The following is a 144179-nucleotide window of genomic DNA, read 5'->3' on the forward strand; positions in this document are numbered from 1 at the left end:
AAGATTAAGTGTGGTATTTTTGCCTTGTGTTTCTGATTAATGACATATGCCACGCTGGTTTTAAGTAACAGGAGAAATACAATATTATTGGTTTCTTTTTTATTATCTTCACTCTAAAATTGTGTATTGGCCACATGTACTCCCCTATCTCCCCATAACAAAATCGATGTTGTTGTTTTTTTGACGATATCAGAGAATTTTGTTTTATTGTGAATATTAAAAAATATTTTACTTTAAATTCCCCCGAAGGCAAATAAATAAAAGATAGGACGTGTAGCAGCGACTGGTAATGATCACCGTATAGGCTCAGTAACATAATGTAAGGGGCACAGGGCTGCCCAGCATGTCAGGTATTAACAGAGCGAGTGTGATTAAATGTGGGAGGTAGGAGCTGTGAGGCTGGCGGAGAGCGCTGCTGCCGCTGCGAGCTGGAAACTACTGAATGGGAATCTATCCGGCAACTTCACCAGACCGCTGTCTCACGGCGACACGGGGACTCTGCGTAAAACCAAGCGGCGCGTCTCCAAGTCTGGGTCAGCCCAACTCACAGACGAAGAGGACGCTCAAGTTGGATCGGGCGAGCAGCTTTTCACTTGTTACCGGCGCTCGGCTCCCACTAACATGCCTGCCATCAAAAAGGAGAGGCTGGATGGAGACGACATGGCATTGACTGCGTTCAACCAGTCCGAATACCTGGCCCCTTTAAATGCCACCGCTATACCCGTGGTGACCCCGCATCCGCCGCCCTACGACCATATTTTCGCCCATCACCGCGCTTACTTGGGGCTCCACGACTCGGCGCTGCATCACCAGCACCTCCACCATCACACGGACGACTTAATGCTAGAGAGATTCTCCTCCATCCCAGACTTTCAGCCCTTCTTCGACAACGGGGAGCCGTGCATCGAGGTGGAGTGCGGGGAAAACAAGGCTTTGCTTTATATCAATAAACTGTGTCAAGGTAGTAAGGGACCCTCAATTAAATACAGGGGCGAGTGGCTCACCCCCAACGAGTTCCAGTTTGTCAGTGGACGGGAGACTGCCAAAGATTGGAAACGGAGTATTAGACACAAAGGTAAGTGCAACGTTCACTTTCCTCCCGGTTTGCGGGTAGAGAAGGACACTTTTACCGTGGATTAAAAGCTTTATAGACGCCGCTTTTTGTGTGTAGCCTACCAACTTGGGTCTCGTGGTTCGGTACTGAGTTTTGGAGTGAAAGGGTTACAGCAGTCAGTGCGCAAGGAGACAGATGAGAAAAGGCGCATATCCTCCTCATACCCTCCGCGCCTTTGACATAGAGTTTGGGCTGCGATCACACACCGACCCGGGCCATCTGGAGTTGTCTGCACTGGACTGAGGTGAAAAGTTAGACCTAGATGATTAAATGTGTGGCAGTTCACATTATTTTTCAACATTATGGGATGAATCGTTCCGTTGACTGCAGCTGCACTTGTGCATGGGTGTTTTCACTTTTACGCATTGCATGTTGGGTTTGAAGAGACTTTAAAAAGTGATTAATATGGTTGGCCACTTAGCATCACAGTCAGTGTTTAATGCGACTATTTTGCAAACAATTCATATTTTCAGCGAAATATTAAAGGTAAAGCTGCTGTTCTGGACACATTTTGAAAATGTGTCAGATATTTCGGCAAACAATCTTAGCTGTAAAATTGTTTCGGGTTTTATTTTATTGACACCGTATTTTAATGCAATAATTACGTATAGTGTGCGCGCCCTCTCCACACACGCTCACGCACACGCAAGGTTACTCAGGCAGAACTGACACGCGTAAAGATGTGTGGGGGGAGGGTGTCGCCCCCAGGTCAAAAATGATAGCCTTATAGTTTAATATACCGATTCCTATAGACAGATGACAGTAGGTTTCTGTCTCTCTGGCTCGCCACACTGGACTGTGGCTACAATCAGACTTAATGGCAAATATTATAGAAAGATAAGTCAAGTTTGTTTGGAGGTACTGATTCCTTCAGATACATATTGTGCTTATTAGAGGATTTGTTTTTTCAAACAAGATTTATCTAGAAAATGGAGTCCTAAGATGATGATAATGCTAATGCCTTATCACATGCTGTGTCATGGAGGAGATGAGTTTACTGGCTGGAGAATACGGTTGGTAGTATTCACTCAAATTGTGTTTCTTGTTTATTTCCAGGAAAAAGTCTCAAGACTCTTATGTCCAAAGGAATCTTACAGGTGCACCCTCCAATCTGTGATTGTCCTGGTTGTCGAATTTCATCTCCAGTGGTAAGAATATTTCATTTTCTGTCATTCTGCTGTTGCTGCTGCAACACCTTTCTGTACTTTTTGTGTCTTATGTTGACAGGCGGAAGCAACTTATTAACTTTAGTTTTCATTTGACTTGAAGATAACTTCTCTGCAGCGGATATGTAAGGTTAAAAGATTGTTGTTAAGTGTGGTGGTCAAGAATGATCTGATTGATGGTGAGGAATAGAACATGTCAGAGCACCCTGTATCCAGACAGAGCTGGAAGACAAGTGGACATAATACAAAAATATGTGTCAATAGTTATTTTATTTTCTAGTTAAACAATACAGATGTTTGTTTCATTTTTTTTTTTTCTCCAGTTAAATTAAAGAGGAATGCTTGTCCTTCCTTGACTTTGACATCAAGTCACTTCAGTTTTATTTATAACCTTAAAATAACAAATCACAAATTTCCCTCTTGTGGCGTTGCAGTCTGTACCCTTCTTACTAATGTTTTTGTTTATCATATTTTTACTCACGGCCCAAAGTTGAGATTTAGTTTATGTGTAAAAGCTGCATACAGCTATTTTACTGTGATATTTTTGTTGTGTCACCCAGCTCTGCCATACTTTATTGAAGCATTGTCTTTGTAACCTTGATGGTGAGGACCCCCCCCCCCCCCGGCACACGTCAGCTTTATAGTAATTTTTCACAGCACAAATATCAAATCCAGTTTCATCCTTTCGCAGATGCGGCGTATCAGACAGCCTTTTATACAAAGGCATTGAGCTGCCCAGTATGGCTGCTCGACGTCGGGTATCGTTGGTCAGGCTCTTCTGTCTCACTGAATCAGCCTCCTCACCTGGCTGTTGAACTTTTGTTTGCCTAGTGCTTCCCTCAGGGGATCAACCAGGGGCACAATGCCAAACCTTGAGGCCTTGCAGGTGTGTCACGATTATGGCATCACCACTCCGCGTGTGTTTTTGTGCCTGTGTGTGTGTGTGTGTATGTGTCAGCTTTAAGCGCGCACGCTGCCGCCTCACTGCCGCCAAATCTGTTCACACAGGTGCAGCGGGTTGTGAGTGTGTGTGTGTGTTTTTATCACCACGGAGCGCATCTGTCGTCGCTCCCAAGCACTAATCTTGAGGGAAGGGTGTAAGAGGCTTAGCGAGCTACTGAGCGTGGCTACTGCTGATTATTGTGTGCGAGGCACGCAAGGTAAAGGCGGTTTTGATAAGCCGGAGGTGTTTGAGTGATACAGGTAAACTGGTGACATATTTTACAGCCAAGAATGAAGACCTAATACACTGGGTTGAGCCAAAACAAATTACCTGAGGGAGGTCGAGGGCAGAGAAAAACAGACAGTAGAAATGCTCACGTCTTGTTTTTTTACAGATGGATTTGAGAATCCGAGCATGTTTGCTTATGTTTAGGCTCATTACAGATATCAAAGTGATTGGCTTTTGGCTTGCCGTAGCTTGTTCAGTTCCACTTGAATTACAGCTGTGACGGAGAAAACTTTGTTATTGACGTAAGCAGAGATATGAGAGCCTTAAGGTTGTTGTTGCAGCCTTTTTTTTCTCCCTCTCTCGCCTTCCTTGTCTGGTGGTGCAGCCTAAAGTCTAACCCACCGAGTGAATCGTGACACACATACACACACATCAGCACACGCAGGCTGAGTATGTTGGCAGTTCCATGCGAGGCAGTGAGGGTTAGGCAGAGGAGGGAAAGGCAGCGGGACTTGTATGGTCTGTACTGGCGTCTCCCTTTCTCCCCACTGACTCCCTCAGGGCATGGCAGCCAGCACTCCCTCGCTGATGCGCTCGCTCTCTCCCCCTCACTCCTACACACACACACACACACACACACACACACACACACACACACACACACACACACACACACACACACACACACACACACACACACACACACTGTATGCCTGCCTAGTGACACAAATTACCTCATGCCTACATTAATTTGAAAGTTTGACGGCTGAACTTTGAGTGATCTTGTTTCGCTATAGGCATGAAGCAAGCGGTCATAAAAAGTACAACAGCTGGTGGGAAGACGTTGCACCTGCCTGCACAGAAATCATGGAAATTAATTTGCTGCGTCTGCCTGGTTACAAGCTGTTTATTACGACACGACACAAAGTAAACTGCCAAAGATGATTTTTTTTTTTTTTTGGGGCGCATTTTATGCCTTTATTTGATAGCCACAGTGGAGATAGACAGGAAATTCGGGGGAAGAGAGCACGGGAAAGACATGCAGCAAGGGTCAAAGCAAAGGTCTCAACCACAAACTGAACTGTTGCAACACTCAACAGTTTAGAGTTTATATATGTTCATTATGTTGTTTATCCATGCTTTGGATTTAAATGAGTTTATGATTGACATGCTGTTGCTAACTTGCTGTTAAGGTGTGTTACATATGTTAAGCCTGTTAGCTTGTGATAATCAGGTTCCTAATCGATTTCTAGTAGGTGATTACAGCTGCCTCAAAGTTGTTAGTCGTTCTTTTTTTTTTGTGTCGGACTGTATTTACCTTATATTTTGCATATAATCAATCAATCTCCTGATCGTGTGTGCTTGTTGAAGTTTATTTTTTAGCTCTGTTGTGTTTTTGTCTGTACGTTCTGTGTGTTTGGGTTAGTTTGTATTTTTGTCTTTGTGCGTGCGAATCTGTGGTTGTTTGCACGCCCAATGTTTGCTGCCTTACCAGTTTGCTGTGTGTGCGCATTTGTACGTTCATGCACAAGTGTGTGTGTGTGTGTGTGTGTGTGTGTGTGTGTGTGTGTGTGTGTGTGTGTGTGTGTGTGTGTGTGTGTGTGTGTGTGTGTGTGTGTGTCTCCGTCTCCTCCCGGGAGAGCTGGGCTTCCTCTGCTCTGTTATTTCAGCGGAACTGGCGGAGGCCGGGAGGAAATTACACTCCCCTCCTCCGGCTCGTAAAGACCTCCTCCAATCAAGGGCTCCTCTTGCAAAGTGGAATTAAACACACACATCACACATACATGCACATATCCACGAACACACACACACACACACACACACACACACACACACACACACACACACACACACACACACACACACACACACACACACACACACACACACACACACACACACACACACACACACAGAGTTTTTTTGCCCATGGTCTATGTTATTCCATTTTCACAATACCACTTCTCATAAGCAAAAGATAATTACAATTAAAATGCATCATTGAGTGAAATAAGAGAAGTTAATCTGTTATGTGATGGAAGAGGCATCGTAGATTAACTAACTACTGTACGGTGCTTCTATTGTGTGTTGTGTGTTTGTGGTTTGTGCACATGCTTGCGTACATGTTGCTGATGCTACGTTGCCATAGTAACACTGGAATTGGTCACTGGCCCAGAAGTGTGCAGAACTGTGGTCGTGCCGAGTGTATTTGTGCCGTTTTGTGTGTGTGTCTTTCTGTATATCGGACAAATTAGACACTAAGTGAGCCTCTAGTGAAATGTTCGTACGCCATCTCACAGATATCGATCAATATGAATTAAAATGTGTGTTGGACATACAGAAATACAGTAATAGTCACATACACACATGTAAAAACACTCTTGTTCTTCTTGCTGTATTTCTATCTGAATAATTTAGTTAAGCTGTTTAATACAACAAATTAGCCATTAGCCTCAGCCAGTGTCCATTTCTGCAAGACGTCACAGATTGAGAGCTGAATGCGTTTGCTTGTATGCATGTTCACGCTCTGTGTTAACAGTGAGTGTATGTTTGGGTGCGGACCCTGTTAAGATGCAGCTAAACTAAGTTGGAGCATCTGTCTATCAGCCAAATGTGGTTTATCATGATGAAGCCAACGGCGATACTTCTTGAAAACCCCCTCTCCCCAACATCTGTGTGAATGTGTGTGTGTGTGTGTGTGTGTGTGTGTGTGTGTGTGTGTGTGTGTGTGTGTGAGCGCGCAGAAAACTGTGTTTGTTTTTCGCCATGTGATTTCCTCTGATAATTGCAGGCTCGCTCTGCTACATCAGACTTTTGCAGACAGTACTGTCGTGTACCGTTTTAGTTTTCATACATCCATCTATAAACTCAAAACACATATGTGTATGTAAGCATAGGATTGGTTCAAATCCAACAGTATTGTATAGTCATATTACATTTTGGATTATTACTAAATTGATTATTCTGTTTGGTGATCATCATAATCCACACAGTTTCAGATGAAAATGAAAACCAAACTAAACATATAGAATATTAGCGTTTTGTTTATCATCGTGACACATAATGTTCGATACTAAGGATGTACTAAAAAGTCACTATGAGAAAGTTTGAAAGAAATAAACCCCGTTAACGTTTGGCAAAATTTTGTTTTGCTGGCATAACTGAGGGTCATCTGATTTTATATAAGTTTTCCCTTTCACAACGGAACTGATGCGTATAGACGTGCGTGACTTCTCCAAACCTCACCAGGCAGCATATTTAGTTAATTGTCCTCGTGCATTTAATGGACCTACTTCAAATCTGCTGAACTTTAAATGACATTCTAGTAATTGTCGGGATCAAATTAATCTATGCGAGGACCGAAACAATAGAAAATATCAGTTGAATGTACCGGCCACAACTTCATCCTCCCCTCCACTTCCCCTGTGTTTGTCAGGGGAAAGAAAGGCCCAGTCGTTACCTGTCTGTAAAGCTCCCCTGTGGCGACCTCAGTGGGCCTATACAAACAGAGAGAGAGAGAGAGGGAGAGGGAGAGGGAGAGAGAGAGAGTGAGAGAGAGACGGAGGGAGGAGGAGGAGAGAAACAAGAGGGAAATGGGAGGGCGAGAGGCGCGCTTGCACGCCTGACTGCACCGGCACTGACCTCCCAGCGCCGAGCCAGCAGCCTCCCCTCCACCTCGCCGCCTCTCGCCCTCAGTGCACCTCACTCCCTCCCCTCACCCTCCCACCCCCATCCCGCCCCCCTTTGCCTTGTGCCGCTCCACTGGGCTGCAACTGCTCGCTCGGCTCAGCGCGTGGGGGCCGAGTGTGCAGGAAAGCATGCGCGCGTGTGTGTGCGTGTGCGTGTGCCTGCATGTGTGTGTGTGTGTGTGTGTTGGGGAGGCGTGGATCTTGGTGGCATGCCTGTCTGACCTACAGTGCTTTTTCACTTTTTTCTCTTTCTCTCACATGGCCTTCAACAACCAAGTGTTGCCTAAAATCTGCACACACACACACACACACACACACACACACACACACACACACACACACACACACACACACACACACACACACACACACAGTTATCTAGAATCAGGTTTATTTTACCAAGTGCATTTTCACATGTATGGACTTTTACTTGATAACGCTGGTGCATTGGTCCATCTCATGGCAGATTTATAGCTGCGTTTCTGAAGTAACACATTCTCTTCGTACAATGTGCGAAACTATGCACACCAGGTGGAGGCAATATTTTAACACCCAACCCGAATCTTAACCTTAAAAGTCACAAGATACCATCATCTTTGTCGACATTTACTTCCTCTGAAAAAAATTATTCAGAACTTCGAACCCATTGTAAATGTAAAGCCAAGGTCTGTAGTGTTTCTACTGATACGTCTTTGAAATATCACTCTGGATGTGAGACGGTGTGGAAACACTTAAAATGAAACTCTCCGTATTCATTTTTTCAGAAATTTTAAATCAGACTTGTCATGCAGCTCCCGTTGACGAGGCTGAGGATGCTGTGATTTACACCGTTTTACTAAGAATATATGTATTTCAATATCTTGTCTTGTCAAATCATTTGTCTGGTTAAAATATTTTTGGCTTCAACGCAAAAACAATAAGACAAAAGCCCTCTAGAAATGTTAAAGCAGCACTCGTCATTATCGCTTAACTTCAGCCGGACACATTGCAGCTCCAAATGAACTGAGTGTCACAGAAAGTGTTGCAGTTTTGATATCGATAGGAAAGGCTGTAAAAGTACATGTTTTGCCCGTTACATCCTGGGAACATGTCGACAGGCTGACAGAAAGACAAATACGCAGCAACTCCATCACTTTGAAATGTCTGGATAAAAGGAAACAATAGTGAGGTATTGGTGGGTTGTTTACAGGAGAGCGAGGTAGAGTAATTGTGTTACCAAACTAACAAAATATATATTATCTGGACTGGACAATGAATACAAATACATGTGTTAAGATCACTGTACTATAAAGGACCATACAGTGTAGTGGGACTAGTGCTTTTAGCGTGTTTATTCCTCCACTTTTGTAAATACGTGTCTGTATGAGCATTATATTCTGATGCCAGAAGCATCAGCATGCTCCTAATTATATATATTCAGTTTAATAATGTCATGTTTGGATTTTTGATGATTGCCTAGATTTTGCAAGTGTGTGTGTGTTGATTAATTGATTATAACCAGATCAGGCGATCATTAGGCTTGTCTGTTCTGTTCAGTTTCGTGGGCCTTTGTCTGAGTCCCCTCATACTTTTGTTTCTGAACATGCTCTACAAAGGTCACGGAGTACACTGGAAGCAAATGGGCGTTTCTATAAACAAATTGCGTTGTGATTGTGGTAAAGAAAAGAAAACACCAGAATTTTTTTTTTTTTTTTTTTTTTTTTTTTTACCAGTTATCACGTCACTAATAATTCTAGAGGTAATAGAGCTTATATTATTGTGCTCAATTCATGGTCTCTGTTATGTATTATTTATATATTTACCTGACTATCTGACAAATCATGTATATTTTATCACTGGGTTATTGGTTACGTCCGATTATAGTGAACCATGTAAACACTTTAATCAAACCATTACCCCGATCTGATCGTTCACAATACTCGGGTTACACTGGTCATGTTTCTATACTGGGCGATCTCACTTTGACCAGAGCTGACAAATTTGTAGCTGATCACCTTTTCATAGATTCACCTGTGAAAATGTCAGGGCGTCTCTCTGCATTTGAGTCAGAGATAAGAAGGTGAGACTAAACAGTCAGTATTTGTAATTTGCGATTTCAGGCTCATATATACACAACAGCAGACCAAATGTTTGTTTTGGCCTTCTTTCAGAGCTCTTACGTTGGGGCGGTAATGACCGCTTCACCTCCCTCTCCCACCCTCCTCACGCTCTTTTTTTTTTTTTTCTCTCTCCTTCTCTGTCGTCTCCTCATCCCCCCTCCCCCCTTCTCCTTGTGCTCGCGCCAAGTCGGCCCGCCATCCCGCCTCCACACACACACACACACACACACACACACACACACACACACACACACACACACACACACACACACACACACACACACACACACACACACACACACACGCTGCGAGGTAACGGCAGACAGGCGCGTGACTCATTAGGCATTCGTCCCCCAGGGAGATCGCTGGGGGGGCGCGTGCGAGGGAGAGAGAGCGCCGCAGCTGCAGGAATGTCACGGGCGGCTACTGCTGTGTGTGTGTGTGTGTGTGTGTGTGTGTGTGTGTGTGTGTGTGTGTGTGTGTGTGTGTGTGTGTGTGTGTGTGTGTGTGTGTGTGTGTGTGTGTGTGTGTGTTTGTTTCAGTGCCTGTGTGTGGGTGTGTGCTTGCTAATGCTGGTTGGAGCCAGCGGCAGGGCACTGCACCTTTCAGGAAATAACGCAAGGAGAAAGAAAAAAAAAAAAAAAAAAACCACACACATACGCTTATTAGTCTTCGTTTCCACCGAGAGCTCATTTGAAAGTCTAAAATTAATGTAGAGAGATAACAGTAGATTGCCTTATAATTTCTGCTTGAATTTAGACATCTTTCCTGGCTAATGTTTACTGTGATATTTGCCTCTATTGTTTTTCACTGCAGTGGCATTTTGTTGCTTTTAAACCCTGCCATGGCTTTGAATTCATGAATTCAGAACACCACCCCCATGAGTTACCGGAGCATATATGGCTGCAAAACAAGGTTTTTTTTTTTTAATGGGGCAATATGTAAAAATGAAGTACCATCTTATAATACCACTTTGTTATTGAAGAGGCGATAAGCAAGTCACCATATTCTCCGGTCAGCTGTCAGTCCGTCAGCAGTTATTTAAAATTTTCGTATTTTCTATCGCTGTTCGTGAGTAATTTTCTCTTTCTTTTTTTTTTTTTTTTTTTTTTTTTTATAACTTCATTTTAAAGTTAGACCTTTTTGACCCACACCTATTAGTCAAGCATATAATTTACATTATAGGTGTCTTATCTCTGTTCTTAGCAAGACCAAAGCAGAAAGAAAGCAGCCACAGCAAAACCATACATCGACTGCATTTAGAAGGTTTCTTTTGGTACGGTTTGTGTAGTCATTAGCTTGAACAACGATCTATTTTGAATTGTGCTAATAAGATCTTTCTGCCTGGATGTCTGCGACAAAAAAAAAAAAAAATTAAAAAAAAAAATCACCTCAGTTGGTAGACAGCTGGATGACGAGCTCCTTGTTCAACTGGTTTGAACCACTCATCAACAAACAGCCAACTTAACAGCTTCAACTCATTATTATAGCAAGAGGTTAAAGTAACTGCTTCTTCCTTCATGTTGGACTGAGGACAAACAATGCTGCAGTGACTCACTGTTGCCTGTGAAGGCGTGAGTTGGTATTACAAGATGGGACAGTCTAGGGCTAACTGGTTAACATGTGAACTTCAGTAGACTTCTGTGCATTGACGTCTTTGACATTACACTATATCAAATTATGTTAATCATTTGTGTTACATTTTGAACATGTTAAAACTAAAAATCAGTCATATTACACTTTTAAACAAGAATCTGTAATTTTTGGCTCTTAAAAGACCATTTCGTACCCTTTACTCATGCAATTTATTATGGTTTTTTTTCACAACTTTTTTTGAGCCCATATTAATACAGTGTGTCCAGTACTTCAGTAAATCTCAGCCCACCACACAAAGTGTCATTCAGCGCCATCTACGTCTCTGAGAGCTTTAAATTTGGAAGTGAAAATTATCTTTACTAAAGCTAAAATTACAGTTTTCATCAAAATTTTCACATTTCAAATCTGCTCCACTTTCCAAATACATAGAATTCAACTCCATTGTCATCTTGCTCACAATGAGACACTAGAATCTCGTCATCCCAAAACAGAGCAACGTCCTGGAGAAAAAGTGAGGGGAAAAAAAGAGACGTATCAAACTTGCAGTAATCAGTCTGAATAATTCAGATTTTCCAGTTCAAGTTCCTAGTGTCAGTCTCAGTGCATATTGAATCTGAAGAATGTCTAACATGTATTATGTTAATATATGCGTGTGAATGAATGAGAGTATCTGTGTTTACTGGAAGTATTTATATCACATGCTGATATGACCATGTCATTTGCCCCTATGCATGTGCATCTGTATGTATATTCTTTGTTTTTTCTTGTAAATGTGAAGCCCAGATATATTTCTTGGCTTCCTGACTGTCAGACAGAAAGCGTGGGAGGTGATATTCATAGAGGTGCTTTTAGTGGGACTTTTATGAGAGACTTTTTTCCATGGCTGAAAGGAGGTTGACCACACACAGCAAGGTTGCCTCAGCTCCGCTCACAGGCGTGTGTGTTTGTGCGTGCACGTACGAGCCCGAGCGCTCAGGCACCCTTCCTTTGAGCGCTCCTACGTGGGCTGCCAGGGGTGTGTTTTGCTTCATGTTTTGTTTCAGAGAGCCCTCCCCCGTGCAGCGGAAGTGTTGCCGGAAGCAGTGGGAGCTCACCCCCAGTTCTGCGTCAGTGCCACTAAAGAAAGGATTGGGGCTTTCCGGGAGGAGAGAGGAGGGAGGGAGCGAGGGAGGAAGGGAGGGGGGGGCTGTCAGCCTGGGTATGTCACGGCCGTGTGGGTGGTTGTCTACATGCGCACACGCACACGCGCGCGCGCACACACACACACACACACACACACACACACACACACACACACACACACACACACACACACACACACACACACACACACACACACACACACACACACACACACAGCCACAGTCACGACGGCTCTTAGAAAAACTATTCTTGTATACACTATATTGCTGGCTTGCTCCAAGTAAAATCCCCCGCTTTGGAGGGGAATTCTAAGGAACATGAACAGGTGTGTGTGTGAGAGCATGCATGCGTTTATATGTGTAGCTGATGAGGCTATAGTGCGCATGTGCACATGTGTGTTTTCTCTGACGATGTGCAGGCAGCAATGAATAGGCTCGGAGGTGGAGAATTTGTATTTAACAGATGTGTGTGTCTGACAGATGGAACTGTGGTTGCGTCCATAAAAGAAGTGTTGTTCTGTTGTTCTGACATGATGTTTCGCTCCCGTTTCCTCCCTCTAATGCCCCGTTGGAGCTCCGGCGCTAAAATCCTACTGCGAGGCCTTGTGTGGAAAGAGTAGAAGTATCAGAAAGTGATCCACTGTCCTCAAACGCTGGAGCAGAACTTGTAGAAAACTCCAGCAGGAAAGAAGAAAGGAGGGAAAAACCTTCTTTTCTAACCAGACAGAGAAAAAGAGAAGGGAGAGAAATGTGCAGAACTCCGTGGCCTGCTCATCCTGGGGGATGTTTTCATCTCTCTCTTCCCCCCTCCCAACCCTTTTTAATGTCTGCCATTTGAGAGACTCCAGAGGGGCTGCACCTGTTTGCCTCTTGGCTAGGAGCCCCCAAATCCCTCCTCCTGCCCCCGCCCGCCACTCATGCTACCACACCTCCTGGGATGGATGGAGTGAGAGAAGGAGGGAATGGGGAGGAGTGTGGGGTTGCGTGCGTGTGGTGGAAGGGATAGCCGCAGGCCTTAAAGGCGTCCGGGAGTAAGAGCAGAGATATAGGCACACCGAGAGAGAAAAAGGGAATACAGTTTCAAATCCTAGTCCACTCTCCCACACTGGACAGTCTTCCTGCTGTGGAGTCTTTTCTCCTTCATGTTTTGACTCGCCACATTCTCCTTTATTTCTGTATTTTCTCTCACCTTTTCTCTTTCCCTGTACAAACCCACATCTGCTCCCCCTCTCCTCCATGTTAACATTTCTCCTCACCCTAACGCTCCCTTGCTCTTTTCCAGTTTCCTTCCTCGACTCACTCGCTTTTACTTTCTCAATTTTTCACTCATCCCATCTTGGTTATTCCTCTGCTACTCTTTCCACCCCTTCTCTCTGTGATAGGACCGTGTTAATCTGCAGTGACCTCTTCAGGTCACAATAAAGGTCGCTCAGCTTCGCTTCCTGACACCCCTAGGGCCACACTCTCATCTTAATCCCTACTTTTCTCTGCTTACTCCTGGCAGCTTTGGAACAAAATAAACACTCAATGCAGCAACTAACTGATCGCCTCCATCAGTTTGGCTTCAGAATAGAAAAGTATAAGTAAATGTGACTTCTGTCCTTGATGTTGTTTAAAGTGACTTCGCGACTGCAGAAATACGAAGATAACATTACGTTTTGACTGTAATTTAATGCTGTGATTTCCAACCATGTTTGTCTGATGTAGTCCAATTGCCATATGAGACGATCTCAAATACCTCTTCCTTGACACCCATCATGTTACAAATATGTTAATTTGAATTGGTTTAAACCTGCAGTGCAAAACTTTTGTCTCCTCCTTTGGCCTGTGGAAGTGATTACAAAAACTCTGTCGACACACGCTTACATTAGAGGCAACGCCATAGCCTACTCCATCACTACTACTGCGGCTTGTGAATTCATTAAATAAAAGGGGTTATGACCCCATGAAATTACTCATTTCACTATCAGAATGTGATCCATTACATTCGAAAAGTCTAAATGAGTCGCATGATTGAATTATTTGATTCCTATTCAAGTTAGCATAGGGCTAAACAGAAAGGTTGCCAGCTCGGCTCGGCTCTTAGAGCATGGCCTGCATGCGTTCATACGGCCAGCGCTGAAATGTCCCACCACAAACCACATTTACAAACGTAGTGTTCTGTGAAATACAGAAAGAATTATCTGGCGGCTAAATGTTTAGTCAGCAGTGTGTAAACTTGAATGTAACGAATGGTCATTGCACTATAGATTTAAGAAAAACATTTTTCATATATTCATTACATTTAGTTATATAGTTCAAGCATTATCTATTCAGATATTTACCATTATTGTCGCTAATTATGTGAACTATTCAATCATTCCTTTTAAAGGACAATTTCAGTCATTATCTATTAATTATAGCTAACTGGTTATATAAACTTAATACGTAGTGTTCAGGTATTACATCTGACACAATACATGGATATATATCTTTTTAATCAAATCACAATTTGAGCTTTTCCAAATCTGTTTAGCTGCTCTATGCTGGAGGTGTTTTTTTTTATAACAAGATAAGAGAACAGAAAAACTAGCAGTAATGCAAAATAAGATAAAGATACATTTGCATTAGTCTTGATTTGTACCATCTGCATATTTGAAGAGAGAGCTCAAGGAGTTGTAACTTCAAAACGTGAGGCTCACGTTTAGTGCTTCATTGTCTATACATACGTCTTCTCTGTGTGACATGGTTTACAGAACCGCGGGCGCTTGGCAGAGAAACGCATCATCCCCCTCCCACCCAACCGGGTGCCCAAGAAGGAGCTGGCCTCCATCTTCAGCAGTGACGACAGTGAAGGCAGCGAGCGGGCCAGTGGAGATCATGCCCACATCAAGCAGGAGGACGAGTTGCATTACAGTATCATGAGAAAGAGGTGAGGCACATATGACTTGTACAGTATGGCTGTGATTTCCATGCAGTTTGACATTTGAGTCCAATGTCTATTCTTGTCATTCCAGTTTTGTTTTGTTTTTTATTGTGCCTGAAAATACACGTGTTGTGTCGTGAAATCACCATGTGAAGAAAATGTCTTGGTAGCTCCTGAGGTGTCACATTTGTTAAAGATAATTAATAGTAAGTTCTCTGTTTAGTTTGCTGTCTTTTCAGATCCTGTCTAATAGCAGACAGATGCAGCTTTGAAAAAATAATGGCACTTCAGACGTGTGTTGTATTTTCGTCACGGGTGATTCAGGATTTGAGGTGTTAAAGGCTCATTTTTAGACAAACAGACAAAGAGTCGTGTTTCAAAAATATCAAATGGCTTTTGCTTCGGGAAGTTGTCTAATAGAAGTTGTTGAGCTTTCAAAGTGTTAATTGGTTTCTTGGTTTGCGTTTTGTTGCTCCTGCCAAGTCTCAGTCTATCTGTCCTGACTTGATATTATAAGACTGAGTCACCTGAGTCACCGCTGTCTGCTTCATCCCGTCCCGTGCTGCGCCAGGGAGTGGTTTGATCATAGAATGTTTAAAAGGAAACATTTATTGTTTGTTAACGTGGCATTATTGCAACGCAAAAACCCTAAAACAACATAAATACGGATAAGTAGCATGTGTTGTCTCAAAACCCTTCAGCAGTGGTAAAAACACAAAGTCCAACATGCATCTATAAACAGTCTCTAGATCCTCATCTTTCACACCATAGTCTTGTTATTTTTGCTGTCAGGATCAGGAAGAAAAGCAGTAGTGGTTTGTCTCTGTAGGGACACTTTTATTTTTGAGAAGTGGTTATTTTCTTACCCTGATAAAAAACACCAAGTGTTTGTAATGGGGATGTAGCAGTTTCAGAAATGTTGTTGTGTTTTTTGAATGAAACAGGTTTTGTAAGTGTGTGAATTAGTAAATGGCTTGTTAACTTATTGTTACAACTCAAATTTTCCAAAGTAATGGATGGAGAAGAGTGCAGGAGTTGTATACACACAAAAGTTAGTTTTTCCATTAAATGCGGACGTTTACCAAAGACCTGTTTAAATTCAAGTGATTAATCATGTTCACATGGGCACACATGCAAACGCAGACATGCAGGGTTACAGCGAGGTCACCTCATTAAAATCAGTCAAATGGTCTCAGAGGAGCACCGTCTCTCACTGATGCTGTACACTCTGCTTGGTTAGGAACATGCATTACAAATAAATAAAAAAATGGGATTGTTATTTTTTATTTGCTCCCTTTACAATCAATACTGACATTTTCAGTCAGGAATAATAATCACATGGATTTTGTGATTACTTGGTCTGAACATAAACTGTTTTGTATCATTCTGAAATCAGGTAGATGATAGACAGATATAATGCTGAATCTGTTCATTGATTAACCTCAGAAAGTCCCCAGCTGCATTATAAGCGGCTTGTGCAACCTCATTACAGGAGGGGATGTTTTTCATGTCTTGAGACTTGCGTGTGACACGGCGGACAGCACAGCAACTGTGAAGCTTTAAATGGATCCACTAACCTCATTTAAGAGGGCTTCCCCTCCCCCTGACACTTGTGCCGCTGGCGTGTTAAGATGATAATGAATTTAAAGAACACTTATGACTAATATGTCAGGCTTTTACCCTTTGAAAGGCGACGGACTTGCTGGAGCCGCAGCTCCGGTCTGTCGTGGGCATCCGTCTCAGCCCTGCTTTATCCCCCGCTGTGGGTCTGGACGAACAGGATAATGGGATGTCCAATCATGGAAATGTGATTTCCATTGACCGCAGCTTCGTAAGTGAGTCGTAGAAGGGTCTTAACAAATTGGATTTAGCCAATGGATGTGAAAAATACAGGGCCTCTGTATATATGTGTGAGTGTATCTGTGCTATCTCATCCTCACATCATCAAGGCTGGCGGCAGCACCGTCACACCCACTTGGCTGCAGCAACCTGCAGCCAAGTGTACTGTACTTTAATCTGCATGGGCACATCAAACGTGTCATGTGTCAATCATTGGGCTTTATAATCCTTACATAATGCTTCATGCAGCAAATTAACTACTGGTATTACTTCACACACTTCAGACTCTATTTTTTCCATTCAGTTTTTCAGGCAGAGTTAAATATAAATTATATATAATGTCACTTTGTGTAGCATTAAAGAGTGGTTGTTGTCTGGTTAGTTACGATGACTGGTTGTTGTGCGTTAATATGATTTTGTCTGTCAGTGTTGTTTTTATAGCTCCTCATTCTCAGTCATGCATTTCCAAAGTTCATTATAAGACATTCCACCTTCTCTTAATCAGATTAATGTTAATAGTCGCTGGCTTTGTAGACAATTGGGTTACTTGGCCCTCCATAAAGCTGTGCTTTACCTGCTGAATAAGCAGAGACCACCTACAGACTGAAGTGCGGCCAAGCCATGGAGCCAACCGACTAATTGTTTAATTTAACGATAAGATCCATTTGAAAGTTTCAGAAGGAGAAGTTCTTTGGGGTCAGAACCTCTTGTGGCTTCTGTGTGGAATAGAAACAACATCTAGTGTGGCATTGCTTTGGTATACCTGCAGTCGATTGAAGGCATCTGACTTGGATTTGTTTACACTTTCAACCAGTTCTGCTGTCAAACGGCCATGGTTATAAGAAACAAACAGCAGACTCCCGTTTTTAAAGTTCAATGTTTTTGTCGACCCATTCTTCCTGCGCAACCTCCTCCTGACATAGTGGGTCTGTAATTACACCACCTCACCTCCTCCTGTGATCCCGTCATAATTACTACGACCAGTGTCATGATGAAACGTAGCTGTTGCTTGCACAGACAACCAATGGGGTGGTGTTTTTTTTTTTTTTATAGGAGGACCATCTTTTTCAGTGTCTTACTCAAGGGCAAAACAAAGCTGTTTCAGTTGGCCATAGATAACAAGGCTTTGATTGGAAAGTGCTGACTGACAGCCTGGGTAATTACCTGGCAACCATCGTGGATTTTATAAGTGTCACCTGCTGACGTCTGCCTTTCAGCCAGCGCCCATTAGAAACACCTTCTCCAAACCCATTCTTAACCTTCCCCAAAACAAACACAAATACTTTTTTTTATCGTTTTTTCAATCATCAATGAAACCATTTTTTACTTGATCACTTATGTGCAAATAATTTACAAAGGGGAAGAAAATATTTACATTTGCAGACTTAGTAGACAATAGAAGAAGGGTGGCTGTCATATAGGTGAGTTGTACAGCCCAACACGGGATCTCCTTTCTTTTGCTGTGTTCATCTGTTCAGCACAGAAAAAAAGGCTTATAGAAACAAGCAACATACTAAATTCAACTGCCCATACTCCCATCTTATTGTTTTTCCTGTCATTTTGTGCTCTCAGCAGAAAAGTTATAGTTCAAGTCATTGTGGCTGCAATTTTGGTAGACCTGGTTAAAGCTTTCAACTGTGTTTTTTTACCCCAGTGAAACGTTGCTGCAGCAGGAGCTTTGGTGCTCATTGAGAAAAAAGCTGCAGCGTTTGTTACAGATTGATGCTGATAAAAGGATCCTTATTGAAATTACTTGTAGAAGGAAACGGAAGTTTATCACATTCATGCACATTTACAAACATCTCACATTATTACTTCCTATCAGAGTATTTTTTTTGTTTTCCCCTTACAGTCCACTCTCTGCATCTTTTCATGGAGCAACATTGGCTTATGTTTGTTAATGTTGACGTTGTACTCAATTTGCCCAAAAAAGACTGATGCTGAGTTAGCTGCTGTATGTCTGTTGCATTTGTCATTTTGTCCTCTGGCTTTATTGAACAACTGTCATTGCCTTATGCCACTAAGGGGTCACGGACAGTGTGAAATTACTGGAAATGGCTCTCCCCTAAAGCACTAATTAGGGAGCTTGAAGGTTTTATAGCTTTTTAGAGGAGCTTTCCGCTTCGAAAGTTTTTGGCCTTGTTTACACGCATTTACCATGGTAACACAGTCGCAGTAATTTAGTAGTTGATTGGGCGTTGGCTAGCAGCGAGATGTTCATTGTTTCCGCACAGAGCAGTGGTTTTTCTATTAACTCCCTGTCAAAACATGGGATTAACAAAAAGACGGTCAGCAGTGTTCCAGCAGTTTAGTCTTAGATTTAGCATTGGCTTGAAGCATGAAGTTCATTATTTCCATATGTGAAGAACATAGCGTTTATTATTGACCATGTCTTGTCATACAGTAGGCTGAAATCAGGTGAAGATAATGAGAGCTTTGGCCTTAAACAGACTAACTGTGTGCTCAAAGGAATGACATCACATCCTGTAAATATAAGAGATCATTTCCTTTTTTCAAATGTTTCTTACAACTGCTGAAGAATTTATCTCCAAATTAGAAAGATGAAAAGGATAATAGGAGCTCATAAAGTTTACGCCAGATTAGAAATTAAGAGTAAAAAAAAATGTTTTTTTTCCGTAGGATCTAAATGTAACATGGCAGACTTACTATTCTATTTCCCCTGTACTTTTCTTTCCTCCCTTGGCTGCTTTATCGACCTCATGTCAGCCTGTACAGCGGAGGAGCAACAATGAGAAGTGGAGCCGGGCTACTCTTACTTATTTATGTATCTGTTTCTGTATTTATTCATTACCATCTCTGCTTGTAGGGTTCCCAGTTGTGGGCTGCCTTTCGATTCAGCTGTGAGAAGCATGACAATTGTGTTTCCGTTGCTCACAGGAATCAAACAAAACATGAAATGTAAATGGAACAGATCCATATTCCTGCTTTACACGTGATGTGTACCGAAGTATTTTATAAAGAAAATACTTGAATTGTTCTTACGGAGCTCCGGAGAAACTTTACTCATTTCCCTCTTTTTTTTTTAATTTTATTTTTTTTATCTTTTTGCCTGTGTTCATACTGAATGCTGAATGCTGAATACTACATCACCTGGTAATATTTGAACACTGCTCTGGGCCACCTGCACAGGTAGGAGCAGGCAATGTTCAGGCTGTTGTCTTGAGCCAATGAGGGGAGTAAACCTGCAAGCAACAGATGTTAGACAGCGCTTGCAGCCTGTCTCTCTCTCTCTGACTCCTCCTCCACCTTCACATCCCTGCTGTCTGTCTGTCAGCACTTTCCCAGTGGTGGTGTGAGACATGGCGTCAGGGTGCCTGGGCTGCCAGCTTCTGCCAGCTCACACTGTGACCTCCAGCGCCGCCACCTCAGCACCACGTGCCAATGCCACAGCAGGCCACTGCTGGGCTTTTATACTGAGTTGACTCCCAGTGCCAGCAAGAGTCTTTTCATGTTGTTTAGCCTATTTTGAATAGTAACGCCCACTGTTGAAAGGAGCATAATGTTTTTTATCTTGACAAAAGAAAAGATCAACTTTTTCAGGAGTACTTTCCATTTTATTTCATTTTTATAGAGATTTAGCAACATGTTTCAATTGCTGTGAAGGTTTTAAAAAAGTAATTCACATAAGACGCCAATTGTATTTTAACTGCAAAGACAGAGCATTGAAAAAAAAACATTATTAGGACTTACGTGTTACCTAAAACATGTCGTGAGCATTAATTATCAAAAAGTTTCAAATATCAGAATTTGAAATGGAATACTTTTGACATGATACCCAGCCTTAGTAGAAATTTAATTACTAGAGATGAATATAATCAGTAATGTTGGACACCAGTGGTATTCGTGATAGACTTTGAGTAATAACGCATATTAGTTACCCCGTGTCTGGGTCACTGTGTCTGTTCTGTGTCCGGTGATGAAGGGGCAGTATTGACCAGTTTAGGGCTGAGATGATTGTCTCCGGTGTGCACCTGGGTGATAAGAAGGTGGCTCATGTCCTTCTTAGCTGTCAGGCCCAGCAGCCTCGATATAACCCCCCTCCATCCTCTCCGAGGCCACCGTCCTTCCCAGCTAACCCCTGCCTTAGGAGCTCCTTAGGGAGCGCTGACTCAGGTGACTGGGTTTTAAACAGCATCCCCACCCCCTCTCTCCATCTTCCATGGCTTGAGTATGACCTTGTCTCCACCCACAGAAAGAGCGGGGTGGGGGGAGGGCCGAGGTGGGTGGAGATAGGGCTAGGCCCTCATTAGCCCAAGCTGAGGCGGGACGGCTCAGGAGAAGTACGCTAATTACCCAACTAACAATGTCCTTGCCGTTCATGGCTTAGAGCGGCCACTTCGCCACAGGATAATAACCCCATCACCTCCCTGAGAAGTTCAAGATGGCATTATCATGATCACTTTAAATGATGGACAGAAGGTGGTGTTATTATGCAGCGGGCAGATTGATGGATTTGGCTGCAGATTCTTACAGTGGAGTGTGTAACTGCTGTGTGTGTGATGTGTGTTCTGTTGCAGTCATATGACTTAAAAAAAAAAAAAAAAAAAAAAAAAACTCCCCTGCATCTGATCTTCTTTTTGAAGAATACCATTGGCCTCGCAGACACAGATAGCTACTAATTTTAGCACGTTGCACTCTAAAAAAGGAGTCTATCATTAGTCTAAAAAGTTTGCAGTTACAGTCCAATCAAGCGTCTCCTTGCTTAGCAACCGACGGCGAGTGTTTTGTCTGAAACTGTTTTCTGAGTCATTGGTTCTCTGTGACTGAGAGGTGACTGGTGAGGCCAGCATGAAGCCCTCAGCACTACCCTTCATCTTTTCTGTTAGCGTGTGGAAAACAGCTTGGCGACCGACAGCCTGACATTACAGCAGGAGCCTGTAATCATGGGACTGTAAAAACCCAAATCCAGCAGCCGCAAACAGTGTGGCCTCGTCATAGCGGTGGCAGCAAAGAACCATTCACCGCTTCTGTCCCATAAACTGTGCTTGCCGTGTCATACCAGACCCCCTTCATAGATGATTCTGCTTTCAATAAAGTTGCCAGTTAGGCCTATAAATGAGATTCCTGCTCACACGAGAGGATGCTGACACCACGAAACTGACATGTGTAAAAGCTGCTTGTTTTTAGGCTCATTATGTAAACAAGATGACAGTTTACAAGAACCTTCCTGTTCTCCTGGGCTTTGGAACGTTCTACCATGTGTAGCATGTATGTCACAGTAATAGCATGATATTTGGCATGTAAGCTAAAAAAAAAAAAAAAAAAAAAAAAATTCAGCCCTGCTCGTCTCCTACCACACAAGCTGTTTGCCATTACACTGACTGCACTCGTACTGCGCGGCTGCCATACTACCCTCAAACACTAAGCGCCTATTTCCCATCATTATGCCATTTAATGCGATCAGGATGGTAATCAGATTGCAAATAAAATACCTCCATGACACAGTTGTGTGGGTCCACTGGTGTAGGGAGTTTAGAAAGGCAGCGGGTTGAGAATCTGGAAGGACAGAGCGGCTCCAAACAAATCTGGGCCTAATCTGTAAACCCTCCTCCTGCTCCTCCTTTGGATGCTGAAGGGCAGGAGCGGGTGTCTGAGAGACTCTTGTGGACAATTTTTTTTTTTTTTGGTGACGGACCTCCTGTTGAAGAGAGGCATGAGAATAGAACTGTCATGTACCACAGATTGCGTTGTCGTTTAAATATCACATTCCTACTAATAGAGTAAACCCAGTTGAAGGCTTGATGTTGTGTATTTTATCTTAAATATTCTTCATCTGTCCCTCCACATTATTCAGTTGCCATATTTCTTTAAAATAGCTGCTAGTAGCCACAGTTTAAAAAAGAGCCATAATCAGGTTTTAAGCTGTTAAACTACTTATGAGTTGTGAATATGTTCATTAATGCATCTTAGTGTGGAAGATGAGTGGGGATGAGACCCGAAAGTGCTGGATACGGTAGTCTGTCACAGTGTATTACACACCTCAGAGCTAAGAGCCAGTTGACAGGACAGCCACTTGTAGCTGCTGACTCTGTGTGGGGGACAGGTCTGTCTGGATAGAGGATTTCTGCGGTAAGTCGTGTGTGAAATGCTTCGAATTAATGCGCTGCTGCGTTTTTCCACGTGCTGATTTGGATCACACTGTGAAATTAAGTTTGTTTGCAGCTGCTTTTAAATGTGTCCTCTCCTTCCTGTGTGTGTGTGTGTGTGTGTGTGTGTGTGTGTTACAGTCGTGACAGTGACCTCTCTACAATTATCTCCAACCTGCACCACACCAGACAGCACGGCATGCCCGAAGGCCAGTCAGCCTCTGACCACAGCACCAGTACTGGACACACAGGTAGGATCCCCATGAGGCTTTGTGTGCATGTGTGCATGTGTGTGTGTGTGTGTGTGTGTGTGTGTGTGTGTGTGTGTGTGTGTGTGTGTGTGTGCGTGTGCGCGTGTGCGTGTGTGTGTGTGTGTGTGTTAAAGGGTTTGCCAGTATGCATGCATAATGCAAGTAAAGTAGAAGGTGTCGTCTTTCTTCTCTTTCCTGTCGAACTTGTTTATTTTTTTCCTTCTTCCTTTGCATCCAGACTCATGATATATGCCCCTTTACATCTCCTGTAACATATGTAAAGGTTCCATTAACAATTTAATTTACTCTAATTTGTCTGATTGGGGGAATTTAACATAAGCTTATTACTCATTCCTAAAGGTTGCTCTCAAGTTGATTGCTTAATGTTCTTCCCACATTCTCTGCCGCACTCCAGGATTTTTGTTAAACCCCCTGTTTTAAATTACCTCTGAATAAATAGCTTTGTTTGCCATTAATCCAGTTTCATGTGAGCAGAGGAACCATGGTGTGCATGTGCTAAGCTAAGAGCTTTTCATACAGCTTACACACAGACCGCATTTAATCACAGCTATTTGTCAAGTAGCCTGTTTGAGGATATGATGCAGCCATCAAAGAAAGACACATGGCAGTAAAACAGCCTCTGTGTGCACATCACTATTCAGCAATCAGCACGCTGTATTGGATGCTGTCACCATGCTGAGGTAGTTGTACAGTAGTTTATGTGTTGTTTAAAAAGGTACGTCCGATAGCAGCAGTGCTACACCAGCACAAACTTTTCACTTTAAAATGATATGGGCAAAATTCGATATGATGATACTTTGGACCAAATACCTCAATATTGATATTAAGGCAATATTTTAGGGTTGACTATTTGTGCACTCACAAAATATTTACTGAATGTGATTTTTGATAAATAATAATGTTTTTCCTAATATCTATGCTGGCTTTTGCCTACAGGAAAGAATTTAAATCTGAACTCTTAATCTTGATAAAGGAATCACCTGAATTTAAACCATCCATCAGATAATCCAGGTACTTTTAACTAAATGCATTTCCCCTTAATTAAAGAACAAGGTGCCTTATTATCAGTGAAGACCATACCTTTGCTCCACTGTTGCCCGGAGTTCGACCCTGTCCCCTCTTATCCCATTAACCAGAGGCGCAGCAAGTGGCATAATCACCCCAGACCCAACACATCCATACCCTCTCTCTTTGTGCTCATCTCCTCTGTCTGCCAGATTAATTGTCCATACGGTGCCTGTGATATCAGGTAGGGTGGGTGGGTGGTGGAGGGTATTAGATTGCTCAGCAGCCAGCTCAGCCAGTGTCTTAGACCCCAGTTTGGGACAGATTTCCATTAATATACCAGCCTAATCAGTTCCTAAACTTAATGGAGAAATCAGAGCACGGAATAGTTTTCTTAACGGAGGAGGACAAGAGGGGATAGAGGTGGGTGTGGGCTAGTGATGGGGGTGTGTGTGAGGACAGTGTAGCCGACGCCATAGGGGGTCCAAGACCCTAAAATCTGTCCGTTTGAGCATTAAAGGGAGATTTAACAGGCTGCCTAAGCGGCTCGCTTCGTGTCTGTAAACAAGTCCAATCCGATCAGCCACTGGCTCTAATTCTGTCTGCCAGTGAAATTAGACACACACACACACACACATTCACAAACACACAATTACACACAAAAATAACACGTAGTTATACAGATGCGTGCCTACGCAAAAATCAACATGGGTTCAAATTCGATTCCAAATACTTAGGTGGGTGAAATGGGTGTGAAGTTTTAGATTATTTGACTTTGAGGTGGATGAGACGGTAAACGCGGCTCGCTGCTCTGATATTGTGTTTACTCTGTTCTGTCAATCAACTGCACTATTTGACTTATCCTCCAAAAGCATCTCCCAATGAACTGTGGGAGGGTGAGGGGGCGGGGGAGGGGTGAAGGGGGGGGGGGGGTGAGGGAGTACTACAGGCAAGAAGTTAAGGAAAAGAGAGAGAAACCGAGGGAAACGTCTGCAACAGCTAGAGACAGGGATGCGGAGATGGAAGAAACATTTGGAAATAGAGAGGCAGGAGAAATAGAGATGAATGAGTGCGGTAGTGGTATCAGGGGAGGGCGAGCAGAGACTATGGCGGCGAACGGCTCCGTGTGTGTGTGTGTGTGTGTGTGTGTGTGTGTGTGTGTGTGTGTGTGTGTGTGTGTGTGTGTGTGTGTGTGTGTGTGTGTGTGTGTGTGTGTGTGTGTGTGTGTGTGTGTGTGTGTGTGTGTGTGTGTGTGTGTGTGTGTGGGTCAGGAGGAAAGGGAAGCAGCCTTGCTGGGTCGTCTCTGTGCCGGAGTGGGCCGTTAATTAAATCTGAGGGACAGACAGGAGGGCTGCCTCCCTCCTTCTTCTCTCCCTCCCCCCTTTGCTCGCTCAATCCCCAGCCACTGGCTATTCAGAAGCTCTGTGAGCGGTGGAGAGGAGGGAAGAAGGGAGGGGGAGGGGGGTGGGGGTGTGGAGGAGGGAGGGAGGGAGGGAGGGAGGGGGAGGGGGGGCAGGGGCGCCGACGCTGAGAGTCTGGCTGCCTGTGGAGACTGTAAACCGTGGCTCTGCGGTCAGACCGGAGACTCAAACAGTCAGATAAGGTGTTTTTGGGCCGCCGCCGCCGCGCGCTCTCTCTCTCTCTCTCTCTCTCTCTCTCTCTCTCTCTCTCTCTCTCTCTCTCTCTCTCTCTCTCTCCCCTTTGCTCCATACACTCAGACTCCCAGAGGCAGTTACAGGCTGTCGGCGTGTGTGTGGTTGGGGGGTTGTAGCAGTGGTTTGGGGCTTGAGCACATTTTTGTGTGTGTTTGTGCATGCGCACCTTTCCGTGTGTGGTTTTAAAGGCCTAGTTTTAGATGTTTGCTTGCGTGTGAGTCTGCAGCCCAGCGTGTTTGTGCAAGGCCTTTTCTTTCAAACTGATTGTGAGTGAGGATTTCTTTTAAAGTATTACCAGCTAGTTATTACATTATTAGCATAGAAAGGCAATTCTACACCAAAGTAAACATTCCAGGATTTGTGCTGATATAAGCCTTGACATACAGAAGCAAAAAGGGAAATGTGGGTAGTAAATATTATAAAACATCCCACTGGTTAACGGGGATGTAATTGCACTGCCATAACAAAATGGTTTCTCAGAGTTAACGTTCAAAAAGAGACGCTTAACACTTCCACCAAGAGATGAGATTCAAAGAAAACAAGAATACATAGTTGAATTAATAATGGAAATAAATAGTTTGACCTACCTTTCAGAGGATTTCATTCTATAGTCTCAGTTGTTCTTAATCAATTTTGAGTTTGATTTGGTATATTATTGTTTTTGGGCAAAGTCATTTTTCTGATAATCCCTGGTGTGTAAAATGATGCTTTGCAAAGTATCACTTGACAAGAATCACAATACTGTTACAGTGTCACTGTTACATTCAGTTGCTACTTGTGTCATAGACAGAATGATTTGAAAATTCTTGTAAAACTTTAATAGCCTTTAATACGCTGTGAATTTCGTGTTGTTTATTAATTGTTAATATTTAACATGCATATTTTGGTATGAACCGTTGCTGAGCAACAGACCCTGTAAACAGAAAAAGACAGATGATTGCTGGGATGACAGATTGGAAGATTTAACAAAGGAAGCAGGAATAATGTGATAGAGGACACTAGGCGATTAAATATTAGATGGAACTTTATTATTTCAATTTTTATTAATATAGAAATGTCACTGAGTTCCCACGGTCTGTATATAGACTATATGCAACAATATGTTGTTTTCTAATACAACTTTGTACATTGTATACGTATATAGTGTTCTTATTCTAATATTTTATTTATTCTTTTCTTTTTATATATTTTCACAACTCTTGTTTCCTTGCTGTTAAGCAGTGTCCAGAGTGAAAGCCACAAAGGAAGAATTTGTTTGCACAGGGAAGCTTGTTTTTAACTATGCCCAAAGAAACGTACAGTATGTTTGACATGTTTTTTCCATTTATATTGACTTATAAAAAGAGACCTAAGAGTAAATTGTGTTGTGCTATCTTTTAGCTGTGACAATTAAGACAAACAAGGAAGTAATGAAGAACTCTTAGCAGTGGCTGTCACAGCCCCAGTCTACTGCTAATGGAAACTATCACTTGTTGTGTAGCACCACCTGTGCAGATGATTTTTAGAGGAACAAACTGACTGAATCTGACCCAAGGCATTTATGATGACTAAAACAAAAGCTAGCGTTAACCGCGTTCTTTTTTTTTTTTTTTCTTGTGTTACATAACTATAAGCTGTTGTAAATGGGACATTTATTTATATGACAAAGTCACAGATTTTCACTTTAAGGTCAGACATATTTTTGACATTGCCATCTTCTCATGATTTTTCCTAATCTTCTCTATTGGTGGTCTTCCGTGTCCTCCTCTTAGTTTCTCTCCTCCTATTAGAAAGAATATTACAAAGAGACGAGCAGTTTACGCAGCAGTGTTACGAGATGTGAACATGTTGGCGGTGGTGCATCCTCCTCCCAGCGTGATCAGAAGCGCCTCTTGCCCCAACTGCATGAACCGCCTCCAACCCTCCCCCATCCTCCCCCATCCTCCCCTCCCTTTCCCAGCTGCATCGGCCCGTAAGCCAATCAATGGCAGGGCTTTCAGGGCCGGCGGAGGCCCCGGCGCACGGAGGGGGGATCAATAAGTTATTAGCACCATTCTGTCAGCTGTAATGTGGAGATTGATCGGGGGGCTGCGGCTGGCGGCCCACCCCACGTCCCCGCCTGTCACCCCCCCCCCCCCCCACCGCAGCCCCCACCGCCCCCTCCCACCCCACCCCGGCCTGATAAAGATGACAGATTAACGGAGTACGAGAGGAATTAAGGAGTCTGGCTGTCTGAGCTGTCAACACACTCCATGGGATGGAGAGAGGAGAGGAGGAGGACTGAAGTTTGAGGGAGGAAAAGGAAATCAGAGAGCAAGAGAGAAAGGGGAATGCTCTCCCGCCTGATGAGTCGCCCTGGTGGCGTAACATGAAAGAGAAGTCGTTAAGGTCCTGCTGTTTCCTCTTTCTGTTTCTGTCCCTCTCTTCTCATCCATCTTTTTCTCTCAGTGCGAGGGACAGCAGATAAGGAGGAGGTTAACTAGCAAGGTGGAACTGAGGCAGAGGTTAGAACTAGGTGTGTTTAGGTCTACTTCTTTAAAAAGGTTGGCCTGTAGACTATTTGTTGACCAGAAATGGCAAAAACAGGGGGGGGGGTTATATCATAGCAGGTAATGTGCACCTAATAATAAAGCAGTATTTTCAGTTAAAATCACAGCTTTGAAGCTAAAATAAAACTCCATAACCGCTAATTCCTGAGCAGTATTAACAAGCAGGTAATAGGGAAAGGCCTGGGGTAGCAAACTTGACTGTAAGCGGTGTTAGTGGGAGTAAAAGGTTTAGTATAGATGCTAGCAGAGCTCAGAGTTCGGCATAAAAAGGGAGCGCCGGTGCTCTAAGAAGCCCCATTTAATTGGCTTTAAAAGCTTTCCGCCCTCAAATCTCTGGCCCTCGGGCACTCGCTCAGGAGATGCAGTGTCTTGAGTGAGGTCGGCTCACGAGACGACTCAAGTGTGTGTCTGTGTGTGTGTTTGATCACGAGAGGCTCTGGGTGTGAGCGTGTATGTGTTTGGTCGAAGAGGGGGTTTGACTAATGGGGGTTCTCGCTCTCTCTTTGTTAATACCTCACTAATAGGATAGATGGAGACCTTTAGAGGTGTTTTTGAAAGAAATGTACTGAACCTATTTTGAAAATGAGAAGAAAAACAGAATGGGAGATCATAAAGGAGAAAGTGTGTGCATGTACTTGTCCATTAGCGCTCCTCCCTCCATCCTGCTGTCTCTTTAGGATGGTATAGGGAGTGGATCTCCTCAGGACCTGAGAGGCAACATCAAACACGGGATCATTAATGAACCTGCTCCCTCTCTCGCTTGCTCACTCACCCTCTTATCAACACCCGGGCTTCTTTAGCAGCACAACAAAATCCTCAGAGACTCATCTAAATCTCTGTCTAACCCCCCAGTCTCTTGTTATTGAGAGGAAAGAACATAAGTTTGGGTAGTAGGTTAAAGGTTAAAGGTCAGACGCCACTCCAGCTTCACTCGTGTATTGATAACTGTCTGTCCGTCACAAAGGCAACAACACTATCTGGGGTGGACAAAGGACAGAAACCCCCAAACTCTGTTTGGTTGTGTGCTATGACGCAATCACGTTGTTGTTGTTTTTTGTATCGCACCCCCCCCCCCTTTTTTTTTTTTTTTTTTTTTCTTTATTTCTCCTTGCTGTTCACACATGCTGTGCAAATGATGAAAAATTGCTCTGCTGAAAAGGAGAGACAGAAGGAGAGAGCAACCATTCTCCTTGAGGGAGGATAAAACACCCCCCCATCCCTAAAAATACACACTGAGAAGTGAGAGGGAGAGAAAGTGAGGAAGGAGGGAAGCAGTTGCTGCTGTGGCTTGGCTGTCTTGTGTGGAGGAAGAAACAGAGTTAGAGAAAAATCAGAGGAGCATGAGATAGAAACAGAGAGAGAAAGAGAGAGAGATGACAAACGGCTCTTTCCTTCCTGCCGGCGCTGCGTGCGATGTGCTCTGCATCCCCTCCCTCTCTGATTAGGCCTGTATTGATTTGAGGTGTGTTTGAGGGGGGTGGAGGTGAGGCAATGGGGCGGGAAGGAAGAGTGAGAGACGAGATGGGAGGAGAGGAGGAGGAGGCAGTAGGGGGTGCTGTAATTGTACACGAGATGCTCCTCGTTGGTGGCAGGGGTGGAGGTAGAGGGGAACAACAGGGAGGAGGAGGAGGCAGGGGGGGGCGGTCTTAATGGGAAGAGAGAGCGAGCTCCTAATGGGAGTTGGGTTCAAAGACACCTAGATGAGAACAGAAGGAGAAAAAAGCAGATGGAAATATGAGCCAAGCGTGTTTACGAGGGGAGGACAACAACAGAGGGGATGGTTGTTGTGGACGTACAAAAACTAGAAATAAACACGATATAGACATAATGTCGGCTGAGAGGAATTTCTCAAGCAGCTGAGAGGCTTTTGCTCACTGCAATAAAAAGTTTGTGTGCCAACATCAGGGAAAAGGGGAGAAAGAGGAGTAGGGAGAGAGAGGAAGAACGGTGATAACACTTGAGGACGAACTGTTGGAAAGAGACGTTGGAAGAGACACGGAGACACGGAGACAGAGAGACAGAGTGAATAAAGTGGGCAGATCTGTACAGGCCTCTCTCATCGCTGACAGAACAGGCTCATCTCCAGATGCCCGTGGCTTCCTTCACTCCTTCTGTTTCTCTCCTTCTCTCCACACATCACTTTTTACCTCTTGGACTCCGTTACGCTCTCTTTCTTCTAACTGTTCACTTCCAAAGCAGCCGCCATGTTCGCAGGTAGACACGGAGCACACAGAGGCACTATCAAGCCTTTCTTCTTTTTACTGACTGCTGTTTTCTCCCTTTGTATGCGTATGTTTACAGACGACCTTCTAGGCAAGAGGAGAAGCTTCTCTCCCAACAGCAGCAGTGACTGTCCCTCTGACAGCAAGAAGTCACGCAGTGTTTCCCCCAAAGGTAAGACCACGCAGGTTTATTTGTGTGTGCGCGACGTTACAGATGTGTTGTGACCTGCATTTTCTGAGAGGAAATGCGTGAACATTTTAGGGAAGAGGACGGAATACCCGAGTGTTAAATGAAAGAGAAAAGATGGACGCTACCGATTGAAGAATGAGAAAATTGAGGCTGTGTTGATTCAGTTTCTGGTGGTTGTCAGTGTGTTGAGCCCAAATTATGCTTCTCCAATGATAGACAGAGGAACATGCAGAACTATGCAGAGAAAGGTGTTGCAGAAGTTGCAGAGGCCCACAGAGCAGCTGATGTATGCACCTCCCAAACACATCATGCAGACCTGCGTGTCAGGAGAGCTGATTGGTTGATCTCAGCTTTCTGTCTCGAAGGGCGGCAGTTTGAAAACGGAACATGAAGCAGCTCCAGAAACAGTTTCACTTTCATGTCATCTCTCTCGGTCTATGTCTTGTAGCTTGTCTTGCTTACAGACTTATATTTTTGCATACACGGACGTTAAAGGGAGTTAGTAAAGGGTTAGTACAACCAAATTACCAAAGCATAGCTTTCGCTTATGAACTCTGCTTATGGTTTGCAACAATGAAAAGACTGAATTTTGGCTGAGAGTCAGCTGCTACCCCAATAAGATGCCTATTTTTAGCACAGCAAAAGGAGAACTTGTGCTGCTCAAAATATTGACAAATGTCATCTAAAACAAACGCTTCAACTTGTGCAATGTCTGAATTCCTCAGGTCAATCTACAGACTTCACTTTGAACAGATTTCATTTGAGCTATTTTCTACCACAGATGAAAAAAACCTGTGATTTTAGTGAACTGCTCCTTTAAGAAGGTGCTCGTCCTTTCTGCTTTCTTCCAAACACACAAACATGTGCAGCAATATTCAAAGGCACGCACGCTCAAGTAAACATACACCACCTTTGTTCGCTCTCGAGGAGAAATTAGCGAGATGACGGACCTTGACAAGGCGCACCTTGGCAAGACAATGCCCCTACGTAACGCTGCAATCCGGTCGCTATCCTCCATTATTCATATCTCCCTTGTGTGGTGTGAAACCGGGCGCCCGGCATGGAGCCGACACAGCCACCGAGTCGGTCCCTGTGGGCTCCTCTTTAGGAAAACTTCCTGACTGATGCATTATACAGCAGGCAAAACCAAGGGCAGCTCACCACACATCTAGCCTCATCTCTGCAGACACACAAACAACATCCATACACACACTCTCCACATGCTTCCAATCATTTGACATGTTAATGAAATCTTGTTTTATGATGGTTGCATTTTGTGTAACACTCAGTTGGGAGAGAGTATTTGCATCAGTAAATTTGGAGATCAGATTGAGTTGTGTAGAGCTCAGCCTGTTTTCAGCTTTACCCACTGGATGACCTTTGACCGACAGCAGCCCTGCCTGGAGCATCTTCCTCTTTCTCTGTGTATAGAAGCACTCATTCCTGGCCATTATCGTCTTACTGAGACACAACCCAGCCTCTAAAAGATGCATGGGCTTGTTATTGGTTAAAAGAGAGTGTGTGTGTGTGTGTGTTTATAAGTGTCTGTGTCTGTTTGTGTACCCTCGCTTGGCTTCTTCTTAAGGCAAATGGGGCTAGCGTGATTTTCTTTTGACTTTGTGTTTCTGTACCTCGGAGTACGTATGTTTCGGTTTTTGGCTTTCAAATCAAACAACTTCTGTATATGCTGTGCATATTTAGTTTCTTTGCTGTATATATACACATAAGAGAGACAGATAAAGAAGGCTGTTTGTGTGGGTATGTATAAGTGTGTGTGTGCAGCTCGCTATCCACAGAAGTGCATTTAAGCCTTTTCAAAACATCGCTGATCCCGTGTCTTAACCTTGAGCTCTGTCCACACCCAAAGCCTGACCCGGCACCTGTTTGCGTGTTTGTATTTGCGTGTTATCTTCTTTGCCTATGAGTGCGGTGACGGACACTATCCTTTAATGACTAATGCAGGTGGAGCAATAGACTAAAAGAGAGTCTGGGAGAGTAGCGCATGGATGGAGCCAGAGAGGTTGGATGCCGCTGTGTAAATGATGTCTGTTTTTCTTTCAGTTGCAAAGTCGGCACCCCCTGCTGTGTTTAGAGAGCAGGAAAACTTTAGACAGGCACAGACTAGTTGAGTGCGCGCGCGCGCACACACACGCACACACGCACACACAGACAGAAAGACACACACACACACACACACACACACACACACACACACACTTGAGGACCTTGGGTGGATTAGGTATAGCTCGGCGGTGGAGACAGAGATGCTTGCGTGTTCGCTTCCTCCCTCACCACCTCCACCCCACCTCCGCTCCTCAGCGCCACTCCTGCTCGCCTGCCCGGGGCCAGACTCAGGTTTCAATAAGGAGGAGGGTGGTAAAAATAACCCCCGCTTTCCTCTGCTTTCCCTCCTCCACCTCTTCCCCCGTCTCTCTCCTCTAACTCCCCAACCACCTCCCCATATCCCCACCACCCTCACCTTAGATCATGTTACTATTGACGGATAGGGGGAGGAGGGAGGTCAGAGAGGGAGATTAAGTATGGGGACTGACAGCCCGCTAGATATCATACACCACAACGACTTCACAACACCTTAAGCACAGCTCATGAGCGTTACACACACATACAGTGGTAAAAATTAAGTGGCTTTCTTTGTTCTTTTTTTTTTTTGTAGTCTGCATTATATCCAGTGAAAATACAGTTTTGCAAATCAACTGTACTTCTGATCTTGCACTGGATGGATACTGCTGCGCTTTGTGTCAGAGGAATTGTGAGTTCATGATGGGGTCAGGCTCAGAACATTAACAATGCATGGATGTATGTGTAGAGCGTCACGTGAAGAGGCTTTCAGTCCATCAGTGGCAACTTCCTCAGAAATTATCTGTGTAGAAGCACGTCTGGCCGATATATTTGAGGACGGCTGTATGTCAGAGAGGGCAGTAATCATAAAAAACAAAACTGCTAGTTTGCAGGTGTTTAAAATGAATTCTGTGCAAATCCTTGTTCTGGGTCTACCATGGTTCTTTGTGATGTCTTGAGAGCTGCACAAGGTGTGACTATTATCCTAAAAATACACCTGTCTTATCAGCCAAAATCACAAAAAGTTACAGAAACAAATCCCCTCTTTTTACGACTGATATTCTGGTGTCAAGCATAGACACTGCTCAGAGGAACTAATGTGCAAAAAAGGCAGACTGGCCTTTTGGACAGCAGTGAATGAACCCGCCATTGAGAAAAAGTCAAGACTCCCTCGTATTAGGTTTAGTTCTTTTCCTTTCCTATTGGGGGTAAACTCGTGGTATAGTTTGCTGGAATGAGAAACAGCAGTCTTTGATGTTGTGTTAAGTGATCTCCTGAAGTAGCTTTTTAGTCATTAAACTACAAATTTTCCAAATCTGTTACCGCCGGTTGCCGTTTGAATCCACCAATGGTTTAAAGCTGATTGTGTCACGCCCTACCTAATGATGACTGACATGCAAATGAATGCGGACTTGGTTAAATACATGAGGTATTATTCAACCACATGCTGAAAATATAGTTTATTGTAAACGTAATAGAGGAGTTTTAGAGCCTGCAGTTTAAGTCAGTGTTTCATTTCCTGATGATTTTTATATTGACAGTCACTGATGAGTGTCTTCCTCCTCTCCTCAGAAAACTCTCAGAGCCCGGTGGTGGAAGCAGGCGGCAGCCACGGCCACATGAGCCCGGAGGAGCATTACAGGCGCATGATGTCAGCGCTCAGCGAGCAAGGGTCCTACGAGGAGCAGCAGCAACGCCTCTACCAGCTAGCGAGCAGCATGGGGCTGCCTGGCCACGGTCAGTTCACAGTCTCTGTATTTCTGTTTGTGTAATAACGCACACCGTATGTACATTAGTGCACAGTGGATTTTTAAATTCTGAGTAGTGTTTCCTCCTCTATCAGTAAGAACTGACTCATGAATGATCTAGATGTACTTTTTTTTTTTTTTTTTACTGTTTTTTATTTTTGTAAAGAAACTTGAGCTTTACTTCAAACTAAAAGAGATTCCTTTGGAAGCACTTCACCAGCTTCTATGAAAAAAAAAAAAAGTCTTCCATCACCTGTCACCAAGTCACTGAGGTGCAGTGCTGCTTTGTAACCCCAGAGTGTAGCCTTGTGTTCAGAGTACCATGTTAAGGTGTGCCACACCGCTGCCATTGTAAAAACCCCAGCCATAGAGACGGCTGACATTTCTATTTGTGGTGCTTGCCCACCCAGTGTCAAAGTGTCACTCAGGGTGATTTCTGACCACCCTGACTCTCCGTCGTTAACGGCACCCACAGGCCTTCACATGCATCAACGCCATGATTGATCCGGGAGCGTTCATTGGCTGCCTGCCATCCCTCTAAATCTCCCTACACCCAGGAAACCACCAGCGTGTCACACATATACTCCATTTCTACAGACATAAAATTTACCGGTTTTAGCTTGAGAGAATTGTAGTTTGATAGAGAGAAAAGAAAATGAGAAAAGTTGCTTAATTTGGGTTTTATAAGTTGGCTTTATGTTCACTTCACTGTGTCTGCCATTAAATGTTAACCTTTTTCTCACATTTTTCTAAAGAATGTAACAGTAAGTCCTACCAGTCTTTATGGGCTCTTTTGCAGTAGCATAAATCCAATCGATGCTCCGGCTGAATTGTAGTTTGAGCTACTTTTATTTTTATTTGATTAGTAATGATTTTTAATTGCTGGCTGCAAATCTAGGGGGCGAAGCCTATAAATGCTTTAATTGCCTTTTCCCTGTGTCTTAGAGGAGTTAGAGGCAACATACAGTGCATTGTGGGGGTTTTACAGCCCAGGGCTCGGTCTGATCGCTGGCTTCCTTTCCCAGAAGCCTCGTCGGTTTTGAGGCAGGCACCAACACAGACAAACTCGCTCCTTTTCTTCACTTCCACTTTCCAACTCCGTTTGACTGTTTCCACGCTTATCCTTTATTCTGCACACGTGCATTCCTCTTACAAACCACACTTAAAAGCTGTCTATGTGTAGAAGAAGAAGAGGCAATGGTAAAGAGGCACCAGGAATAGGAGTACAAAAAAAAAAAAAAAGAAACTGGGGAGAAGAAATGGTCAAAGGAAATGAGGGAAGAGTGAATTCTCCTGGAGCTAGAAATAAGATTTTGTCACGACACAACTTTTCGTAATAGCGACATATGTGTGGTTACGTTCTGTTTGTCACGGTCAGATCTTCTCAAGTGGTCTTTTAATGTTGCTAATATTCCTTCCTGCCACACCTGACAAATTCCTCCATATATCCATTGACTGTTTTCAAGTTTATTTCCAAAACATATTGTACACCACCTCCACATCCTCCCTTGCAATTAACAGGTGGAGCTTGTTAAGAAACTGACACTCTGAGACATTAACAGTCTAGGAGGTGGGACAGAGGGATGGCTGTTTTGTCTCTTGAGAGGCTGACGTGAATCACTTGAGCGAGAGCCCCTTGACATTGACCTGGTCTCCGATGGGGACCCCCCCGGGCCCCTCATCTCTCCTATACATCTCCCTCTCAAGCTTGCTTTTATACCCCCTCCCTGCTTCCTCCTCCTTTTCCTTACCGCCAACTCTCCCTTTAGCCTTGGTCCCCGCAGAGCATCCTTTCATGTGTTTGAAGTGTAGGACACAGAAAATGAAAGTGTGTGTGCGTGAAAGAGGCGGGGGTGTGTGTGTGTGTGTGTGTGTGTGTGTGTGTGTGTGTGTGTGTGTGTGTGTGTGTGTGTGTGTGTGTGTGTGTGTGCGCGCGCGTGCACGTAGGTGCAAGGTGTTGTTTGAGGGGCTCTCTCTGGACCTGATGGGCAAAAGAAGAGTTGGGAAGTCGGGGGGGTGGGAGGGCTGAAATTGGGGGTGGTGGTGGAGGGGTGGCAGGGTTGTAGAAATGGCCAGGAGGGCTTTCCCTCCCCCTTCATATGATGAAAGGAGAGTGAGGGAGAGAAAAATGAAAAAGTGGGGGTAGAGATCCAGATGAAAGTGGAAGGAGGGGTGGGATGGAGGGCGTGCTCTTCTGTTTTGTCTCCTGCAGTTCAGTCTGCATTAAAACATGAAGCTATACACAACATGTCTTTAGCATCATCCCAAAAACTCAAGCACACAATCGGTCAAAGGACAAAGACATTCAGAGTGAACGACTCGGCACATATTTACCGCTACATAAGCCCGTGATACTGGCTAAATGCCTCTTCCTGAAAAGATACTTAATTTTCTGGTGTGTGGTGTACTTTATCGGATGGATGTTGGCTTTTGTGTACCTGCCAGTCCACCAAATCCATCATGAGGCCGGCCAAGCTCTATCAGCGCTGTGCTCCCGTGCATTCTCGCGCCGAGGAGAACCCGGCTTAACTGAGAGGATTTAGGCCCAACTCCAGGAATGATGGCGGGGAGAAAAATGGGCTGGCATAAAAGAGGGATAAGTGGAATGGGTCCGAATCTCAAACTGGGACTTCCCAAAATAACTGATGCAAAGGAGGAGGTGTGGTGTATGTGTGTGTTTGTGTGTCCTCAATTAGGACTCTTAATTTGTAGTCAGAGGGACTCTCCTCTTGTGTTCCAGCAGCTGCAACACGAGACAAGAGTTTTAGAGGAGAAAATTCTGATTCAGAGTACCTACTCTCACACACACACACACACACACACACACACACACACACACACACACACACACACACACACACACACACACACACACACACACACACACACACACACACACACACACACACACACAGAGAGAGAGAGAGAGAGAGAGAGAGAGAGAGAGAAGGGTAGGGCCCCAGGTGACCCTGTTCCTCTCAGTTCACATGAAAGAGAATTGGAGAGAGAAGGAAGGAAAGAACAAACTATGAACCTGGTGTTGAAGTGAAGCTTTACAAGCACAGACTGGTTAAATAGAGAAACGAATAACTGGAGAAATGGAAGAAATAATAGACAGAAATTATCAATACTATTTCAGAATTTAGATTCTGTATAGAATCTATAGAATGTATATTCTGGATTTAAAGGAGAAGCCCCCCTTTTTGCCTGTCAAATTCAGGGCCTTGGCGACCATTGTTTTGTTGGGTTTTTCAGACTATCTTTGAATTAAAAGAAGTGAAATAAAGTAACTTGGTATTTAGAAGGCATGGAAACAGAGTACTACTCGGCTTGCCTGCTTTACAAACTGGGTGTGTGGCATAAAAGGGTGCAGGGGTTTTATAAAGTAAAACAGAAGGCATGATGGAAAGTGTTGAATCCAGTGTTCAACTCTATCCCACAGTGGTCCTGAGAGCTCAACGCACTAAGACGTGAGAAGACGCACACAAACAGACAAAAGACAAAAATCATCTTTACCAATTTGGAGAGCACATGTGTGCAGCATTTAGAAAACACAAGCTAGAAATCCAGAAATCACAAGTGTACTGAAACGCTGCAGGGTTAAAACATCATCAGAATGTTTTAACAAAAAACTGTTTTGTTTACTTCAATAGTCAACTTCAGATATTTCATGAGTTATCACGGCAGCAAGCGTGACCCGCCATGTTCATGACTTGTTAGTGTCTCCTGAAAACATTTCTTTTGTAGTGTTTTCATAAGTTTGCAGCTTCATCTCTTATCAAATTGGTGAAGAGGTTTTCTTAGTTTCTGCTTGTTTTTTCTTAAAATTGTGGCGAGTTGAACTCTCAGGGCTCATGGACTCTCCGTCTTTAAGGTGTCTGAAGCCAAAAGTTAGGGTGTCTTCTATGTTTAGATAGGAAGGCTGGAGCATGGTCGGGACACCATCGCCTCCACAGCATCGATTTTGACTGTTCCTCTCAAATCTGTTTCTTGGAAGTCCCCAGACTTTATGGACGTGTAATACTAAAAATTACCAAAGTTCCCCTTTAACTGAGCCAGTTATACAAAAATAATTGGTGAGGTGGGATTGTGACCACAACAAACTCATAGAGGTCAACTCTTCCACCCTGTGTATGCAAGTGCACAACAGACTGTGTGTGTTTGTGTGTGTGCTTCTGGGGCTACAGTTCCCTCTGATCCCTCCCTTATCTCTCACAACCCCCCCCACCTTAGACACACACACACACACACACACACACACACACACACACACACACACACACACACACACACACACACACACACACACACACACACACACACACACCCTCGTCTGCCGCCAGCCGAGTCCCCTGTGGCCTGGCGCAGCAAACAGATCGATACACCGGAGCTAGGCCGCATTAATATCTGTCGCTTCACCCCCCCACTCCGGCGCCCGCTCAACTGCTTCAACACACACACACACACACACACACACACACACAAACACAACACACAGTCAGGCACGCACACGGAAGCACCTAAATCACACAGACACAGAGAAACACACATCACACCCGTACCGGCGGCGGAAATGGCCCCTAGCTCCCGAGGGATCTGTCTAATTAAAAAAAAGGGTGGTGGTGGTGGTGGTGGTGGTGGTGGTAGGGGGAGGGGGGAAGGGGGGTAGATAGATTGAGGCGGAGAGCGAGAGGGAGGAGAGGAAGAGCGAGGAGAGAGAGCAGGATAGATTTTTCTCTCATTAGAAGCCATGTCTCCTGGTGTGGCCTGGCCTGGCTGATAATGATGAGTCCTCTTCTCCTGCGAGGCCGAGAGAGAAGCAGGGCTGCTCGGAGAGGGAGGGAGAGGATGAGCGGAGAACGAGATGGAGCGAGGCAAGTGGTTGAGGGCAGAAGGTGGAGGGAGAGGGCAGGCAGAGATGGAGGGGGAAGGCACGATGATGGGTGGGGAGGGGTAGAGACGGCGTGCGCCTGGTGTGTGAAGCTGCCGTTCGACTCTTTGGTACAAAAAACACACCTGACGTGATTTGTTTTGAAAACATGAACACGTACTTCATCATTTTTCTTGCCGTCATTTGAGCTTTTTCGTATTTCCGGATCCACCTCTTCATTTTCCCACATTTGCTTGAAACCGGGCAGCATGTGTGCTAATTTTAATTCACAGCTGCCAAAATGTTATTTTTCGCGTTCATCTTTGTTTAGCGTGCGCGTGTGCGTGTGTGTGTGTGTGTGTGTGTGTGTGTGTGTGTGTGTGTGTGTGTGTGCGTGTTGCATGTGGATTAGAAAATGCATGACGATCATTTTCAGTATCTATGTAGAATGAGGCGAGTGTTTTTTTTTAAAATTCCTTTATTTTTATTACATCCATCTCTACAGCACAATAGCAAAATTAAAAGTATGATTCACTTCTACTGTTTTCTGTATTAACTAAACAATCATAAATAATGTACAGCACACGTAATAGAAGGTATGAATTATTAGCAGGGGAATGAAGGACTGGTAGGATTTTGTTTCCACAGATGTTCTGCATTTATGTTAATATCTTTGCGAACACGTGAGCAGCCGGATGCTAAACTTGTTTTTGTCCTCCCTCTCTCCCTTCCTACCTCTGCTTCTCTTTTCTGAATCCATCTTTCATTCCGCCCCCCCCCCCACCCTCCATCCTTCATCATCTTTGTCATGTCACCTCTATCTTCTCATCTCTTCCCCTCCGCTGTGCCTCCCCCTGTTTTGCCCCTTTGCTCCCTATTAAGACGTGCTGCGTGCTCGCCAGGAGGCGTTGGCTGCAGCGATGAGGAATCCGCCGTCCTTAGAAGCTCACCTTCCCTCGGCGGGCAGCTCCTCTTCATCCAGCCAGAGACGCAAGCAGGGTCTGCCTCAGCATCGGGACGCGCATTTCACAGACAGGTAAAAAAAAACAAAAAACAGATGCAAAACAAACGCTCGCACGAAACCCTGATCTCCACGTCAGCCCCGCCAACTGCTGCGGCTGTTGAAACTGCCACCCTGCCCCGCTTACAAAACCAGCATTATTTATCATTAAAAAAAAAAAAAAAAAAAAAAGAACAGCAGCCACATCCTCCTCACGCATATGCTGAAGGAGGTACACACCTGCCGGTTTGCATCATTACACCGCTGCACTCTCCTTTTCATTCTCTCACTCATCCCTCGCTTCCTCAACAAGATCTCGTCTCATATTTGGCTTTTTTTTTTTTTTCTTTTTTCACTGTGCTGCAGTTTTCCTGCGTGAGTATGTGCATTTCCACATACATGGCTAAACTAAGGATCCAATAACCTCTTGGCTACCACTGTGGAGTTGCACGTCTGCACGCCAGCTCTTCCGCCCCTCCTCCTCCCCTCCTCCTCTCCTCCTCCCCTCCTCCCCCCCCAGCGCTGGCCCCAGCGCCTCCCAAACAAAGCCGGGGGCAGCGGGAGTGGGCGGGTAATTGCTTGTCGATTATTTATGTGGCGCGGGGAGAGGCGGGGGATCGATAATGGGCCGGCGGTGCGGCAGCAGGGTGTGTGTGTGTGTGTGTGTGTGTGTGCGTGTGTGTGTGTGCGCGGGTGTGCGTGTTGTGTGTGTGTGTGTGTGTGTGTGTGTGTGTGTGTGTGTGTGTGTGTGTGTGTGTGTGTGTGTGTGTGTGTGTGTGTGTGCGGGTGTGCGTGTTGTGTGTGCGTGTGTGTGCGTGTGTGTGTGTGTGCGTGTGTGTGTGTGTGTGTGTGAGAGACAGAGAAGGGTGGGTGAGGGGTAGGAGGGGGAAATAAGCAGGAAGCAGAGCGGCCAGGCGCTGTGTGGTGCAGCTCTGGGAGGCTGTGGGGGTGTATATATTTTGTGTGTTGAGGCGAGGGGGGGAGGGAGGAAGAGAGGGGGTCTGCTGAGTGCTTGCGTGTGTTTGTTTGTTCCATTTTTCAAGCTGGCGGTCTACATGCGGGCTCATCTATGCGGATTGAATTTGGGTTTGTTTGTCTGAATATGTCTGCTAATTTGTGTGCGTGTGTGTGTGTGTGTGTGTGTGTGTGTGTGTGTGTGTGTGTGTGTGTGTGTGTGTGTGTGCGTGTGTGTGTGTACGTGTGCGTGCGCGTGTGTGTTAAAGAGAGAGGCCAACGGTGCAGCGTGAATGTACCCAGTGAGCCGCGGCTGTTCTCTGACAGCACACAGAGTAATTAGCCACACAGGACCGGTGAGAGTTAACTAGGCCTCACCCTCCCTTCCTCCATCCATCCATCCATCTATCTATCTATCTCCAGCTCGCTCTGTCCTCCTCTATCTCCTTCCTCTTTAACCCTTTCACTCGCAATATGTTTTTTGGGAGTGAATAAAAAAAAATAAAAAAAATGGGAGTGTTAATGAGGAAAATATGTTGAAGTGCCCTCTCCCTCACGTGTGCCATTGTCCAAGCAAGACAAGGCAAGAAGAAAAGGGAAATGGACAAAGAGCGATGCAGAATCTGTATGATGTTGCACCTGTGTGTCCTCATGTGCACACTGACTGATATTTTTATGTAATTTCCGTCTGGGATCGTTCTTTTTTTTTTTTTTTTTTTTTTTTAATCTTTTGGGTCTTTTAGTTCCTATTGAAAAAAAAAATCCCTCCGTAAAATGTTTTCTTAGACAATAGTGTGCTTCCAACATTGTGGCAACAGTTTAGGGAAGTCCCACTGAGGATAATGTCTCTGTGTACAGAAAAGGGGTTCTCACCAAATCCCTGCAGTCAGGTGCCAAAATCTGGGGAAAGGCCTTTGCCAGGTGATTGGAGGTTGCTGCAGCAGCATATTCATAGACTACTAGACTTGAGACCTTCACCTACATCACGTGACTGTAATGTACACGTAGCTTTGGCTATGTGGTTTACATCGTTTCCAAAGGCACAAATTGCAAAGGACCTGAACAAAAAGAGAAAAGGGAGAAAATTAAGACACAAGAGTGGACTGAGTGAAGAGAAAATTAAATTGGTGCGTATAAAAGCAAAAAAAAAAAAAAAATAGCGCTAAAATGAAAAACGAGGCTGAGGAAGTGAGTTAAAGATGGAAGCCCCCCCCCTTCCTCCTCCCTCTAACGCTGTGCGTGGCTCACCTTTCCATCGACCCCTCATCATTGATTATCTGGGGCCCATTAGGGCCCATTGTTAAAAACAAATCATTAGGCCCGCTCGATGGGCTTAGAGCCTGGCGCTCCATTTGTCTGGCCTTAAATGGCACTAAGCTCACCAAGCATCTGCAAGGCAAATAGGCAGCGATGGGGGGAAGTAGAAAGAAAAGGAGAAGCGGAAAACGTGGGAGCTTAAAACGGGAAGGAAGAGAGGGAAGCAAAAGAAGAAGAGAGGAGATGGCGAGATGATGAAGTGACGGAGAGAGAGAGAGAGAGAGAGAGAGAGAGAGAGAGGAGATCTAGAGAGTGTGAGATAAGGGGAGGGAGGGAGGGAGGGAGATAGAGAGAGGGGGAGAGAGAGAGCAAGCGTGGAGGGAGCCTCATCCATTTTAATGAGCTTCCTGTGTAAATGTGTTCCTGCGGAGAAGGAGCCGAAGGCGGCCGCGCGGCGCTCCTAATCCCCCCACGCTCCAGTCATTAAGGGCAGCCCTGTCACACACACTTACACAGATGCACACACACACTCTCACACACACACACACACACACACACACACACACACACACACACACACACACACACACACACACACACACACACACTGCCTGGGCTGCTGCGGGACGGGACCGCTGTCGCCACTCTGACAGGTCGCCACACACCAGTGAATTCCCCAGGAGCCCCTGGCCTCTCTGCAGGCGGAGACAGAGAGACGGACAGAGACAGAGACACACAGAGACACACAGAGAGGGAATCCAGTGATGTAGTTTTGCAGGATCACGAGTCCACCTTGTGTTTGTCAATCTGCCTATTTTCAGTCTCATGCAAAAACTAGGTGAGTGTTTTTGCCTCATCTTTTTATAGCATGTCAGTGGTTTCCCAACAAAATGCACACACGCACACGCGCGCACGCGCACGCACACGCACACACACACACACACACACACACACACACACACACACACACACACACACACACACACACACAGCCCCAGAGCAAAACGACTAATGTCTGCCACTCCTCCCTCAAAATTGCCTCCTATAAAAGGAGGAAGAGAGGGAGAGATGGAGGAAGGGAGTGGAGGGGAGTGTCAGACGCACACTCTTTCTCTCCTCTCTCTCTTGCTCCCCGTGATTAGGCCTAATTATGGTGGCGCAGACGCCTGGCAGCCCCAGTCATGCAGCTTTAATTGACCGTTATTCATCTGCGGGCTAACGCTAGGCAAAGGTAGGCGGTGCAAGGCGAGGGAAGGAAGAGGGAACATCAGAAAGGGGGGGGGGGGACTGGGGGAGGGGGGGGGGAGTGATGGGAGTTTGGCATGCGGGACCCATGGCGGGGGCTGGATGGGAAGTTTTGCGGGCGCCTCAGCGTAGCCTGGTGGAACTGTGCGTCGCGAGGCTAATTGCTAGCCCCCAGGGATTAGGCCAGGTGATTACACACTAGGCAGTGTAATTACATAAGCAGCGGCTAGCGGGGCCCCAGCTCGCGGCTCCAGGGTCACGCGCCACAGCCCTCACCCAAGATTAATTGGAGCTGCCACTGGAGTGCGAGGCACCGCCGGAGAGAGCGGTTATACGATTAGCATTAACATTTCAGCGGCGGAGGCGATCGATGAATGCCACCCCCACCTCCCCCCTCTCCCGCCCTCCCCATCACCCCCCCTCTCAGTACTGACTCCAACCCCCCATCTCATCCCAAGCTCTTGTATATGTGCCCTCCCTCTCTGCAATTCCCTCTCTCTCTCTCTCTCTCTCTCTCTCTCTCTCCCCCCCCCTCACCATTTAGTGAGGCGGGAGACAAGCAGGCGCTGGCTAATTTGAACACGGTTGCAAAACAATATTTGCGGCTGCACGCGTCCCAGTGTTGGTTTTGACTTTGTTGTTTTCCTCATCTCGTTTCCCCCATGTATGCTTTTTGTGCAGCGGCAGTCACACGGCCGATCTCCCGATTTGGTGCAGGGAGCAGAGTGAGGGAGGAGAGGTGTTTGTAGGAAGCTGCTGCAGCAGCAGCGAGCTCGGCAAAGGCCCTGGAAACGGCTGTGGTTCCAGAGAGCATCATCATCATCCACACTTTGACGCCTTCAAAGGGTCAATACGCACACGCCTCACTCCTCTGGCAGATTTTTTTTAATGCGCTTCTTCAAAAACAAAGTCCCGGTAGCCGTGAAGATATGTGCACAAAACCGAGGGACGGAATGAGAGGAAGGATTACAGTGGAAAAAAAAAAAAAAAAGGAAGTGAGGAACTGAAGGAGGTGCACAGAAGGAGGGCGAGGGGGGGCGAGGGTGGGTGGGTGGGGGGGGGGGGTTAACAGATAGGACGAAAGGACGAAGAGGGAGAGGGAAATACATCAAGAGATACGTAAGAAGTAAAAGTGGAGGGGGAAACAAAAAAAAAATCTGCGAACAAAACAAAAATGTTCAGACGTCATAGAGAAGCAGAGAGATGGTTGAGACAGAAAGAGACAGAAAGAGAGGGGGAAAGGTGAGAGGCACCTTTCCCCCTCGAGGAGGACAAAAGACGACGCTAATAATGGAGAGGCCTTTTCAGAGGCAGAGGTTGCGGGACGCTCCATCTTTTCACTGGTTTCAATGCCGCCGAGAGGGAGAGAGGGAGGGAAGGAGGGAGAAGGGCGTTAAAAAAAAAGGGAGAGAAGAGAGGAGGGATGAGTGTTAATTAGAAGGTCCTTCAGCCCATGGCCCCGGTCAAGACGCAGGGGCCGCCCCAGCTGTCGGAGCATGACACACTGGCATTGTGCATTCAGCCCCTCATTATGTGTGTGGGTCCGGAGTTGTGTGTGTGTGTGTGTGTGTGTGTGTGTGTGTGTGTGTGTGTGTGTGTGTGTGTGTGTGTGTGTGTGTGTGTGTGTGTGTGTGTGTGTGTGTGTGAGAGGCGGGAGGGGAAGGAGAGGCTGCAGTCCAGGGTACAGCAATGGCCAGCGGCGCTTGCTGCAGCGTGACAAGACTGATGAGGCGCTGGGGCGACATGGGGGCCTCTGGAGCGCCACTGATAAAAATACACTGCATTCATTGGTGTGGCGGCACACACGCACGCGCACACGCACACGCACACGCACACGCACCAAGAAAGAGTTGACGTGCTGAGAGCAGAGGAAAAAAAAAAAATCAAAACGCGAGGGACCGTCTCTTCTATTCACGCGGGCAATCGTGTATTATATATCCCGCAACGTTTAACGCTCCCATCGTTCTAACTTCACTCAATAAAATCCAAAAGGAAATGAATGTTTTTTTTAAATTTAATTTTTTTTTTTTTTTTATATTCGTGTCCACAGAGAACTGTCCCATCCTCCACCCCTACTGTCCCCTCCGACTGCTCCTCACATCGCCTTAGGACCTCACCTGCGGCCTCCTTTCCTGGGCATGCCCTCCGCTCTCTGCCAGGCCCCAGGTGAGTCAGCAGCACTGCCATCCTGACTGGATCGCACACTACGTGACAGAACGGAAATTCTCACTCGCTGATACGAAAGAAATGGGTCTTTAACGTTGTTTCAAACCAGAAGAATAAATTATATATTTAATAGTTTAATAAAATAAAAAAAAAAGGTCTGGTAATTGCAGGATATTTACTATTAAAAGAACATTTTCTAGTGGACATACAAGGCATGTTGATTAGATCTCCTGGTAGGTCTTATGTCACTTTTTAACATGTTGGCTCACTTTTTTTTTTTTACATTTGGGAAATTGTAGATCTCTTTTGAAGTGTTTGGTTACAGCTGTGTTGGTTATTTTCTCGCAGGTTACGGTTTCCTCCAGCCAGCTCAAGCTGAGATCTTTGCTCGGCAGCAGGAGCTCTTGAGGAAGCAGAATCTGGCCAGGTGCGTGTTACAGTGTGTAATAATAAAGTGATTATGACAGCCGATATAAAAGCGTTGTAATGTGGGTTTATTATAACGTGGAATAAAAGTGTAGCTTCGAGGTACGAGATGTATATTATATTTTTAATATACAGACATGAAAGCAGCTGTAAATGTGAAATACTGTCAGTTTAAAACATTCGTCTCGGTGTGTTTTTTTTTCTCGTTTTTTTCTGCCTCAGACTTGAGATGTCCGCAGAGCTGCTGAGACAGAAGGAGTTAGAAAGTCTCCACCAGCGACAGCAGCAGCAGCGTCTGCTGGGCTCCGACCCTCTGGGAGCTCTACCTCCTGGCCTGCCCCCCGACCATCCAGCCCTGCGGAGTCTCCACGACATCCCAGAGGGCCATCCTCTCCGCGAGGAGCTGGCCCGCCGCTCAAATGCAATGCTGGTGCTTCGCCATGGGGCCGCCACACCCCTCCTAACCCTCAACCACCACCACCACCAGCAGCAGCAGCAGCAGCAACCAGCGGCGTCCTCCACACCCAAAGACACCCAGGCGCACGGCTCCTCTGCCGGGACGGAGGCGGAATCCAGAAAGGCAGCCCGCAGGGGCCCCCAGACGCAGCTCCGCGCTGGGGATCACAGAGGAGGAAGAGAGGACAGAGGGAAGCAGGGAAACGTGGAGGTGCACGACGAGGAGATGAAAGACTCGGACAGCGAGACAGAGATGTGCGAGGACAGGCGGGAGCGCATCGGCGCAAAGTCCAGCAGTAAACCCAGGGACAGGGAGCGAGACAGGGGTAAAGAGGCTGGCGGCAAGGGGGTGTGCGACGGTGCCAAGGAGGCTGGAGAGAGCTCCGGCCGGCTGAGCGCCCCTTGTAGTTCGACGGGTACGGAGTCGCCCAGTCGGCACCTTTTCACCCCGGGACTCGGCAAAGCTGACCTCAAGTACCACCTGCCACCGGGGTTCATGCCACCGCTGCCTGCTCTGCACGCACAGTCGTTGCCCTTCGGATTCCCCTACGCCAACCCTTACTTTCACACGGGTGAGAGGCGCGCGCACACACACACACACACACACACAAAGCTGACATGTGAAACCCATTAGCGTCCCCGTCTGTGTGCGTGTCTCCAGTGTGGAGACCTCTCCCTGTTTGAGGCCCTGCCGCTGACCCCTGTGTGACCCACCGGCAGCACAGCCACGTGGGCAGAGAGGAGGGAGGGAGGGGGGTGGGGGCGCTGTTTGTTATAAAAAAACATGCAGTATTTACATAGACACACACACACACACACACACACACACACGCACCTTTACTTGTTCACGTGTGGAATAACACAGACGCAGACAAGAACATTTACTGTACTTTAATGCAAGCATAAGATGCTCATCACAACAGCTGAAGGACAGAGGGTGAAATCTAGAGCTGAAACTATAAATATTGTTCATGAATCACAACATAACTTTACTGCACAAGTGTGATGATCAATAAATAGTTTTTTGTGGTTTATAAAGCAAAATACCAGATATTCACTAATTGCATCTTCTCAGTGAAAAGATGCCCCCTTTTCTCTGTAATTACATCGTGAACGCCGGTTTGGTCTCACACACATTGTGTTGGGCATCCGCTAACACTTTAAAGACCAAACAATCCGTCTTGATAAAACTCAGTAATTGATGTTTAATTAATGTGCTGTTACTGACCCATAATCTACCTGGTTGTTTCATTTCTCAAACTCCCCATCATGACTAAGCTCCACGTAACATAAAGAGAATTTAAGAGGGTTTTTTTTTTTTTTTTTGTGACGAAAGCTCAAAGTATTTTCAAACACGTAGCAGCTCTGTGCCCAAGCGTGGATATCGACGCATCGTTTTCACTCGCTGCTGCTCTTTCAGGCTCTCTGGGAGGTCTTTTCATGGATGGGGAGGACTCAGCCACAGCGAACCCCGTGGAGGACATCGGCAAGTGGAGTGTGGAGGATGTGTGCGGCTTCATAAGCAGCCTGGCTGGATGCGCTGAATATACACAGGTGAGGACATAGGACGGGAGAGAGAGAGAGAGAGAGAGAGGGAGAGAGAAGGGGACGGAGGCCTGGGGCAGGCTGATGACTAACCATCGAAGGACAACAGCCACCAAGATATAACGCATCCAACGACTACTGTAGCGTCTCGTTAGTTTAAGCAGAAGCGCGAAAGCTGCTCAGTTTTTGTCAACGTTTCTGTGAACGTGTGCGAATGCGTGAATGTCCATGTCCATGTGGGCTCCGTGTGAATGAGGGCGAGTTAGCGGCATGCAGGTGGACACCTGGAGCTTGTGTGAATGAAACGTGCATTTGTGCCTGCATTGTTCCAAACTCAAATATCACAACATTTGAGAAAAGTCAACCCGTTATAGTCGTTTTTTTTTTTTTTTTTTAATTGTTTTTTTTTTAATCTTTACCAAAAATAAAACGGCAAAAATATTTCAAAAAAAAAATGTGACTTTAGCGTTCATCCGAGTCATAAAACGGTACTCGCGTGGTGATGTCTCCGTTTGAGTTGCTGCAAGAGTTCCTGACGGGGATTTCAGCATAAGTGACGGATGATCAAATAGTCCACGTACCGTGTAAAATTGAGCCGAGGCGTGATGTCATATTGACCTTGACCTCCGACCTTTGATAACCAAAATCGATTCACATCGACCTCGAGTCCGGGGGAATGGTTTGTGCCAAATTTGAAGGGGGTCATTCAAGGCGTTCCTGAGATATCGCTTATGCAAGAATGGGAAAGATGTGACCGTGACCTCTGACCTTTGATCCCCCAAAATGGAATCACTTCATCGCTGAGGCAACGTGAACATTTGTGAAAAATGTGAAGACGTTACACCTCCAGGTGTTTCCCCACATATGCTCACGAGCATTGGTCGGTGCGAGTTGACCTTTGACCCAAATTGTAAATCAGGGTCCGAGTGAATGTTTGTGCCGAAACTGAGGAGATTCCCTGAAGGCGTTTCTGAGTTACTGCTCTCACGAGAATGGAATGGCTGGACGGGACGGACGTGAGGTCACGGTGACCTTGACCCCTGACCTTTTGATGACCAAAATCTATTCACTTTATCCCGCTGAACATTTGTGTAGATCTTGGAGGGGGTCCTCAAGGTGTTCCTGAAATATTGCTTTCATAAGAACGGGATAGACGTGAGGTCACGCTGACCTTGACCTTTGACCACCAAAATCCAATCAGTTCATTGCTGAGGCACAGTGGACATTGGTGACAAATTTGAAGAGATTTGAACTTCCTGAAATATTGCATTCAGGACGATGGGTCAATGTGTGGTGACTGACCTTTGAGCCAAGGTCACCAACCGTAATTACTTCATTGTCGAGGCCATTCGAAAACTTGTGCCAAATTTGAGGACATTACATTTGGGCATTCCCGAGATGTCGTATTCAAGAGGACAGGACGGACGTGATGTCGTATTGACCTTGACCTTTGATCACCAAAATCGATTTAACTCCATCTTTGAGTTGAGATGAATGATTGTGGCAAATTTGAAGAGGGTCATTCAAGGGCGTTCCTGAGACATTGCGTTTACAAGAACGGGAAAGGCGCGAGGTCACGGTGACCTTCTGACCACCAAACTGTAATCAGTTCATCCTCCAAGCCAAATGAATGATTGTGAAATTCCATCGAAGCGTTCCTAAAATATCGAGTTCAGGTGGATGTGTGGAATTGGGGGGGGTCCCGAGACCTTCATCTTTAACCCTTAAAAGCAAATAAGTTCATTCTTGGCACCAAGTTATCCTTTGCCAAGTTTGATGAAATGTCCTGGAGGCGTTCTTGAGAACGGGACGACCAGGGAACATGATGCCTCCGGCCGCAGCTACCGCCTCTGTGGGAGAAGAGAAATAGTCTGCTGGGGATGAAATTCCCTTATTAGCTTCAGATAAACTGTAAAAAAAAAACAAAAAAAAAAAAAAAAACATTTTTGCACGGAACGAGACGAGACGGCTGATTGGTGGAGAGAATCATTGTTGATCTACGTACGGCGTGTGAATACTAAGAGACGGCTTAAACCTCATTAGAGACAGTTTGAGTTTCCCAAACTTTTCAGAATATGAACCAGATTTTCCAAGAACCAACCACTTCTTTTTTTTTATACAATAAAATCCACTGATTTCACGATGCGGTAGCTTCGAAAGGCCGACGATAGTTTTGTTTAATTCGGGAGGTTGAAGCACGAATTCATGATCTAAATTTGTTTAATGATTTAAAAACTCTTTTTTTTGTTTGTTTGTTTTACATAATTTTAATGTGACGTGTCGATGATGTAACTTGTTTGGTGTGTTCGGACTTTGGCCCGTTAGAAGTGCTCTCGTTAGGCCTTTCGATAAGGCTCTCGCGTACCACCGCGGTTTGGGAATCACCGGAAGAGATCCACAGGTTCAGCAGTTTGTGTGGGTGAGTGTGTAGCTGTGTGTGGTGTGTTTCTGTGTGTGTGTGTGTGTGTGTGTGTGTGTGTGTGTGTGTGTGTGTGTGTGTGTGTGTGTGTGTGTGTGTGTGTGTCGGGGCTGTGGCTGAAGCGGCTGTGTCTCTGCCAGGTGTTTCGGGAGCAGGCCATTGATGGAGAGACATTGCCGCTGCTCACTGAGGAGCACCTGCTCAACACCATGGGACTAAAGCTGGGGCCTGCGCTCAAGATCCGCTCTCAGGTACACACACCACTGACCCGCGTGTGTGTGTGTGTGTGTGTGTGTGTGTGTGTGTGTGTGTGTGTGTGTGTGTGTATGATCACGTGGACCAGTGTGTGTGTGCGCGCGCGCGAATGTGTGTTTTGAGAGACCGCTACCATAGCATAGCATAGCATAGCAGATCCCCCCCCCTGAAGTAGCCTGCCCCGCAGAGTGAGGCCTCTCTTCTTCTCTCTCTAAATTAAAGTACACAACACCAGCTCACGACACGCCGCTCGAATGGGGGGGAGTCCGGGACTGACGGCCTGGTCTTGTGTTTCAGGTGGCGCGCCGTGTCGGCAGGCTGTTCTACATGACGGGATTCCCGCTGGCGTTCCCGTTCCCGCCTTCCGCCGCCCTGCGCCCCCCGGAACGAGACCGGGACCCCCTGACCACGCCGTCCGACGCCCCCCTCCAGCTCTCCCTGCCCCTGCCGCGCCGGCCCGCCTCCACCAGCAGCAGCTCCTCTCCGTACAGCGGCCCCACCCCGGGGTGCTCCTCCCCCAAGCAGGAGAACGGCTCCTCCGTGGCGGGTCGGTACGAGGCCAAAACTCCGTCCTAGGAGCAAAGCAGGCCGAGGTGAGAAGGGACGACCCGTCTCCAGCAATGAAGGGCGAGAGGGGGAGGAGGGAGGGGGTAACTTAAATCAGACAAGACTGACTCCCGGGGCCCTATTTAGCAGACTCCCCCTCTCTCGCCTCAGGACCGTTGAGCTGAAATCGATGGGAAGACCTGCGGACCGGGGCGAGAGACAAACCGGACGGTGCGGTCCGTGCATCCGGCCGACCGATCGGCCGAGTTCCTCCGCGGCCCGAGCAGGAATCCAAAGAAAACCGGGTCGGGGTGGAGAAAACGTGAAGCGCCGGAGGAACGGAGGAAGAGAGGGGAGGAGGAGGAGGAGGAAAAAAAAAAAAAAAAAAAAAAGGGAGAAAAAAGGAGACAGCTGGTCGCGGACCGGCTGCCAAAAAAACAGGAGCGAAGCCACAAACGCGACATTCTTGCGAGTCAGACAGTCAGACGCTAGCGGAAACTCTTCCTTCCTTCCTGGGCTGGAGGAAGCTCTTGCTCGGCTCCCTTTCTCTTGTCTCTATCTCACCACAAGCCCCGCAGAGCCCAGGAATTAAAAAAAAAGAGACGCCTCTCCTTTCCCTCCCACCCCCCAACCCCATTCCCCCCCCTCCCTCCTTTCTTCTCGCCTGTTTCCCGGAGGCCAAACAGCAGCGTGGCGCTCGTCCTTTTTTCAGCGGCTGGAGTTGAAACATATGCCGAGCAGCACCAGATCCGACCAGCTCCCCCTCTCCTCTTTTATCACTGCAACTATGCATTCCACTGTCCCCGATACCAAAGATGACCGGACGTGTGGAACCCGAACCGCGTTTCACAAACGTGTCTGCTTCTTTTTTTTTTTTTTCCCCGCTCTCGAGAGAAAAGACTGGTCCAACAGGGGGAAATGCTTTTAGGCTAGTGCCTCAACACGACTGGACTCACGGTGGGGGGTGGGGTGGGGGGGTCGAGCCGTCGTTTACCGAAACGCTCAAAAGGTGAGACACACGGAGAAGCCTCAAAATGGCGCGCGCGGCTTTCTGTCGCCGCGCGTTGGTGTTGACTACTGTGGGAGGTAGGAAAAACATGCAAAATTGTACAGAATCACGCTTGAGATGAAAATATCCTGAAGGTTACACATACGTGGTACTTTTACTTTTGTTAAATGTAGTTGCACGAATAAGGTTTTCTTTACTGAAAAATGTGACTTGCTGAACTTTGGTGGTACTTTTTGTTCATAATTTTTGTTCTGCCATTTTTAAATAAAAAAAAAAAAAAAGTGTAATATTAAAAAAAAAAGAAAAAAAAAAGAAAAAAAGATGCTCCAATGTCGAATGCTACTTCAGCATATAAATATGAGGACAAAAGTATTTATAGGACTTTTGATGTAGTAGATAAAGCAGATTATGATATGTATTAAAAAAATTAGCCCTTAAGATGGATTCCAAAGATACTTTTACTTTGTTTTCTCTTGGTTGCAGGGAAAAGAAAGGCACAAAGCTCTTAATGCAAATGTTTTGAATTTATGTTTTTTTTTTTTTTTTTTTTTTTAAATACGCAAGCAATGAGTTAAAAAAAAAAAAAAAAAAAAAAAAAAAGGTCTCTAGATTTCCCTTCAAAAGTTTTGTCTTCATCCTATTTTTCTATTCACCACACAGGTGAAATAAATCCTAAAGAAACTCCTCTGCTTTCTCTCGTGTTTGTGTTTTGCAGCAGAAGACGTGCGAATGCCTTTTCCTCCTCAGGTGTTTGTGGTTCTCTGTAGAAATGTGCAGGAGGGAGTATGTGGTCTCCTGGTGTGTGTGTGTGTGTGTGTGTGTGGGGGGGGGGTGACGACCCATGGGGGGGCACAGTTCAGGTCAACACCAGCTGTCGGAGTGTGAGGTTCAGCCGCAGGCCGAGGCCTCCCTGCCTGTGGGGGTAAACCTGACCCTCATATATCCGCGCGCACGCGCGCACGCACACACACACACACACACACACACACACACACACACACACACACACACACACACACACACACACACACACACACACACACACACACACACACACACACACACACAGAACCAGCCCTCACTCGCGCTCACCTTCCTCCTTCAAAGCGGTGCGCTCTGCACACTCTGCTGGGACTTCCCCTCGCTTTAGGCGGGCCTCTGCACCAGAAGCTCCCGAATTCACTGAAAACTGCTACAGAGGAAACGTGACGACACGAAGTGCTTCTCGACGCGTCTGCCTTGGTGCTCGTACACCGGCGAGAGCACGCAGTCGTCACTTGCCCGAAAGAAGAAGACCCCACCCCACCTCCTCGCCTTCGGTTCAGAGGTGAATTCTGGGAAAAAGGTGCAGTGGAGTCGAAGAAAGAGTCGAGCGCCTGTGAACGCGCAGACAGAAGAGACAGCGGTCTGGGCAGGAGGTGGGTGAGCAGTTGGCACAGAAACAGACCAGCCTGTGTTGCTGCTCCACCACCTGGGCAGAGAGTCTTGGCACGGCATCAGACGCCACCCTGCCAGCCTGGCACAGCACTGCTGCCTCGGGGCTCAACACCCGCCTCTCTGTAAACCCCCTCTTGGCCGGCCCGGCCCGGCTCGGCCCGGCTCCCTCCAAACAGCCCGTTCTTACAGAGAGCCCGGGGGCGCCTACAGGTGTGCACGTGTAGAGGACAGGACGACTCCGGTTCAGGCGCACTCCTTCATTAGCATTCACGTTCCTGCCTCCACTAATTAGCATCTAATAAAAAAATAATCCAAGGACAATCGGGACTCTGAAACGCCATCTTTTATAGTTTCAATGCTTCATGAAATTACACGATGAACTTACTTTGTCCTGTACATGTGAAGTGATACGAAATTAAAAAGGAAAGAAAATGATAATACATCCTGGAAGTCCAGCTGTTGGGAGGAGAGAACACGCGGCGGCTCAGTCGTCATCAGACAGCTCCAGGTCTTCAACCACATCCTCGTCTCCCTCCGCCAGCTTTATCAGAGCAGAGGAGGACAGCGGCTCGGGAGCCTTGGAGGCCTTTTCATCTCCTTCCTCCTCCTCCTCCTCATCATCATCTGGAATACAGAAAGAAAGCACTTCAAACTTCACATTCAGCCACGTCGGAAACCAGGCAAGCGGCGGGAGGTATCGAATATGTGATAACGTGCATGAAGTGATGTGGACATTTCCGATTTTTATTAATTCTCCTACGAACACATTTTTTTTATATTATTGCATCCGTTTTACTGTGTCGTCATCCATTTTCTGTTTATGCCGCAGCCTCCATGCTTTGCCGCACGAGGAGTTCAGTCACTGAAATCTGCTTACAACTACATTACGGCGTTATAAACAAAGTTATATACAAACTATATTATTATAAATATATACAAATGCTAAAGGGGGTGTTCAAAAAAAAAAAAAAAAATCTTTTTTTTTTCTAACCTCCACATTTTCTCATGATGCTACATCGAGTGTTGTGTAAAATGACATGGATGTATAATTCATCACTAGAGGCTTTCGTGTCGATACATTTTGTGCTTCGGCAGTTGGAACACACTGTAAAATTTTTTAAAAAAAAATCTGACATCCCTTAAATCTATGTTGTGGCATAGCGGATGGTTCCCGTTCTGTTCATTTGTACGCAATTTATTAATTTGCGAGACTGAATTTAATACTAACCAGGTCACGCACATTTTGAAGCAAAGGTGACTTGATTTTCAGTGCAATTTACCCTTTCGAATGCTTACGTTTAAGGTTCTAACAAATGATCGCTTTCATTATTGATGAATGAGTCAAGAAGTTTTTTTTTATGCGATTGATAAAAAAAAATAAAAATAATAATAATAATAATATGGAAACAGTCTGCGAGTCTACCGGAGTAAATACTTGCATCTTAACGGCTCGTTCTGACCGATTACGAGCTTAAAACTCAGAGATTTATTACTCTACAAGAATAATATAACTAACAGAAAACCCTCTGATTGTAAAGGCTGAAATGAGATCATATCTCTCAGTTTATGCTTTAATCGATAGATAGCTTTTAAGACAAAGACATAATATATAATAAAGAATATTATTATAAAAAAAAATAGCTGGAAGTTAACTTTCAATCAACTGACAAATGAATTGGTGATCTAATCGAGCAGCTCTACAACCGTCTTGAGGTTTCGGCTTCGATATCAGCCGGCCTCCAGATTATCGAGTCTGCATGTCCGTTCGCCGACAGGAAACCACATCGGTGCACTCAAATCATAAAAACCTGCAAATGAAAAACTTACAAATGTCCGAAAACTGCTTTGTGACGAGAGCGTGTTTGTGTGGCGACACTGATGTTGTACCAACCTGAGTCTCTTCCCTCCATCCCCTCGTCATCGCTCAAGTCAGAGAGATCTTCGAGATCATCATCATCATCATCATCAGCTGCACGGCTGCTCTTCTTGCCTGCGAGGAGACGGTGAGAAACGTTACTCGGCACCGAGTTTTGTCTCGTGTTACTTTCTTCAGACGTTCCTAAGTTTGCGCTGGTGCGGCGCTGACGTCTGAGGACTTTGGAGACGCGGATATGTGGGCCAGGTATCAGAGGCAGCTGGAAGTGTCTATTTCCTCCCGAGATGGAACTGAGAGTCGATTACAGGCGCCGCTGCCGCTGCACAAACACCCGTGACAGTTTACTACCGGCAATTTCAGACATCTTATGCTCACGGCCTAAATATAGCAAATGGAGATAGCGAGCAGGTTCCACAGCTACGACGATGATGGCGGAGTCAGGAAGTGTGTGCGTGCGGTTGCGTGTGTGCTGGAGAGGAGTTGAGTTTGTCTGAAATTGTGTTGCGCTATCCTCAAAGTACGGTGTGTGTGTGTGTGTGTTGTCTAGCCAAAGGGACAACTGGGGTCCACGGGCTTTGAAGTTGAGGTGTGATGAGAAGCTGGAGGAGAGAAGCAAAACAGAGCTACTTCCTTTGTGTGCCACACACACACGCGCGCACGCACGCACACACACGCGCGCACACACACACACACACACACACACACACACACACACACACACACACACACACGAGGTACTTCCCTTCTCGTCTGAGTTTAATGCGACAAACATGCTCTCTCCCACTCTTTGCTGCTCGCACATTTCAGCAGTACCTAAGACGTTGCCCCCGAATGACCTGGATGACTTGTCAACACACACACACACACACACACACACACACACACACACACACACACACACACACACAAAACCACACAACACACACACACACAAACACCACAACACACACACACACAACAACACACAACACACACACACACACACACAACACCACACAACACACACACACACAAACACCACACAACACACACACACACACACAGAGAGAGAGAGAGATCTAAATCATCAGCCCCCCTCCTCTCAGACTCCCCCTCTTTCCGGGAGCGTGTGAGACCACAAAGAGCTTTGGTGAGCGGCCCAAAAGCTTTTGGCTCTTCGAGACTGGACGACGAGGTGGTGGGTGTGTGCTATCATTGAGATGTGTGCGTCTGTGTGCGCACGTGTTGCGAGGATATGCGGGGGCAGCTGGTTGAAGCCCACAGAGCGAGAGAGGTAGAATGAAAGAGAGAGAGAGAGAAAAAAAAAAAAAAAAGGGAGAGAGGAGTGGGAGCGGCCACCTCTGGCTGTTCCAGTGGGCTGGTTTGAATTAGGAACCCCCGCTGGGATCCAAGCCTGTACTTCCTGTTGGGGGGGGGGGGGGGGGGGGTTCAGTTCGTGTGTGTGTGTGCACGGGGAGGGGAGGGGGGTGGAGGAAAGACGAACGAAAGAGGGGGAGTGGGAGGGGTGGACGCTTGCCGGCAGCTGCCCATCCGTTTGTGGGGACTCTCCCTACAATGAAGTCCAGATGCATTAAAAAAAAAAAAAAAAAAAAAAAAAAAAAAAAATCCCCTGCCGCCTACTCCCTTCCTCTGTGACCTTGTGGAGGACTCTTTTTTTTTCTTTTCTGCTTGGAGCGTGTCCGAGTGTAAAGCTGTAAAAGCGAGGTTGCAGCTGCCTGTGACCTGCACACGACCCCGAGAGGACGGGACATGCGGGGGTTCGAGCGTGAACGAGCTGACGGCTCCTCTCGGCGGAGAGCGAACTCAAACTGTCTGATAAGCAGACATTTTCTCTCGAGCTTGATTTGGAGTTTAACTTTTATTTCCACACACGCAGAGCCTCCGTGGATGTTTTAACGTCTCGGCGTCTCGCGGTAACCACGCCGCCGGCGACGGGGTCAAACCTTTGAGACGGCCAGCGTCACACAAACAGATTACGGCAGAGAAATCAGGCAGAGAAATCAGACCGAGCTGTCATCACCTCGCAACTTTGCTTTTGCACTGTTGTAGCAAAACACCGCCCCCTGGAGGCCGAGGCGGGCGTCGTCGGTTTCACTGGTCCACAAATTACCTCCGGTCTCAAACTCACAGCGAGTCCCCCCAGCGTTCTCTTACCTTTGACTTTGAGTCCCGCGTCGTCCGAGTCGCTGTCGGACTCGAACAGGTCCTTGAACTCCTTCTTGTCCTCGACCTTCTTGTCCTGAATCTTCTTCCGTTTGATCTCGGGGAGGTCCAGATCCTCCATCTTTACCAAACACAAGAACAGGCTGGGTGAGCACACACACACACAAGCCTGCTTTGATGGCCTTAATGGTGCTCATAAAATAATTGTTCTGCCGGTAAAAGTTTCCACTCTGCAGCGTGACTGTTTAGTGATTTATGGAAAAGAGCAACTCTTGTGGGGAACGCTGACATTCACGAAGGAAAACGCCAGCAGCGACTCATGATGACTGGGTGGATGAGACGAATGTCGGTGGTTTCTTTGGTCGGATAATTACCCTTTCTTTGCCGGAAATCTCCAGCTGGATCTCCTTCTCCCGCAGCTTCTTCCACTGGCTGAAGTACCTGCTCAGAGGAGTCCCCTCCTCCTTGATCTGCTTCTCCCAGGCCGCCTGGCGGAGACATGACATGGAGGGTGAATGTGCAGGTGTGGACAGATGTGCTCCTGATGAGACTGAATATCCAGCGTGGCAGAGACGAGCTTCTCAGCAGGTTCACTAAGGACCTAAAACGACCTGAATACATGTGGCTTCAACCGCAGCTTCGCATCAACGGACAGACAGACAAGCGTCAGACGGACAGACAGACGGACGAGAGTCAGCGCTGAGAGTCAAGAGGATGCAGAAAACAGACTGAAGGCGCCTGAGAGGGGAGATCTTCTCCGGCCCCTGAAGGTCTTTGTGGACGATATTGATTTGGACCAATCACATTATCTGACCAACAAATCCAATAGGGTGAAGAGACTGTGGCCTCCAGCGCCCGTTACCTTAACACACTTAACACAATTTGCTGAGCAGCCATTAAGACGGGTGACATGTAGGCACACGGCAAAAAGACGGGGTGAGAAAATGAAAATGAAAAGCGCCCTCAGAATTCAGTCGAGTCCTCGGACAAATGAAACAAATATTTAAATATTTCCGATAGAGCGAGAGAGAGAGAGAGAGACCAGCAAACACCTGAGCTCGACCTGGAAGGAGGCAGGGCATCATTAATTAGGCTAGCTCTCCGTCTGGGTGACATGTCGGCGGGGGGCTGCTGGCCGGAGGGGGGCCGTGGCCTTTCCACAGCGGCAGCAGCAGGGCTGTCCCCTCTCCTCCGCCTGCGGTGACACCTCTACTGCTGCCACGATGCCAGGGAGTCGGTGCCATGGCGACAGCCTCCGCTGAGCAGAGAGCCGTGGCGACAGGCGCTGGCACGGTGCCGCGCTGTCTGTCTGTTGTACTTTGTGTAATTTAGCTGATGAGATTGTGTGTGTGTGTGTGTGTGTGTGTGTGTGTGCGTGCGTGTGTGTGTGTGTGTGCGTGCGTGTTTGTGTGCTAACAAAAACCATCCACTATATTTTCATCTTGAACTGCTCCTAAATATTAATCAGCGGTAAACGTCACAGAAAAAACACACACACACACACACACACACACACACACACACACACACACACACACACACACACACACACACACACACACACACACACACACACACACACGGTGGCTCATTAAGGCGGTGGCGCCTCTAGTAAGAGCTCTGAACAACCACGTCGTCTCTCAGATGTATTTATACAGAAGCGTCCTCCATTACGAGTCGCTGCCTGTGATGTTTCATGGTCAGTCGTCCGATGGCTCGCAGGACTTTCCTCAACTGGACCAGAAGAAAAAAAGTTTCAGACCTCCGCGTCTGTCATTCAGTATAACGTTACCGCTGCACTGCGACCTCTCTTTTGAGAGTGTTCAGATAAAAACACCACAGACGAGTTAAAAGATGATCGGACACATGACTACTCTAAATAGATGATTAAAACGTGTTTTTTTTTTTTACCGACTCTTCCAAGTTAAGTGGATTGAGTTGGCTGATATTTCAGGATAATCAATTATCGTAAACACCAAACATGGCCATAACAGCTGGCAGAGTGACAACCAATCCCTCCTCATCACGTCTGATTTATGGATCAGCTGGAGGGATTAATGGACACACCTCACAGCCTAATTCATTTCCAATCTGAGTTTCTACTTCAATCATCCGTTTCATTTTCTGACATGTTTGAGGTCTCATCTGTGCATAAGATCAGTGAATCAATACTTTTTATATTAAGTGTCTCTTTTTAATATGAAGACGAAAATTGCAAATTAAATAGTTTGAAGTATTTAATTAGAAACTAATAAAACATCACTGAGGTGAGTCAATGAGTGGGCTAATCTAAGCATAAGATCTGCTGTAATATTTCAAACATAATGTGCGCTCCTGATGCGCGAGATCATATCTGTTCTCCGTCTGAACACACCGGGCGGTTCGAAGCCCTTTAAACGTGACAAACGGGGGGAGAGCCGGTGAAGTGGACTAATGAGACACCGAGAAGCGGCTTCGAATGAGGTGACTCGTCTTCGGTGTCAGAAAATTGTTGCTCTCGATGGAAACAAACGGCAACAGAACCGATAATCTCATACACGACGGTAAATTATAAAGCATATAGCGAGAGCGGGGTACTGATGTTTGTGATACCTTTATACCACCGAGTGAGCTGCTTTGATTCTGCCATATAAAAATGTCTCGTCGTTTGGTAATAAATTCTGACATGAGGGATAAATCCACATGAGGGATAAATCCACATGAAGGATAAATCCACATGAATATATGGTTAAAACATCCAACTTAAACTACGTTTACGCAGGAGAAAATGTCGTGAACTCCAGCATTCACCCTACGTGGGCTCCACTTGGCCGACCTGCACAGATAAAACTCCCTTGGTTTGAACCGAATCTTACATTTGAACGCCTTATTTCACTCTTTGTCCACATTTCTGTCCGAGCTGTGTGCGCTGCAGTAACTTGAGGCCTCCCCGGGCGCAGCCGACCAGCTAGCATCCACTAACATAGCATGTGAGGCGTTTAGGGAACATTGGTAAACTGTAGCTTCAGAAAACAGCCTCCTTACCTTAAAAAACTAAAGATTTGTACTTTAACGTGAAATGTGCTCGTTAAAATGGATTTTATACAAATGATATTGAAAGAGTACCATTAGGGAACCAGTATTTAAGTCTAGACATCAATATTGAATATTTTTGAATGATAACCAGCCCTACAGATAATTACAGGATCCAGTTTTTAATACTTAATAGGGCTGCAATTAATTCAACAAATATCAAAATTGTACTGTATTATAGCCAGCTATACGTCATTAAATATTGAGTGAACAAAACTGCCTTCCAAAACAACTGAACACGTGAATCCAGAGAGGTTTTATGAGTCACTTAAAAAGGACTGCAACCTTCAATAATGTGAGTGAATTGAATATCAAATTATTTCTGTCTTCTGTCCATCTATAAGTGACTGTGATATGACTGCCTTTTGTTTTTCATGTTTCTGTTTAAATGATCTTAAATAATCAGTTTTTGGTCAGTTATTCATTTAGAACAGCAACAACTTGTCTATTCAGCATTATTTCATCACATTTTAACATGTATTTCCCTGATCTCAGACTCACCTGTATAACGGTGTTTTTTTGTTTTTTTTTGGTAGAAGAGCGCTGGCCTGTATTTATTTACGACTCATTTTCTAACTGGTGAGGGTCACTGAAACTGAACATCAGGAAACAGAACAGCAGAGAGAGACAGCTTCTGTCTTTCATACCACCGGCACACTCACCACAGCGGCGGCATCGGCCACTCCGAAGGCGGCCTTCTGTCTCCGTCCTGTGATGTGGCTGCTGTTCTCCTGCACCTTGTCCAACAGCTGACGCACCGGCTTGGAGTAATTGGCCACTTTGCATTCCTTCAGGAAAGCTTTCAGCTGCAGGGACATGAAGGGGGAGCATGAGAGGGAAGCGACCGGCAGAGGGGATGATGCTGTCCACCCATCAGACGCATTCAGGCAGACCCGATGAGGGCTCGTGGTCGCCCCCCCCCCTCCAAGGGGAAGAATATTCAGTCTAGCAGAGCCTGAATCATCTGTTCAGGATTTAAACTCCATTCAGAGGCTTTGCTGCTTCTTTACTTCACTGAATTAGTTTAATGTAAATCGTTTGTAGCCATGAGGAGATAACGTCATTTAACCTCCTCGGTCTAAAACCCGAGTCTGTTCCTGGATCAGTTTGAATGGTTGCGTTACCTGAATAATGGTGGGCAGGGCGAGCTCGGGGAAGCCGATGGAGCTGGCCTGACTGTGGAAGTATTCGAGTATGAGATCATACAGCTGGTCAATCAACCCGTCCTGAAAAAAAAAAAAGCAGAACAGAAAAATGTGCAAACAATAATCAAAGTTTACACTGATAAATAAAGTCCAGGTCATAGTTTTACCCTTCGCAGTGCATCTGGTGACCAAAGAACATCAACAACCATCTCACTTCTTACAAAAGAATCACAAAAGCAGCTGAACCTTGCCTGTTATAAACCACAGATTCTCTGCTATGGATCAATCCTTCATCAATGATCTCGGGCCACACCTCTTGATTAGGGCGGCATAATTCTGGATAAAATGAGAATCATGATTTTCTAGTAAGTAGTAGTAAATTCTCCTGCGCTGCTAATTTGAATCACTTTTTGGGGGTTTGGAGATGGTGATATGATCAGGCTCATCAGATGTGGCACCTGTTGCTAAATCTGCCAGGCAGTTGAGGAGGAAAGGAGCTGTGCAACATGAAGTTGAGATAGTCTGTTTGGTCTTGTGTATTTCTCCAATACCAGTAAAAAAAAAAAAAAAAGTAATTGTTTGATAATCCTCAATTTCCATACCATTATATACCGTGATACCGGTAAACCGCTGCAACCCTGGATGACGTTACATTTGGAGTGTAACTAACTAGGAGATTACATGGCTTTTATTAGATTTCCTCCATGTGTTTAATTCTCTATCAGCAAACACACAAGAATCGTCAACAGATACAAAAAAACAGAGTGGACGAGACATTACTGAGATCTCCTCGTAGCACCTTTTAAAGTAATGCCGAGAAAAATGGGCTCCATGAATAATAATGTAGCCAAGTACGACAACTGGTCACAGGTATAATCCCACATTTAGTACAGATTTACGTGTAATAATAATAATAATAACAATAATAATAATAATAATAATAAAAAACAATGTGTCAACTACAGCACTAGAAGTTCAGCTGCCTCCGTTTAAGTGAAAACTTGTCTCGTCTGTGTGGAGCGATCAGTGTTCAGACAGATCAGCTCAGTCAGGTCTGCGGGGAGTTTACGTGGCAGCTGCCCAGGTGACAGCAGTGGAGTCCGCAGTCCTAGCGAGCGGAGTGCAGGGGATAATCCCGCAGAGCCGTGAGGCAATCCTCTTGGCTGCAGCACTGAGCGTGGCGACTCAGGGCCAGTTTTAGAGCCCTGACAAGGGGCTTTCCGCGCTGCCCTCAATCCCCTTAGGCGCACACGAGTGCTAACACACAGTGTCACGGAGCGACGTGGAAATAACTGAGACTTGAACCACTCTTCTGATCAGCTGCTCCTTCTCAGGGCAATAAAGACACAAACAGCAGCTTACCCCGAGCACTCTCTCTACCAGCTCCAGAGGACATAATCTGTCCTGTACGAATCAGACTTACCTTGTAGGCTTTCTCCATGAGGTTGACCTTGTTGAGCTTCAGGATGACTGCAAAGTTGATGGGTTTCTTACTCATTCTTCCAGGTTTCTTGTTGAAGTCCACTTGTTGGAAGATCTATAAAAGAGAGACGAAATGGCAGCACTGAACTCTGATCTTATCGCTGCGATAGTGGGACAGAAATATAAACCCCAAAACTTAAAGCCAATAAAAACAGGCAGTTCTTTTTTCGTTCTGTTTTATATCATAATTTCAGCTCACTTTTTAAAAGGAAATGACTTTTCTGAGTGAAACACATCATCATCCACCTGTTGTCCTACTTATCCAATCAAAACATCCCTTTGTGTTAGATAAGCCAGTTAGGAGTCTAGGGAGAAGGTACACGAGTGAGCTGGGCGATGCTGAGCGGGTTGAGCAGCTTAGAGGAAATGTTACTGAAGGGTCAAAGAGAAAAGAGAAGTCAGGACTTCCGGGAAAGCTTAAGCTGTGGTGTCCATAGTTTGGGATACTTGCAAAGGTAATGTGGCCTATGACAGTAAATGAGTGTTCAGTTTCTAAGATAGAAGCTGGACAGACTGATTAGTTCATTTTTAGGAAGTGTTTGGGGGGTTCCCTGATGCCTCAGTAGTGCTGCATTGTATTGAAAGGGGCACCCTCCAATTACCATCGTCTACCCTGACAGAGGAACTTAAGTATGCTAAGGTGAGAGTGGAGTTGCAGTTGGCAGAGAGCAAAGACGAGGTGGTGAGGAAGTTGGCACCAGAGCGAAGGACAGGAAGGAAGTGGAATTAAAGGCAGGCAGCTCAGGAGGACCGGGCAGCAGTAAGGCAGCAGAGGGTTTATTACGTTGAATCCGTGGACAGAGCCAACAGCAGGCAGCGAGGGAGGTGAAGCAGCTGAGCAGGGCGGTCTTTGGATTCGGAGGAGAGGGAATGGTATCGGTGGTCGTCTGTAGCATGTATGATCATTAGGCTTTGAGCAAAGATAACGTTGCCAAAGTACGTCGACACGTCAAACTTGTTTAGATGTAAAAGAGGTGGAGGTGGTGGGTGTTGAGTGGTGAGGGGGAGCAGGGTAAAGGGAGGTGCCCACTACATAACCCCTGTGAAATATTTCACACTGTCACCTTGTTGCTGAAGCTTTGTACTAGGTAGTGTCTCAGTTCGGTGTGTGAGCATACAACGCTCAGTTAGTAAAGTCCTGAGTGGCAGAAAGTATTGAGTCAGTTGTTCCGCATTAATTTGGCACTTAGTGGACTGTAAAGCCTCATACTGAAGGAAACCATGAAAAAGGTCAAGCTGATGATGTACAAAACCCATCAGTAAGCAATAAACCATGGAATTAATTCACTTAAAACATTTTCTTTTTAAACTATATCTGAATGTGGATTTTTATTTTGTCTTAATAAAGATCTTAATAAATCTACACCCCTCTCCTTGTTCTCTGAAGACGTTTCACCTGCTACATGTTGACTGTTCTGACGATCGTTGTTCGCCGCGGCTCACGTTAAACGCTGCAGTGTTACCGAGATGACACATTTCTATCTTGGTCTGTGAAAGTACATTCTAGCCAACGTGTGGGCTATTTGTCTACAAGCTTTAGCTTTCACATCTGCCCACAGTGCGCAAGTGAATTTCTATCTTGTATTTGTGTATCAAGCTATTTCTGACTCCCCGTATCTCTGTGCATGTGTGTGTGGTCGTTAATGTTCTCTTGTGTGCGCAGCAGAGCAACGCTCCTGGCCGGTGCTGTCTGTACAAACATAGGATGTGGTGGCGGTCTGCGGGGGAGCCAGGGGGAAGTGGGAAGGCATGGGCCAACCTTGGTGCGTGCGTGCGCTCGCTCGTGCGCGTGCGCACACACACACACACACACACACACACACACACACACACACACACACACACACACACACACACACACACACACACACAGCTACTGAAGCAGGAAGCTCCAAATCGTACACCCCCCTCGGAGATACGAGAACACACACAGGCACAGACACACAGGAGGAAGGGGCTGCCTCTGCTGCTCTAATTAAAACAGTAGCAGCGTACCTCAGCCTGCCTTTAACAAGGAGAACAGTAAAGGAGAAAAAACACAGGAAGTGTTGTGCGTCACAAATAAACACAGCTTGCTGTTGGGGGGCGGCGAGTGTGTGCGGGGAAAAGACGTGGGGAGTGGGCCATAGGCAGAGAGGATGTGGTCTGCACAGCATGTTAGGACCAGAGTGTAAACCACAACCGTGCCTTCATCGCCTCGGTCAAACTGCTGCATGCACACAGAAACACACACACGCACAGATCACTCCCAGCGGGACGAACTAGTCACTGTCGCCAGCAGACTGCTCTTCACAAGCAAACCACAGCGAAGGCCCACAGCATGCATAAACACTTTTCATATTTTGCACACAAAAGACACAAACGACACACACACGCAGTCACGTGATTAACACCTGACCTGGAGAAAAGGCTGTCAGTTGGTGACCTGTGATTGGCCTGATAACAAAAGGTGTCTCTCGCTCTGTTCCACCCTTCGAAATGTTTCCTCCTGAGCTCCTTCAGTTGAGGCCGTTGAGACCAAAACGCATTTCATACGCCACTGATGTTTTTCCACAGCAAACCACTGGTGGAACATTTCATCACGTCTACCTGATCACTGTTTCCACTCGTGACAAAGTCAACCAACCGACTGTCGTTTATTCTAGATCATCTAAATCGAGGGCTTCAAGCCGTGTTTTGGTGTGAGAGATTTGAGACCCGGCTGCTGGAAACTTGTCTTTTCTCTCCTGGAGCTGCTCTGTTAGATGTGTGCGGTGGTTCCCGGAGATGACGTGAAGTCTTACCTCCAGGAGGAACGGCAGAACAGGCACAAACGTGTTGGTGCTGCTCGACAGCAGGGTGAGGGCTCGGCAACAGTGCATCCTCAGAGGGTAGTATCTGGCAGTGGGCACCAGTCTGAGAAAAGACAACGGTGGTCAATGTCTCCACCTGCTGCTGGTAACATGTGCAGCAGCCTGGTGGTTTCTCTCTCACACACACACACACACACACACACCAGAAATACACTGTTGAGACTGCACACATTTAAAAACAAATAGAAGTGCAAGTTTCTCTGCCACAGTTTTGGACGTTAACAAATTATAAACGAGTTTTTAGTGATGACACCGATTAACTGTGAATCCAAAAGTTCAGGTCACTGTAAACGGCACAGCCCAAAACAACTTTTAACTACAGACTGCTGCCACACAAACACACATTTTTAGTCATGACAGGAGAGTGATAAAGATATGTAGTGGAGGATAAGTCCTATTCTTTATTAGTATACCAAACTTTGTGATGACAGTTTATGACAGCTATTTTATGTACTCCATAATGTATTTTTAGTGTCTCATCCTATTTCTCAGTATTAATATATCTGTTTTTATATCATTATCCACTCCCACCCCTGATTGATAGCACTGCTGCACTCCTCTGTGCATAATATTGTCTTATTTATGACCTTTTGCCGGCAGTCCGTCTGTCACTCAAACAGTGTTGTTACAACATGAGACCCATTGTTTTTTTTTATTATTGATCTGGCTGCTGCTGACACTCTGGGTGTTCAGAGCAAAAGTTTCCCTGCTTTACAAAACAACAACAACAAAAACACATTGTGCAACAAGGTTTTCTGACATCACCAAAAACTGATTTGAAGTTTTGAAACAGATTTAGATGTTTCTGGGATCGTTTTGTGGAGAAAATTGCCAAATAAACCTATTTTATTACATGAAATCAAAAGAGAAATTATGCTTTTTGAAAAAAATCATCACAATAAATCTTTTACATAAATTTCTATAACTACATACCTTTTGACCAGAAATATCATTAACAGACAGCTTTGTGTATAAGACTTTGAGGTGGATCATTTACTTAATCTGGACTTTTTAAACATTTTTACTTCACAGTCAAACATGTGCTGAAGTAAGATAATAAAAGTGTATACTCACTTGATAGTGCCGATGATGACTTGGCAGAGAGGATAGATGAGAGGATGGAGAACGTCACTTGGGTGCAGGGTGCTGAGGACCCGACACCACAGGTACAGACAGTGGATGTACTGCCAGTTATACACCGACTGATAGGTTTCCTATCAACAATTAATCAAAGAAAATAAAAATGTCAAACAAGCACCAGGCTGATGTGCCAACATTTATATATCAGAGATCAGCTTTGTGCCGTCTTTTAACTGTAGTGGCAAAGTCAGCAGAGATGTTTTGATCAAATCTAATTTTCAGAAAATAACAAGAGCTTATAGAAGCACTGTATTTTATACAACTCCCATTATACATCCCAGCCCCTCTGCATTTGCACCTATACAGCAAATAAACACTTGTGTTTTATATATTTACAAGACAAATCTTTAAATCAAAACCAAAATGACAGAAATCAATTGCAGGGGCCGTCTCCCCGTCATCTACATGACCATTTCAAATACATCTTCATGTGTCTTCAAAGCTGTCAAAAGCACATAAGTAGATCATCTCTGTGAGCTTAGACAGAGTCAAAAAAACAAGAACAACCTTTTTCTTCATGGTCATGGCGTTTCTGAGGTGGATGGCCAGCTGCCGGATGTAGATGAAGGCGTGCTGGTAGGTGGCCTGTGTGTCCAGGGCGTACATCTCTGTTAGAGTCCTCTGCATGAAGTTGATCATTGGCAGCATGTTGGGAGACGTGAACTTGCAGTTTTGTACATAAGAAATGTACATTTGCTGCAAAGAGACAGAAAAGAGTCAAAAGAGAGGAGCAGAATGCTGTAGAAGAAAACAGCTGGGTACTGATTGTACAGGTTGGATGTGCGTGCAAACGATTATCAAATAAAAAAGGAAACAAAAAGTTTTCCTCTTCGTTTAACCCTCTGAACCCTCGAGCAGATTCTGGGTGTCATTTGCTCTTTTCACATTTTTACTTCACTGTCGACTCGTTTTTCACTGCACCAGTCAGGCCTGCACCTTATATGTAGTTATGTGTAGTCATAGTGTCATTTTCATGACATAACCTGTAAAATCATTTTAATCTCATAAATACAAGTTGAATTTCTCTGATAATTTAATTTCCAAAAATAGATTTTTTTTTTTAATTATTTTTTTTATCTATATACACACACAGCATTTCCCCCCCAAGGTTTTTTTTTTTTTTTTAATTTTTTTTTAAAGAAAACATGCCTTGTTAACTTGACACCAGGTTTTGGGGTTCAGAGTGTTAACTAGAGTGTTTTGACTTGACTTGGTAAATTCCTCGTTCTAGTCCATTTTATATCCAAACCCAGTTGTGCATCCCTCCGTTCATGCAGCTCACCTTGAGAATAGGGTTAAGATACGTGTCCTGCTTGTGTCTGCAGATTTTGTTGAGCGCCAGGAAGGCGAGCACACGACTTGTCTCCTCCCCTGTGCTCCACTGCTTCATTAGTTGCTGGACACACAAACAAACAAACAAAAACAATAAAACACTATTTCGCAATGATTACTTAGGCATCCTATTCCATGCTATCCATTTAGTCTTCAAGTCTTACCTTAACCAGGTAACGACACTGTTTGGGTAGACAAAGGTAATAAGCTATGAGCTGGTTGGTGTGTCGCAGGACAGCGCTGATGACTGAAGCTTCTGTTAGACATGATAACAGCTACAGGTGGAGAGAAGGAGGTAAGAAGATCATTACAGGGTTATTTTCAGGGTGCAAAAGTTAAAGAGGAAAGAAATATCAGAACAGATGTTCAGCTCTGTTACAAGTTTACTGCTCTGCGTCAAAGACAAAGAAAACATCTCTGTTCTCTATATTTACTGGACATCATGATGTCCATCGAATTGAGTATAGCACGGACAGACAAACAGGACAGTAGAACACACCTGAACTACTTCACTGAGGTACATCTTGATATCAACTTGATTTTTCTGCCATTTTTTACTGGACGAGGGGAGCACCAGCCTGAGAACAAATACAGAAGAAACACAAAATGTTGAGTGAACAGTCTATCCACAGATACACTGAAACCGTTAATAAGAGATGAGATCAGCAGATATAACGCATGTTGACTTCCTACTTCTTCTGGTCTTTATCTGGCTTCAGGTTGAGCATCCTTTGCAGGGTCACATAAATATCTTTGATACAGAACAGGACCAACGTGTTGAAGACTGCAGAGAGGACGGGAAAAAGATTATTTTACAGAGTGCAACAGGTTGTGTTGGATCTTACAGAATATATAGTACATTACAGGAGACATGGCTTGCTCATTATAAATGTTATTCAACAACATTTTGTCAACTTTTCAAACGCACCCCATACATAATCACGTTTACTCATTCTGATCTCAGATATGATTTCTTGTATGGCGTCTTGTGTTCATGCTACAGTTAACAGGCAAAAACGCTGTCGTCTTTAGACAAAATCTAAAAAGTTTTGTAGATAAACATGCAGATATTTCTCTTGAGGGTAAAAGAAAAAAGAAAAGAAAGAAAGAAAAACAAACACCGCACTCAACCGAAGATAAAACAAGTAGGAAGATTTGCAGGTAAAACTAAATATGACGATTAAAGCAGATTGTGTTACTCGAAAGTTCAATTCAGATTTTAAACGGCTTTTTACAGAAGAAGCAATGACGAATAATTTGTGACAACGGTGCAGACTAAATACAGACGACGACGTACCTGAACTGTCGGCCACTTTGTATCGACACTGACCCCCTCCTTCACCCTTTGTCGTAGCGACGGCAGCCTTAAAAGCCTGAGTGACCTCTCTGAAGAGACGAGGAGAGGGTTCTTTCTTCAGAGCAGCTTTCCAGTCTTCTATCATTTTTTCTGTGACTTTGATCGTCTCCGCCACCTTCTTGGACTTCTTGGACCCTTTCTGACCCTCTTCGTCATCATTCTCTTCGTCGTCACCAGAGCTGGCCTCCTACGTGCAAAAAAAAAAAAAAAAAAAAAAAGACATCACGAAGATCTTTATTTTCCAGCATGACTCATTGTGAACTCAAGACACACGTACACAACACACGACAGCATGCAGCTTACCTCCAGTGCAGACGGTAATTTGTGGTACTTTTTCTCGTCCTCATCCTCAGAGCTGTCCGTGTCGTCAAAGTTTAGGAGCGTTTGGTCGTTTTCTTGCAGAAACTTGTAGAACTCAGGATCTTTGTTCTTTAACCGGGACAGCTGCTCCTTGTGCTGAGAGGCTTTACCTTTCTTCTTTTCATCTCTGCTCGGTCAACAAAATTCACAGAAGCATGATGTCATTCTTATCTTCATCACAAACAGTGTGTACAGTGTGTACATGTAACCAATACAAACAAAACAAACAAAAAAGGACTCACGTCTTCGAGGCAGCGGAGTTTAACTGTTTCTTCTTCTTGGGCCCGTTTTGTTTGGGGGTCTCTTCCTCAGATTCATCTTCACCTGCAGAGTCAAAACCTGACACCAGGAACTCATCCACACTGAGGTTTTCTAACTTCCTACAAAAGAAGACAGCAATTCAACAGATTAGAGAAGTTAACCAACATGTGTGTGGCAACTACACATGTTCCTCATTCTCCGGCGACAAATCGTTGTGTTGTTTATTTGTCCGTCTGTTCGTTAGCTGCAAATATCTGCTTCGACACTCGTGAAAAGGCTTCTTCTTTTTTTTTTTATAACGAAGAAGGGAAAAAACGTAATACGTAGCTGGAGTTTAAGTTAGCATAACCACCTCATGCTAACAGCATGTGTGGCTAAAATACATTCTCATCACGTTAAAACAGTCTGATTAACTCTGCAAGTTTCACGACCCGCTTGACAACACGTCTACTTTAAACAAAACAACGTCAAATAAACGTTAAAGTCTCATTACATGCAACAAATTACACAGTAACTGGACACACACCTTTTCTGTTTCGCTGCCATGCTGGATCCGAAACGTGACGCCAAACCTCAATACCCACAATGCCCCGGTGCAAAACGAAGGGCTTGGTTTTATGTTTCATGGGCAATGAGCGGCGCAAGATACCCGTGTTCATAAATTTACTGACTAAAAGGGGAATTATTATTTGGCTCCGACACAGAATACATATATATTGGCTTAGGTGTTGATATTTTAGTGAAACCAAACTAAATTACTCAGAGTAAACGCATAATCAAACAAGAATAATAAAAAGCCGGCCGGGCGTTCACGTCATCCTCGAAATTTTACTGTCAAAGCTGCGCGCACAAGAACAAGCGGTGTTTTGATGCTGCACGTGAGGTTTAAATTAAATGATCCGCCACATTCACGAGACACAGGAAGCAGAGGACCTCGAGAGGAACCGTTTCCCTTTTTTATTTTACCACTTCAATACACAACCACAAAGCTGGGCAAGCTTACAAACAAGAAGAAATCGTTGCTGTCACATCGACACCGACGACGGCCGGTGGTGAGACCTGTCTGCTTTTAGGTGTTGTTTTTTTTAATGCTAGGCGTTAAGATTAGCTGGCTAGTCCACAAGGATACAATCAAATGTGACTGACGTTTATTTTATTTCATTAATAGAATGCTAAATGCATGATTTCCACTTATATGCCATCTTTAAATGGGAGAAATCAGGATTTACGCGTTATTGAACACGGAGTTCATCAGTCGGTGGCTGTTTGTTTGATTTTGTTGTCCGGGCTAACCGACGTGGGGTTCTGACCAATCACAGCGCTTTTATGAAAAGCTCCGCCTCTCGTGGGAGCCGAGACGGATGTATCGAACGCACTTCCGGAGTCAGACCAGACAAAAGGCGGCTGCTTAAGGTCGTATTATGTTACGTGTAAAAATAAATACATTTCACTGTCTTCTATTGTAATTTGCTCAGAAGAAATGTCCTCCAGTTTGGTCTCACGTGTGTCGCTTCCTTCACACGGTGTTATATTTCAACAGCAGAGGCAGCGTCCCCGCTTAAGGTGGAGCAGTTACAGCTCCACCTTAACAAACCGATGTCAGCTTTCATGCAGGTTTTTTTTTTTTGCATTGACGTCAACTGCATACAGCACAAAACAGAGGCTTTCTTCACATTTCGTATGGTTGAGTCAGAATATGGACAGCTGGACAGACGATGGTACCAATTTTAAACCAGTCTGACTGCGACAGCTGTTGATTTATCTGCCGTCCCTTCGTGGAAGACGCTGTGTCCGAGGACAACCGCAACTCCGCCACCGGTAGAGACATTACACATTCAGTCTGTGCTGCAGCTGATAGATGCTGTAATTCAGAATAGATGGAGTGGGGGTTGGGGTTTCCTCTCATCACACGAGGAGGCTGATGTCTGGATAGACACACATCCTTTCTGTCCTGAAACATTTGCGCGTCCAACAATATTGTGCATGCACTGTTTGTTAAGGAGCCTTTGTGTGGCTGGCATCCAAGGGTTGGAGCCAGAGACAGGATAGAGGAGACAAGACAGGGATGGACAGGACAAGTGCTTTACTCCTGTTAGTTTTTTTTTTTTTACTGTAGCAATTGTGATGTCACATCTGTCTCTACCTCCTGTGTACCCATGTCTCAGTCTGCAGCATTGTCTCTCGTAATTCCCCTGTGCATGTGAGCAGATTGTTCCCTCCTGGAGGAACATGGCTGGTGTGTTTTTATGGTCTATTGTGTTTTGGAAAATGAGCTAGTCGCCTGGCAGCTGTGATGACATTTGAGATGGTTCACATTGGGACAGCGGAGAGTTTTTAGTTGAAAGGCACAAGAGTGCCTCAGAGCAGATGCCAGCGTCGTTCAGATGCTTAGATACTCAGTGAACTGTGTTTTTAATATGTGAAACTAAACTTCATCAGGATCAATATAATGTTGTTGTGTTTCAGCCTGGAGAATTGCACTTTTTGGACTTTAAACACGTCAATGTTCTCTTCTGATGAGAATCTGCTGGTTGCATATTTGTTCTAGCTGTGTTATTTTCACACAAACCTCTCTTTATATTTACAAAGACACAAAGAATGAATTTAATACGAAAAAAAAAAAAAGCATCACTTGAGGGTACGATTTTTCTGTCTCGGGATGTTTACGCCCCACTGTGGTAAACACTTGCTCAAATGGCTAGCTACATGAGGTAGTAATTATGTTTATTTCCCAAGTTAAGGATATTAACAACAACACATTTTCATTGTGTTGGCCCTCCACTGGAGGAGTTTGATGTCCCTTGCGCTACAAGACAACTTTCAAAACCAGTCAGCCCCTTTCTTTTTTTTAACGTTTTCTCTTATAGATTTTCAATTTCCAGACAGGTTAACAGGAAAACAGAAAAGGAGAATAAATAAATAGACCATAATAAAATAAATGTAGATGCTGGGAGTGTGTATTTGTTCAGTGCATGAAATGTCCGAAAGCGTTTGTGTCCGAGTGTGGTGTGTATCCGTTATGTATGGCATACAGTGTTAGGTAAGTTCAGGACTGGAGTTTGTTTCAGGTCATCTACCTTGGAGACCTGATGGACAGAGTCTGGGTGGTGTAGGTTTATTGGGTCTGCTTCTATATTTAGCTACAGGCCGCACCCACAGCTGGAACATAATTGTTTTGAATTAAGGTCATATTTTTGAGGGTGTGTCCCTCCCTCCCTCCATCCAGTCAGCTTCTGCTCATGTATTTTTCTGGACGTGTGGAAGCTGTCACTGCATCAAATTCAGCATATTTCATTAAAATTCCTGTAGTCTGTCTTCAGCTTGTGTTTTTCTAATGTTGTTCCCGACTGGGTTGCTTCATCCAGTCGCTTCTTGGCGCACACAAAATATTTATTAGACTAAAACATAATGTTTATAATGTGTGATGATGGTTATGCAACATTTTAAAGTGTGTTCTCCATTCAAGAGCAGGGTGGGGTGGGGTGGAGTTCACAGCTACTGCTGCAATTAAAGTTGGTAGTCTGGAGAAATCACAGTCAGAAAAATCAAGACAGTCTAATGGATGAATAGCCTGCACTGATTTGATTCAAATTGAACTAATAATGTTCATTTTTTAAACTCTAATTGTCGTAGTGAGATCTAATGAGTCTTGACGCTGAACGTCAAATAATCAGGCCAGCCGTCCTATTGCACTTTGTAATTGTACTCAGATTTCTGTCAGGCTGGTAGGGCTTCCTGTCGTAGCTGACAGGATGGATACTATAACTGTAACAATAGGCACAATGATTGCTCAGGACACCTGTCACAGCATTTACCACTCTGCAGATATACTAAGCTCTTAAGACCGATGACAAAACAAGATTTTTTTTTTAACCGTATAATGACATCGGTATTAACTGACATTAAAATGTTTTTTTTTGGGTCACGTTTCAGTTGCCCAGAGTGCGGCCCAGGCACGAGCCCACGACCGCCACTTCAGGCACCATGATGGAGGGGGGCATGCAGCTGCTCAACCGCGATGGACACAGCATCTCGCACAACTCAAAGCGCCACTACCACGACTCCTTCGTGTCCATGAACAGGATGCGACAGCGCGCCCTGCTGTGTGACATTGTGCTCCATGTCTCCAACAAAGAAATTAAGGCGCACAAAGTGGTGCTGGCATCCTGCAGCCCCTACTTCCATGCTATGTTTACCAGTAGGTTCAGCCCACTTTTCTGATTTAATGCTAAGCACACTGCCTATATTTGCTTCCTGTCATGTTTTTATGCTTGAAATCCATGAGGATCAGCATGTGGCATGGTTTAGATATTTTAAACTCTAACATCAAACTGCATAATTATTGTCTGTCTTTTGAGTCTGATGCCACGACAACGTGTGTGTGTGTGTGTGTGCGTAGTAAACACCGCTTCATCCTTTCAACATCATCGTTTCCTTCCTTCCCTCTATTACTGTCTGGGGCACAGGTGGTCAGTTGAGGTGTACGAATCTCAGATTTCCTCCTGACACTAGACCTTTGTCAGGGTACAATGTGTCTCCAGACAGTCAGTTGTTTGGAGATTCAGCTGCTTCCTCTCATCTGACCCAGTCACTAATTATCCCATTTTAACAGAACAGATCGGTAAATGTGTTTGTGAGTTCGTCTAGTAAAAGATTTGACTGATGATGTGTGGACATCCTGACGTAGTTCTGCAGGAACCAGGGTGGGCGAGAGATTCAGGAATTTCAAAAACCTCGCACACTTCACACAAACTTAATTAAATGGACAGCAACGAATGGGCTGTGCTGACATTCGGCAGCGGCGCTGTATACATTAGAAGATGCCATGTGTCAGCATGACTGAACAGGGATGCAACTTTATCAGCCAGACTTTTACTGGTTATGACTTTTTCAAAAAATGTATCGGCTTTCTTTCTGTGCGGTCGTGCAGATGAGATGTCAGAGAGTCGGCAGACCCACGTGACCCTTCATGACATCGATTCTCAGGCTTTGGAGCAGCTGGTCCAGTACGCGTACACAGCAGAGATCGTGGTCGGGGAAGGCAACGTGCAGGTAGGCTAGAAGTTTTCACATTTGTCACATTTAACACTGTTGTTAAATTATACATTGTAAGTCGACCTCTATCGAGCACAAAAACACACAAAAGACTCGGTTCATTTCCACCTTTAACTGTTCTCTTCCTAGACGTTGCTCCCGGCAGCGAGCCTGTTGCAGCTCAACGGGGTGCGGGATGCCTGCTGCAAGTTCCTCCTCAGCCAGCTGGACCCCTCCAACTGCCTGGGCATCCGAGGCTTCGCTGACACTCACTCCTGCAGCGACCTGCTTAAGTCAGCGCACAAGTATGTCCTGCAGCACTTTGTGGAGGTGTCCAAGACGGAGGAGTTCATGTTGCTGCCACTGAAACAGGTAGGCGACATGCTTTTTCTGTCTCCTGCTGTGTCCTCTAGAGACCGCTGCTTATAGAGAAAGTTGTATTGTTGGTATAATCACAAGGGGAAATAAACAATTATTGGCAAATCTATCTTCGGGAAATAGTGTCCTCTGTCAGTCATACTGGTAATTTGATTACCATTAACTTGGCAGTATTGTTACATTCAGACAGCACGTGAAAGCAACTGCCCAGTCGACATTCCCTGGTTTGGCCTCGTCTTGGATGACTTCATGGCAACTGGTCTGAGTCATATTACTTTATTATAAATTCATGACAAATAGTTATTGACTAGTTATTAATAACTTATTCCTTACTGTTCAATTACAGTTCAATTTATCCACCAGAATGCTGACAATTATGCAAACTGTAAAGCATTTCATTTTCTTCCTGCATATTGTTGATCAACTTTTTCCACTAATATGAACACCGCTGCAAGTGTCCAAACCAGTCATGTTTTGTTTTTTTTACCACAGAGAGGGAGGGACGTGGCCGTGGGCATGACGTTGTGTTTTTAACATTCATTAGAAGACCTCTCTTGTCTCCCTGCTTGTTGCATCAATCACTGTCTCTTAGTGTTTTATCACTCCACCGAGGTCATGGACTACTTTAACTGGCACATCAACAGACGATCACTTATTGCTCAGCTGGGCTCAGCAGTGGCAACACTGTGGTTCCTCCCCTGGAAGTGGTAATTAGGCAAAGCCAATGACATTTTTCACTAATGCTGTGCTGTTTATAGAGCCAACATATGAGCTAACAACACTATTTACTCCTCTGAGATTTCAATAATGTTCTATTATTTTACTGTTACCAATTTCAGACAAAGGTTTTTGGGGGAAATTTAGCTTACACTTTTACAGGGTCACGGGAGGCCACAGCTTATCCCAGCAAACGATGCTAGTTGCTAGTTTGGCTCCAAAATTGGCAGGATAAAGTGCCTGAGTGCCATTAGATGAGATAAATAGCACTGCTCATTTGAGCTGCTCAGCAGCCAGCTGATCAGACTGTGGTTGACCTGTTTGCATCTTGGTGTGAATGAGTGTGGAGAGCAGGGATTTAAAAAAAAAAAGAAGGCATTATTCTCAAAATGTCTAGAAACTTAAAATGTGTTTTCACAGCAGGAAAGATTAAGCAAAGTAATCCGCTGGAACATTGAAATCGCCATGGTCTCAAATTCCCTCTTAATGTTGTCTTCTGCAAAAATGGGCAACAAAGCCAGGCGGTCCATTGGTCATAAAATCTCTGAGGCTGCTCTATCCTGATTATTGCCGGGCAACGTGCAAGCAAAACAAGATGTTTGCAGGTTTTCAGACATACAGGGTGTAAAACTCTAAATAATGCTAGCAATGCAGGGTTCATCTCAAAATGTGCTGAAACTTCCAAAAGTGCAAACTGTTTAAGCAGCAACTTCTTGGTTCTTGGTCTTAGTTTAGACCCTGATTATTCTAGTGGAAACACGTGAAGGGGAAGTGAGTTTTTCAAAAGGTTGCTGTTTCTCAGCAGAAAGTTCTGTGTAAACTCCCCTCAAAAAAAATACAGAGGTTGAATAAAGGTTAAAGAAACCGTAAAAGGACAGTCAGCGAGCTTAACTTTAACTAAACCCCAAATCAACACACAAGATTAGAGCCCGTAGTGCAGGAGTCACGAGTCTGACGTTATGTTTTTAAAACATGCTTTTGATTGCAATTATTCGAATTTATACACACTTGTGCTGATATTTCATCGTACAGTAAATGTGAATATTCCTGAACGATAAAATGCACAATTCACAGATTACGTTTTCATGTTTTAAATTTTTTTTTTTTTTTAAATAAACATTTTTTTAATGTTTTTTTTTTTGTTTTTATCTCTAAGGTTGCATTGTGTTATACATTTCCTTTTTTACATTGGCCTCACAATATCAGACTACATCTAAAAGCCCAGCACTGGTAAGTTGTATTTGTCGTGTGTTGGAGGGTGTTCACTTTAGTGTCTGAATAAAAGAGAAAAATGCCTATTCTCACTTAAAATGGCCTCTTTTTCAACAGACCCTTGTTGAGCCATGCCAGGTGACAATGAATTTAAAGGGCAGTGAAAAGAAGTAACAAACAGCTGCCAGCATCACTTTCCCATTATCCTCTCACTCCTCTAAAGAACAGTTCCCACAGCACTTAAGTGATGGGGCTCCATCAGAGTACAACACCGAGTCTCTGGCCTTCAGAGCCCCGAGACTGGATCTGCATTAAAACAGGGAAATTTAAGCTGCATAAAGGAAGATTAAAAATAGACCATTTTTTCTTCATTTCTGTTCTTCTATCTCTCTCTTTCCTTTGGCTTCCTGCCCCGTTCTGTCTGCAGCTGTTCTGTGCCAGCCATGAATCTGCACCAGATCTGGATTTATGTACTGGCTGCTCTAAAAGCACTCTGAGCTCACAGAGCTGTGAAATATGCTCCATATTTCTTCCCATGTTCTGTGAAGGAAGTGGCACGGCGTGACAGGATTATGACTAGGCCGCTTTGGCGATGTTTCACTAACACATGCATGATATTATGAAGACAACACAGGCTGAATGCATCCTAATTACTTTGAGCAGCGTATCAAGACATCTTGAGCATCTTGACAACTCCGAAACCCTTGTCATTCATACGTCCCTCATACTGCACTTTCCATTTCCTCTACACACATACGCACTTTTGTTAATGTGATGCAGTGTGTGCAGGCAGAGGAAAGAGGGACTGCAGGGTGGGGCAACAGCAACAACAGTCTTTCTGTGTGACTGTGGATTAGTGGAAACTGTTCCTGGGAGGCAGTTAACTGCTGCCCTGATCTGGCCAGGCCAGACAGCAGCAGCAGCAGCAACACACACACACACACACACACACACACACACACACACACACACACACACACACACACACACACACACACACACACACACACACACACACACACACACACACACACACAAACAGTGGCAACTTAAATACATCACAGCACAGCTACACACACACAGATTGTAATATAACACACAAGTCTTTATAGGATGCATGTGCCTTGTAAAAGTTAAGTTTAATTTTGACTTGATTGATTCTACAGTATTTAAGTTTCATTTTGAAAGGAAGCAGACAAATCAAGCTCAGCAGAGAGAGAGGAGAGAGAGAGAGAGAGAGAGAGAGAGAGAGGGAGAGAGAGAGGGAGAGAGAGGGAGAGAGAGGAGAGAGAGGAGGCAACAGTTCAGCAGAAGAAGTGGGGTACAACCTACAGGAACTAACAATGCCTCTCAATTTACTTCCAGTGTTGACACTTTTGGTCCAGCTTTCACTTTCACATATTTTTTCAGAAGCAAAAGCTTCTCTACGAGATTTTTGGTGGTGAAAGTTGAATTAAAGGCGCTGTGATTTCAAATTTTAGAGAGATGCTCTTTAAAATAATGGAATAAAATGACTGCCTGTCTGTTTGTGTCCAGGTCCTGGATTTGATATCCAGTGACAATCTCAACGTGCCATCTGAAGAGGAAGTGTACCGGGCTGTGTTGAGTTGGGTGAAACATGATATCGACGGACGCAGGCAACATGTACCTTGGGTATGAGTCTTTTTTGTTGTTGTTATTTTGTTGTTGTTGTTGTCTCATTTGACAAGATTTTTTGAAAACATGTTTTTTTGTTGTTGTTTTGTTTGTTTGACTCTTTGAAACGCATCAATCCAAATTTCTCCATTCCCCTTCAACTCAACTCAACTCGACTCACCACCCGCCCTCCCTCTTTCCCTCCCTCCCTCCCTCCCTCCGCCCCCGTCAGCTGATGAAGTGCGTGCGGCTGCCCCTGTTGAGGCGAGATTTTCTGATGAGCAACGTGGACACCGAGCTGCTGGTGCGTCATCACTCGGAGTGCAAGGACCTGCTGATCGAGGCTCTCAAGTACCACCTGATGCCTGAGCAGAGGGGAGTCCTGAGCAACAGCCGGACGCGCCCGCGACGCTGTGAGGGCGCCAGCCCCGTGCTCTTCGCCGTTGGTCAGTGTGCCCCTGAAGGTACCCATTAGGGTACACTTAGACCACGTGTCAATCATCGATAGCTCCCGATGTTACTAATTAAGTGTTCAAACTTTAGTATTTTTTTTAAGTGGGATGGTCAGACAGTATTGGAAACTCCCGCACATCTTTCTAACATCAGCCAGAGGGTGACTGTCGACTATTCGCGGTAACTTTCTAAAACCAGCAACGTGACATTCAAACCCACTTTTACCCACGTTGTGATTGGCCAGCTGTGATATTGCATCTCGCTCCTCTCCACTGCAGCCGGCTTTTCACTCCGCCTTCCAGCGAGGCCGATCAGATTGACCATAAACGCGTTTGATTTTCGATATGTATCAAACCCTGAAAATTGTGAAAAGTACTGGAATAGTTGACTAAAATCAATATGACTCTTACAACATTTGCATTTCTGCCGGACATTAAAGTCTTTTCCCCCTCCATACGGTATGTTTGTTTCTTTGTGTCTCAGGTGGTGGCAGCCTGTTTGCCATCCACGGAGACTGCGAGGCGTATGACACCAGGACGGATCGCTGGCACATGGTGGCATCCATGTCCACTCGGCGGGCACGGGTGGGCGTGGCGGCCATCGGGAACAGACTGTATGCTGTTGGAGGGTGAGTGATGATAACCGTAGTGTTGAGCTCAGACCCAAAACAAGCTAACGTTAGTTTGTTTTAGCGAAATAATCTTTTACTCAAACATTACATTGTGTGATAAGTGTGTATATATATATATATATATATATATATAGACATATAGATAGATATATATCACTTCATTAAGTTGGCATTACTGAAACTACAAAGCTCTCATTTCTGGCTATTAAATATATGGCTACAAGCTGGTTAGCTTAGTTTACAGGATATAACTTGTACATTTGTAAGCTTTAGAAGTGCTGCTGGTTTGGTTTTGTTAATTTGAAATAGAGCGAGGCTAACTGTTCCCCCATTTCCTGTATTATTTTTGGCTAACCCGGGTTATAAGCTTCTGCAGGCAGAATATGTCAATAATGTATACGTTAAAAAACAAACAAACATCCTTGTTCTCCTGATGAAATGTTCTCTGCTTTGCTCTATGAAAAATGCCTTTTTAACGTAAACGTTTACCGTGCTCTGCATAGTTATTCAGACTCACGGCAACATGCTGACACCTCGAGTCATTTCTATCCACATCTCCTCAGGTATGATGGCACTTCAGACCTCGCAACCGTGGAGTCCTACGACCCCATCACTAACTCCTGGCAGCCTGAGGTTTCCATGGGAACACGACGGAGTTGTTTGGGTGTAGCTGTCCTGCACGGCCTGCTGTACGCTGCTGGAGGCTATGATGGAGCTTCCTGTCTCAATAGGTACACACAGACTGACATCTTGCTGGTAAATGCTGCACATCTCGATTATTCGAAGCTAAATTATCCTCACTGTTGTATCTTGTCGCATCATTTTTTTTTTTTTGTCGTAATGCTTTTTTCTGCAACATGCATCAGAGGTTTTATCGAAATTGCAGCCTTGCAGTGTAATTACTGTAAATGTCTTTCTCTTCTTTCAGTGCGGAGCGTTACGACCCTCTGACCAGTACATGGACCTCAATTGCTGCCATGAGCACCCGTAGGAGATATGTTCGAGTGGCAACTCTGGGTAGGAAAACATTATACTGTAAACAAGCTGTGTTTACATTACACCGTCGACATTTTAACATCTGAAATCGAGAGGGAGTTACCACCTCGGTATTTAACTGCTAACATTTACATTGTCTGTGTTTACTCCCTTTTCCCTTCCAGATGGCAGCTTGTACGCAGTGGGAGGTTATGACAGCTCCTCACATCTCGCAACAGTGGAGAAATATGACCCGCAGGTAAACTGCTGTTAAATTTATCATCAGAATAACTCATCTGTTGCCAGGTTTATATCGACTGAATGTTGTAGACCAAATCCATACACTACGGACGGATCTACAGTATAAACATGTGACCAATGCTCGCGCTCTCGATTGACTGAACAGAGCAACACATGGACAGCCATCGCCAACATGCTGAGTCGGCGCAGCAGTGCAGGGGTGGCCGTGCTGGACGGCATGCTGTACGTCGCAGGGGGCAATGACGGCACCAGCTGCCTGAACTCAGTAGAGCGGTTCAACCCCAAGACCAACACCTGGGAAGGAGTTGCCCCCATGAACATACGCAGGTTAGCCAGAATTCATACTAGTGTAACCAGAACAGACAGGTGCAAGTCCAGTGACTTTCAAAGCTGTCTTACTGTCATAAGGAAAGAAGGTAAGTTAACCCTGCGCACAGTAAACGATGTCGGAACACGAGATGATCACAACTCACTTTTGACATGAATTGAACAGATCTGAGCTCTGCAGAGATGAATGCTTAATCTGGAAGACCCACTTGTTGAGATAAGAGTCACCAGAACGAGTGCAAAAGCAACCTGTAGCCAAATGCATTTCTACTTTTAAAATAACAAAGGCAGAGATTAACAATATTCAAATAGTCGAGAATATGTGGTTACGCTGCTACAATAACAATTTTATAATTTCTATCAGTAAACAGATCTCCACTACAATCTGTATAGGGGTTTTCACAGAGTCTACTGGCCATATTTTAAAGAGAACTGGTTCTTTTACAGCAAATGTTTCGACTTTTGTGGGTTTGTTTTTACATGACACTATACACTTAAGAGATAGGAAGAGCAAAGATAGGTGAGGAGATGATAAACGACCTGGGATGGATCCAAAAAATGTAATTGAATGAGACACCTCAGCCAACTGAGGCTTCAGGGTGACCCACTTCTAACCTTCAATTAGCAGCGGTTCAATTCAAATGACATACTGAGGTGGCCTTTTTAAACACGGTCCAGCTCTCACAAACATGGCACCCTGCAGAGGAAATGAGCTCGGTTGGTCTTTATCTTCCACTTTAGTTTTTCTGAAGTTAAGTCAGCTTGTTTGAAAAGCAAAAAAAAAAAAAATCCTGTAGCGTCATCTCTATGGAGCTTGTCAAAAGGCTAGCCATGCTGCGCTTATTTTTCTCTGTGGAAATTCTTTACTCTTCAAGACGAGTGATTTGGGGCATTTGGGTGTCTTCTTAACGGCCTAAACCTTCTTAAGGCATAAACATCAAATGACCTATTTTCCAGAAGAGTGAATGTTTACTTAGAGGATGAAAGCTGAAACTTGTATTGCAAGCGTTTTATCAAAGCAGTCGCGCATGCACACACTCGCAGCATTGTGCTGTTACAAAATCTGCATCACAGAGGGAAGATTTAGAGATGAAGCGGTCTTCGAGTTTGTTATAACATCAGCAAGATCCACTTGTTCCCATGGTTCAGAGACACGCACGCACATATATATATGTGTCTATATATATGTGTGTATATATATATATATATGTATGTATATATATATATATATATATGTGTGTGTATATATGTACATGTATGTATACATATACATATATACAGTGGGTACGGAAAGTATTCAGACCCCTTTAAATTTTTCACTCTTTGTTTCATTGCAGCCATTTGCTAAAATCAAAAAAGTTCATTTTATTTCTCATTAATGTACACTCAGCACCCCATCTTGACAGAAAAAAACAGAAATGTAGAAATTTGTGCAAATTTATTAAAAAAGAAAAACTGAAATATCACATGGTCATAAGTATTCAGACCCTTTGCTCAGTATTGAGTAGAAGCACCCTTTTGAGCTAGTACAGCCATGAGTCTTCTTGGGAATGATGCAACAAGCTTTTCACACCTGGATTTGGGGATCCTCTGCCATTCTTCCTTGCAGATCCTCTCCAGTTCCGTCAGGTTGGATGGTGAACATTGGTGGACAGCCATTTTCAGGTCTCTCCAGAGATGCTCAATTGGGTTTAGGTCAGGGCTCTGGCTGGGCCAGTCAAGAATGGTCACAGAGTTGTTCCGAAGCCACTCCTTTGTTATTTTAGCTGTGTGCTTAGGGTCATTGTCTTGTTGGAAGGTGAACCTTTGGCCCAGTCTGAGGTCCAGAGCACTCTGGAAGAGGTTTTCTTCCAGGATATCTCTGTACTTGGCCGCATTCATCTTTCCTTCAATTGCAACCAGTCGTCCTGTCCCTGCAGCTGAAAAACACCCCCATAGTATGATGCTGCCACCAACATGTTTCACTGTTGGGATTGTATTGGGCAGGTGATGAGCAGTGCCTGGTTTTCTCCACACATACCGCTTAGAATTAACGCCAAAAAGTTCAATCTTGGTCTCATCAAACCAGAGAATCTTATTTCTCATAGTCTGGGAGTCCTTCATGTGTTTTTTGCCAAACTCTATGCGGGCTTTCATACGTCTTGCACTGAGGAGAGGCTTCCGTCGGGCCACTCTGCCATAAAGCCCCGACTGGTGGAGGGCTGCAGTGATAGTTGACTTTGTGGAACTTTCTCCCATCTCCCTACTGCATCTCTGGAGCTCAGCCACAGTGATCTTTGGGTTCTTCTTTACCTCTCTCACCAAGGCTCTTCTCCCACGATTGCTCAGTTTGGCTGGACGGCCAGGTCTAGGAAGAGTTCTGGTCGTCCCAAACTTCTTCCATTTAAGGATTATGGAGGCCACTGTGCTCTTAGGAACCTTGAGTGCTGCAGAAATTATTTTGTAACCTTGGCCAGATCTGTGCCTTGCCACAATTCTGTCTCTGAGCTCCTTGGACAGCTCCTTCGACCTCATGATTCTCATTTGCTCTGACATGCACTGTGAGCTGTAAGGTCTTATATAGACAGGTGTGTGCCTTTCCTAATCAAGTCCAATCAGTTTAATTAAACACAGCTGGACTCCAATGAAGGAGTAGAACCATCTCAAGGAGGATCAGAAGAAATGGACAGCATGTGAGTTAAATATGAGTGTCACAGCAAAGGGTCTGAATACTTATGACCATGTGATATTTCAGTTTTTCTTTTTTTTTATAAATTTGCACAAATTTCTACATTTCTGTTTTTTTCTGTCAAGATGGGGTGCTGAGTGTACATTAATGAGAAATAAAATGAACTTTTTTGATTTTAGCAAATGGCTGCAATGAAACAAAGAGTGAAAAATTTAAAGGGGTCTGAATACTTTCTGTACCCACTGTATTGTAGGAGCAGGAAAACGTGACAGCAGTTGACTGTGCAGCTCCATAAATAACCCATGACGTTAATCAGCTGTGTGGCTTTGAGCACTTTTCTTATCCAGTTGCTGAGAGGCTCCATTTACAGACCAAAACATCACACTGCACAGACCACTAATCTATCACTCCTATGAAGCCACTTCATACATGTGCCCATTTCAAAGTATTGTAGAATAACTTTCTCATAATAATAATAATCTCATTATATCATGATCATGATTGGAACCTTTGGAAATTGAAATTGAGTATTTTTTTGTAATCACAATATGGCAGTGTTTATTCTGTCAATAAGCCACTTCACTTCTCAAAATGTCTTTTATCATCTTTCAGTTTTTGGACACAATCATTGATAATGTTTATGTTGTAGATCACACTGGATCCATTGTAAATGAACAGGTGCCGGTTAAATAAATTGCATCCATAATTTTTCCTTCCAGATAAGAAAACGAGAAATCAATCCTTATATGGCGTATTAAAAATATGGTGGTACAAACAATACATGCAAAACTTAGTTACTGAATTTGATACCCCCCCCCCCCCCTCCCAGGAGCACTCACGACCTGGTGGCTATGGATGGCTGGTTATATGCCGTGGGAGGTAACGATGGCAGCTCCAGCCTTAACTCCATTGAAAAGTACAACCCACGCAGCAACAAATGGGTCGCTGCCTCCTGCATGTTCACACGGCGCAGCAGTGTGGGCGTGGCAGTGCTGGAGCTTCTCAACTTCCCGCCGCCCTCCTCACCCACCCTCTCGGTGTCCTCCACCAGCCTTTGACACGGGGTCACCGTTTGGCTGACCTCAGCCTCTGCTGCTACAGCCCAGACTGGCTCTGGGAAGAGACGCAACTGCTCCGTTTGAGACGGCAAGTAGGACGAGTGATGGGAGGGGACAGGTAGACGTATGGAGGGGTGGAGAAGAGAAGGGCGAACGGTGCGAACGAGGCTCCTGGCCCGGTACACTTCAGAATTTGTCAGTCTTGGCGAACATTTTTCAATTATAGTTTAAAAAAAAAAAAAAAATACAACATTAGTAATGATTTCAAATCAAGATAAATCTTGAAAAAAATCAAGAGATTTTAAATTCAAAGTGCAGTTGTAGCTTCAGATAGCTTTTGTAAAAATAAGCTGTTGCAGTAATGCTGTTGGGTGGCATGAAATTGAGGTTATATATTTTTCAGTAAATAATTTGACTAATTATCCTTTTTAAGAATTATTTTGTAATTTACTGTAACAATCTGCATCTTCCTGTTACAAACCATGCTGCCATTACTTCTGGGCTGCACTGTATCGGACCAGGATGCCTGAAACTCTTCTGTACAACTCCACCATACCGATGCCAGTTCCCACTCCCGTCAAGAGCTCAACGATATCATGTGAGATGTGTGAACCGTCTCTCCTCAAATCCCACTTCTTTCCCACCACTCCAGTGTTTGACACACTTATCGTGAAACATGGTGGACCCTTAATTCTGTCACGTGTGATGTAAATGTTTTTGGTTTGATGTCGTCGTCCTCTGCAAGGGATTTCTTTGATGAGTTTTTTTTTTGCAATAATGTGTAAAAAAAAAAAAAAAAAAAAAAAAAAAGAGAAAGTGAATGAATTTACTTTTGGAATGTAGCTTTTTACTGGTTGTACCACGCATGTCTACGTATTGGCTCCCAACATGGTTAAAACAATGTCGTAGTGCTGCTGTGTCACACTAGGTGGCAGTAACAGGCAATGTTATAAAACCCTTCTGCAAGAGAGCATGGACACCAACAATGTAGAAAAGCTAGGACCCCTGAACTGTACATGAGCTTAGATCCTTTCTTCTTTTTTTTTTCTTTTCTTTTTTTTTATACAAACAGAGAATTATGTTGAACTATATGTATTTATAAAAATGTATAAATTCTAATATATTATGTTTTAAAGATGCAGAGAGAAGGAAACAGATCCAACCTATGCCGATTTAAGAGTGTTTTAAATATATTTATTGAGATGTGTGAAGTGCATATCGTCGATGAGAATGACAAAGAGAATGTCGTAGTGGGAGAGAGGTCGCCGTTGAATATGTGCGCATTTGGAGCTTCTCCTGGTTAAGAGGACTGATTGTTGCATTTTGAGATGCAGCATTTATTTTCTTTTCTTCATGTTTCTTCACTGCCACAAGCATGATCTCACGTGACGCCGTACCTTCTGTCCGCTACATTTGTAAAAACGGCTTTAGCCGCTTGCTGAACTGTTGACCAGCCAACGAAAGACTACGTTGTCTTTAAATGTCTATTATCTTTAAAAAGACATGGAGGCGGATCTAATCCTTTTCACACATGACAGCTTAACATTACATTAAAGCAGTAAATACTAGTTTACCTTCAATATGACAACACTTGACACTAATGAGTAATGTTGTTGACACTTGGTGCTTATTACCTCATTGTTGAAATGGATCCAACTAGGAAAAAAAAACAAAACCTGTTTATTAACCACAAATATTACTGTCTTTTTGACTCAGTACCTGAGTTCAGTTCAGTTCATGTGTCGTGCAGTGATGCCATTCCAAACTTCTGAGAAGTTGCCTTTTCTCCTTATTTTGAAGGATTTTGTTGATCTGGTTCCGTTTATCTAAAACTTCCTTAGGTTTCATTTATGTGTAAGAGCGGACCCAATAGATTTGGAGCTGTGATGGCCTTATAGAAATGTTGTTAATCTGTAAAGTCGATATGAGTCAGGGACAGACTTTGAGACAAAAGCGCTCAAAGCCACACGCGGTTTTGGCCTCCAATCTGTGGATCGAAATGTACATAAAAAGGTTGCTCAACTTATCTTAAATCCATTTGTGCAATTTCAATGTGACTGTAGCTTTTTTTGGTTTGTGTTTAATGTGGTGATAATTGTTTATTTATGTTTGTTATTTATGATTGACTTTAAAATGTTGAATTTTGCACTATTGCGAAATGAAGCAATACTATACACTTTAAAAAAAAAAAAAAAGAAGAAATAAATAAAGATGTTTTCAGATGTGATAAGTATCCTGGTGAGTTTGAACCCATCTAGTTGGAACAAAAGGATATATCCCTGTAGCTCTAATTACTAATAACTCTAATACCTCAAATTACCAATAAAAAAAAATCCATACAAACAAACACGCACACTGAAAGCTGTGTTGCTAACGAAGTTTGTTGCTAGGCTCAACACGCACAGTTCCTTGGTACCTTCCCAACATACTCCTCTTTCACAGTGATCCAAGCAGACAGCTGAACACTCTCACTTTACCCTTCTTGACCTCGGTCACACGGCATTCACACCTGTGGCTGCCTCTGCACACACTGGACCCATGAACTCCTCCTCTCCCCACACACATACAAACACAAGCCAAAAACACACAATGCAAAACACCTACACCAACTTTGATTGAGGAAAAAAAAAAAAAAAAAAACTACAACTGCACACAGAGCTGGTTTAACAGCATACTCTGGGGACAACACAAGACACACCTGTGCATGTGTATTAGAGGCTTTGCTATACTTGTATACTTTGCTATACTCGTGTTTATTTGCCAAGAATTTGATGAAGAGATTGACACCAATCTTGTGTTTGTAGGATAAATATGAAGCCAAGGACAGCCGCCAATAACCCGGGTTAGCCAAAAAAAAAATACAGGAAATGGGGGAACAGTTAGCCTCGCTCTATCTCAAATTAGCAAAACCAAAGTAGCAGCACTTCTAAAGCTTACAAATGTACAAGTTATATCCTGTAAACTGAGCTAACCAGCTTGTAGCCATATATTTAATAGCCAGAAATGAGAGCTTTGTAGTTTCAGTAATGCCAACTTAATGAAGTGAAACTGACTGTAAGTAATGACAAATATATAATATATATATATATATATATATATATATATATATACACTGTCGAGTTCAGACAATGATCTGGATGATATTTACTACGAGACCAAATGAAAGTTTACATTTTTAAAGAAAGTTATCCAACCTTAATATTAAAGTGACATTTCACCTGAATCAAACACTCCTGTAATAAAAGTATATTTTTCTTGTCTTTGTGAAGAGCAGTATCATATCATACTGGTCACAATGGATTCTAATGGTAGTGTCAGCAGAAAGTTCCTCAAAAACTCCCAAGGCCAAATACAGTTCATATACTCAGGCTGTTAATAACAATGCTGTTATACATAACCTTTATCAATGATATGATGGCTTTCGGGAGTGTTGATAATGCGTCACGGGAGTGGTGAATCTTCCTGTAAAAATTCTTTGGACTGTACACAGCAGAAGGAAGGACAGCAGAGGAACTTTAGATTATGCTGCGGGGGCTTTTACAGACCAGAAGTTTTCAAACGGTTCACATTGACAGAAGACGCGAGATGAAAATCAGCACAGTGGGAGAGAAAACATCCCCATGCTTAGAGTCCTGCCTAAATTAAATCTGAACACATAGTACACATCTTTTTTTGATTAATTGGGACTCATACTTTCTGAAGATCTTTTTCTGATGCCAAAAATACCAATAAGGAAATAAATTTAAAAAAATCACAGTTAAAAAGTTCTATGGGTACACGGGAACTAATAATATTTTTATGACCATTTGCCCAAAACAAAATAAAGGCTTAAAACAAATGGGGCTAAAGTTATAACCCTCCTTGGCAACATTTTATGTTTTGTTTACATCCACAAAAGCCACCAACTGTTCTTCCAAAACTAATAGTAGTGTGGTAGGAGGACTTTGCAAACTCAAGTTATCGAGTGGTTTCTATACTGTTGCTGACTCTAAGAAAGACAAAACAAGACACATTGCGGGTGACTTTTTTTTTTTTTTTTTAAATGAAAATATTGGATAAAAGTATCACTTTAATGTGTGTGCAAGTGTATGTGTTTGGATTATATCGGTGGGTGGAAAATTTAGTTTGTATCTCTAACTGCAGTAGCTTGAGTCACCTCCGTTGCTTTGAGGATGCTAATGACTTTACAATGTGTCTGGATGAATGTGCTCACTCTAGAGGAGCTGCTGCAGCTGATCTGGGGGCGGTTTGTCCGCCCAGCATCCCCCCCCCGCCCACCGCAGCCTCTCCCCTTTCCCCTGGTGTCAGGCTCTGCACGGCCCTTATCGGGCCATGGAGAAAATTCTGCCATCCTTTCTGTGAGGACTGAGGTGTCGACTGGACCACTGCACCTACTGTGAAAGGCTCGTACACCTTCTGACCTGCGGCTGAAGCAAAGACCTGCACTGCTGTGACGGAAAATCGATTAAAACTATTTATGACTGGGACTTAAATCACTGAATAGAAGCAATGTGGAAGGTTTTAATGCTCACAAGAAAAAGTGGCGTGCTCAGGAACAGACCTGTGGTGGGTGCACAAAATAACTGTCAAGTGCAGTAAAGTATCAACAGCAGGAGATCATTATTCAAAAAGTAGCTACACATAAATTAGGGTACCACTAAATTTTATGACCACTCTGAAAGAGGTTTGACAATCCTTTCAAAATCAATTTAGAAGTATGTAAGGCCACTTATAGAAAGATAATGATGCCAGATCATAAAATAGGTAAATTATTCAATCTTGGCCAAAGAGCCAAAACCGGTTAAATTAAGTTGTCAACATGAAGAAAATTATCTGGTGAAAGGTAGAGAGAAGAGTAAAATAAATTGAGCTTCAGCTAATTTGTGTCAAAGGCAGAGTAGAAGGCTTTATATTTCTTTGCGTGTTCCATTTTAATTATTGAATAAGCCAAATTATGTTCTAGGCGCTCCAAAGAATAGTTTCTGCCTATTGGAGTTATAAACACGCCATGTACAGCTAAATATCACCGAAACCAAAAACACGACAGTTTCTGTATTTGCTTAATAAAATTTCATCTTCTCTTACAGTCCCCACAAAACCGGCTCCAGTTTTTTACCATGTTGGTTTTATCGCTGTACATTACTGTCTTGTTTACTCCCTAAAATGCTGCATGTATAAATATATTCCTAAAATATAACATATGGTATCCTTGTGCAGTTTATATTAGATCAAATGGATTAGATTAAAAAATGTAAAAGGAAAAAAATATATATATATATATATGAATGTGTCAGTGCCAGTTGTAGACATCTGGATTATAGATCTATGTAATGTACAAGGCGTTATAGGCTGACACTGCAGAACTTTCTCACTATTTTTTTCTGTTCATTTTTCAGTTAACATGTCGACAGTTCCAAGGAAATCTTAAACCGTGTCCAAGCTGCTGTCACGTCTCTCCGACTCTGCCTATTGTTCTGGAGAGTTGCCAAAGTCAAACCTCCAGTTTTCAGACTGCATGTATTTGTGCATATGTGACATCACAAAGCAGTGTTATGTTGTGTCATTTCACTTGTTTATCATAATGTGTGGCTGGTCATACAAACAAGGATCTATACAGAAGTTGGAAATTGAAACTGTTAAAATGACTTTGACTGATCTTGCCTTCAAAGGAGGGCCGTAGTCCAATTAAGATTCCTTTATGGTCGTAGTGTGTGAGAACTTTGGCATGTCTGAATCTCTGTTGGACACCTGATGTTGGGGGCCTCATATCCAGACTCTGTTTTAGGAGCCCGAGGTGTGACTTTAGCACCGCTGCTGTCTCCCGCTGGGCCTGGATAAACACAAGCGAGTGACTTCTCGGGGAGAGCCAAAGTTCAAGCCACCACACATGGAGGGAAAATGACATTACGAAAATGGCTTCTAGGTTAGGTTTCGTCTTTTGAGCAGAAGTCTAATAAAATGAAACAGGTGGTTTAATCAAAGAATGAAGTGTAATTTGCAGAAGTATAATTGCAGGTCTGATATAAGCAGTTCAGGAACCAGTGTAAGGAAAAAACGGAAACATACCAAATAATAATGTAATTATTTTTAACGGGTGATATGGGCTGCTGTTGGGAAACCTCATTTGGAAATTGGGAGCCTCACCATGATAAATCGAGTGGGAACAAATGAATGGGCGGTTTGTCTTTCTATATAGTGTTGCTTTTGGCAAAGCACTCGGTATTTCCCCTTCCCGCTGAGCACTGTGACACAAACTGCAGGAGTAAAATCTACTGTAGTGAATTAAACATACCCAAAAAAGTGGCTGCGAGACCAAATCCCCACACAAGACCTGTAACGGTTGCCTAAAACAAGTTAGTTTGTACAGGAGCACGTACATGCTGCAAGCCCACGTAAAAGAGTTTAAACGCTGCTGCAATAAACATCAAAATTAAGCAGTGCACACTTTCAAACAGTGTCTCCTCTAAAATATTCACACACACACACACACACACACACACACACACACACACACACACACACACACACACACACACACACACACACACACACACACACACACACACACACACACACACACACACACTTAACATAAGTAGAGGTGTATAACACTGCAAGGATTGTTGGTGTCAGAAACGTTAAAAAATGGTGCAACCACCCAATTGTTTTTTCAAAATGTGTAGAAGTAAGAGGTTTGAAGTATACTGACCCCATAAGATTGCAGCCCTCTTTACATACCAGAACAAAAATTCTTAAAGGGTCAACAAATGGAGAGTCAAATCTGCTCTGCCACCAGTGGAACAAAGAGTACCAAACTAAATGAGGTAGTATTTTCAACATGGGAAGGCAAGTTCACGATGTGCTTGGTGTTTAACGTTCACATTGTAAGAACACTGTTGCTACATGAGTAGTACGAAAAATAGGCATTAGATATTCCAGTTTTAAAAACTTGGGTAATGCTCGTAAAAGATAGAGTAGATACTGAAAGGGTAGCTGCTCCATTAAGTTTGTTTGGGGCTAAGCCCGACTGGGCCCCATGGGCGAAGGCCCGGCCACCAGACGCTCACCGGCGAGCTCCCCTCCCGGGTCTGGCCGCGGGACGGTTCCCCCGGTTTCCCCGGGGTAAGTGGCTGAAGTCCATGCGTTGCTGTTCATTGGGGGACTTCTGAACCGCTCTTAGTCTGGGCTCTCCCCCGAGACCAGTTTGCCTTGGGAGGCCCTAGCAGGGGCCCCAGACAACATAGCTCCCAGGATCACTGGGCCACTCAAACCCGTCCGCCATGTTAAGGTGTCGATTCTCAGAGGGGCCAATGTTAGTAAGTTAAAAATCTACAAGTTAACTACATGACAACATTTAGTGCATTAACAAGCACAGGCTTTGATTTGGATTTTTTTGATTTCTTAAAATGTTATAGTAATTCGAACAAACATTTTTTTTCATTTTTTTAAAACGTTAGTTGTTTTGGGCATCTCTCGGTTTCCTGAATTAAAACATTGCTGAGTAACCAAAGTTAAGGCAGAAAATGGTAACCATGAATATCATTCAGCTTCTACATTTTTCTGGAAAACATTATGAGATGTTACACTTCTCAAAAAAATCAAGGTCGAAACTGACCTTTGATTGTATATTTGGCAAAGATGTGGGTTGTATGCATGATGTAGCTTCCTTCTACAATGAATAGGGAAATTCTTGGGAAACAGTGGGATTTTATTGGCAAACACTAAATGATCTGTCTCACCTGAAACTAACTGTGAATCTAAATGGAGCGACCTCAGTGAAAAGTCAGTTTTTTTCCTGGCTGGCTTCCTCGTGTGATACTGCAACAGAGAGGTGAGTCACTTTCCCGGCTGCACGTTATCGAGTAAATCAGATGATTTTTTTTTTCCATTGTGATGCACAACCAGACTAGAACTGTGCTTTCATGAAAATGTAAATAATTATATCATTGGCCCAATTTCAACTATCTGTAATTACTTTGTAGAATAATCAGATTACTTTCAATTTGTAAAAGTAAAAAAGTGGTTATCTGAAAAATAAATAAGGATCCTTAAACTGGTATGTGTTTAAGGATCCTTATTTATTTGTGATTTGGAAGGTAAGGAGTTAAAGATACTATCCAAAATGTGTTTATGTTTAGCTTAGAAACAGATTACCTTAAAGGGTTATCATATTTCAAAACTAGGAGAACGGACATTTTTGGTTGGTTTACTTCGAGTTGGTTCTGGTTGAATGTGGTAGATGTGTTTATAGTATATCAAATGCATTGTGTTCCTTTATAGATACTGATAGAGAATCGTTTGCTCTTTCTCTGTCTCATGTCAATATTTAAATTACAAAATTTAAGCTAAACCTCAAACAATTCGAACATTTATTCAAAACTTTGGTAATATTTCTTTGTTTCGGATATTTCTTGAATTCTTTCCCTTTAAGAAACAAATTTGTTTTTTCTGGTCTGAATTCAGCATTTTAGAATTGAGGATGTATGCTGAACAGATTGCAAAATTCCTTAATTAAAATCTTGTGATACTAAACCTAATCTAACTTGATATAAAAGTGATACTGTAACGTTGGGGTGAACAACCATTACGAAAGTTAGTGGTGTTCTTGTCAAACAATTTGAGCTCTGAAAGGATAATTTAGCTATAAACAAATTTAGTCTTTCTCAGATTATTAAAATAGACGAGGTTGTGATGAATTAGGATAGACTTTATATGTCACATTATGTTTTATGCCTTTGATCTAACAATTCACTCCTCGTTGGAGGTTAAGTGTTTCACATGTGCCAATGTTGTGAGTGGAAAGGAGTCGAGATAAAACACCAGCAATCTATTTCAATCTGTCTACTGATGTTATAGACGACATTTTCCTTAGTCCTTTTACATCTTATCTGTCACTTCGAATACATTTAATATTTGTCTGTTACTTACGCAGACGTTTTATATTTGCTGACCCCACATGTAGCTCTATCAGTCTCCTATGTTGATTAAATTACAGGGGTTTAGAGAGCAGTATAACACAGTATCTTAGAGGCTGAAAGTGATAATGTCTCCATAGTTAAGAGGCTGACGACTGTTGGTGCCTCAGGTGGATCCGTTCAAACGACCGGTTGAACAGGTTGGGAGTAACTGACAAACTGCAGCATACGGTGTATTTCACTTTAAGACGTAACCGCAGCAGCTCACCACAGACAATGACCTAATCGAGAAGCAAACACTACACGATCACAAGGGTTTGACTCCTTCGTTTGATTGATAAGGCTGCTTGTTACTGTCCATTTATGGAGGTCAACTCTGAAAAATCCGTCTAGTGTGAGTCAGGCTGAGTGTTGCAATCTAAAACCTATAATTATCAACTTAACTGCACAACAGTCTAAATATATTTATCAAATATCAAAGCTATATTATCAAAATGGATTGTTAAGTCTATAACAATGTACATCCCCTGGGACGACATCCTAAATTTTAAGGTTTATTTATGTTGCTTGATCGTGCTTGAATTATTTAGTTGGAGTGACTCTCTAGGTGGTGAATATTTTGTTTAGGAGCAAACTCCCAACATGCAAACAAGATATGTTTGCATGTACCTCTTTTCTTATGAAAATTACAACCTTTAACTTCACAGGCGTCCTGTTGAAACTCCTCTCTTCCTCTCCGACTGACAGGGAGAATCTCATATTTGATATTTTGTGTTAGGAAACAATGTGACACCAGATACTTTCACCTCCTCAGATCAAATATCTTAGTGATGCTTTGACTATTTTTAACATCTCCACTGTGTTTTATTTTGAACTACTATGATCTGCTCAAACAACAGGGGAGCGTACTGTAATATAACACTTCCCAGATACTTAAGTTTCAAAATGACACTGATGTGCTCAAAGCATGAGGGCCAGTAATAAATAGATTCCTTAAGTGTGGAGGCATTTTCATGTCTGGGCATGCCGGCAGAAGTTCCCATCTTCCCCAGTGATTGACACACACCATCCAGCTTGTTTAGTGGCCACTGGTTGCAGTGGTGCCCCGACAATGAGCTCCATTTGGCTCCTGGAAGGTGTGAAATGGCACACTTCTCCCCTGAACCCTCGGCCTTTGTTGCTGGGATTGATTTAGCAGACAGAGGCAGCTCACAGAGAGTGAGTCCTACTGATTATTCACCACCACCAGTCTGTGACGCAAAGTCAAAGCCCTGCCCCTTTTACACAGACACACTCTCACAGAGCCCTCTCCCTGCCCACTTCTGCCTCAGTACAAGTCTGACTTCAGCAGGGAGCGCACTGCACTCTTGGATTACGCTCATCTGTCACAGAAGGAGTACAGTTTGTCTACAGAGCAGCACAAAGCCACACAGAGGACGGCAGCATGGGGACCAGCATGTCATGTGTCCCCCAGCACAACTTCAGATTCTCCAGCAAGAGTTTCATACGCAGAAATAGGTAAGAACAATTTAACCTGTCCAGGTATTCTTACTGCACTTGTGTCAGTGAGTCCACAGAGCACATGTCATGCCCTTAACTGCAGTCTGTTATTTTAGACTGCCTTTCAGCTGGAAGGAATTCTTGGTATTTCTCAGGGTTTGAGCAGTGGGGTTAAACAGAGGTTGTGAATTTTATGAGGCCATGGTCAGGATCATATGTTAATACAGGAGAGTCCCGCGGTCGTGTCTGAGTGGTGCCTGTCTGGCCAACGGTGTCAATGATCCAGTTACCATTTGCCTCCTCTTTGCATCTCTGTGAAGATGATCTGCCAGCTGTCAGTGAATCTGGTTTCCCTCCAAAAAAAAAATCAGGAACTGACCCCCATTCATTATTATGATCCCATGCGGGCCATTATACTAATTAAATGATAAGATCTGGTTTGTGACTCCAGATATATAAGAAAATGTCATGAAGTGATCTGACCTGAAGGCGTTTGACATGAATAAAAGAAAAGACTGACAATAATGGGTTATACTTGGATTTCTATACATTTTTCTTTAATCCTCCAGGATTATATGACTGGGCATTTTACACTTGGTGCAGCCAACTCTGCTGGACAACCACATCTGATTCTAATTAGCCTCAGCTTCAGTCTTCAGTCCTGAGCTGTGTGATGATTCAGGGTCTACTTTTGTTAAACGTGCCATGTAGCTCTTAAGTTTTCAAATAAAAAGAGAGGCAGGGCAACCCCAAAGAAAACCGTTGGGTTTCAAAACCTCCAGCTTGAACACTGATACACCTTTCACGTTGGATTGATGGTTCAGCACGAACAATACAGTCAGTGTTCCAGTTTCCTGTGTTCCCTGCTAAGTCTTTGTGTTGGTGAATCAGGTCAGGCTCAGGTATTCCCCACAGAGAAGGGGAGTGAGTGCTGCTGAATGCCACAGACTTGGAGAATGTTGGGTGTGCAAATCCACTACCTGTCTATTATCTACAATATATTCCTCTTTCACTTTACAGCTGCAGGTTCCATCATGGTGAATGTCCATCATATTTTTCTCTGTTTATGTGTAAATTTAAAAAAAGAGATTTAATGTAACAGCATCCCTCACTTGAGATTAAGCAATGATTAATGCTGAACATGGACTTGCTGCATAGACAGTCCTTGATTCCCACCATGCAAACAAAAGCCTGCGTTGTTGCACTGAGGACACTGGCACACATATGTACAGATAAGCATGTAAACTACAAGCTGAGATTGTAAAAGCAATCCCCAAGCCATATCTTTGCATTGAAGGGGCTTCCTCATAAGGCCGTGACACTAATGATAACAGATGAGGGTCATGCAAAACAAAGAGGGCCATTGAATGCTGATTTTCCTATGCATATCCCTGCTGTCAGAAACACAAGACCTGATTGTTCTTATCATTTAAATAGCCGGTATTGATGGGGTGAGGGATAAAGGAAGGGCCTCTGATTGAGTTATATGACATGAGACACACAACATGAATACATGTCATTTATCTGCAGTGTAAACTAAACTGAATTTGAAATGCAACGCAGTAGAGCAAAAAAAACGCTGCATTTAGGTCATATTTTTAATTGACTACAGTAAATAACAGTGAACTCCCACAAACAGGATATGTTTCTTGTTGACACTCCAGCTGGAAAGTCAACTAAACACCAAAGATGGAATAGATGGTAAACATTGGAGAGCGAGTACTAACACATGGCTTTCTTTCTCCCGGGCAGCAGTCGCCTGTTTCGCAAGAAGAATCCCCAAGAGGGACAGGAGAAGTCCAACAGCATCATCAATATCCTGTGCACTGTCACCCCGAGGAAGGTAAGGACCTCCATCAGCTCAGAGGACACGGCAATAACATGAAATCATATGCATACCAAACAGGGCTGCTTTCCTCTGAGTGTCAACATGTGTGCTATTCAATTTTTGTATTGCTGTCTGTGTGACTGACTTTACCACCAGGCCTGACTGGTTTACTCATGTCATGTCTAAACTCTCCTGACGTTACTGTATTAATGGTTGCAGGAAATGACACACAAAGATCTGCAGACGATAGGGAACATAAAATGGGACCCGCCGTTTCCTTACGACCCGGCCAGTGGCTGGAAGAAGAGCAGCATCAATGTGAAGAACTACGGGCGGATGATTCACAGCTCCAAAGTTCGTTTCCGCTTCCTCCACTGCCAGGTGAGTGGAACAAAATAACTTTAATGACTGTGTGATGAAATATCAGGAAAGCAGCTATGAAAGAAAACAAAGATAAAGCCTCACAATCATCATTGTGGTTAGAGAGCTTTTGAACAAATGACCAAGCCTTCAATGACACATCATGACCTGTGAGTGTCAAAACCCCCCAAAAAACAGGTGGAGAGTAACAGGATGTTGCTCTGCAGGCACTGAGCACACTGAAACTCGCGGCTGTCTTTGACGTGGTGGCTGGCTGTGAATAATCCAATCAGGTCTCCACAAAGCGGGCCGCAGCCTGTGTTTGGACATGCTTGCTTCTGCTGCGCTTGTGAAACATCTCCAACAGAAAACCTCAGGGTAGAGAGAGTTCTTCTGATCCCCCGGATTGATAAAGGACAACCTGGCTCCTCGCGGTGGGAACTGCAGTTTGTTAAAGCTGTGACACAACAGCTCTGTGAAAAAGTCGAAAGAAAAGATTGATTGAAGGAATGACGTCATGATGGCAAAAGAACAAACTAAATTATTACAGAAAAGAACACCGCAAAAACCCTCATCCATCCCATTGAATCAGAACATTTCCTGCTCTATGAATCAGCAGATGATACAAGAACAATATGTTACAAAATGAAATTAACAGTAAGAACTGACAGACTATTTCTTGGCAGAGAGTTACTGTAAATATTGATTAATCTTTAGATCTTTGTCAGGCTGCAATACATGACTCTTCTTATTGGATACAAACATCAAAACAGACTATAATGTGGGTGTGTAATGTGTGTAACTCTTTTCAATCAATAACCTCTCCTACTGTCTCTGCAGGATATACATGACTGCTACCTGGATCTCTTCCAGACACACCTTCATTTTGTCTCCAACAACACAACTGGACTCACATACCAGGTAACTTCTTATTAGCTCAAGCAATAACTACCAAATCCATAGTTCCTCACAATCACAGGCAAGATTTTTCATAATTTTAAGTTTTATGTTGTGTCATCATACCTTCTGACAGTCGTACCCTGCCAACCAGCGCATTGTTGATAAACAGAAAGTATGATTATGTCTCTTTATCTGTTTCATGAAGCATGAGCAGCCATTAATCATCAGTTAATCGGGTCTGTTCAGAGCTCACCTACATGTGGAAAAGAGACAGCTACGTACTTGTATACAGTATTAGTCAGATTACAGATGGCAGCAAAGGGAAGGCAGACATGAATACATCATTGATGGCTGATCTCAATCAAGGTGATTTTTTATTTTTTTTATTTGGAGCTCAACAGTTCAAACAGAATGACAAGTGAGGGGAATGATGCAGAGGATGCTTTTGATTTGTGAATGAGAGAATGCTTTTTTGGCCAAAGGAGCGTGATTGGACTCTTTGTTGTTTTGTGTGCAGGGGACTCTTCCGCTGAAAGAACTCACCATCAACAACCTGCAACAGAACTGCAATCACAGCCAGCCCCAAGAATTCGCCTTTCAAATCAACGGTAAGTTTGACTTCACTAGAAAGTGTCATTGGCAGCGAGCCCTGGTATGTGATAATCATCTGTTTTGTTTCATTGGCTGCATTAAATTCAGCTAATAAATCACTCAGACAGAAACCGGCTGATCCGGTTGAAGGTTTTTAAGTCAGTGGGTAAACCAGAGCTAGTGTGAGAATCTTATTCAGCTATTTGGCTCATATTTACAGTATCTCAATTTAATGAATCTTGTCCAATGTTTTTAACCCCTCCTGGTGGTCTGCTAAGTCTGTTATCAGTTATGGATCAAAGTAAAACTTCTCCCCACTTAAAAAAACCCCACAAGAAACACACACTATTTTCAGTCTGCAGCGTTTCCCATGTTGTCACATTCCAGTGATTCAAAGGTGGCGCGACACCTTTTCACCTCTTCACTTCCACTCAAACCCAAGACTAACTAGAGCTGGGCCCCTTTCACCTTTGGTCAGGAGGCCAAACTGGCCTTAAAGGCCCCGCTTGTTAGACAACAGGTGCCCTTCAGTCAGCTCACAGCTGTCGCGCAGAAAAGCCGGGCTAACGCTCTTAGCCTTGTCACTGCGTATAATCTATGGCACATTCCAAAAACTGGTTAATGCCCGTTAGAAATGCCAATTAGCTTTTGAACTCTGAATAGAAAAAAAAAAAAATCTCCAATGGGAATTATTTTCATTAAGGAGGAATAAGTTGCTGTAATGGTTAGATGACTTTGGTTCTTGTCTGGGAAACAACATCAGTGAAGGCAGGGATTAAAGAAAAAATACTGAGCAACAAAAATCCAACGTGTGAAAAGGCCATCTCGGTCATGAAGGTGTAAGGTTTCTGTGTTTATATGTCTTCGTCACTATTATCTTACAGGAATATCTGCTGTCACAATATTGACTCTCTTTGGTGTTGCTTTCTCGTGAAATTAGTTTGCGGTTTCCCAGATCGAGCTTGTTATTTTGTGGTATGATATTTCAGCTGTTTTCATAAACCTTTATTTACCTTACGGGAGGCATCGCTGACAGGAAACAGGTCAAGGAAGCATGACAAAACTCTGAGACAAGTGAGAAATCTGATGCAGAGATTTACTGCGTCTTCCCCTCACTGAGCCGAGAATACTGTGTTGGTGAGTGAGAGGGTGACGAAGCAAATACCACACGAGAGGATGTGTAAAAATTCCCGGAAGCTCTCACATGGTTTTAATCAACGTGGCTGTGAATGTTACATAATTGCAGATAATTACTTCTAACATTAGTTAAAGACCTCTGTAAACTGAATCAGAGTTTGATTGAGAGTTTTAACACTGCTTGCCTTGCTTGAACTTTGAAAAACAACAACAAAGGGAGTAAAAAAAAAACATAACTTTCAGACGAAGTGCTGTGGTCAAGGTCTACCAGTAAGAACTGGGATGAAAATAAAGTCAACAAGTGAGTCCAGAGAAACTGCTTATTAAGGAGCAGTCAACGGGCTATGGTTCCAGACAAGTACAGTACAACGGAATGAAATGGACTATCTGTGCTGGTTATCTCTGGTATGTGTGGGACTGATAGGCAGCGGGGGATTCCAGCTCTGCTCACCCCAGGTCCTCTTCACTTCTCCTGGGGAAGCAGTTCGTGGGAGGGAAAGTTTGCGGCAGTCTTTAAATGCCAAACGCAGCAGGTCAGGGAGGCTTTTTCACAACAGGCCTTACATGTGGTTTACTGTCCTGAACATGTGTTAACATTTATCTGACTTATTGTATCACTCACTCTAAAGATCCAAGAGTTTGAACATCACTGATTTACCCACGACAGAAAGCTTTTGATCAGAAAAAGGCACAAAAAGAGAAACCTGACTGACACTTTTCCTGTTTGACCCTGTGACCTTTATCCCCTGCAGGTGTCAGTCTAAACCCCATCATCGTCTACTGTGCCAACCAAGAAGAGATGGACCTGTGGTTCGACCTGCTTAAAAAAAACATCGAGGCCAATGGAGGCACTCCAATTGCACCCGTAAACTACACCAGAGTGAAAGTAAGTTCAACTGCACTTTTTTGTTGCCTGCCACCTGGTTTGAAATTACATATGATAAATTATATCCGGCAGCATGAAAATGTCTGTTGTGCTGTAACAATGAGGAACACCCTGTTTGTTTCCAAATTCAAACAAGCACTTGACAGTGGTCTCTTTTTAAATCCTCCTGTGGATTAACCAGCGAAATGCTTTGGCATCAATCACTGCTGAATAAAACAGGATGTGTGTGAGCGTGTAAATTTGGTGAGTCATGTAGGTCACTGCTGGCTCTTCCTGAGGCCTGAATACTAGGGAGCGGCCTTGACCACATCATGCCCTACTTCATAATTACCCTAACATCTGTACGGAGTTAAAGTGCTGACTCTACACCCACAGGTGGGGAAACAGTTCATGAAACACATGAACCACCTATAGATGTGCCAAGAAAGAAGAAAACAACTGAACTGATGATTCCTTTGAGAGGCTTAGTTTAGGAGCCTTTTCTGGGAACAAACATTCAAGAGAAAGAAGCCAAAGTAAAATGTTGAAATTCACCTAGGGGCAGACCACTGTTCATATTTACTTTGGTGATGATTATATCTGACTTCCATTTACCCCTGTGTGCTTACTGCAGCCAAACCAAGACGAGACTCCCGAGGGAAGAGATGAGCTGAGAAACTCCATCAACAGAGAGCACATCTATGAGTGGGAGGGCTCTCAGCGGGACAGCCTGGGGCCCATCACCTACGTCACGAAAGTCCGACTGCAGCACTTGCCCTGTCAGGTACGACATAACGGCTGATTATCCTCAGTGAATCACAGTAACGGGTCACTTGCCTATTTATGGAAATATACAGTACAGCAGAACGTAAGTCATATGTTTTCGAACTCTGGGAACTTTTTCACGTGATGAATAAAAGCAGGAAAACATCGGCTCTAAATCCAGGTGACTCACATAGTTTTAAAATTGCGCAACACACGTATTACCTCAACACAATGTAAGGGGTGAGTTGAAATGGGCGCAGTCCATATTTTAGCAGCTCCCCTGAACATACGCTGTTTTCTAATATCTTTATTTTTCTGTCAAGGTGCACTACAGTTTCAGACACCTGCAAACAACTGATACAAAAATAAACCAAGTCATGCGCACAAACACCGATACAGCTTCACATAGCGGCCAATAAAAGCAGTAGTCATGATGCAGCTTGTACGGATATCTGTATTTAATTCTCTGTGGGAAATGGCGGCAGCACTATTGAAGTGTGTGAGATTTAGGGCCTGGGTGTGTGAGAGGCATTTGCTCGGCTCATGCAGTGACTCGACTCACCTCACAGCTGGAATGTCAGCTGTCTGTCCAGACACACCCTCTGAGAGAAGAGACATAAACTCTTACAGTCCGCCGCACCTTTAAATGCACCACAAACTGGTTTGACTGAAGATCCTACTGGGAGCTCAACACAGTATTAAAGGATAACATTGGTGTTTTTTTTTTTTTTTCTAATGTTCACACCAGGTCTCACGGTTGCCTTTGTACCTTGTGTTATTCAGAATCTTATCTTTGCTGGCGTTATCAAGGCTTGTTTTTTTTACCTTCAGGAGTATTTGGTGCCTGTCTGTCTTGTGCAACATAAAAACTTCCCTGTTCAATATACAAAGAAGAAAAAGAGCCACAAAGAATTCATGTTGCCCTAAAAATGTTCTGGCTTACACATGTTTCTACTTAATATGACTTTTGACATGATAAAAAATTAAAAATGAGATGGTAGAAATGTAAACTAGACATACAAAAGTGCAATTTTAGCGACACAAGAATTTACTATTGGATAAGAGTGATTAGATGTGTTTTTATCTAATGAAAACAACTGCGCACACTTCATAAAGTTCACTTTAATTGTATTTCCACAGGAACAGAGCGACAGACTGCTGGTGATGTACCCATCAACCCTGATCATCCTATCAGAGGAGAACGATGGGCTCTTCTACAAGGTACATTTGACCACCTTCTTCCTTTGAACTTAATCATATGCTGAGCTGTGTATATCCAGTGTTTGCATAAGAGAGCTGTGTTAAAGAGTCATTATGATTACAGGGAAAACTTCCGCTCAACATGATTACAGTGACTACGCCCTGTCAAGACGTCAAGCCCAACACCTTTATGATTGAAGGTAAACACACTGAATCGGTCAACTGCTCTGCTCAGCACACTGCCATTTAAATAGACATGTTAAAGGGCTTATAATGAGTGCACATTCTTATGCATGTTTTATTTTAAGTGGCCTTTTACCATGACTTGCGCTAGAGTCACCGAGTGTAACCCCTCCATGAATGAGCTGGTTTGATCCCTGGTGAATAGCAATCTGAATGTAGCACATTCCAGTGAGCAACTGGACCAAATGACGGGCTTTGTCCTCCCCTGCTCTCTTCTCAGGGAAGCTGATCAATCCCATAGTGGTGTCCTGTCTGGATAGGATCGAGTTCTGCGACTGGATCCAGCAATTCAAAGTTGCTGACGTGCCTGTTCTCAGCCCCCCGCCCCCTGTGTATGACATCATCTACACCCCGACGAACATGGAGGTGAGACCTGCTCTCCTTACGCTCACGGACCAACAATAATGACATCATCAACAGCTGCTGATGATCTATAACTATGCCGTGAGCTATTTCTTGCGAAGCCACAGGTAGAGTGAAATTAAGTTCAAGGAAAAGTGATAAAGGAGACAGGCGGCCTGGCCTTGTCTCTTATGTAAACTGACAAACACTCAGCATGACTGTGAACTCACTTCCTAAATTGCCACTACTACCACTACCAAGTCAAGGGTTCAGTAGAAGTGGCTCATTGTCAGATACTTTTCTAAAATAATTTATTATCTTTTTTTTTTTTTTAATTTTTTTTTTATCTCTAGGCTCCACAGTTTGAGAGGTGGAGTGGAAACAGCCAAGGAAGAGTGGAGTCTCTTAAGTTCAACCAGTCGCTGAGTGGACGTGGGTCCCAAAACCTTCAGCTCCCCATTCATGAAGAAAACCCTCTCTCGCCAGGATACTCAGAACCCCTCTGTGTAAGTCAGCTGCGCCTCTTCTCAAGTCTGGCTATTCATTTAACTAATAAACATAATCAAACACACGAACACTGCAATATTTGGACAGATATAAACTTGGTGGAAGTTCGTTATTAAATTACTCATAAGACTTGTGCTTGTTTTGGTGGAGCAGAGCGACAACACCTTTCTTTTACAAAGTGAATTATTAAGTGAGGTCGATAGACCAAAGTGCTCCTGTTACAAATGCTCAGGTGGCGATCGCCAGGCCTTTTAGTAAAAGAACAAAATTACAATCAGGTCAGTAGTTTTTTCGCACAACAACATGTACTCAATGTATCAAAACAAAACTTTTGGATGTAGTGAAGAAAGAGACACTTGAGATCCTGATTCAGCAGTGAAAAGTTTGCTTGTTAACTTCAGACTCTTTTAAAAGCACTGAAGCACTCCGCATTATCAGGACATTTGACCAAACTCCCCCGGGGGAGGACTATGTAGGCCGCCTGCCCATCCAATTAGCTTAGAGTGGAGAGGGCTGAGTGCCCAGAAGAAATGTTGCTGTTCAACTCCAGACCCGAACCACCGCTCTCCCAATTAAGCTAATAAAGACCTTCTTCTCCCACACTCAGATGACTTTGTTTACTAAAAAACACCAGATGATACAGACACCTAAAGCTGAAGAGAGAAGAGACACTTTATAATGTCTGCTCTGCTAGGACTTCTAGGATAAAATCTCTGATGTGTTGTAAAGCCACAACTGTTGACTGACTTTTCATCGTGGTGTGTTTGTTGTCCCTACAGTACAGCCGTCCCTCCTCCACTGAGACTGCCCGGCTGGGCAGCAGAACCAATAGCATGTCTTCCCACACCAGGCCCGAGCGCGACCTTCGACCTTTGTCACTGCGCTACTCCTCCCCCCAGCGCAGCTCCTACCTCCAGCCTGCAGAGAGCTCGGTGCTGTCTCAGATCTACAGCACGCCCTACTCGGGCCTGAACCGGGCCAGTCCACAGCGGCTGGAGAAAGCCCCGCTTGTCAAGGTAACTCAGTCTGGTGTCTAATTTGATAACTGAATATTCCCTTTGAGACTGGTGATTTATCTCACATGTCATGTGCGCAGTACTTAAATAGAAACACCAAGCAGTAGGCTGAGAGGGGCCGTCATGCACAGTGTTAACAAATTGAGTGACGTTGGCATTTATGCACATTAAGATTGAAAGATCAATCTGCTTCATGGTGCAAAGAGTGAAATCTATTATAGTTCATAAAAAAAGCACAAGCAGGTCTTAAAACATTTACTCTACTCAGACAGTTCCGCTCCACTGCTGCATAACTGGCATTAGTCCAAAACCTCAACTTAGTAGTCAGATCGTAAAGTGTGATGTTCAAAGTGTCTCTCTATCACTTGAAGAGTGTCAAACAGTCAGACTGATGGAAGGAAAATTGGTGATTGACTTTCCTTTCCTGACTCAGCGTAAACTAATGCCTGGTTCTGTTTGAATCCTCTGCTCAGTCTAACAGCTGGAGCACTCCTCAGACATCTCTGAACTACTCCATGAACATCCCCCAGCGCCACTCGGACATGTGCGCCCCGCGACAACCCTTGTCGCCTCTGTACGATGAGCCCTGCAGCCCCGAAATCTACTCCCTGGACGAGGCCCGGCCGGTGGTAAGTGGGTCAATGATACTGAAGCCACAGGTTCAGTTTACACCTGTGCAGCCAGTCTGATATCAGGCAGTGCATACAAGCATAAACACGTAGAAACAAGAGTCTTTGGTCAGGTTGCTAAATCTCTAACAACTTATAGTTTGTAACAGCATTTGACCATCACTGAATCCAAATTTATAAACCACTTGTTTATTTTGGTTAAATCACATCAAAACCAGCTCAGTTACATACACAGAAAAATATTTATTACCAACATGTGTTTATGGCAACATTTTGAACACTACTAGACTAGGGTGAAATTATGGTTAATGTTAATCATATAAACTCTTATTTTACATTCTTATAGTTGACCTCCTGTGACCTCTCCCCTCTGTTCTTTAGCAGCAGAGCTGGCATGAACCGATTCACCACCGACACCATCAGCAAGACACCCGGGTCCTTCCTTCCTCCTTCCAGCTTCGCACCCCTCCCATGGGCAGACGCTGCAGGAGGAGCCTGGTCCTGACCAACTCCCACGGACATGCTCTGGGCCTGGAGGTGGAAACTCCTCAAAGCCAAGCAGAGCAGAGAGCAGAGGCCGTGTCCAGGCTAAAGCTGCTACCTGTGCCCGGCCAAGTGCAAGAGCAGGTGAGAAGCACAGAGACACTCATCTCCCAGGACACTCCTGTTTCTGGAATGCTCTGCCACAAAGTAAAATGCTGCTGCACTGGTTGGTAGTAGAGAAAGGGTATATACATGTGAAGCACATGATATTTAAACAGGTGCAACAGATGAAACACATATTTTAGGACATAAGAGAATGTTTGTTTTAGTTGATCACGGGAAGTAACTTTCTCTGTTTTCACATCTGTTGACAGATTCTTTTCCCGTCGAGCTGTGTGAGGAACAACACTCAGATGCTTTATGGTTACTCACCAGGTAAGAATTGAAGGCATGCATACACAAACCTAATGAAACATTCCTCTCTGAATGTATGGTGTGCCTGTGTGTGGACTTAAGTTCAAGCATGCATCCAAGTGTTTATAGTAATTGTTTATATGCTTCAAGTCCTGATAAAATATCTTTTAATTAAAGTGTTTTCATCTTGCCAACAAAACAGAGAGGGCTGTTTCCATGGCTGGGATAAATATATAGTTTTTTTGAAGAAACAATGGGCACTCTTTCAAATCTTTAACACTGTAGCATCATATCTCCTTATGAGTGTGAGGTATTGAAGTCAACACCGTGAGCCGCCTTCTTAAATATCACTAAGAACGCAGAGCATTTCTCGCTCTCCGTTGCACCATATATTCATCACTGTATGCACTTTGGATTGATTGAAGTCTTGGGTCTGTCAGCAGGTAAACTGAAGTTTGAAGGTTACAGAATTGAAGGTGCAGGAAATGTGCAAATGTGCCAACTCGAGGAAGCATAATAAAGCTCTAAATGTCATTTGGTGTAGACGTCCAGTGAGGTCAAAGCTCAGTGGAAGAGAACACAGTACTACAGACAGGATTTACTCCTCTACTGTGAATGACAGCACACAACTCGGTACATGACATATACGGGCTCTTTTATCACATGATTTTTTTTTTTTTTTTAAATTTATACAATATTCCATAATTTTTTTTAAATGTGCTGTGTACAAGTGTTTTGCATGTTTCTATAGTATTAGAAAGCAGACATAAATAACATGGATTAGAGGTGGCATGTTACACTACTGGTTTTACAGTAAGATTATATTTTGGGACAAGGCACATCACACCATAATTACAGTGGGACTGTGTCCAAGTTTATAGAGTCAGGGCAAGTTTAGCCTTTCACTGCTTGAAACTAAAAGCCCGGGAATCTTCTTTGGTTCCTGCAGATCACCACTCGTACCTCGAACCCACAGAACCAGATGACCAGGAAGTGGACTATGACAACATTTGGGAGTACGACTGCGATACTGGAATGATTCAGCCAACGTCTGGAATTTCGACACACTGGTCAGGATTAGACTTTGGGGCCAGAGGCCTTGATGCCATGGCAACCCAGCAGAGATGGTCATGAAACAAAACAATCGCCCGGCACTCGTCTGGACGTGTGCAAACAACTGATCTCTATCAAAGGGATGATAAAAGCCAACAAGCACAGCCTGTGCTGCTCCTGCTGTGTACCGTATGAACCGACAAATCCCGGGAACCGCTTTGTTAGATGTTCAGTAGTCTAGCAGAAGAACGATGGGTGCAGGTGTGAAAGGAAATACCAAAAAACACAACATTATGGAAGTGACAGACTCGCACTTCAATTGTCTGTTTGATATGTAGCATTCAAAACAGCAGCGTGAACTTTACATACTGTGTAGCTTCAATGTTATTTTTGTAAAGTATTATATGTAATGGTACTGTCAACAGTTTAATATGTTGTACCTCAAGTTTTTTAAGGATTTTCTAACAGGCCGTTTGTTACTTTAATTTACATGTTTCCTTTTGTTTCTAATTAAAGCTATAAAAAGCATTCCATCAGGGCTTGTTATAGTGAAGAATATATGTGTATATTTTTGTAAATGTTGTATATTTATTATTTTATTACACTACACTGTCAAAGCAAATCCATGTGGCTTCACTTGACTGCATTAAATATGCTAATATTACTATCTAAACTGCACAATACTGATACCTGTGTGATTTTTCATTTTTGTTTGAGGTGTTTATTTATATTTGGAAATAAAAATATAAAATATACATGTTTGGTTAGTCTTATTTTAAATATCTGAAATCTTGTATAAGTAAATACAAATTACTTTTTCTCTCTTTTAGGGCCTCATAAATCAGTATGTCTTTTTTGTCAAATCTGTTACTGTTAAACAAAAACAGGCCACATCACTTCGGTTCTCTGCAGCCTCCACCAGCTACTCAGTGCTTTCAGATTACAAATTACACACTGAGTGGACCGCTCAGATCACAAAGGGCCTCTTTTACTTCATATGCCCACAGCAATATCCACAGCAAAGTCTGGTGAGAAATAATTTTGCATCTATCCAGCTAAACTAAAGGAACAGTTTGTTTACCGGTCTTAGACTGTTACAAGCAAACTAAAGAAGTTTGTATTCAGTCAAACGTTCTCTTCAAATCTTTGTGGTAATTGTGTATTTATGTGTATATATGCATTTCAATATCCATATGCACATATAGAGAAATGAGTGCTTATGTTTTGTACATATGCATATACGTACATAACAGTATGTACGCATGTATGTATTACATGGGTGTGTTTATATGCACATTTTGGCTTTTTAATTTTATGTTTTAATTGTGATGTGAGGCACCTTGAGTTCCTTCTGTATGAAATTGTATTAAACAACTACATTTCATTTGGAATTTGATTTTGCGCCCCTGTACGTAAATCTGTGACATTTTGAAATATTAGGTACAAAATCGAACTGGGTGCTTGTGCTGGGAGAATACTGGAACGGCTTTATGGGCTGAACTTAACTGAGGGACATTTCATATTTTATAACGCTTGCTGGGGATAAATTTGATCCTGAAAGAAAAAACCTTGATGACAGATTGCCCGTGGTTGATTAAGCAAATTATTTTTTATGTTAATTGTGAGCTTGACACATAATTTGGGTCTATACTTACTTTTTTAGAACAAAATGAGTATTGTCAATCACTTGAAAACTGCATCTGACACAGCAGTGATACGCCAGTCCAGGTTCTTATGTGAGTTTATGTCGCCCTCTAGTGTTTCATTATCAGGTCTCAGTGCTTTTTGAATGACAGACAGCACACAACTCAACCATACTGTTTACTGTAGTTAAACTGAAAGACATCAACAGCTCAGTGCAATTTATACAACAATACTGTACAGCCATCTTCTAATAATCTATAAAAGGCCCATCACATGATATATTACTGATACTAGCACACAATGCTATCCCTATTATGAAATATACTTTTGTGAGGGAATGCTGTTATACTTCAATGTTAAATATGGCGATACATGTCCCCTCAATAAATTTGTGAAATACTTCTGATAATTGTCAGTGGAATATTTTACAAAATTTGATTAAAAAATTTGCATTATACAAGTAATGTAGTGGAAAAACACAGGTTTAAAAAGAACCATCCTAAATTCTTGAGTGTCTCAACTTAATCCATTAATCACACGTCCATCTATCATGTCCAGTCTAGCTCTGAGTGAACCTGCCTCCAATCTCCCTTCAGTACATACTTTCAAACATTATTTACAAATGTCTAAAGCTTTCTTTCAGATAAGTAAATGTCTCATCCTGCTTTTGGTCATTTTGAATTTTAAATGAATGCTTTCAAATGTTAAAAGGTAAAAGAATCACGCACAATAATTTAGTGAGAAACAGTTGTTGATTAATTTCTCTGGAGCGATCATCGGAATTTAAGAGTAATATTTATATTGCAAACAGGTAGCAACACAGTTTCTTTGAACGACTTGCGTCCCGCATTGGCTCGTATCAAGTCTTCATTGAAAAAATGTATCATTTCACTCATGACGGATTTAGAGGCAGAAACGTCAAGAGTCAGGCAGCGAGGTGTGACACAATCTCATTTCATTTTCTGCTGCCTCCATTTTGACATACTTACGCAGGTATCGAATGGCTGACAGAGCACTTACGTTCGCCAACAGAACTGAGTGAAAAAACAAAAAGTGAGTCATCACATTACTCATACTTTGCAACAGTGAATTTACTCCTTCATATGAAGTTTGCTTTCCCTGAAGCTCGTTATATTTTTTTATTTATTTACCCCAGTCTTTCCTGGAAAACATTTTTTTACGGCCTCAGAATATTATTAACAGCCAGAATCCTTGCAGTCATTAAAAAGCTCAAATGAAATGATTTTAATTCAAAATCCAATTTTGGGTGAATACAATTATAAAGACTGAATGAGCAGCTGTTTTGAAATTTCAGTGAATAAAAAACAAGATTTGCAGGTTTTCTATTGTTCCAAAGTAAATCAACGTGACATATAAACATACATACCAGCCTTCCAGGCATCTCCAACTTGTGGGTTTGCAGTCTTCAGGACCCATGAAGCAAAAGCAATACAAACCAGACACATGTCTGAGTGTCTGAGAGGCAGGAGGGAGGCATCCAACCCTTTTTAACATAGAAAATATCATGAATCATTAAGCTGCTCATACAAATGCTGCATACAAGATGTAAACAACCATTCACACAGAAGTTCATTCAGGGGTCAGGGGCATTGGGATTAACATTAACATACCAACAGCTGTAGGAAAAGCTCTCAATAATATGTTGGATGTGAACATAAGACAACATATTAGTGGGCATCTTAATCAAAGCACATTGTAGTTTTTAAAAGAGATTCACAAATACATAACGACTCCTCAACATTGGATCATTTCATTTCCCTTCACAGCCAAACATGAATTATAGTGCTGAACAGGCGGCTTAGAGGAGACACTCATTGAGTGAAGTCAAGTTATCACGTACAACTTTTCCTCTTGGCTTCACCACTGAAGTCAGTCAAGGTTGCCAGACAGCTGAGGAAAGAGAATCTGTCGCGGTCATGACTGTAACAGCTGACTGAGTGGATAACATATCCTTCACTACAACTGTCCACATGTGATGGAAACAACGAGAGCTTAACCGATGAGGTCAAATGTGACAAACACATCAAGCGTAAATCCTGCTGCTAACTGTTCCAATAAGTCTTAATTCAAACAGCATGCAAAGCAGATCGAACAGCAGTGTGAAAATAATGAATTTAGAAATCTCTCTAAAGTCTGGATATCTACATACGATATTTTTGTCAAAAGACTTTGCCTCAACTCAACTAGTGCAGACTGGGCTAGATGAGGATACGTGGGTATAAAGAATGGCTGAATGTAAACCTGGCATTTTATGTGTTTTTTAAACCTCTGATAAAAAGATTGGCCAATAAATTATAGTACAAAAAAAGAGCTAAATGTTGTGCTTTAGGTTTTAGTGATGGTGCGACTTGCTGTTTACACTGGAATCACATCTTGTCTCTTTACTTTGACCTTTATTCCATGAAATTTCCAGGACTAAAGTCCTGTCATATTTCTGCTTTCTCATGAGTATCAAACAGAAACATGTTGGTTTAAATGAAACTGAAAACTGTAAGAGTTCAAGTTAAAACCCAACGAGTAACGACAGTTAATGTATGCATCATTGTCTAAAGCGGACTTACTTGGATTTGAAATAGGCGTCTGTAAGTCTTCGTATCTGAAAGGCTGCTGCGCTACTTGTCTGGAGATCCTGTCATCAAAGGAGCAGAGCAGCGGGTCGGGAAACATCACATCTTGATTTACCAGGGCAGGAAAAGTCCTTGGACGGGATCTGCTGCTGGGCCTCACAGGTGTAAGAGACAGAGGGTTTGATCTCTGCTTCTGGACTGTAGATGCTGTAAAATTACTGTTCCTGAAGGAGAGTGTTGGTTTCCAGAAGAGATTTTGTCTGAGGTCGCTGTCTGTGAAGAAATTCTCATATATGTCTGTAGAAATCTGAGTTGAGCTGGTCTTCCGGCTGAACCTGGTCACCACCCTCACGGGGCCGCAGTTATCTTCTTCATCAGATTCCACAGAAGAATCGTCTGACGAAGAAGACGCAAAGAAATATTCATAAGCCTCTGGAAACTGCAGATTTCTGTCAGCTGAGCGAGAGTAGAAAAAGATGGGAACTGGCTTATCTTTGGCTGCAGTGAGAGGGTAGAAGAAGCTTTCTGTATCAAACTCTGAGAAAAAATGATCGTATGTTTCCGGGACAGAGTTTCCATCAGCGTAGAAGGTGGTTATGTTTTCTGTAGCTGCAGGGCTGGGAGCTGATTTTTTTCCTCCAAAGAAGTACTGAAATATATCCGTAAGAGAGACGCGGTAAGTGTCTGTCAGAGAGGAAGGTAGAGATTCCATGTCTTTGTCTTGCTTAGGCAGAAATCCTTTAGTGAAATACTCTACTTTTTCTGAATCGCTTTCATCTACAGGATGTAAAGCTTCAACTTTCCGTGTGTAGCCGAAAGACTCAGATTCCAGGGCATGTAAATTGTGCACGCTGACATTTTTGGAAATCTTTCTGAGGCACTTTTGAGGCCCATTAGAGAGGACAAGTTGGGGAGTGTTAGTCACAGATGTCAACATCATATTCTCCGGGTAAATATCGGCACATCTGCTCGCCGAGAAAGGTTCTCTCTCCCACGTAACACTTCTTGAAGAGGAAGAATCGACTGCGATCACAGAACGTAAACTTGACTCTTCAGAATCAGGTGCACTGCACGCGTCCTCATTGACTTGCTCCGACTTGGACTCATCCACATGAGTGAAAAAGCCTGAATCGGTCACAGCAAACATGTCAGGCTCCTCAGTTTCCTGTAAAGGTGGGAGAGAGCTGGGTGGAGCGCCTTTGCTGATCATCCTTACGCCCAGAATATCATTTATCGTCAGCTTCTCCATCTCACTCCAAAAAGAAGACATGGCAAACACTTTATTCACCACCTTTTCTGGCTCACATTCAGCTTTAGATGCTGAGATGCTGTCTTCTGCTCCATCCAACGAATCACAGTTCGATTCTGGTTGGCCTTCAGGTCCAGATGTAGCGTCTCCTTCCTTCTGTTCAGCCGACATTAGCGCTTTTTTTCCTCCTTGACCTCCAGACTCATCTTCACTGATGGATGAACAAAAACTAGCCGACATGTTTGTGAAGTTTTCGTTGGAGAGTGAGATGACAGACTCTGTGTCCAAAGTATAGCAGGAGGACACATGTGTGATATCTGAAAGACTAGTTAGGAAGTCTTCAGACAAGGACTGTTTGGTTTCTGTCTGAGGAATGTTTGTTAAAACCGTTATTTGTGATACAGCTGATTGAGTTCTCTCAGCTTTTGGGTTTTTCTCTGATAAAATATCTAATTTGGATAAAGTTTGAACCTCCAGAGGATGTTCTGTTTGCTGTACTGTATTATTTATATCTAAACTGATCGTACTTTGAGATAGATCAATACAATCTGATGGTAAATTAGTGCAGATCACGGTATTGGAAACCTTGTCTAATAATGGACAGGCTGCGGTTTTGAATTTCTGAGGTTTTGTTTTGGGGGCGTGAGAAGTGATCCCACCAGTTGCACACAGAGTATTTTCCAGCGTAGTGCTATATTGGTCTTTGCTGTGACAGTCCGATTCCAGCTGTTGTTGGGGCTCAGCCTCACTTTGACATGGCGGCTGTTCATCTCTGCCAGAATTTCCAGCCTCTGCAACCAGGACTGACTTAGCAGCAGATAGTTTCTCATTTTGTCCGTCTTCCACGGCCGGAGCCTTTTCCTCTGCACTCGGAAGAAGACTCACTGATTTGACCTCTGCTGCACAACATTTTAGATTTTGTTCATTTTCACATTCAATCACAGAAGGATTTATTTGATCAGACTGCTGGAGGACTCCTGCTTTTACCTCCTTTCTTTGATTTTCTCTGGCCATGTCTGATTTATCAGTTACAACTTCACGTGGAAACCCAGAATATTTATTCAGGCCAGCTGATTCTTCTGCCTGTAACTTACTGCGTGGCCGTGAATGAGCTCTATTGTTTGGTGTGGACATTTCATTGTTAGCAGTTTGACTCAGTGGGATTACTGTTGCATTATTTTCAGCAGCGCCTGTGGCTATACACCCTCTCTGTCTTACGACACTCTCTGGCAAACATAAATACTGACTGTCACATGGAGGAAAAAAGGTGGACAGATCGTTTACTTTTACTTCTTTAGCAGACCTATTCAGTGGGAAACTACTGGTGACTGAACATGGAGTAAAAAGAGGTGCGAGATTCTTTTGTGGTTCATTTAAATAATATAACTTGGCATCCTCAGATAAACACTGACCCGATCCTCCTCTTAATGCATACTGCTCATCCTCTGAGTCAGTCTGCTTGACCGAAACCTGCCTCTCACACCGATGCCCACCGTCACCTGGCTCCATACTGAGTCGTCTCTTCTTTCTCCTCTTCCTTTTGATGGAGGCGCTTGGAGACGATTCCTGGCTCGCTGCTTTGTTTGTGCTTGTTGTGTCTGACTGCGAAATATTACGGGTTTGGTCTTCCCGCCACTTAACGTTGGTTAAGTCAATACCACACTTTTTACTGTAAGTGAACAAACTTTCCTGCTTACTCTCATCCAGAGGTGTAGACATTACTGAACAGTGATTGTGAGGTGTTGATTCTGAGAAGAGAACCCTGTCAGGTGAGTCATGAGACTGTTTCGGTTGTGGTGCCTCATTTACTCCGGTTTCTGTACGAGCTTCTCCTCTGATGGTTAACTCAGTTTCGGTTAATTTGATGGTCTTGAGCTCTGAGTTACCAGCTGCAGGTTCAGAGGAAACGTTGGACTCAGCCTGAACTTTTTTCATAGTGTTTATGTTCCTGATGGTGTCGACAGGCTTCGTGGTCTCCCTGCCAACTGCTGCTTCCCCCCTGGCAGGCAGAGAGTTTAATTTGGGTAAGTTTTTTGGCAAACTGCTTCCACTGGCTTGTTGCCCATCACTACACCGCTCCTCCTCTTGTACCGCCTCGCTGTTATTTCCCCATTTCACTTGGCTTGGCTCAGCCTCTGTGAGACTTTTCAGCCTTTCAAAGAATACATTGACCGACTGAAGGTGTATATCCTCCTCACTGCCCGAGAGCACGCTCTCTATTGCACTGATGCCGTGCTTACTGAGGTAATGCTCCGCAGGAGAGCCCTCGCAGTCTGGGGGGCCATCGATGGGGCGGTCGATCTCCGAAAAGCCTGCTGTACGGTCGACTCTCTGAGCCCTCTTAGCAAGAATGGACGCTGGATCATCAATGTCACTCATCCCCGAATCATCCACACCTGCTAATGAAGGAGAAAGCAGGTGACACTCCTCGCATTCTGCAAAGAAGCACTCCCAGTCTCGGTCACAGATCTCCACGCTGCAGTCAAAGTCATCCATTTTGACTCGAAACAACCTGCAAAATCAATTAAAAGAGCTGTAATCCAAAATCAGTCACTGTTGAAAGAAGATGCAATACATTCAGGTAACTTTTGCAGCCTACAACTAAAGATCCTCTCAGAACAGACACCAAAGAAACATATATCAAACCTTAAGCTGCCACAACTAAACTAACTAAATCAACAGATTAATAGAAGAGAAAGATTTTATTGTCATTGTACAGGATACAATAAGATTAAGAATGAAATTAAGAATAAAGTCTTAATGCAGTTATAAAACACAAGCACGATCATTTTTACTGGACATAATTTTTGCACCACAATTTAAATTATATACACGGTATAAATAAAATACAAAAACTTGCTACAATATCTGTGGGAATGCAATATCATGTAATCTAATAAAATGTAATGTAAATCTCCTATCTGTCTGTCAATGTAAATTAAATAAAAATATTTAGAATGACAAGAGGACGTATTATTTTTTTTTTTTTTTTTAGCTGTACGAAAATGCAAACAGGCTTCCTACCTGTCCTGCTTCAGCTGTGATCCTGGTCTACAGGAGACGAAGGACAAAGAAGTCTCAGCTGCAGCATCATGACGCGTGTCCTCTGATGTGCGTTCTTGTGCATGAGCATGCAGCACGGCATGCTCCATGATTCGATAAATATAGAGCGGTGCTTCTGATCACGTAATACACACAGTGTTCTTACAGCAGCCATCTCCAACAGAGGTATATTATTTCTGAACCATAAATAGATCCTCCACGAGCAGGCAGCTTAACCGGTTACACGGTAGTTGTTATTTTACGTTTTCGGTTTACGATTAGTCGCTTAAATCTGTAATAAAAGATGTTTTTGTTTGTTTTATAGATCCTTTTTATTCATCATGATTTGTGATCAAATATCCAGAATTCAAAACCCAGGAGCGCCTACAGTAACACGCCTGGCAGTGGCTACGGTGTCAGTCCCTCTGCAGATATGGGTGTCATGTGAGATGTGTGTGCCTGTCAGCTGATAAACTCACTGGTATGACATCATGGGGAGACAGCGGATACCAAACTTTCCCCTGCAATGTTTCCAGCCACTTCAGGAGAGTCAGAGGCAGAGAGAAGAAACTGGTGAGAGTCATGTGACTCTGCTGAACCTGAACAACAGAAACACAGACAAAAAAAAGCATTACTTTATCTGAGAGAAGAGAAAACCTTTTTTTTCCCCGACACCAGGATGTTGTTTTCATATTCATCACCCGCTGAAGGAGGAAACATCTCAGTGCTTACCTCAAACTTAAGACGAGAAGTTCAGAGCATAAATCCTTCTTTAAGTTTAAGTTGTGTCTGTATGAGAATGATTTGGTTATCAGTTTATCAGTTGTGCAGCCAATCATGGTTCAATACACGAAAAACGTGACCTAAAGTCTTCAATGCACATATACTGGGGGGATTTTTCACACAAAATTTTAAAATTAAATATTTGTAAAGTGGATTTTTCAGTGGTGAAGAATATATGTCATTTAACTTCTTTTGTGGAAATCACATCAGACAATAATAAGTATTCAAATTAGAGTATTGTGGACACTTTTATTAATACATTTATTGGGCTTCATGGATCAATAGGGACACCAAATTATAGAAAAACCATTACATCTGCCACTACAAACATTAATAACAAAAGCTTATTCCACAACAACAAGGGATTAAATCTGAAATATTTATAAATTGTTAACGGATGGATTTTAACCAAAATGTCCTGTAGCTCTTTTCCAGAGGGCAGTGGTTTGTCTGAGAAGTTTTCCTGATGGATTAAGGAGATAAATAAAAAGGCCAACAGCTATGCCAGGGGATACACTATTCAAATGTTTTTTCACAATCGGGCAAGCCAAACACTTTTTTTGTTAATGAATGGATTATTACTGGTCTATAAAGCATTAGTAAATGATTTGATACTATTACTTACAACTTCAATTTTTTTATTTTTTTATAATAAATGCATTATTAGTAAGCAGCAAATAAAGGACAGATGCATTTAAGAGCTTGAAGCTTAAGTCAATCTATCATCCTAATATTTATTCTTGTGAGAATAGGGATATACTTAAGGTTTCAGAGCACAGATGTGCAGGCTAAAACCAGAACGTATTTTCTACATGACTGTGAAATCAGCCATTGGGGATGATGGCTTATCTAAGGAGTGCTTGAGCCTTTGTTTACAGCTATCAGCAAGACTTAGGAAAGACAAGGTGATTACGGGAACATCCTCGCTGTCAAAATGTCACAGACACTGAAAGATACCAAGATAACCAATCAGTCCTGATCTCATTATCAGCTGTTAAACTCTTCTTAACAGATGTCTAACGGTCCTTAATTGCAGTTGAATGTAGTGATTAATGATGATGGTAAAATAAAAAAAAGAACATCTCGCATCATACATATTTTACGGCTCGCCGCACCAACCATGTTGTTAGAAATAAATAAATAAACTAAATAAAGTTAATCAAAAACCTGTGTTTTTAAGATTTGCAGCAGGTAAAATTTTCATAGCACTTAAAAGATAAAAGGTTGACAATTCTTGCATTTTTAAAGCGGCCATATTTTCCTTCAGTGTCACTCTGCATCGAGAATTCTCATCTCACACTTTCACAGGCTGTAACTACGGCCTTTATTTGCCTAATTTTCATCACTATAGATATTTATGAGAAAACAGACCCTCTAATTAGCCAAACCACAGCCTGGGCTGTGTGCCCAAGAGGGCCCTCTCAATTCATCAGCTGTGATAAAGGGAGACAAGCCAGGGCCTGTGTGGCTACTGCACCTGGGGCAGCGGGCCGTTTTGACACGGGTGGGATTCTGTTTCCATCAACAGGATTAGGCTTTTATGAGTCAGTTTGTGGAGTTAAGATTGGAATCTGTTTGGGCTGTTTCACAGCCGCTAATGCGACAGAATTTCACCCTAATTGTCTCCCATGTCAGGCCCGGCAATTCAGCGTTAATTAAACAAAGCCCAGTAAACAGACACATTCAGCAGCAGCTCGGTGACATGATGTTTAAACAGAAAGGAGTTTGTGTACGCTCCTGTTACCAAGCATCCCTGCTTGGTGGCATCTTTTGTGTCATACAGGGGTGCAAAAGCTTAATTATAGTAAAGGGTAGAAGACAGAAAACAGAGGACAAAGATTCGTATTTTGGATCTTTTGGGGACTGTTGAGAAAGCGTACAGGCTGTTTGGCAATTTAAAATTACCACACAGGTTGATGTGGACCCTTTAAAGGAGAGATTAACTTTTGAGAGTTTTAAGTGTGTAAAAACAATGTAAGAAAGTAGCTCTATTAAACAACATAAAGATGCTAAAGAAAAAAATGTAAAACTAGACTGTCTTTAAAAACAAATCATTAATCGCTCTTCAGCTTAGTTAATGGTAACAGGATGTGACCAAGCTTCTGCAATTATTTTCTCTTTATTCATTGGAAATGTAATTTAGTATCAGGGACAGTAAGTGTGACATGTAAGGAAAGACAATTAGAACAATTAAAATATATTAAAAAAAAAATGTATCTGGTGTTTCTTTAGTCAACAATTTAAACTTGAAAGATTAAAATTAATGTTCTCAATTTGCATCATGAATTAGTTGCTGCACATTCACTGACTATACTTTTAGTATATTTACCAAACTCAATGATTCTCCAACACCTGAGCATTTAGTTCATTATATTTTGATTTATTTTCTGTGCACCTCTCCCCAACCTTTTTTTTAAAGGAGGAATTTGTTTTTCTGCCCTCCTTAGGCCCCATGTTAATCAAATCTGTATCAGTTCACCATGAAAGTGTATGTGTCTTATATGTGTTAAAAATCAACTGAAGGTAATCAAGACACCAGGAACTAATCTAGCCCAAGTATAAGATTTAATGGTCGTAGCTGCAGTCTGCTGGTTGAAGCAGAGAGAGCCTGCAGGTACTCGGGAAGATTAGTATGCATCATGACAATGGTGAGATTTGATCAGGCACACTAACAAAACAGTATTGTCTTCATCTCAAATGTCACTGACAACTCAGCAGTATCAGCGCACCTAGTTGTTTGGGGATCATGTCAAAATCCACCCAGTCTACTCTGCAGAGTTAAGACCGCACCTGAGGCTATGGGGCAGAGACTGCGACCTGCGTTTAATGAAAAGAGCGCCGGATGGTTCATTTTGCCTGATTACTCCCTCAGGCCTCGTTATTTACAAGCCGGTAGTAAACTGACTCCAGTGACGACTTTATCACACTGTGTGGTATTGCAGTTGACATGGAACAGCCTCTAAAATAATTTCATTATCTTCTTAACTGTGGGACGACCTCAATAACCTCCATGGAAGATTGCAGTACTTCCTATTCACCACAAGATGGCGATTAACAACCACCAAACTGAACCAAGTGGAGCTCCACTCGTGTCTAACAAAGACATCTAGCAATCAGGTTTAATGGCCAAGTACGTTATTACACACAACGGTTTTACTTACATGCACATCAAAATAATTAAAGACTAAAACATGTCAGAGTAAGAAACAGGATAGAACTTAAAACAAGACAACAACAGCAACAACACAAATTCATGTGAATAAGTTAACTATAGTAGATATACAGGTGGTGGTGGTGGGTTGTCCTTTGTGCCTCACAATCCATGGCAAAGAGTGTTAATTCAAATATTGCAATATTTTCTGCAAAGTAAATTTTGTAGAATTTCAGAACTGTGCATCAATATTGGTATTCAGTTATTGAATTTAAATTGAATTGCATGAAATATTTGTCCGCCAAGTATGTCTACATACAAGGAATTACACTGCAAGTCTGGTGTCTCTCATTGTAAGTCAAATCCTTCCTATAGTCTTTATACAAATAGATCACACTTAGCGTGCAGGAAGTGTTGAAATAAATGTTAGATGTGTAAGACTTACCTAGAGACAGTGATTAAAAACAGTATATGCATGTATCCCTTTCACTGTATAGTAATAACAGACTGCTTAATATCTATTTGACAGTGAGATATATATCTTACAATGACAGGTGATGGCAAGAGGCAAAAAACTGATGAGGACGTGTTGCTATAGTTCTCTGTAGCGCCTGCCAGAAGTTAGAGTTGTCTGGTGTGACGGATCTGCAGTGATTTATTTACCTGCCTGTTATGTGACTCTGGATGTGCAGAATTTTATATTTAATGTATACATAATCTTTGTGCTTTTACAGCTTTTCTATCTGTTACACTTCAATCTGTATGGACCTTGAAGGGAACATCTCAATGACTGCATTAAATAACATATACTTAAAACCAACATATTAAGATATTCCCGGAGAGATCAGCATGTGTGCAGCTCTGTAATCTTTCTACAATAAATTATTTTGATTTTGGTAGAAAAATGAGCAGACACACCGAGAGCTATAGAAGCTAAACTTACAGCTGCACAAACAGTTCTTTCATAGTGAGCAAATTCATCCCCGGCTATATTCACAAACTCAATGATGAAGCCTGTTGGTTCCATCTCCATTGCATCCTTCCCCTCCTCCATTGAGCATGCAACCACATCATTACACATTAGCTGGTGTGAAGATATTTTTAGACCTGCAGACAGCAGCTTGAATTCTTCTTTCAGTTTCCAGACTTAAGGCAGTCTGTCTCCTCATACGAGACAGTTTGGTCCAATTCTGCCGCTTCTTCCCTTGAAGTGAAACAGTTGAAGTGATTGTAAAGTAGGCAGTGACATCTTAATATTAACAAAGCCTAACAGTGGACAATCAAAGCAGCAGGCACATGACATCAGCTGAGTGCTTGAGGTGTGTGCGGGGTGACCATGGCTGACTCTGGTCTGTCTGTGCTCTCTGTCTGTTTTGACCACATACGGAAACCATAGTTTGGTTCATTACGGTGTGAAAACAGTTTCTGGAGGGCTTGAACTTTTGGATCAATTAAAGGAAGTTGAGGCTGCAGATTAAACTCACTCATTAAAGCTCATCAGGAGAGGAGGAGAGTATTTAACTAATTTGGCGACAAAATTAAAACTCAGCATGGAAAACGCATAAAAATGGTAAAACAGACAACACGCTTACGTCACACATGTACGTTTATAAACCAGTCAATATCAACTACAGGGACGTAAGTATGTCGTGCACAGTTCTTTACTTGCAAAATTGCTCTGTAAAACCAAAACAAACCAGATCAAAAATATGTAATGAAACAAAAGCAGTTTGAATGAAGGTGTAAAGAACGGTTGCTGTTCATTTACCCTGGCAGGTTTGTGTTCATTCTCCTTGGAGAGAATACTGCCTTTTTTGTCACCGTCTCCGCTTCTCCGCAGAGAGAAACCTGAAAAGCTGTTTACTCTGAGTTAACCATACGGCGAGCCGTGTGAGAAATCTTTCTTCTCCGGGACGACTCTGTAGGTTAATAAGTTATCGAAGGACAAAGAGCTGACAAGCCTACCACCACAAACCAAGCGATGGCCTTCCTTCCTTTGGCCCGGGTCACAGAGGTTATCAGTGACAGGAGAACAATAGGAAGTGGTGAGACCAATCACATCGCAGCACATCACTCACCTCCTGCAAGCTTCCACACAGCTCTCCAGAGTGCTGCTGGGAAACAGAGCTGTCCGTCCACCACTCTCATCAAATGCCATATACACATGGGCTCCTGTCCTGTCACCACCGAAGCTGGCATGACACATAACGTGAAATAGCACTTTGACCTCACATTTATTACTACCTCTCACTGCCTGAGGTTGGAAACAATCAAGGCATAGTGGGAATGTCTCTTCTACAGAGTGTACCAACCCAACCCACCAACAAGGAAGTGAACAGCGTAAAATGTGCATGTTTCCAGCCATCTTCAGCCAAAATGTAATTCATGTGGTTAAAGAGCAGCGATGGAAAGTAACTCCATCCATCCATTGTCTTCCGCTTATCCGGGATCGGGTCACGGTGGCAGCAGGCCAAGCAAGTTGGCCCAGACTTCCCTATCCCCGCAACATTTTCCAGCTCATCCTGGGGGATCCCGAGGCGTTCCCGGGCCAGATGGGATATATAATCCCTCCAGCGTGTTCTGGGTCTTCCCCGGGGTCTCCTGCCAGTTGGGCGTGCCCGAAAAACCTCCAGTGCGAGGCACCCAGGAGGCATCCTGATCAGATGCCCGAACCACCTCAGCTGTCTCCTTTCGACGCAAAGGAATAGCGGCTCAACTCCGAGTTCCCTCCTGATGTCCGAGCTCCTTACCCTATCTCTAAGGCTGAGCCCGGCCACCCTACGGAGGAAACTCATTTCAGCAGCTTGTAGCCGCGATCTCGTTCTTTCGGTTACGACCCAGAGCTCGGGACCTTATAGTCACGAGGTGGAAAGTAACTGAGCACAATATTCATACAAATCCTGTACAGAAGTACACGTAACACACTTTCCTTCAGTATTTCTATTACACAGCAATAGGCTGATGAGATTATAAAAAATCATGCTGAAATTGGCAGGTTTTAATAGAGATTTAGATCATGCATTAAGGCTGGCCTGCTTCCTTTCGGTCTTCTAGCCAGTTTAATGCCACAGCTCGCCTCCCCACATTCAAATGTTTCACCAAAACAAGGCTCTCTGACATTATTTTGCAAGGACAGAGCCCCTGTACTAGAATGATAGATACAACCAGACCATTTTCCAGCAGTGGCACAACTCGATGGAGATATGTGTGGCTATGCGAGACTACTTGAAAGATGATGATATGGTCTGTCAAATATGTGTTCACAACTTGCTTTCACTGTCCCAAAGCTGTAAATAAATGAGTTATTGCTGCTTTAGAGCTGCCGTAATCAATATTTCAATATTAAAAATGGATCAGATGATTATATAACAGGCGCTGCTCATGACAGCAAATCCACAGAGAATCATCATCCAACTTTGTAGTTTTCCCTCAACTCCTTGTAGCACTTTAATATCTTTCAACTCAATGTTTTGGTTTTACAGCACCCAACCTTACTGTTCTAGTTTACTGTGATTCATCTCATCGGCCTTGTTTCTAGCAGCAAAAGTTATTTTCGATAAGAAAGCCCTGTTATAGCTCTGTAACAAACAGCAGACACGCTGAGTTAGCGGCTCGCTGGTGAACACAGAGAAGCATTTAGCACTTTAGAGGCCAGAAACAAAGCTAAAAGGACATTTGAATATTCGACTAACTTTCGTTAGGGGGGGCTTCAAATGTATAGTGTATTTGCTGAATGTAAAAATAAGCAAAACCAATAAGCAAAAATGTTTACCTTCTCCCCACATGGCTAAAAAAATAAAAAAAATGTTGGTTTAAATAGGATTTTGAAAGTGGTACCAAATGCTGAACCCAAAAGTACAAATAACTTTGCTAACCATCACCACTTTGTCACTGTAAGTGAATTTGGTATGGATGGAACTTTATTAGAAGTTGATTTCAAGATTTTGTTGCTATTTATGTTATCAGAGAACAATTCTTATCCTGATCATTTGTGTTTGCTGTGCCATGTAAATTTGACTGTGATGAAGGTATCTAATCTAGCTGTATTATATAATCATATAATGTATATTCTCAGAGTTTAAAATGATTTTCATGTCATTTTTCAGGAGCCAGTTTGGCATCGAGAAAGATAAAGTAAACATGAAGTAATGGGCTCATAAGTGGCACCTCGCCCTTTGTAAAAGTGTTATCTTTAGAATTGTGCTGTAACAGGATCATGAAGTTGGTTTTCAGTGGGTCTCCTCCCAGTGAGGAAAAGGCGTATGGCACAGATTGCAACCTTGTCAAAACCAGCGTGTAAATCACAGCTGGGCTGCACAGCCCTTCAGTGCACAGCCTCGGGCCTCAGTCTACACATACAAAGTCTGAGTCAGAGGCCTCCCTGCGTGTGCTGTACCCTGGCTGCCCTCTGGATCTGAGTCAGCCGGCAGGTGAGAGTAGGTGTTGGGCTGCTGAGGGCACGAGTCATCCACCCGAGAAACCTCAGTCTGCGCCTCCACTGAGCACAATGACTGAGAGGGCACAGTTACCTCCCTCTGCAGTAAAGAAAACCTTCACCCTTCAACCCATTTGGGGTTTAACAGCTGTGTATATCCTCCTTCAAATCTGTAGCTTGTTTGCTTCCTGTTGATGAGGCTCACCCACCGTGTTTAAAACGATTCTACCATGAAACCACTCAGTGCACAAGGTTATCAATGAACCGTGAGGTAAACTGAAGCACTCATACCTCCCTGGTGTGTTTAACCACAGCTGGTTGTTTGTTGCCGGACATTTGTTAATGATGCGCCGCTCCGAGGCTGAATGGCACATTCTTGCACTGACACTTCAGATGGTTCTCACTCTTTTGCCAGAGGTCCTGAAGACTGTGGATCAAGTAGGACTGAAAGGCAGCTAAATTAACACAACCAGCCAGTCAATGCTGGCCTTTGCCGCCTGAGAGTATCGAAGAATTTGCATTGAGGCCACACCATTCATGCTACAATGCGGCAGGTCCCTGACGAGTGCTCCCGTGCTCGTCTGGGTCTCGGGGAGTGCAGCTCTCCAAGGAAAGAGACTCTTCACTTGCATGACGCTAGAGGCCAAATGGAGGGCTTAGGTAACAAGAGGCAAGTTGAAGCTTATTTGCTTGGTAGTTGCCATAACAGAAAGGGTAATAAGAAGCATAGGCTGATGTGTTCCCCTACTTAATAAGGCACAAGCAAAGCAAACGGTCAGAGGTCGGTATTACTGATGCCGTCAGCTCCTAAAACCTCTCAGAGCTACAAGCCTTTCACACTGCACAATGTCGGGACTGCGTACTCGAACGGGCAGAAAGTGCAGGCTTGTGCTGCATTCACCCACTGTCGGCAGAATGAGAAGAACAGGAAAACCTCCCGTTAAGTTGACTTAGGAGCGGTCACGCATTAATTTTCAGTTGGTTACCTCCACTGTTGACCACGGGGTCACTCCAGATAATTGGCCTAAATTAGCTACTTTTGTAGCATTTGTGGTGATTCCTGCAAAATAAACGAGACACAGAAAAATGACGTAAAGCTCAACTTTAATCAGCTCATTGACTTAAATATTATTTGATTTTAGTCAGATGTAATATCACAAATCAATATCTTCAATGGGAATTAAAACTAAGGGACTTTTTCCACCCAAATGCTTGTATCAATGGTATGAATAGGCATTTAAATATTCTGATGGAACCAAGCCTTGAATTGAAAATTGAAAGAGATAAAACGTCAACCTGTTAACATCAATTGTTTTTTCATCAATTTTGCAAAACTGTTTAGAGAAGTAAAAAAAATATGTCATCTTTCATCATTTGCATGTGTGAAAGGTCTCGATAAGGTATATCATATACTGCATCACATCATGCATTTATAATCCATACTGAATGGAGCAGGACCAGGATTCAAACCCAGGACCGTTTTGATTTGACGCAGGTAAAGTATACAAAAAAAAAAAAAAAAGAAGAAAGAAAGAAAGAAAGACCTTGCCGCTGTTGATGGTGATGTTGTTATTCTCCCTGGGTTCACTGCAAAATCTCATCTTCAGTGATTGTTAAACTACAGCGGACTGTAACAGTTTTGTAATACTGGTTGAGACCTATGCAAACGGGCAGAATTTTGTGGGCTGCAGTTTTTCAGCTCTTTGTCATCTTACATGTGTGTTTGTAAGATGCAGACAAAGATATTTTATGTTGCACCATTATGGCTTTTGGTATGAATAGTACCGCCTACACTGTGTTTCTTAGAATAATTACACTGGAAAAACCCACAATGGGTCTTCAGGGTCAAAATGCAGGTTTTTATGTATGGGCACTTCTGACTCAAGAAGCCGGAGTAATGGCAGTTGGAAGAAACGGGCCAACAAAAAACATATACTTGAGCAACTCTGCATGTACTTCAATTTTAATCAAACTACACAGAGCATGGCATGCTGGGAAAAAGCCTACCCCCACCGTAGCCTGGGAACATGCCAGCTTGTCTTGAGAACTTCCAAACAATCACTGCTTCCTGTCCTCTACTCTCTCCGAGCTCCCACTGTGTTGTAATATAACCTTAGCGGGGCTGTGAGAGGTTACTGCTGTCAGTGGGTACATTATAGTGGAAGCCGCTGGACTGCCACACGATATTACTAAATACTAGCCGTCACTTTGAGGTTGCTGAGGTGAACTGCTCGGTGTTGGCAGGTGGGGAGCCGGGTGGGGCTCGGGCTTTCACAGTAGGTTCTGGTTGATTAAAAGTGTTTCAGCACAGTGGTGACCGGTGCTACCCAACTGCTTGCCATGAGGAAACTAACAGCATCATATATTACAATGATCGGTTGGGGCTGGTGAGGGTTCCCACATCAATCACAACATGAGAAGGTGAGCATGTGGAGACGGAGATTTAAAGGGGTGAGGTCTTTTTAATATCGCCCCACTGAAAGGATAGAGTCGGTCTCTATCAGCTTTCAGTAGGTTTATGAGCTCAAAGCTTAGCTACAGCAAATACTTTACAGTTCAATCAAGAGAGTTACATGTGTTACAGTTACCAGTCCAGACAGGCAAATCCAACTTAGATATATTCATGAGCTGCCTAGGAGGTTAAACATTTCTGACCTGTGCTCTGACACAAAAGGGCAGAGATCCGATTTGGGTTTTACGTTTATTAGCATCCACAAATCTAAAACAGAGGTTTTTGATTCCCATCCATTATGTAAATCCCACTGAGCTTCTCTCTAAGGGTGACATTTGAAAACATCCAACCTGCCTTTGCCCTTCCATAATACACATAATATAAATAATACAAGTTATACAGTTATATCACTCTCTTTAAAGACACCAGACTCCTTTGACAAAAATCTTAATTCTACTTTGCAGAAGACGGGGGTTTCGGGTCCACCACTGCCTCAATAGGTTAGTTTGTTTGGGTCAGTGTGTGACTTTGGTAATGTTTTAGCACATAGGAATAACAGTCGGGGCCATAAATTCTAATTTGCACCAACCTCACTAACATATTCAGCTAAAAAGCCCCACTGCCGCTGCACTCTCACTGCTACCAGAGGATGGATGGAGAGGGGGTGGCAGGTTAACAAGGGGGATCACATACCCCCATTCCCCCTCAAATCGCCTACAGACTGTCATTAGAAAACAATAATCATGTTCAGAGAGATGCATGAAAAACATAGACCCCTCTATATAATATACTGGTAGACAACATTGTAATATGAATGGAGTGATCAAACCTTTATCTGGTCACAACAAGATAGAAATAAAAGTGGGTATAGCTGACAGATAATGGTTTACTCGTATTACAGTCAGGCTATAATTTTTGCAAACACACAGTTCATGTGTCAAAACCGTGTAGGTTTAAGTCGATTGAAGATTACTTGAGATAACTTCTACATTCACTCGTCCCCACAACTCAACTCCGCCCTGATTTCACCTCAGGCCAGAACGGTGCTTTTACTCCTGCTGTTTCACCTTCCCTTATATGACCATTCCCTGTTCCCCTGCTGAGGGCCAACCTGCAGTGTAAAGAACCTTCCCCATGGAGACAGGGGCTCCACAGGTGAGAGCGGCCTGAGGATGAGCTATCCTGCCCAGCAGGAGAGGTCGTCACACTCTGCCCTTTCTCTGGTGAAAGCTAAAGTCCTCCCTTTACAGTCACTGGCACATATGCGAGCGAGCCGGCATGCTCACACACATATGCTAGAAAGGAGAATACAACCTGTTGATTGCAATGTTTATGAATGCCTCATATGTTTTTTGTTATCTCTCTCCGCATGAGCTCCTGGGTCACCCACCTGCTACCAAAAGCTTTTTTTTTTTTTATCAGGGCTGAATGATTTAAAGAAAAATCCACACCAGTCAAAAATATACAAAACAAAGTCTGTTTTCGAGCAACATGCTGCATTGCTGTTTGTTCTTGCTCCCTCTGCTCACAGCCGTGGCACAACAGAAGCAGGACTCAGACATAGATGGCCACGCACTCAGGCACTTCCTGCTGCGTCTTGCTTTCAGTCTGCAGCTATTTCAGAGGTTATTGATGTGTCTGCCAACTGGGAGCTTTCTAAACAACTACCCTGCTGCAACAGGTTACAAGTCCAGCTTCCCGCTCATTAGGCTCTAATTGATTGTAATCTGGCCTTTCAGATGTACTGGCCCGCTATGGGGTTGTTCTGCACATGTGAGCGCCCCCACTGTCCCTTCTACTTGTCCATCTCACTCACCAGCAGGGTCTGGACTGCAGACACAATCGGTCCTCTCGGATGGAATCATTAAAGCGGGCGGGATAGCATGAGCTCTTTTATACATCAGGCCTCTGTGGACCAGCTTGAGACCAGGGACAGTGGCCACTCTGCCTGCCCTGTGGGAGAGCCCCATCCTGGGCAGGCTATTGTTGGCCTCACCCCTCGACTGGTTGCCTGCGGTTCTGGCTGCATTGGCTTGATTTGTATGCCAAGGTCCTGGACTAAAGACAGCCATGCAGGGGAGCTGGGTCAATATTGGTTTTGAGAGCTGGAGGAAAAATGTCAAAATGTTAAATTCTATTGACTTCCCCCCACTGCTATTTGTTTCTGTGGCAAAAGGCCTAGTGGGCCATTAGTGTAAACAGGGCTTTGTCTTAGGGCTCAGCTTCCAGCAGGAGGTTCATAGAACAAAACCCAGAGATAGAGGGTCTGGTCTGGCTTAAAAATGTCTGAGCTGCAGGGCTGAAGAGAGACCTTAAAATGACAAAGACAGCGATACAGAAAACAAAGTGTTTTGATGCCCTCTGACACTGCTGAAGTATCTTAACAGACAATTTGAGGAAAGATCTGAGCAGATGAGTGAGCGCTTCAAACTGACTATGACCATTCTCTATTTTGTGTTTTAAAAAGGAAAATATAATGAGAATATATGTTTAATAATAATATCCATTCATCCATCTATACCTGCTTTATCCTGGGCAGGGTCGCGGGAGGGGGAAGGGGGCTGGAGCCTATCCCAGCTCACTTTGGGCAAAGGCAGGGTTCACCCTGGACAGATTGCCAGTCCATCACAGGGCCAACACAGAGACAAAGACCATTCATACCTAAGGGCAATTTGTAGAAGCACCAATTAACCTGAGGTGCATGTTTTTGGATGGTGGGAGGAAGCCGGAGTACCCGGAGAGAACCCACGCAGGCACAGGGAGAACATGCAAACTCCGCACAGAAAGGCCCAGGCCCAGATTCGAACCCAGAACCTTTTCACTGTGAGGCGCCAATGCTAACCACTGTGCCCCTGTGCCGTCCCTAATAATAATATACATTTGAATATTTAGTCATTAGTGTTGAACTTATCTCTTCAGGTGAGACTATCCTACATTTTTTTTTTTAGCATCATATGTATTTAATAAGCTTTCTACATGCAAATTTCACTTCTGTGTCTTTGTTCTGATGTTCACTGGGTAAAGGTGAGGAACAGCTGTTTTACAGCAGTACATTCCTCTTCCTTTTCCTCTCAGCTGTCTCTTGTCTCTTTCAGCCCTCCAGTAATATGGGATTCTTTTTTAAATCACTTCAATTAACGTGAAGCCATAAAACCTTTCTCCCTGAGTGTTTTCACACTCTTGTCCTCTTTGCTTTCTCCTCTGGTCCTCCCTGCTTTCTTTTGCCTATTTCCCCCTGCCTTTATTAGGTGGCGGACTTTTGTGCTGCTGCAACAGGTCACTTCCTCCGTAGGCAGACAGGGAGGGAGCGTGGAGGCACTGAGGAAAAAGCACATAAAGGGGCACCCTTTTTTATTTTTTTTATTTTTTTTTTTACTGAAAACTGGTAACTGTTTTTTGGTAAAAGGATGACGTAACCTGAGCTGATTTCTCTCTTTGTAATGTGCATCTACACACTTGTATCTCATGGTGTGCTGACTAAACCTCGAATCAACTAATACTAATTACCTCCTGTGTATTTACTTTTATGTTACTGAATTACTTAGTATACCGTCATACTGGAAAACAGTGCATAGGTGTGAAATCACACACTACTGCAAGGTGACACATTTCTTTCGTTGTGCATCAAAGGACCAACAAAGGTTTCAAAAGCATACACCCCACTAACTGACACTTCTTTCTAAACTGTGCAGTAAAGTAGTCTAACAAGGTTTACTTAGCCCCCTTACTCTTCAAGCAAACATTTTTATTGCTTGTCAATGTGAGTAGGTGCAATATGCTTGAATTCACAAAAGCAAAGAATAAACAGATCACATAAAGGAGGATACAAATCTTGCTTTACCTCAGAGTTGGTCTGATGGTGTTTGCAATATGGATGGGCTGCTACAGTGGCTAATATAATCAGATTTACAGCATTTCAATGGGGGAAAACAAGAATAAAGTACAAAGCAGGTATACACTGTGTATACATGTGTGCTATTGTATATATAAGCATTTGTTCTAGCCAGGTCAGTAGGTTTATAAGGTCACTGCACACCTGGACAACCTACTGGACAGAAGCAGACCTGCTCTACTGCGGCAGAAGACGATAGAACCGGTCAAACTGTCCTGTCCAGTCTGTGTCAGCTGCCACCAAACCAGCTTGGTTTGAATTCATGTATACTGCAGCTAAGTCCAGACACGACAAGACTTCCTGGATCATATTTCATTGTTTCAACATTACCTTAAACAGCATGCCACCATCAAAACAGCCCTGTGTTGTTATATAACACGACTACAGGACTGTTTTCAGTCTGAATCACTGCTTAATCATGCCATGACTAAATCTGCGGCAGCTGCAGGTATCGAGTGAAGAAAAATACCCTATAAAGAATAAAGTTCACATGATGTAACTAAAGACCTGGCCATCATCTTGCAGTACCTGTAAAGTTTTGAAGTCCACAACTTTGACACGATACAATGCCCTCCATCAGGGACTCTACAGAGACGTGGATGGTAAGTGTGAGCATTGTCTGTTTGACTCGAGAGGTAAAAAAAAAACGCTACAATACAAGTAGCGACACAATGGTGAGTCCGTACACGTAAAAGAAATGTAATTGTTGTAAAAGGGGGGCACATGTGGCCACAGCGCAGCCTCCAAATCCCCTTCTCTACGCCAACAAACAACCCACAATTCCCTTCTGTAGGGTTGATTTTGCATGAACATATTTGCTCATTGTGATTGCCAGCTTTCTGCCAGCCCCTTCTGGTGAGAGAATGAGCAAACATGCCCCTCTCCCCTGCGGACCTGCTGTAAATCAAAGGCTGAAAGACGAAGAACAAAAGAAGGGGAAAAGAGCGGTCAGAAAGGTAAAGAAAAGTAGGGTGAAGTTTGAAAGGACTGGCGTTGAAACAGAGAGGATAAACAAACCATGTTTGTCTTCACTGCTACTGATACCAACTGCAGAAGAAAATGAAACGGCAAAACACAAATAGGAAAAACAGCAACTTCATAATTTTCTAGCCAGTTGAAGGCCTTCTCTTTATGGACAAGAACAACTGTTTCCTCTTTGTGGACTCCTCTGTCATAGTGTCAAAGGAGCCAAAAGTCATCCAGCTTATGGGATGAAGTTGTGGACTGTTGCCCCGGGGAATTGCTGGACAAAACCTGAGTCCAACACCTGACACCTCACTGTGAATGACCCTCTAAAGACAGCACATCCTCCTCAACCAGGCCAAATCAAGTGAGCCATTTACACACTCAACTCCAACTCCCAGATGCTTTGATGTTTAGTTTTTTTCCACTTGTTTTGCTATCTTATTGAAGGGGAATCTCTTCAAACTATTTTACAGTTTAGATTTGAAGAAGGTCAGACGAGAGTTCAGACAATAGTAGGACTTATGAGAGTTGGTGTGAGTAAATATATGAAAGTCTTCATTAATACAGGTGGTTTATTTAACATCAGATTTTCCAAAACCTAAAATCAAAATAAAAACAACTAAATTTAGTTCAGCAAGAGAAGATCAGAGAAAGGCGGGATGACATTAGTCACCTGGAAACTCGTGCTACATTAGCTACGCTACAAAATTACATCACGAGAAAGCACCTGCTTGAAGAAAAGAAAACACTGCATGCCCAGGAAACAGCTGCCCATCTATTGTTGTCTGGAGTTTTGGTTTATGCACAACATGAACCTCTCAACAAAGCCAAGTCCCTGTAGATGACAATGGCCTAAGTAGGAGGCACAGTGAAGGGCATGCAGTGTTAAATGAAGTGCAATGTCAGCCTTTTGCTTGTTTTTATTGGGCGGTCAAGTGGATGGTGCAGCTCTGTTGGTGGCTGCAGTAAAAAGGAGGAAAGATTCTTTCACACTAAGGTGTCAATCCTGCTATGAGATCCATTGATAGAAGCTCACACTTGTCAACAGACACACACGTACATACACAGGTTTGTAGCTTTGTGACTGAGCATTGGCTGTGACCCAAAGGGCTTGAAAAGGTTTTCTAGGACACCTTCATCAACTATGATTGATATGTTCAGATGGATAGAACAGAGGCTTCCCCTGATGGGTCGGCAAGAACAGCACTTTAACTGGCCAAAGACAACAGTTCGTACATATATATCACATTGGAATGATGTAAAAATGAGTTGTTAATATTGCAAATATTTGAAGAATAAAACATTCCTGTGCTTCGCCACGCAGGGTGACGTCAAGTTCAAAATAGCATAATGCTGACGTTAGCTTGGAGCAGTTTGATTCAGACATCTCACCCTGGTTTTTACATGTCGAATCAGAGGAATTTTGAAATGTCTACAGCATTCAAAGAAGTGACAACACCGGATCTGACAGGTCCAATGAACAGACAAATTTGGCTTGGTACGTACTGGTATATGGCCTGAAAAGTTTGGAAATTCTGAGCTATAATATAAAGAACTGTCACTGTAAACATGAATGTAACAACTACAACAAACAAAACGCCAACGCAGTATTGCCTTAAAGTGCAATACCGCAGAGTGCCACTAGAGGTTGGCTTTGAAAAACCTCTGACTCTATAGATTCCCTTAAAATTTCTCTCATGAAAGACAAACTCAGTGAATTTTTTCCACAAGTTATGTTGGCATTGTTAGATAAAGTCGCTCCATCTTATTAGTTTTCTGACAGTCCATCTGTAAATAATCCCATAATTTATTAGATATTAGGCCTCAAAAAGGCGTGTTTTTGGGGGCGTGTCTGATCGATTGACAGGCCTGTAGGGCAGTCAGGTTTTGGCGATCAGTAGGCTGTAGTATCGCCGGATTTCCAGTCAGATCGAGTTAGATCCACTGCTGACTCCCTCCCCCCGCTTGTCCAAATATGGTCACTTCTTGCACCAAACCACTCGGACTGCAAGATGGCAACAGACCAAATCCAAACTCGAGGCCTCATGTCGGCCGTTCATAAACCAATGGGTGACTTTACTGTCGGTTGCCACTTGGTTATGAGTAATGTTGCCTAATTTAGACATTGAACGAACACACTAGAAGAAAAATCATGGAAACACACAGAGCAACTTCATAGATCATAGATGATTGCTTTGTTATAAATCGAAAAAATGTATAGATCTAACAAATTGACTAACAAGACAGAGTGCAGCCATTGTGTAGTCACTATGATCCTGACCAAGAGGTTTTCCGATTTTTAAAGTTGGGATTGTTGCCAAGATCTCCAGAATGATCATTTGTTTCCCAGCTTAACATGTGCATGCAGACAAAAGCATGTGCTGGCTTGTACCTGCCATTTAGCTGCTTAACGTAATCCCAAAACAAGAACATTCATTTACATTCAGCGGACTTAGACATTTGACAGCCGGACACCAACTTCAGCTCTACTGGAGCATAATTTATGTTGTGCTTTGTGGCTGATGCAAAAAAACAAAAAACAAAACAAAAAAACAATCACATTCAATATCTTGCAAAAGACATGCAAAGACCAAAAACCTGGATGTAACTAAGGCATTGCTCTTGTCTGTACTCAGGGAGGCACTGTTGGATTTATTGGATTATCTGGGCATATTACTGAAAGGATGATTCAGTGGTGAGAAAAAAAAACTAAATATATATGTTTTACGTCATACCGACATAAAGGCATTAAACAATGAATGTATAGGACTTGCATCAGCAGTTCTTCCGTTTGTACTTGTGTGCACTGAAGCACTTTGTTAAAAGGAAACAAGAAAAGTTTGCTTTGAAAATCTAAGCTTTTACAGCTGTTCAGCACAGGATTAAATGTGTTTTCAGCATGAAACCAGGAATAAAAAATAACTCTGCTTATTTTTACACACAATAAAGAAACTGATCCACTAATCCAGAGCCACAGGTGCACAAATACCTGTGTAAGCAGAGTTAATACTGATAAAAGCTCTTGGAAGAAGAAAAAAGGAACAAGGAAAAGTTCCCACACTTTGACTGTTTTGTTTCTCTCTGTGTGTTCTTTTTTTTTTTTTTTTCAACCCTGCCAAAATGTAAAGCAGTGTGCCAGCCATGAATGAAAAAGAAATGATGGGGGAGGGAAAAAGAATAGACGAGAGAAAAACCAACAGTGACTCGTGTAACTCACCTGTTGGTGAGAGTTTTTGTTTGGTGTTCATTCAGACAGCAGGCGGCTGGGCGGCCCCTCCCTGAGGCTGCTTCGGTTCCCAGGTAGAGAGAGGAGAGATGGGAGGAGAGTTCCCACCACACTCCCTAACCGTTCTCACCGCAGCTCATTGGTTGGATGTTGCCTCATCGCTGAAACTCGACACTCCTCCAGCAGTGCAGGCAGGTGTATGAAGCTGCAGGGCAGAAGGAGCCGGTGAGTGTGTGTGCCAGACACGAGGACAAAGGTGTGGGAGGAGGAGGAGGCTGATGAGCAAGTTTCACTCAGCTTTGTCATACCTTCAGACTCTCCAAGTATCATACATGTGAGGCACTCGTTGAGCAACTTGTGTGTATGTGTTTGGGAGCATTCACCACGGCTTTGTGTTTAGCAGCTGTTCCATTAACCTGAAGTCATGTGTACACAAACAGAAGGTATTTTGCCAATACATAGGCAAATGAGCCTCTTAAATCAAATGATGGCGGTTCCCACACTTAAATATTTTTGTCCAACTTGGGGTCTAGTCACATCCATACAGTTCTTCTTCTTTTATTCAGTCCAAATATTAACAAATCATTTAAAAACTAGCAGGCAGAAACTTCATTCAAGTGCTTAAAACAGTTTTTCTCTGTCAACAGGAACACAGCTGATTCACAGTAAATTTTGCTGACCACTCACTCCTATTTTAGTTTTCTTAATGGTTTACATAATTGTTTACGTTCTTCATTTTGACCTTGTGCACATTACAGTCAGACTGCATTTACAGTACAGCAGCAAACTACAGCAGCGCATTTCTACCATCACGACAAAAATCAAACAGTAACCAGACTAATCCTGCAGCGCATGAACGAAGCGCAGCACAGTAATGCAAAGGCGTGTTGAGTCAGGAGCTCAGCTAAGAGCATCCAGGTGGGTTTTCTTTGACATTCACGGGGTTGTGCACTTTGAATTGGTCCCCCAGGGTCAGACTGTCATTCAGAGAGTTCTACTGTGACGTTCAGAGGCGCCTGAGGGAAAACGTTCAGTGCAAATGACTTCAACTGTGGTGCAATGGCACTTAATCATGACATAGCGCATTGAAAACAAGCATTCGTCGCCCTATTGTCTCATCCCACTCCTCCATTTGCTGGATTTTGCTCCCTTTGACTTCTTTCTGTTTCCAAAAATTAAGTTCAAGCTGATTCAGCACGAATCGCAGATGGTGATTAACGCACTTACAGAACGTGACTTCCTAGTAGTGTCCCAAGTCTGGCAGGAGCGCAGGAAGCGGTGTATCGCTGCACAAGAGGATTATTTTAAAGGGGATGGCGACTAGATATAAACCAGATATTGTGTTTGGTTGTTAGAGTCTCAGAGCGTTTTGATCGAACCTTATACATCTTCTCCAGTTTCCTGTTATAACAATTACACTATTGTTTCACGATTACATTTATACCAATCTATTCTCAAGAAAAAAACATTTCCTTGATTTTTCAGTGCTTTTAAGTGCCAACTTTTTTGCGGAAACGTGATAAGATTAACATCTGCTGCCTGGTTTGCCAACAATTCACTGACCAATAAACCAGTTGTAGCCCGATCAATGACAATCACATCTACCAACCACACACAATTATTACAGATAGGTGCTCGTACAAAACAAAAACCACAGTCCTAAAAACCTCAGCCAAATGTCTAGACCAGGGGTGGGCAAACTACGACCCGCGGACCACATCCGGCCCGTTGGTCTTTTTAATCCGGCCCGCCGAAGATTGGTACAGAATTGCCCAAATCAAATCATATCATAATTATGACTGAATTCATTTGACCTTGTCCTGTAATGCCTGGCGGTCCACCAGGTGGCGCACTAGGCGCAGTGATACTTGATTTTGCGGAGGCCGGGCTGCTCTCTGTTGTTACTCTGCTGCTGCTCTGAACCCATCTGCAACAATGAACGGGCCAAAGAAAAGTCGACAGCGAGCGCTGAGTGTTTAATAAGGAACGGACGACTAAATGCTTTTTCACTGAAGTCCGGTCGAAGGCCGCGCGTCTTATTTGCCAAGAAACCGTTGCGGTTTTAAAGGAACACAACATCAGCCGTCACTTTTCCACCAAGCATGCTAATTGCGCCAACAACCAGTCAACGCGGGAACGGACGGCGACCGCTCGGAGGTCGGCAGCTAGTTTGCAGGATCAGCAAAACACCTTTATCCGACAAGCTGCCATCCAAGAATCAAGCACGAAGGCAAGTTATTTGCCAGCATTCAAATTAGCAAAGACCAGCGAGCCTTTCTCCAAAGGGGAGTTCCTCAAAGAGTGCGCGGTAGAGACAGCAGGTGTCTTGTGTCCCGAGAGCAAGAGCAAATTAGAAAAAAATGAGCTTATCACGCAGGACGGTGACGAAGACTTGGCCAGCAAGCTAAACAAAAAAGCGGAGTCATTTACGTTATATTTCTCGGCACTGGACGAAAGTAACGACATAAAGGACACCGCTCAGCTTTGAATTTTTATCAGAGGGATTAATGACAATTTTGAGATAATGGAGGAGTTTTTGGCCGTGGAACCCCTGAAGGGGAAAATGTGGGGAGAGGACTCGTATGACGGCGTGTCGGGGGTCATCGAGAGGCTCCGGCTACCTCGGAGTCCGCTCGCCCAACGTTACCGCGGACGGATCACCGAATCTGACTGGAAAAAACGTCGGGTTGCTCAAAAGAATCCAGGAAGAGGGTGAAAGAGGACAACCCTGAGCAGGAGGTCATTTTCTTACACTGTGTAAATCCGTCCTGCAGCTCGACCACGTAGTTAAAGCCAGTTGTAGAAGTGGTTAACTTTATTGGAGCGAGGGGACTTCACCGTTGTCAGGTTATTAAGTTTCTTGAAGAAAATGTCTCTGATCACCAGGACTTGCTTCACCACTCCAACGTCCGCTGGTTAAGTTTGGGGAAAGTACGTCAACGAGTGTTGGAGCTCAAACAGGAGATTATCTCATTTTTGGAGCTACTTTAGAAAGCTGACGATTTTCCTGAGCTTAGTGACACAGATCGTCTTTGTGATTTAGCTTTTGCTGTGGACATACTGACTCCAAAGGAAAGACCAGTTTGTGCATGAAATGTACACAAACGTCAGAGCCTTCAAAACCAAGCTAGCTTTATTCTCAAAGCAAATGTCAAACAAGTCATTCGCTCATTTCCCCCACGCTGGCTACGCTGAAAGACGCCCCTCGACATGTGGAAAAATACAGGAAATCACTGGACGACCTGCACGGAGAATTCTGCCATCGGTTCTCTGATTTTGGAAAAATTGACAAGTCACTTCAGCTGGTGTCGTGTCCCTTCACACAAGACCCTGAAACGGCGCCACAGGAGTTGCAGTTGGAACTGATTGATCTCCAATGTGACACCGTCTTAAACTCTCTTAAACTGGATGAGTTTTATGCTTCATTAAGCGCAGCCACATTTCCAAACATCCCGTAGGTGGCACAGAAGATGCTGGTGTTGTTTGGCTCTACGTACGTGTGTGAACAGACTTTTAGTGTGATGAACACCAACAAAGCACCAACAGATCCCAGTTGAGTGATGAACACCTCAGATCTGTTCTGAGAATTGCCACGACAAAACCAACACCAGACTTCGATGCACTGGCAAAGAAGGGTGATCAACAACACTGTTCCCACTAAAAGTGAATGTAAGTATTGACACTTTGTTAAAAGCCTTTTTTTACGTTTATGTTTGATGTGTATGGATCTGGTGCTGGCCCGGCCCGTCTGTCAAATTTTAAAAGTCAATGTGGTCCCCGAGCCAAAAAGTTTGCCCACCCCTGGTCTAGACTGTACCTAAAGTTAGACATCACTACAGCTGCATAAAACTGAAGCCAAAAAACATGTCAAAAGTGGGGACTGCCATCTTGAACAGGTAACGTCGTTCGCAGTAGTGAATGAGAGCGGGACACTGACACCACGGGTGTTTCTCTATCTCAGGGATTGGTCACGGTAGGCTGCATTTTTTTTTTCGGATGCTATAATATCAAATCCTGTGATGAACTTTTTTAATGGATCCTTTGAAATACTACAAAGAAAAGAGTCCTTCATTCAGAAAATATACAGGATGCATCAGGTCTATTCTTTTCCATCACTTCTGTGATATAATGAACCAGCAGAATGAAACACTGTTAGAAAAATGACTAAATGTAACTGTAATGCATGTAAAGACATTTAAAAAAAAAAAAAAATCTAGTTTCTGCTTAATTTTCCTACACATTGTTTCACCGCGGTCGTCAACCTGCAAGCTGATTTTCAAGTTACCTGTGTTCATTGACAGGCTGCGGCTTGACTGACATCTTGGCAAGCTAGATGCACCCCTGAAGCAGACTTGTTTATAACAAGAAGTGGCCCATCACACTGTACCAAGCTCTCACCACATCATGGGGATCTTTAGACTACATTTGTTTTTAATACCTTTGTTTTAGTTCATTTAAACTGATAGAAACACGGTCTTGTTTTGTTTTATTTGTAGTTTAGTTGGTAGTGTTTGTCTTCGTTTTTTTCAAAAATGGTCTGATCATCCATCGTATATATGTTATCAGTTTGTCTTTTTAGGTCAGTTTGGTTCGTTTTAGTTCATGTTATCATAGCCTGAGTGTAGTTGTTTAGTCGACCCGTTTTATGGGCCCAGAATCATGGCTCTTATTTTATTGATTGTATAATTAAAAACTCTCCCTGTGACACCATACACTTTCTATCTCGGTCATTCACAGAAACACAAATGTTTTTTTTTTTAAATGATCACAAAATGTGGAGCAGGTTTTCAAGGCTTCAGCTCTATCTCTATTCAACGGGATATTTTTAGGAGGCTGACTCATGCAGGTGAACCTTGTCGCTCTGCATGTCTGTGTGAAATGAAACATACCTGTGGCACGGGCAAAAATTTTGACATATTTGTTTTTTTTTTACCCTTTGGAAATGTGTGTGAGGTCAGGGCGAGGTGTGAAGTTCACACTGCAGTCAGTCATGCATTATCTTGCTTTTGGGTCGGTGTTTGTGTCTGAATGGAGAACAGGTATACCGAGATATGAGTGAACTTGCTCTGCACCTGGGAACGTCATGAACTCCTGGGTAGTTTCCTGAAGTCGGCTCTTATCACAGGATATCGCTTCAGCGGTGCACAGTGACAGCTCACTTCCTGGTGTGGCTTTCAGGTTCTCATGTTTGGCACCGTCAGGCCGCCACCTGGAGACATGTTTACTGTCACCTCAAGCTGACTGACGAGGGGCAATGGCAGGTGGATGTTTAAACACTCACTGTCTGCTTTCCTCACTTAAGTTCTACAAAACGAGGTTTTTCCACATGTGCAACGAGCACAAATATACTACGTTGTGTATGTGGACACATATAGTATATATGGCAAGTTGTTGACTTGGTATTAATACTCTGGGAAAATGTGCAGACGTTTTTGTCACTATTCTCAGGGGAAGGGCTGATATGTTTCTCTCCCTATTATTTTCTGACCAGAGAAAACTTAAAATCAACAGGAATGGTGCTTTAAATTAGTTAAACAAACAAATTAGCATTTTTGGTATTTTTCTCCTTGTGTTTCTTGACAACTGATCCCTCAGACTCAGTGGACTCGGCGCACACTGTGCTGGGTTTGACAGTTTGGACCATTTCGTTAATTTAGGACACCTACAATATTACAAAACATGAACAAAACCACAAAGCCCAAATGAACCGGTGGTGGTATAAGATATATTTTCTGGAATCAATAGTTAAACCAAAACACTTTTGAAATATTGAAGCCCACTGTTTATCTTTCAAAAGACTGAAAGACTCAAGTATGTGTACCTGTGTGTGTGTGTGTGTGTGTGTGTGTGTGTGTGTGTGTGTGTGTGTGTGTGTGTGTGTGTGTGTGTGTGTGTGTGTGTGTGTGTGTGTGCGCGTGTGCGCGTGCATGCGTGCGAGTGTGTATGTGTATGTGTGTGAGTGTGAGTATGTGTGTGCGTATGTGTGTGTGTGTGCGTGCGTGCGTGCGTGCGTGCGTGCGTGTGTGTGTGTGTGTTTGAGGGCGGGTGCTTCTGGCTTCTGCCTCTGTCTGTTAATGTGTGTCAGTCTGCAAGCGAGGCAATGAGCCCGGCTGTGTGCCTGCTGCATCTGCACGTGTGTGTACGTGTGTGTGTGTTTCTATGCGTGTGCGCGGCTGCTGACGGGACCTGTCACTATCAGGCCCACACATCTCTGGCACTGTCTGTGTTGACACTCTGCCCGAGGGGGAACGAGCCTGCAGAGGTTGAGGAGAGCAGCGGTTTCCCACGGCTGCTGCTCTCAGTCTCGGCCCTGCCTCTGCATTCCAGGGCTGCCAGCGCTCTGTAAATGTTTGGACAGCCTTGAACAAATAACACACCTTGAAAGGCACAAGCACAGGCCCTCTCTCCCTCTCTGCACACCCCTTCTCTTCATCCACCTCCTTAAGCTCACATAGCTAACACCCCCCCAACCCTCCCAAACCGCAAATCTACCTCCATTGCAGCCACTCGCCGGGCTACTGCCCCTCTCAAAGTTTCCCAGCTTCACTCTCATGCACAAATAAACACCAGCGCTTACTGTGTTACCATTGTACACTTGCATATACAAACATGCGCACACACACACACACACACACACACACACACACACACACACACACACACACACACACACACACACACACACACACACACACACACACACACACACACACACACCTGTGTATATGTAAATACACACATGTCTATTATTTTTTTGGACAGCAAGACCAAAGCTGTTTTAACTTTGCAGGATTATGTTCACAAACACAGAGCTGGAGAAGTACATTTTTCTACTTTTTACAGAACATGCATGTAGTGGGGCCCAGATGCATTCTGGTCTACCATAAAAGTATAATGTACTGTATTTTCTGGTTCATAATGAAGACCCTCTGTATATAATATCACTGTGATTATCGCATCTATTATTCTGGGAGAAATACATTTTTGTTCGTGGAAAAACAAAACATTCCCAGTAAAACTTTGTATTTCTTTCAGCCCATTATTGTCTGGTTCAGGTTTGTGTGGGGTGGCCAACCCGATACTACTGTTAGGAGACACCAAAGTCTACAATTTCAAGTCCTGCAAATGCACATTTATACCAATATCGGTCTGCACTAAAGGCAGAGTTGCTAAAGTCAGTTAAGTTAGAGCTGTTTGAGCTTAAGATGTTGAAGGGGAAAATAGTCCATGCCCACATCCACATTGGTTCACTCCCAGGAAGCAGCTTTCAGCCTGGCTACGCACGTATGGCAGCGATCATGGGCGGGAAGCGAGTGAAGGACTCAACCCTATATCCCAGAAATTATGTTCGTATTGGACAATTCCACATCCCACAATTTATGTTTAAATGAAGGGCAAATGCAGGAAGTAGTGTGACCTTTATGGCAGAAGGTAATGGTACAGAGGTTGGGTTGATGAACTTTCATGCAGGAGACCAGTTTATGCCTCATAACAGACCTTCA

General features: G+C 43.7%; 5 protein-coding genes across 10 annotated transcripts; 3 read left to right on the top strand and 2 right to left on the bottom strand.

The window, feature by feature from the left end:
• The first annotated feature begins 241 nt into the window (after positions 1-241).
• Positions 242-53359, top strand: samd11 (sterile alpha motif domain containing 11). Of its 3 annotated transcripts, none has more exons than XM_069689056.1 (13): positions 242-1075; positions 2171-2262; positions 14713-14888; positions 22970-23079; positions 30590-30682; positions 34352-34516; positions 40280-40433; positions 45904-46019; positions 46368-46446; positions 46668-47473; positions 48322-48455; positions 51006-51116; positions 51418-53359. In XM_069689056.1, exons 1-13 carry the CDS (start codon positions 376-378, stop codon positions 51694-51696), a joined length of 3015 nt encoding a protein of 1004 aa, XP_069545157.1. In that variant the 5' UTR covers positions 242-375; the 3' UTR covers positions 51697-53359. The 3 variants fall into 3 exon arrangements, with proteins under 3 accessions (XP_069545157.1, XP_069545158.1, XP_069545159.1); XM_069689058.1 differs by lacking the exon at positions 242-1075 and adding an exon at positions 1274-1358; XM_069689057.1 differs by lacking the exon at positions 51006-51116 and having other exon boundaries at positions 251-1075.
• Positions 53360-54437: 1078 nt separating this feature from the next.
• noc2l (NOC2-like nucleolar associated transcriptional repressor) lies at positions 54438-71763 on the bottom strand. Its single transcript, XM_069689059.1, has 18 exons — positions 71679-71763; positions 71134-71271; positions 70835-71018; positions 70472-70718; positions 69868-69958; positions 69674-69752; positions 69339-69449; positions 69125-69238; positions 68350-68538; positions 67777-67916; positions 66634-66745; positions 63792-63905; positions 62348-62449; positions 61886-62029; positions 58526-58639; positions 58143-58272; positions 56004-56102; positions 54438-54736 (listed from the first exon to the last, which is right to left on the bottom strand). Exons 1-18 carry the CDS (start codon positions 71696-71698, stop codon positions 54597-54599), a joined length of 2268 nt encoding a protein of 755 aa, XP_069545160.1. The 5' UTR covers positions 71699-71763; the 3' UTR covers positions 54438-54596.
• Positions 71764-71983: 220 nt separating this feature from the next.
• Positions 71984-88731, top strand: klhl17 (kelch-like family member 17). Of its 3 annotated transcripts, none has more exons than XM_069688979.1 (12): positions 71984-72204; positions 75086-75350; positions 76083-76204; positions 76337-76558; positions 80030-80146; positions 80361-80592; positions 81065-81209; positions 81776-81943; positions 82141-82229; positions 82373-82446; positions 82594-82775; positions 86273-88731. In XM_069688979.1, exons 1-12 carry the CDS (start codon positions 72022-72024, stop codon positions 86499-86501), a joined length of 2028 nt encoding a protein of 675 aa, XP_069545080.1. In that variant the 5' UTR covers positions 71984-72021; the 3' UTR covers positions 86502-88731. The 3 variants fall into 3 exon arrangements, with proteins under 3 accessions (XP_069545080.1, XP_069545081.1, XP_069545082.1); XM_069688980.1 differs by having other exon boundaries at positions 71999-72204; positions 80361-80574; XM_069688981.1 differs by lacking the exon at positions 71984-72204 and adding an exon at positions 72823-72970.
• Positions 88732-96758: 8027 nt separating this feature from the next.
• plekhn1 (pleckstrin homology domain containing, family N member 1) lies at positions 96759-109994 on the top strand. Of its 2 annotated transcripts, none has more exons than XM_069688983.1 (16): positions 96759-96934; positions 98669-98759; positions 98964-99125; positions 99945-100025; positions 100522-100612; positions 102485-102618; positions 103232-103381; positions 104503-104583; positions 104687-104762; positions 105026-105171; positions 105501-105653; positions 106434-106670; positions 107144-107299; positions 107681-107926; positions 108157-108217; positions 109146-109994. In XM_069688983.1, exons 1-16 carry the CDS (start codon positions 96861-96863, stop codon positions 109328-109330), a joined length of 2124 nt encoding a protein of 707 aa, XP_069545084.1. In that variant the 5' UTR covers positions 96759-96860; the 3' UTR covers positions 109331-109994. The 2 variants fall into 2 exon arrangements, with proteins under 2 accessions (XP_069545084.1, XP_069545085.1); XM_069688984.1 differs by having other exon boundaries at positions 107684-107926.
• Positions 109995-111057: 1063 nt separating this feature from the next.
• Positions 111058-117838, bottom strand: perm1a (PPARGC1 and ESRR induced regulator, muscle 1a). Its single transcript, XM_069688982.1, has 4 exons — positions 117755-117838; positions 113476-117242; positions 112281-112397; positions 111058-111927 (listed from the first exon to the last, which is right to left on the bottom strand). Exons 2-4 carry the CDS (start codon positions 117224-117226, stop codon positions 111812-111814), a joined length of 3984 nt encoding a protein of 1327 aa, XP_069545083.1. The 5' UTR covers positions 117227-117242; positions 117755-117838; the 3' UTR covers positions 111058-111811.
• Positions 117839-144179: the final 26341 nt, after the last annotated feature.

This window comes from Brachyistius frenatus, unplaced genomic scaffold, assembly GCF_029030835.1.
Source record: "Brachyistius frenatus isolate BFR_SWC_R1_liver_20210118 unplaced genomic scaffold, ASM2903083v1 Contig_6, whole genome shotgun sequence".
Lineage (NCBI taxonomy): Eukaryota > Metazoa > Chordata > Actinopteri > Embiotocidae > Brachyistius > Brachyistius frenatus.

What these genes read in the sequence shown, in the direction of transcription:
- samd11 (XM_069689056.1), top strand. Translation starts at nt 376, where the DNA reads ATGTGGGAGGTAGGAGCTGTGAGGCTGGCGGAGAGCGCTGCTGCCGCT. An exon ending in CGCTCTCTGCCAGGCCCCAG is followed by an intron (nt 46,020 to 46,367) that starts GTGAGTCAGCAG and finishes ATTTTCTCGCAG; the next exon opens with GTTACGGTTTCCTCCAGCCA. An exon ending in AGGAAGCAGAATCTGGCCAG is followed by an intron (nt 46,447 to 46,667) that starts GTGCGTGTTACA and finishes TTTCTGCCTCAG; the next exon opens with ACTTGAGATGTCCGCAGAGC.
- klhl17 (XM_069688979.1), top strand. Translation starts at nt 72,022, where the DNA reads ATGCTGCACGTGAGGTTTAAATTAAATGATCCGCCACATTCACGAGAC. An exon ending in TCGGGGAAGGCAACGTGCAG is followed by an intron (nt 76,205 to 76,336) that starts GTAGGCTAGAAG and finishes TTCTCTTCCTAG; the next exon opens with ACGTTGCTCCCGGCAGCGAG. An exon ending in TGTTGCTGCCACTGAAACAG is followed by an intron (nt 76,559 to 80,029) that starts GTAGGCGACATG and finishes GTTTGTGTCCAG; the next exon opens with GTCCTGGATTTGATATCCAG.
- plekhn1 (XM_069688983.1), top strand. Translation starts at nt 96,861, where the DNA reads ATGGGGACCAGCATGTCATGTGTCCCCCAGCACAACTTCAGATTCTCC. An exon ending in ATTCGCCTTTCAAATCAACG is followed by an intron (nt 100,613 to 102,484) that starts GTAAGTTTGACT and finishes TATCCCCTGCAG; the next exon opens with GTGTCAGTCTAAACCCCATC. An exon ending in CAACACCTTTATGATTGAAG is followed by an intron (nt 104,763 to 105,025) that starts GTAAACACACTG and finishes CTCTCTTCTCAG; the next exon opens with GGAAGCTGATCAATCCCATA.
- noc2l (XM_069689059.1), bottom strand. Translation starts at nt 71,698, where the DNA reads ATGGCAGCGAAACAGAAAAG. An exon ending in CAAAGTGGCCGACAGTTCAG is followed by an intron (nt 69,959 to 70,471) that starts GTACGTCGTCGT and finishes TCCTCTCTGCAG; the next exon opens with TCTTCAACACGTTGGTCCTG. An exon ending in CCATGACCATGAAGAAAAAG is followed by an intron (nt 67,917 to 68,349) that starts GTTGTTCTTGTT and finishes AATTGTTGATAG; the next exon opens with GAAACCTATCAGTCGGTGTA.
- perm1a (XM_069688982.1), bottom strand. Translation starts at nt 117,226, where the DNA reads ATGGATGACTTTGACTGCAGCGTGGAGATCTGTGACCGAGACTGGGAG. An exon ending in GACGCCTATTTCAAATCCAA is followed by an intron (nt 112,398 to 113,475) that starts GTAAGTCCGCTT and finishes TATGTTAAAAAG; the next exon opens with GGTTGGATGCCTCCCTCCTG. An exon ending in TGGAGATGCCTGGAAGGCTG is followed by an intron (nt 111,928 to 112,280) that starts GTATGTATGTTT and finishes TTTTTCACTCAG; the next exon opens with TTCTGTTGGCGAACGTAAGT.